Raw genomic sequence first — 121,896 nt, 5'->3', positions numbered from 1 at the left:
AAAGCATGCACCATGGCTCTTCTATGGAAAAGGCCATAAGTACATGTCTGGCGCCCAACGTAATCTGTGTCCTTATAGTCTCCCCTCACTTCTATACAGCTACAACCGGAAGTGACCTTTCGTAGCAGGTTAGGAGAACATTTACGCAAACCCTAACTCTTTTCTTAACCTTAAACTAATTCTCCTAACCTGCTACAAAAAATTAACTTCCAGTCCTAGCTGTATCGAAGTGACGTGTTTTAATGGAATCTCCCCTTTCAATGCCATGCAAAGGTCACATGACCTGTTCTCTCCTTTCTCGTCTCATTCGAAAAGCAATACCAAAATACATGCATTAGAATAAATTCAAGCATAATGGACGTCTATATATTTATTGATATCAGGCTTCTACAGAATCCACAATGTGTAGGGCTCATGTTAAACAAAGATGCTTTATTCAAAGCAAATTGAGAAAAAAAAAGCCTATTCGTAATGAAATAATTTTGGCAGATGTTTACAAGGCTAGACGACTAGCAATGTCCACTAGACTTTTCTGTTGTTATCTACTTTGACAAAAGGTGTTTTTGGTTGGTATATAGGTCCATTATCTGTCATTTTATCAATGTATACATTTTGTGTATTTATTTTTTTAGTTCTAACAAATCTGTTAAACTGCTTTCAGTGGCACAAAACACAGGAGGTTGGTGGAACCTTGAGATAATGTTCTTGTGGTAATGGCTGGAGCGGAGTTTGTGGAATGGAATCAAATACATCAAACACATGGTTTCCAGGTGTTTGATGCCCTTTCATTTGCGCCGTCCCGGACATTAGTATGAGCCGTTCTCCCCTCGGTAGCCTCCTGTACATGGCGAGAGAGCAGTCCCTCCAAATTGTGCTGCCAGACTAACCAACCTCCCACACATCTCAAGCCTGTCAATGTATTATTGAAAGCATCCATCTGTCTCCCTCAAACGCCACAGAAATCAAAAAAGCCTGTTCCAGAACAAACAAGAAAGGGTGGGCGAGGGCTTTTGTTACATGCCTCTCTTCCAGACCCCCTTTTAAACATGTCCCCATCAAAATTCTAATTGAGCTCAGAAAATGTGATGCATAGCATTTAGGGACAATTAATAAGACAGCTTTAAAAACAAAAGACGTCAATTGAGGATCAAAAAAGCCTTTATGAACAGAGGATAAAGTATTTACATGGTTGTTCATCTCCTTTTGTAATTTAACAATATATGGAGTCTTTAAACAAACACAGCTTATGTGCAACATCAAACATCAGCAAACATAATTATCTATCTCCCATTGCTTTCTGGTCTGGAGGCCAATGTGTTTTGCATTACTGTTATATAAACAAAATATAGACATAGCAACATCTTGATCAACAAATAATGGCATCATCGGTCAGTATACCCCTCTCCGCCACTGAAGATGTGGTCTTTCGCTTTGGCCATACTGACTTTAAATACATTTATCAGTCACCTCTGACCATATGGTTGGTATATGGAGAAGTAAAAGTACATCAAGATATTGGATATTCTATATGGCGCCTCAGTTTCTCAAGCAGTTAGACAAGTTTCATTGCTACCAAAAATAAAACTTGACGGGCCAATGGATTTTTCCCTGAAAATGACTTGCTGACAAAACAAATTGCAACCCACAAGCTAGACTCACACGAGGCAGGGAACCTTGACCCAAATGGGCATCTGTAAGCATCTCACAAACATAAGTCACAGTACCACTCCACTGCAGATGAAGCACCAGAAATTAAGGAAGAATAGGGAAAACAGCAATAATCTGATGCACAACACAAATAACTTAAAAAATATATTTTAAAAAGTGATCTGTCAGTTTGTGAGATGCTGTATTTCATTAAAACTATAAGTTAAGTTTTTCCACTTTATGGTTTGCAAGAAGGAATAAATAAATATAGTGTTCTTTACCACTGGCTTTTGACATTGTCTCATCAGAATGTATCTGGTTGTGAGTGTGTGTGGCAGATGGTGAGTCACAGGAGATATCATGCTGCATGTACATTAGAAAATAAATAATAACAAAGACAAATAATTACCAAGCACAGCAGCCTCAGTGTATCAATTAAAACAGACAAGGAATTGTGGACTTAGTTACTTGGAGTCCCCACATTTCCTTCACTCTAACATCAAAGGATAATTCTGATTCAGAGGGTCATTTCATTGATATACATTAACATACACATAGATACAGTTAGAACCACCATTGTTAAACCATAGTTGGGGGTTCCCCAGTTAATATTGGGCTGTTACCCACACTCAAGTGAAGTGGGTTAAGAATTCATGTCTGGGCAATGAGTGTCCGTCGCCACACTTGTGACCACATAGTCCAGAGACGCTGTATTTGGCTGAGCTGGGGTACTACATCTCCCATCAGGCCATGCTCTCCCGCTCTTCCGTCGGTCCATTTGCACTCCTCTTCACTTTCTTCACTCCATCCCCCATCGCCGTTGAGGTCATTATTCTGAAGCGGCAGCAGAAAAAGGCATAGGATTTAGTCCCCCAAATATTTTTTTTTAGAAATAAAAAAATGTCAACCCTGAAAACCTCCACCACATCCCAACATTCAGTACAGATGGAACAAGCATATTGAAACATTGGTCTAACTTAATTTGGATTGTCCCTTTGGATAGTCCCTCACCCGGACAGCTCAGGACCATTGGATTTGGATTAAGTACTATGATAAACTGGCCGCAGACCATTAAATTACCCAATTAACTAGGTTTATTAGCCATCCCTAGCAACCCAACCAGCATAAGAAACAGCTGCATGTTGCAGACAGTTGACATTTAATAAGTTAGTTTAATAAGATAATCAATCACCGTATTCTTATCGGCAGACTCAACAGCCTTGGTTTCTTTAATGACTGCCTCGCCTGGTTCACTAACTACTTCTCAAATAGAGTTCAGTGTGTCAAATTGTTGTCTGGACCGCTGGCAGTCTATGGGGGTGCCACAGGGTTCAATTCTCGGGCCGACTCTTTTCTCTATATATAATAAATGTTGCTTTTGCTGCGGGTGATGCTTTGATCCACCTCTATGCCGACGACACCATTCTGTATACATCTGGCCCTTCTTTGGACACTGTGTTAATAAACCTCCAAACGAGCTTCAACCCCATACAACACTCCTTTCGTGGCCTCCAACTGCTCTTAAAATGCTAGTAAAACGAAATGCATGCTCTTCAAACGATCGCTGCCCACACCTGCCTGCCCGACTAGCATCTCTACTCTGGACGGTTCGGACTGATGTGGACAACTATAAATAACTAGGTGTCTGGCTAGACTGTAAACTCTCCTTCCAGACTCACATTAAGCATCTCCAATCCAAAGTTAAATCTAGAATTATCTTCCTATTTCGCAACAAAGCCTTCACTCATGCTCCCAAACATACCCTCGTAAAACTGACCATCCAACTTATCCTTGACTTCGGCGACGTCCTTTACAAAATAGCCTCCAACACTCTACTCAGCAAATTGGATGCAATCTATCACAGTGCCATCCGTTTTGTCACCAAAGCCCCATATACTACCCACCACTGCGACCTATATGCTCTCGTTGGCTGGTCCTCGCTACATATTCGTCGCCAAACTCACTGGCTCCAGGTCATCTATAAGTTCCACCTTATCTCAGCTCACTGGTCATCATAGCAACACCCACCCGTAGCACGCGCTCCAGCAGGTATATTTCACTGGTCATCCCCAAACACCTAATTTGGCCACCTTTCCTTCCAGTTCTCTGCTGCCAATGACTGGAACTAATTGCAAAAAATCACTGAAGTTGGAGACATATCTCCATCATGAACTTTAAGCATCAGCTGTCAGAGCAGCTTACCGATCACTGTAGCTGTACACAGCCCATCTGTAAATAGCCCATCCAACCAACTACCTACCTCATCCCCATATTTGTTTTTCTGCTCTTTTGCACACCAGTATTTCTACTTGCACATCCTCATCTGCACATATAATCACTCCAGTGTAAATCGCTAAATTGTAATTACTTCGCCACTATTGGCCTATTTATTGCCTTACCTCCTTAGCACACACTGTATACAGATTTTTCTATTGTGTTATTGACTGTACATTTGTTTATCCCATGTGTAACTGTTGTTTTTGTCGCACTGCTTTGCTTTATCTTGGCCAGGTCGCAGTTGTAAATGAGAACTTTTTCTCAACTGGCCTACCTGGTTAAATAAAAGGTGAAATATATATGTGTGTAAAAAAAATAATTCATAATCTAGGCATCCAAATCAAGGCTTACCTCTAGGTAGAGTTTGACCAAATACCTGCCTCAAGCACACAAAATGGGAGTACCATCTAAAGAACCCGAAGGAATTTTTGAAATATTCAGAATGTTCCACTTTCTTTGAAAGCCTCCTCGGGCTGCTCCACAAACATACAGCCCATGTTTAATTCATACTGTGTGTGGTCCCACTTTGAAAATGTCCCTAACACTTAGTGTATGTATTTAAATGGTATAGTATAAATACAGATTGCGTATAGTCCTCCAGTGTAGGATTTTTTATGTACACAAGGGTGTCCAGGTCTCTTTTGATGTAGAGCTGTGTGTCGTCAGTCTAACATTAGAAGTGAACACCATTATTTTTAACCCACCTGCTGTGTTCTGGTCGAATTGGACTGATTTACAAGTTCTCTCTGAAAAATGTAGTTAATCTGATTGTCATAAGGTTCCATGACTTTGTCCACACACATAAATACATTTTGATGATTTTCATTACATTTCGGGTGTTTTATTTAACTTTTTTACAGCTGTGGTGTTCCTGGTCAAAAATGACCAGTCATTACAAGTGAATGGGTGAGACTACAATTAGTGTATAAAATTGAGTTCAGGCACATGCCCATTCATCAGATGGACACACTAGCTCTCCCAGACCCCCACATGCATGTGTTTGAGCGCACACACACCTCACTCCCCTTCTTGGCTTCCATGGCAACCACCACAGGAACCTTTCCTCAATAGAATCTTTCCCCCCACGGGAACCACACCTGTTGGCATTCTCACAATCGCAACATTGTTTCTATAATATATCCAACTTTTCTCACAGCTCTGGTATATAAAGCATTTTTAAGGGCTTGCTCACAATTCATTCTGTGGTAGCATAATGACCAAACGATACACTGTATGTGAAGCTCTTGATCATATCTTTGATCATGACACTGGTGAGGAGAGTCCTTGTTAAACTTTGATACAAAGTAGTATGTAATAAATAGCACAATACGTTTCATCTGAGTATTTGTTATAGTCAAAATAATCCATACATTGTGCTTTTTTTTAAACTCAAAAACGAGTTGTATGAACTCAGGTCAATGAGGCCTATAGGCTATAAATAGCAAATAGAAGTTAAAAACTTGTAATGCCCACAACAACTTAAGTTGACAAAAAGATCTAACATTAGGTGATAATATATGTATTATTATGGATTTAGAGTCAGCTATAATGGGGTGGTCATTTTGGACCAGGAACACAGAATTCATTAACATGAAACAAACACAACAGGAGGGCAAGAGACGAGAGAGCATGTAGATTATTTATAGAATGGGTCTTAAAATAGAGCCTTGAGGGACACCACATGAGATCCCACAGTTGGGCATAACCCATGGCAACATATTGTATATTTTACTCTGATCACATAGTTTGGTTGTTTCTCCTATCTTAGTTTAATGCACTTCGATGAGCCACTAGAAAAAAAACAGTTACAGACTAGGTCATGCATATAACAAAACAGTTGTAGGGAAGTTCCTGACCTCCAGACAGAGAATCAAGGCACATTACCTGAGCCCATATTCATAAAGCCTCTCAGAGGAGTGTTGATCTAGGATCAGTTTTGCCTGTAGATTATGATGAATGGACAGAGGGGACCTTAAAGCCTCTCAGAGTATGAGTGGTTAAGAATACAGGCCTCCATTTCATTTTATGAAAAATATATATATTTAAAGTCCTCTTGAGAACACATAAGCCATATTTTCTTGACTTGCCTCAGTAAACATGTGTACTGGGACTGACTAGATGTATTGAATTATGTATTGAATGCGAGTTAATAGTTGTGGCTGGAATAATCAACGCAAGGCCAAGAAAGACATTTCAAAAGCAACCACCACCACCTCATTATGTTCAATAACAGCTTGGAAGAGAAGACATCTTCATACACCCGGCAGCTGAGTCAACTATATACCACACTCCTTTTCAGAACATCCACTGAAGCCCCGCCCGTCAGGAATAAACAGGGGGAAAGAAGTGTGTAGAAAATGTGGAGCCCGAGTCTGTGTTTGTATGCTACAGTATGTATTTGAACACAGTTTAGCATGCATGACAACAGGCATTGGATTTGTTTTTGTGTACATGTACACAGGTGAGTCTGTATGTTTGTATTATACGCCCCTGAGTTTAAAGTCATTACTGTACGCTTGTGTGTGTGTCCACTCCCCCTTCAGCTCCTGGTCTGTGGGTCTGGTGCCAGCTCCCCAGGCGAGCGACCCAATTCTGGGCATCCAGGCCGGCGAGAGGAGAGCAGGACGCTAGAAGCCGGACAGGAGAGGGAGGGGGAGGACGGCGCAGCCTAGACCCAGTTAACCAGCTGCACCTGGCACTCCTGCTCCTTGCCCCAAATAGTTTAACCTTTATCGCGCTCCATTGCTGTAGCAGTCTTGCTAGGTGTGCTATAGGCTCATTATTCCACCCAGCCAACTCCTGGCATTCAGGCCCTAATCGCTCGTGGACAGATGAACCTAACATAAATGATAGCAGCGACTGTCAACAGACTGAGATATGACAACTAATGAGGAACTTTGGTCTAGTACGCAGATCTTTTTGTTGTGAATCATTTGGACAAATCACGATTTCGCAGGTGCTCACATCTTTCGAATTTTGGAAAGAATATTGCAGAGTTACCGTTTAAGGGAGGTGCTTAATATATTTTTTAACTTGATTAAATAATTGATCTGACCAAATTACATTCACTTTTTGTTCTGGGTTTACCAATATTATTCAGGCCCTAAATCAAGAATGATCTAATTTCTTCCTAGGAGAGCTACAGTTGTGTGTGCAGGCATTTCTCCTTTGCAAAGATAAACCAAGAAGCTGATTAACCAGCATGATCTTTACACAGGTGCACCCTGTGCTGTGGACATAAAAAGCCCACTCTAAAATGTGTAGTTTTGCCACACAACACAATTCCACAGAAGTCTCAAGTTGCAATTGGCATGCTGACTGCAGGAATGTCCACCAGAGCTATTGCCAGAGAAATTAATGTTCATTTCGCTACCATAAGCTGCCTCAAACGTTGTTTTAGAGAATATGTCAGTACGTCCAACCAGCCTCATTACCACAAACCAGGTGTAACCACATCCGGCTTCTTCACATAAGGACAACGAACACAATTGCATTTTATAGATGACAATTTGAACGAACAGAGATACCGTGATGAGATCCTGAGGCCCATTGTAGTGCCATTCATCCACCGCCATCACCTCATGTTTTAGCATGATAATGCATGGCCCCATGTCGCAAGGATCTGTACCCAATTCCTGAAAATGTCCCAGTTATTCCATGGCCTGCATACTCACCAGACATGTCAACCATTGAGCATATTTGGGATTCTCTGGATCGACAGCATGTTCCAGTTCCTGACAATATCCAGATACTTTGCACAGCCATTGAGGAGTGGGACAACATTCCACAGGACACAATCAACAGCTTGATCAACTCTATGCGAAGGAGATGTGTCACGCTGCATAAGGCAAATGGTGGTCACACCGGATACTGACTAGTTTTCTGATCCACGCACCTACTTTATGTATTTAAAGTATCTGTGACCAACAAATGCATATCTGTATTGCCAGTCATGTGAAATCCATAGATTAGAGACTAATTAATTTATTTAAATTGACTGAGTTCCTTATATGAACTAACTCAGTAAAATCTTTGAAATTGCTGCATGTTCCGTTTATATTTTTGTTCAGTATATATAATTCATAAATACAGCTGGTTCTGGGAAGTGTTTCCAAAATCCTATTTGGCCCCCTTGGGTGAGATACAACAGTCTACACAGAGGGAGGTAGAGAGAAAACAGGGACCAAGGACACATGGTACACTTTGGATATAAAGAACAAAAAAAGGAGAGAAAACAGGTAGAAGAGCCTGGAGAGAGGTGGAACAAGGGAGGAGGATGAGTGCGGCAGGCTCCATTGTGACCTGGATGGAGAGATGAAGAGAGAGAGAAATGGAGCGGGAGGGGAGGATGAAAGCTCGGGAGGAGGGCGAGAGGACATTGATTAAGTATCTCAGGGACGTCGACATACTGACACTCTAAAAACAGATTGAGTAAAAAAAAAAAATGATAAAAGCGTCTAAAATAAGAAAACTGTAGACAAGGTGAATGGAAGCAGGTCTGCTGGTGTACTGTATGTAGGTTGGAGCACCAAATAGCCATGTTCCTTTTAAAGTGGAACTGACAGCGTTTTAACTACTTTGCAGATATGAAAACAGACAATCATAATATTAGTCAAAAACATCAAATTCACGGTTTATGCTTCAAAACCAACTTCATAAGAGGTTTTAAAAATAGATTCTATTTGGATCAAAATTCCATGACGTACAGTAAGGTATTGTTGGCAGAATAGATGATTGCAGTTCAATGCATGAGTAATATAATTCACCAATACATTTCTTGGTAGTCCAAAATAGATTGTTATCATGTTGTAAATCACAGCTGGCCTGGTACATTGTTTGCTGCCGCGATGCATCGTTTCAGTTACTCAATATTCTGGACAAATACAGATGACTGTAACTAAGGTTGGGAATGTCAATACACTCAAACTAGTAAGGGAAATGATCACAAGTCAGTCATAACGTGGCTAATAGACTAGCGTACGTGACAAACAAGGCGGGTGGACCGAATATAAAATATCAGTCAACAGTTGAGTCATCTACTTTATAAAATTACAGCCCGATGCGCTCGCAACTTCAATTGTGCTACTTTCGTGTGTCCCGTTTACAGCATGCAACAGTGGGAAAAGTGTACAGACATACCACAGTCCTAGCTAGGCTACTAAAATGCTGACTTGGTTTTTAAAACTTGACAATTAACCAAATAACACCATGCAACAGGCATGTAGGCCTATTACAGAAACATTTGAGCAGTAGCCTAGGTTGGCTACTCAACTAGCTACATTTTGAGTTCACCATACAGAAATGCTGAATTCAACCACACCGGTGATCCATTCTGTGCAAAATAATATACACATTTAAGTTTTACAACGACCTATAGTTCCATTTGTGTTATTAAATACTTTTCAATTAGGGTCACAGCAGATTATGCACATTTGGAAGCATATCAGCAGAGGCTGGACAAATATAATTTATTTATTGTTTTAATATGTTAAAATCCTATATAAACAGCATCATGTGGACATTATAAAAGGGACATATTTTTACAAATAAAACAATGACCATGTTCGGGTCACAGTTTAACGTTTTGTTGTAAAAACAAATAGGCTATGTCTGGCCCGCAAATTCGTTGTGCTTTGCTAGCTAGCTTGCTATGCTGAACTTGAACGACTTATCCACAGTTAGCATCTCTTAGTTGTCAATCAAATGTTTTTGGCATCGATCAAATAAGCGGGCAGGGAAGTTCCCATTCAGTTGTATAAACATGGGTTGGGACAAGCATGCATTGGCAGGCAAGCTGCAGAAGGACGAGCAGACCACTAGTCCCCATCATCAGTGCCATTTTGACGGCTAACTAGTTGAAGGTTGATCTAATGTTTGATTTTAGCTCATCTCGCATTAGTTGTTGATCTTGTTGATGTGAATAGGCAGCTAGCCTAACTTTTCATGGTTGTTTGATCAATAGGCTCCCGAGTGGCGCAGCGGTCTAAGGCACTGCATCTCAGTGCAAAAGGCGTCACTAGAGTCCCTGATTCGAATTCAGGCTGCATTACATCCGGCCGTGATTGGAAGTCCCATAGAGCAACGCACAATTGGCCCAGCGTTGTCTGGGTTTGGCCTTCATTGTAAATAAGAATTTGTTCTTAAGTGACTTGCCTAATTAAATAAATAAATAAAATAGGATAGTGATGTTCCCAATTGTAAGACTCCCATGGTATTTACATATTTGCAGAATCCATTCAGGTAACATTTTGTGGCTTTTGGCGAATGTTTTCTAAAGATTTAAAGTCACGCTGTTGCTTCTGCCTGTAAACACACAATCCAGTTCAAAGTGAATGATGGCAGGCCTGTGTGACAAATCGCTTCATTGCATATAGGCCTACTGTAGCTCTGTGGCTATGGCGCACCGGTCTGTGTAGACTCTGGTCCTGAACACAGATTTTTTGCAGTGTATTAATTGTTCAAACGCACGGCCGCTTTCCCAATATATTTCAGAATTTTCACAAATGTCTTACTATACATCCTTCCTAAACATTCTATGAATTTACAAAAAATGACCATATCTAAACGGTCAGTTGTACAACTGAATGCATTCAACTGAAATGTGTCTTCCACATTTAACCCAACCTCTGAATCAGAGAGGTGTGGGGGACTGCCATAATCAACATCCACATCTTCAGCGCCCAGGGAACAGTGGGTTAACTGCCTTGTTTTCGCTTGTCAGAAAATGTTAAAAATAAAAATGTAATTCTGGCTGGGTGTGTATATGAACAAATTTTAAAAGATTTCATGTTACTAAAATGCTGTCAATTCCACTATAATTGGGTTCCTCCCATTGGGTGCCCCAGGGGCCTTGGTAGAACTCTCTGCATTGAACAGGTGGCACCTAGGGTGACAGGGTGAAGTCACACAGCTGTCCTCAGACCAGACCATATTGGGAGGGGTGACACTTAAGAACAACAGGGGGAGGCGATAAAACTGACACAGTTTTTTCATGTGGGCCACAATGGCGAGTAAGGATAGAGGAAGTAGAAAAAAGTGAGGTGCCTGGTTTACAGTAAGTGAGGGTTAATTATTAGTAGCTACTATCTTGTCTCATCGCTACAACTCCCGTACGGGCTCATGCGTCCTCCGATACACAACCCAACCAAGCCGCACTGCTTCTTAACACAGCGCGCATCCAACCCGGAAGCCAGCCGCACCAATGTGTCGGAGGAAACACCGTGCACCTGGCAACCTTGGTTAGCGTGCACTGTGCCTGGCCCGCCACAGGAGTCGCGATGAGACAAGGATATCCCTACCGGCCAAACCCTCCCTAACCCGGACGATGCTATGCCAATTGTGCGTCGCCCCACAGACCTCCCGGTCGCGGCCGGTTACGACAGAGCCTGGGCGCGAACCCAGAGTCTCTGGTGGCACAGCTGGCGCTGCAGTACAGTGCCCTTAACCACTGCGCCACCCGGGAGGCCTAAAAGCAGCTTTTTTGAAAGATATCACGAAGAACTGCACAAGTGTTGCTAAGGCTCTCCACTTTCTGGAGGACCGAGTTTTGAAATCATTGGAATGCCAAGTGGAAGCAGAGTATGATACCTAAGGAGATGGAGAAAATCCAGGCGTTTGATTGCAAATGCGGAGGGAGTCGAAAAGAGAACAGAAGATTGTTGTATAGAATACCTGTCTGGACTACATCTTCAAACTAAGAGCAACCATGGCATCAGAGAGGGATAAGCATTCATCCATGAATATGGGTAAGAATCTAGCTAGATACATTTTCAGATATTATACGTTTCTAATTTTGTCAGAAGGTCATCTTCATTGCAAGTTAAAGTGTACAGTTAGCTGGCTAGCCAATGTTAGCTGGCTGGCTCGCTAGCTAACGTTACGTGTATGATCTGTGTAGTAATGTTATTCGCATCTCAGATCCATTTGCTTTGCTAGTTAGCTAGCTACCTAACGAACCAAGCTAGTTGGTTAGCTTTAGCTACCTGTAGATTAATGAAGTAATATTACGTGTTGGGATTAAAGTTCAAATGACTCCACTATGCAAGGAACCACTTCACTCTATCCTTTACACCTAACAAGCTAGAAAAATAAAAAACATTGTTTAGAAAGTAGCTTTTAGTTGCCTGGTTTGGTAGATTGACATATCATGAATTTATTAGTATGTCACTGCGACACCTGTATACAGACAAGTCAATAGAATTAATATAAACCAGCCTTTAAATCTTGAAATCTTTGGAATACTCCACGTTCAGCACATGGCCTCATGTGAATCCTTCAAGAGATGGGTGGGGCTAAAACAAAGAGCTTTCCAGTAGATGTCCCAACATTCAAGGCCCATTTTCTCAAAAGTGGGGTTATAAGTTTATCAACTTTCAAAGAAGAATTTTATTTCCATTTCTTCCTCAACTGCAGTGTATGATAAACCATTTTCTAGCTCCGAGTCCCTACTTTTATCCAATGAAAAAAACACAATTTCAAAGTTTGCTACATAAGACCGAATCGAGACGGTCGGTCACACTTTGTCTGTGCTTTGACTATAACTTCTGACTATACGTTCCAAGATGCTGATGTGTGCTTGATAATGATTTGGTGCTAGTCAGACTCACACTTCCTCCATCTCCACGTCGTCCTCCACAGAGAGCAGCAGGTAGGGGTTGTAGGAGGCCGGGCGGAACTTATGGCCCGTCAGGAAGAAGAATGCCAGCGTGGCCAGCTCATCCAATAGCTGAAGACAAGGAGAGAGATCAAGAAAGAGACATGGGTAGTAGTAAAAATGGTGTCAGTACATTGTAACGCTTTTGTAATGCTTTTTTTCCAATCAAAACTGGTTTTAACTAAGGATTAAAATACTGTTAAAGTACACTGCTCAAAAAAATAAAGGGAACACTAAAATAACACATCCTAGATCTGAATGAATGGAATATTCTTATTAAATACTTTTTTCTTTATATAGTTGAATGTGCTGACAACAAAATCACACAAAAATATTATCAATGGAAATCAAATTCATCAACCCATGGAGGTCTGGATTTGGAGTCGCACTCTAAATTAAAGTGGAAAACCACACTACAGGCTGATCCAACTTTGATGTAATGTCCTTAAAACAAGTCAAAATGAGGCTCAGTAGTGTGTGTGGCCTCTACGTGCATGTATGACCTCCCTACAACGCCTGGGCATGCTCCTGATGAGGTGGCGGATGGTCTCCTGAGGGATCTCCTCCCAGACCTGGACTAAAGCATCTGCCAACCCCTGACAGTCTGTGGTGGATGTAGCGAGACATGATGTCCCAGATGTGCTCAATTGGATTCAGGTCTGGGGAACGGGCGGGCCAGTCCATAGCATCAATGCCTTCCTCTAGCAGGAACTGCTGACACACTCCAGCCACATGAGGTCTAGCATTGTCTTGCATTAGGAGGAACCCAGGGCCAACCGCACCAGCATATGGTCTCACAAGGGGTCTGAGGATCTCATCTCGGTACCTAATGGCAGTCAGGCTACCTCTGGCGAGCACATGGGGCTGTGCGGCCCCCCAAAGAAATGCCACCCCACACCATGACTGACCCACCGCCAAATCGATCATGCTGGAGGATGTTGCAGACAGCACAACGTTCTCCACGGCGTCTCCAGACTGTCACGTCTGTCACATGTGCTCAGTGTGAACCTGCTTTCATCTGTGAAGAGCACAGGGCGCCAGTGGCGAATTTGCCAATCTTGGTGTTCTCTAGCAAACGAAAAACGTCCTGCACGGTGTTGGGCTGTAAGCACAACCCCCACCTGTGGACGTCGAGCCCTCATACCACCCTCATGGAGTCTGTCTCTGACCATTTGAGCAGACACATGCACATGTGGCCTGCTGGAGGTCATTTTGCAGGGCTCTGGCAGTGCTCCTCCTGCTCCTCCTTGCACAAAGGCGGAGGTAGCGGTCCTGCTGCTGGGTTGTTGCCCTCCTACGGCCTCCTCCACGTCTCCTGATGTACTGGCCTGTCTCCTGGTAGCGCCTCCATGCTCTGTACACTACGCTGACAGACACAGCAAACCTTCTTGCCACAGCTCGCATTGATGTGCCATCCTGGATGAGCTGCACTACCTGAGCCACTTGTGTGGGTTGTAGACTCCGTCTCATGCTACCACTAGAGTGAAAGAACCGCCAGCATTCAAGTGACCAAAACATCAGCCAGGAAGCATAGGAACTGAGAAGTGGTCTGTGGTCCCCACCTGCAGAACCACTCCTTTATTGGGGGTGTCTTGCCAATTGCCTATAATTTCCACCTGTTGTCTATTCCATTTGCACAACAGCATGTGACATTTATTGTCAATCAGTGTTGCTTCCTAAGTGGACAGTTTGATTTCACAGAAGTGTGATTGACTTGGAGTTACATTGTGTTGTTTAAGTGTTCCCTTTATTTTTTTGAGCAGTGTATTTAACTTGGACTAATATAAAATATATATAAATAAATAAATATATATTAGTATTGTTTTACCGTTAAACAAAACATAGGTGGACACCCACCTGGTACAGCCACTTCCACTGAAAGGGAACAATGAACTTGATGAGAATTGCGATTATACGGGTGAAATAAATATAGCATACAATCTGAAGGAGAGAGAGAGAGAAATACAGACATTAGATAAATGATAAACAATTTTCTGAACACAGATATAAATAAGAAAACGGAGCATCTTTCTTTTCAGTCACTTTTTAGAGAGCGAGAGACAGGCAAATGGGGAAACAGAAAGTAAAACAAGTTTACAAGGCATACTCAGGAAGATTGGCATTGGCTGACAATATGAACGTTGATACAACAGAGAGAGAAGGGGGAGAAAGCGAGAAAACTAAAGCGCAACCCCTTTGGTCTGCAGAGTGGACATTACAATAAGAGATGAACATGTTAAACACCAACAAGACAGATAAAGAAATCAAAAACAGAATGTCCGAGAGCGAGACAGCCCAACAGTTGTAATATCTTTATGGAGGGGTTTCATACATGGCTATTCACGATTCAATTAATACAAAGAGGGAGCTGTAATGACTCCACCGAAGTGGAATGGATGAAGTAAGACCCATGCACACATATACTGTGTACAGACTCCCTAAAAACACACCACTTCAATACAGCTATCACTTTTCCTAGCAGGTCAGGATAATTAAATGTAGCGGGGTTAGCGAAAATGCTCTCCAAACCTGCTACGAAAAGACACTTGTGTCGAAGTGGAGTGTTTTTAGGGAGTTCCGTACAGACAGACGTAGACACAATGCTGGGTTTGTTTCCATTTAAAAAGGCGTACATGTGGCTGTGTGTATGCATTGGTGTGTGCAAACAAGTGTGTGTGTGGCCTATCGTCACACCTGCAGTGTGTATTGATGGAGCTGTGTGTGAGGAGAGTGTGTCTGAAGAGCATGACAAGAGGAACCTTACCATCACATAGTAGTGCCTGAAGAGCTTCAACTGGGCAAGGTTGATAGCAGCTGCAAAAAAAATGACATTATTAATAAGATAGCAAAGACCTGTGAGAGCTTTTTAGTAACACACATCTGTCATCCCCCTCCAAAAATAAACATGGCTCATTTGAGACACCTTTTAGAACAGTTAGGAGATGAAGAAAAAGGTTTTCTATAAGTAGAGTATATGACACTTTTTATTAAAACACCCCTAAAAAGAACATTGAATGAATCAGACGGGTAAAGGTTAGGGGAACTTCTAATTTGAGGAGTTTTGCATGATGATTAAAAAAAGCAAGTGATCCAAGACGTTTGGCCCGATATAAATCCGTAGAAGGGTAAAAAGGCCCATCAGAGAAGGCTGTATTGGATGTAATAACGCTGCAAAGTGCCTTGATGCAATCTGAACCCCTTCCAACAGAAATGTGACCCCGAGGGGAAAGAAATGGAGGGCGACTTGTACAGTCATTCATCATTCTCACACTGTACAACTTCCTCCACAGAAGTGGGACTTCAAAAAGAGGACAGTAAGCTATAAGTATGGATCTTACTGTGGCCTACTTAGGACAAAACAAGCCACTTTGAAAACAGGTGAGCAATTATGGAAGTGCCATAACAACCTACTGTAGAGTCGAGGAATTTGAACGCTTTGTGCCGTAATCTACTCAGCCTGTGGTGGTTACCTACCCATAGAGACAGACGTCTGAAGCTACACCAGGTTATTCAACCCTAAAACATTTATAGAAAGACTCCTGCGCTTTCTACCAGACAAGGTAGACATACAGACATTCATGTGGCTCTGAGTGATAACGTCTGCTCTGATAAATAAATCATATGTACCACACATACTGTGCACACACAATTTCGACACTAAGAAGCGAAGCGCTAAGGGAGTTGATACAGGTGCACTGATGAGGAAACTAAACTCAATTAGCTGCATGGAAACAAACAGTGGATTGTTCATTTGGAATGGTTACTCCATCATCTCTATGGGCTGTTCATTGACTTTAAGGAGCAACCACGTGGAATTGGAACTGGTCAATCAATGACATTTTATAACTGGTCACCCAGAGAGAAAAAAGAACTTGAAGGCACGATTCCTAAATCTTCATGAATGTTGACTGAAAATTGACTTTTTCTCGTACTGAATTGTAACCGATGTAGTTTTGGTCAGATAGCAACCCATTTCTATTTGATCTGTTAAACAACTAGGAATTATAACACTAACACCAAGAATATATGGTATGAACTCCCTTTTTAGAGTCGAAATGGCACAAACAAATCTCTTGTGGATTGTAACAGCTTTGGATTTGGTGAGGTCTGTCCTATATCATACTGCCTATTGTTCAATTAAAGAACTGTGGAATTGAGTCTGTCCAAAATGAGACATTTGACACAATTCACACACAGACAGAACCTTCTATGAGCTCCCATTCATGATAGGAATGTCATGAGAGCCAGCTCATTGACAAGTGCTATAAGACGAGCCCAACCTGAATGTATGTGAAATGGCCTGACATTTCAGTAATGAAACAGATCTGGTAGCTGTGCTTTTCCCTTTCCTCGCCTGGTATAATCACGAGTAGAACAGGAATTAATTAGGTGGCTGAAAACGTCAACAGAAAAACTTCTGCATGGAACAAGGAGAAGGGGAGCACAATAGGCCAGTGGTATTCTACTGTTACCCTAAGAGTTCCGGAGAGTGATGGTTTTCTGTTCTACCCAATAATTAAACTGAACAAAATTATAAAAACACAAACATGTAATGTGTTGGTCCCATGTTTCAGGAGCTGAAATAAGATATCCCCGAAATTTTCAATACACACAAAAGTTTATTTCGCTCAAATTTTGTGCACAAATGTGTTTACATTTCTGTCAGTGAGCATTTATCCTTTGCCAAGATAATCCACCCAACTGACAGGTCTGGCATATCATAAGATAATTAAACAGCATGATTTAATTAGGGACAATAGGTCACTCTAAAATGTGCAGTTTTGTCACACAATGCCACAGATGTCTCAAGTTCTGAGGGAGTGTGCAATTTGCATGCTGACTGCAGGAATGTCCACCAGAGCTGTTGACTGAGAATGTAATGTTAATTTCTCTACCATAAGCCGCCTCCAACGCCGTTTAACAGAAATGTCAGCACGTCCAACCGGCCTCACAAACACAGACCATATGTGACCACGCCAGCCCAGGACCTCCACATGCTGCTTCTTCACCTGCAGGATCATCTGAAACCAGGCACCCGGACAGCTGATGAAACTGAGGAGTAATTCTGTCTGTAATAAAGCCTTTTTGTGGGGGAAAACTCCTTCCGATTGGAGAGCCAGGCCCAGTCAGTCATGTGAAATCCATAGATTAGGGCCTAATGAAATTATTTCAATTGACTGATTTCCTTATATGAACTGTAACTCAGTAAAATTGTTAAATGTTGTGTTTTATGTTCAGTATAATTGCACACACACCTGTTGTCCCAGGTCTAAAGCAGTCCCTGATTAGAGGGGATCGATAAAAAAATGCAATGGAACTGGCTTTGAAAGACACTAGACCATATTATATATCACATATGGAGGGAATGTTGGTGAGCAGGAACAGGATTTTTTTTTTTTTTTTGGACAAAGAAAAAGTGTTTCGGGAAGAAAAGAAAACCAATTCGTACACCAAGGCAACGGCATTAGATCTTGGTGTCGTTTTCTAAAGACAAGCACTTAGGGGACAGCAGTGAGAACATATGGCAGGGGCGGCAACCCTGGTTCTTCATGTTTCTGATTTAACCAACCTAGGAGACTAGGTGTGTTAAATTAAGGCAATCACTGAACTGATCAATTAGCTCAGTTGGCCAGGTGTGGTGCCTAGTTGGAACAAAGTCCTGCAGTAACTGTGGCACTCCAGGAACAGAGTTGCCTACCCCTGCCATAGGGTATCCTGCTATGCTTTGAGAGGCCTTATTGCTCTCGACTGACTAAGCTCACAGAACAAAAAGCTAAAAAAAGGACCCTATTTGGCAGTGTATTGGCAAGGGGACGGGACACCTTTGTTAGCTTCAGCATATCTTTACTGAGAAAACCGAATAGGAACCTACAGTTAACTTTGTCAGAAAAAAAGCTTCTATTGGTTCTCTCCTGACTCATCCATCTGACACATCCATCTTTCTTTGAAATGAAAAAAAATAAACCTGGAACCTTCACATTTGTATGAGCTATAGCAAGTTCCTAGGCAATATGACTTGGCAGAGGCATATGTTTCTACTGGTCCCCTGTGGAAATCGAACCCACAACCCTGGCATTGCAAGCGCCATGCTCTACCAACTGAGCCACACGAGCTAACGAGACATTGGTTTACCAACAAAAAAGTGTGGAACTGCGCAACTATAAGCATGTAAACCCTGGCATGGAAATAGTTACAGGCTCTCTCATTCACATCCGCAGCTCATCCACAGCTCCTGACCATCATAAGCCAATCAGAGATTTAACCAATCAAAGCTCTTATAAACCTCAAAATTAACCACCCCAATGACAACACCTTGGGTCCCAACTTTCCTCAATATCTGAATGTGTGGGAGTGATGGTTCAAATAAAGCTGAACTCTGACCGACTATGATGAGGAATGCAGGGTGAAGTACAAACAGTGAAGGGCAATGAATAAGTTAGTCAGAGAGCATCCAGCTACGGCAGAGCAAAACACTCACTGTAAAACTAAGCTTTTAGGAGAAAGTCAAAAATAACGCTGCCCATGACCTAGATCAGGATTTGCCCTTAAAATATTCACAGACCACCATTTCACTCCAAACTACTTTGTTCTTTTTCTCAAAAGACTTTGGAATTGTTTAAACTTTTATGAGAGGTTACTTGGGTTGTAACAGGAAAATAGCTGGGGTGAAAAACTATTCCAGACCACAGTTTTATACTCTGTGGTTGGGAGTAGGACCATGGACACGAGGATATGGAGTTGATTTTAAGTGGAAATGTCCCATTAGATGAAAGATTTTAACTCCCTGCTTGCCCTTGTTATTGAATATGCTGTCGCAGTAAGGTGGCCAACTGCAGAGAAGCACTGGCTCACAAAAATGAATGTTTTCTTAAGCGAAAAGGAAGCATACCTTTCCCATCTGTTGATGAGGCCTCTTGTAAATGTCTGATGGACCTGTGGGCAAGTGAGAAAAGGAGAAATGTCATACCAAGTGGAAAACTGGAGGAGAGTGGACATTATCTAAAATAATCGCTCTTTCAAAGTAGTCAGCTGGTCTCTGGGTACTTTGGGGCGGGGCACCTAGAAAACCAAAACCTTGGGGAAACACTGCCCATAGAGAACCTCAGAACTCACCAGACCACGGGGAAGAGGATGGCGCCGCAGCACAGCAGGTCCACCAGGAAGAGCACCTCTTTCCACAGGCCGTACTCCGTTGTGCCCTCCTCTGTGGACTCCAAGATGATGTACGCCACGTTGGCCAGCACCTGGAGGGGTCAAAGGTCATGTGCTCCCATCAGTGCCACTGCATTCCCCACTAGGTTGCTTTTTGGGTAAAGATTTCTAAGATCAGCCTATCCCTTGTCACTATATAAATATGACCCATCATCATGGTAGTCATGCCTTTTGGCACAAATCTAGGATCAGCCTACCTTGTCATTGTAGACGTTATCAAGTACAATGGTAATATTGCCTCAACAGTTAGATGGTTCTAGATGGATGGTATTGTACCTGTAGTGGAATGACAATCATGAAGATCTTCTTGTCCTTATCCGAGAGGATGTGCTTGACAAAAGCCCAGCCGGTCCCTATCAGAGCAATGGTGATGAATAAGAGTGCCCCCTTCAGTCTGCAGGAAGAAACACAAGCACTGCACGCTCATACCAAGTGACAAAACGACATTGATAAGTTTCAGTGCAGGTGAAGCGGAGACACAGAGGCCATTTTACTGGTGAGACTTACAGGTGAGTGATGTAGTAGACCACAGCCCATCCTTCTATGGGGAAGCCCTGGTTAGAGATGTAGTAGTAGTCAATCTGGAAGACAAATGTCTCAGACATCAGTTAATGACTCAAGCTGATGTAAAAAAAGAGGGACAAACTAAATTATATTCTATTTAATTTAATTTCTACTTCAAAACTTGGAAGCACCCCTTTATTGCAGTTAAATACAGCAAGGCTTGAATTGTAGTCCGTGTGCTCACCGCGTGAAAGATGAGTGATAGAGACTTGGTGAAGGGGAGAGCAGTCATGAGCCAGTGGATTTTATAGACATCAGCACTGCCAGAGAAAGAACAAGAGAGGAGGTAGAGAGAGAAAGAGAGAAAAGAGGGAATTAACATTGGTTAGGTTTATGCCATTACATTAATAATTAATCTCAACAAGGGAAATAAGAGTATGATGATATTACGTTGGTATGGAGGTAAATGTTTGGCTATCTGGCGCCCTCTACTGGTCAATGTAAAACAATACAGGTGTGACTGAGGCAAGACCACTGCTATTCATTTACATTTTAGTCATTTAGCAGATGCTCTTTTCTAGACCAACTTACAGTTAGTGTATTTCCACAGCATTTGCTCAGGAGCTCATAGAGCAGTCAGAGAACTCTGAGGTAAAAGGTCATGGCATGAGACAAAGGGTAGCACACTGTGGCATGCTGACTGATCAGATTAGTGAAGAAAATGAGATACCTAGTCAGTTGCACAACTGAATGCATTCAACCAAAATGTGTCTTCCAACCCCTCTGAATCAGGACAAATAGAATAGTCATTAATTATTATTCAAGTCTTAAGGAAGGCACAGCCATTATCAAAACAGCGCCGACTTCTCCTGTGCCTCAATACACCCCCCCCCTACCTCCTCCTGGGTAACTCACCGCTGAGTGCGGAGAACGTGCAACCACAGTGTGCCGAGGAAAAAGAAGAACATAGACATGATGATGTAGAGCTTGGGCAGGGGGATCTCCCCAGCAGACAGGAAGCTGTTGGGGTTCTTCTCCTCGATGTTGATCTGAAAGCATCACAAATGTTGGTTATACAGTAGATATAGCAATCTGAAGATTTGACCATTCAGACACAAATGAGCTAAAATATGAGCTAAAAGTGTGGCTAATGAATAATGTTTAATTTTATTATAAAACAATGTTCAGGATGTGATTTAGACAACATAGAAAATTAGGAAAAAGTTGATATTGGTATGGGGCTAGGTCCCTTTCAATGATGTACGAATAGGGAATGATGTCCTCCTGACAAATCAGGAAAAATCCCACCCGATAAACCAGATACAAACTTCAACTTGCAACAAAAGAAAACTACGAAGAGGGTGAAAGAAACACACTCACTTCAATGCTGAAGCGGAGGGGGTTAACCATCTGAGTGTCTTTGCTGTAGCAGTTGTGGAAGTAGAAGTTGTACAGGCCTTGCTGCTCGTCTGTGCTGACGTTGAAGTGAAACTGCACGCAGGGAGAGGGGGGGGGGGGGGAAACCCTGTGATCTGTGTAGCCCAACTCAAGCTAAATAAATTATACTAGCCTGGTGAAACGAGCCTTACCTGAAAGGAGAAGACTTCTTTGTTTCTATGGAGTGGAAAAGGCACTTCAGACTTTTTCTGTGAATATCAAGAGAGTGGGATCAGAAGACGTGCGTTGATGAAACGACGGCTGGATCGCAATCCTTAAAAAGTCCTCATTCACAAACCCTTGGCTAAATTAGTAACTGGGTAAAACCCTTTATCTGGGATGCAGCCCTTGGGAGCAACTGGTTTTCCTGTACAATTTCTATTTGGTGACAGACCGACATAGATAAGTGAGAACAGGTCCCTTGGTGAATCAAATCCACTGAATCAATCAAAACCACTTAAACAGTTTTCAGAGGAAAAAAAGTGACAGTCCAACCCAGAGATAAAGCATGTTGGAATTGCTGTGCAAATAAACTTGTTTCACAAAAAGTTCACAAAACGTTTTGTTGAATAATACTTCAATTTAAATGTGCAAGAGCAAAGTTGTATAAATTATGACCCAGGAAACACAGTCACGTATTTTAATGGGGTATGATCCCAAGAGCTTTGTAATTTGCTTACAAAACCGCCAGACACCAGGGCTCCAATGAAAAATATGTACTTTTCCATTGCGTGCCGTCGGCATGGGTAAATGGACGAGGGAGCAAGATTGAGATCTAGATACTTATTTTCTTATATTGGTTGAGGTCAAAGGGTGACAGAGTATCTATACGGAACAAAAATACACTGCTCAAAAAAATAAAGGGAACACTAAAATAACACATCCTAGATCTGAATGAATGAAATATTCTTATTAAATACTTTTTTCTTTACATAGTTGAATGTGCTGACAACAAAACCACACAAAAATTATCAATGGAAATCAAATTTATCAACCCATGGAGGTCTGGATTTGGAGTCGCACTCTAAATTAAAGTGGAAAACCACACTATAGGCTGATCCAACTTTGATGTAATGTCCTTAAAACAAGTCAAAATGAGGCTCAGTAGTGTGTGTGGCCTCCACGTGCCTGTATGACCTCCCTACAACGCCTGGGCATGCTCCTGATGAGGTGGCGGATGGTCTCCTGAGGGATCTCCTCCCAGACCTAGACTAAAGCATCCGCCAACTCCTGGACAGTCTGTGGTGCAACGTGGCGTTGGTGGATGGAGCGAGACATGATGTCCCAGATGTGCTCAATTGGATTCAGGTCTGGGGAACGGGTGGGCCAATCCATAGCATCAATGCCTTCCTCTTGCAGGAACTGCTGACACACTCCAGCCACATGAGGTCTAGCATTGTCTTGCATTAGGAGGAACCCAGGGCCAACCGCACCAGCATATGGTCTCACAAGGGGTCTGAGGATCTCATCTCGGTGCCTAATGGCAGTCAGGCTACCTCTGGCGAGCACATGGAGGGCTGTGCGGCCCCCCAAAGAAATGCCACCCCACACCATGACTGACCCACCGCCAAACCGGTCATGCTGGAGGATGTTGCAGGCAGCAGAACGTTCTCCATGGCGTCTCCAGACTGTCACATGTGTTCAGCGTGAACCTGCTTTCATCTGTGAAGAGCACAGGGCGCCAGTGGCGAATTTGCCAATCTTGGTGTTCTCTGGCAAATGCCAAACGTCCTGCACGGTGTTGGGCTGTAAGCACAACCCCCACCTGTGGACGTCGGGCCCTCATACCACCCTCATGGAGTCTGTTTCTGACCGTTTGAGCAGACACATGCACATTTGTGGCCTGCTGGAGGTCATTTTGCAGGGCTCTGGCAGTGCTCCTTCTGCTCCTCCTTGCACAAAGGCGGAGGTAGCGGCCCTGCTGTTGCCAAAGAATGTAATGTTAATTTCTCTACCATAAGCCGCATGTTGTTTTAGAAAATTTGGCAGTATGTTCAACCGGCCTCACAACCGCAGAACATGTCTATGGCGTTGTGAACAGAGTGCCCCATATTGGTGGGGTTATGGTATTGGCAGGCATAAGCTACAGACCACGAACACATTAGCATTTTATCGATGGCAATTTGAATGCACAAAAAATACTGTGACAAAATCCTGGACCATTTTTTTTTAAAGGCATGTGTGACCAACAGATGCATGCCTGTATTCCCAAGCATGTGAAATCCATAGATTAGGGCCTAATGAATTTATTTCAATTGACTGATTTTCTCATATGAACTGTAACTCAGAAAAATCTTTGAAATTGTTTCACTTCGCTTTTATATTTGAGTTCAGATATGTTATATGAATATTCTTACCTCTGCAACATCCCGCTTGGGTTTACCCTCACCTAGGATTCAAATGACAACATTGAGAACAACAGATAAAACAATATATTCAACCATTGGTCATAACTTACACTGCTCAAATGCAGAATTCCTCAGCTAACTCGAACTTGTATAAATCTACCATCAAAGCAAGTTTAAAACATGTCCTTATCTCAAGTCAGTATTTATTCAGCCCTAAATAAAAATGTATGAACTGTAATGAGGAACCATACCATCACCATGGTCTCCCACAGGGTTTGTGTCATCTTTCCCCTTTACATGTTTATGTTGGTCAGCTCCAGTCTCAATGCCTATTGTCTCTTTGAGGCCAGGGAGGATGTCAGGGAACACATTCTCCTCAGATGACATCTTCATCTTCACCCTGAGTCACACACAAACAAAATACATGTTTAGCCAAAGTTATGGTATAACATGCCGGTGGCAATAACTTGTTTGGCTGCTTAACTTCTTGGTGACTGGGGGCAGTATTGAGTAGCTTAGATGAATAAAGTGCCCAGAGTAAACTGCCTGCTACTCAGCCATAAAAGCTAGAATATGCATATAATTAGTAGATTTGGATAGAAAACATTGAAGTTTCTAAAACTGTTTGAATTATGTCTCATATGGCAGGCGAAAACCTGAGAAAAAATCCAACCAGGAAGTGGGAAATCTGAGGTTGGTCGTTTTTCAACTCATTCCCCATTGAAGATACAGTGTGATATCTGGAGCAACGAACCGCCCTTGCTGTCTCTGCCTGGCCGGTTCCCCTCTTTCCACTGGGATTCTCTGCCTCTAACCCTATTACAGGGGCTGAGTCACTGGCTTACTGGGGCTCTCTCATACCGTCCCTGGAAGGGGTGCATCACCTGAGTGGGTTGATTCACTGATGTGGTCATCCTGTCTGGGTTGGCGCCCCCCCTTGGGTTGTGCCGTGGCGGAGATCTTTGTGGGCTATACTCAGCCTTGTCTCTGGATGGTAAGTTGGTGGTTGAAGATATCCCTCTAGTGGTGTGGGGGCTGTGCTTTGGCAAAGTGGGTGGGGTTATATCCTTCCTGTTTGGCCCTGTCCGGGGGTGTCCTCGGATGGGGCCACAGTGTCTCCTGACCCCTCCTGTCTCAGCCTTCAGTATTTATGCTCTAGTAGTTTGTGTCGGGGGGCTAGGGTCAGTTTGTTATATCTGGAGTACTTCTCCTGTCCTATTCGGTGTCCTGTGTGAATTTAAGTGTGCTCTCTCTAATTCTCTCTTTCTCGGAGGACCTGAGCCCTAGGACCATGCCCCAGGACTACCTGACATGACTCCTTGCTGTCCCCAGTCCACCTGGCCGTGCTGCTGCTCCAGTTTCAACTGTTCTGCCTTATTATTATTCGACCATGCTGGTCATTTATGAACATTTGAACATCTTGGCCATGTTCTGTTATAATCTCCACCCGGCACAGCCAGAAGTGGACTGGCCACCCCACATAGCCTGGTTCCTCTCTAGGTTTCTTCCTAGGTTTTGGCCTTTCTAGGGAGTTTTTCCTAGCCACCGTGCTTCTACACCTGCATTGCTTGCTGTTTGGGGTTTTAGGCTGGGTTTCTGTACAGCACTTTGAGATATCAGCTGATGTACGAAGGGCTATATAAATAAATTTGATTTGATATTGGTCATGTTGCACTTCCTAAGGCTTCCACTAGGCGTCAACAGTCTTTAGAACCTTGTTTGATGCTTCTACTGTGAAGTAGGGCCGAATGAGAGGGGATTGAGCCAGGTGTCTGGCAGATTGCCACGAGCTCGTGACGCGCGGTCATGTGAAAGTTAGCTTGCGTTCCATTGCTTTTCTACAGACAAAGGAATTCTCCGGTTGGAACATTATTGAAGATTTATGATAAAAACATCCTAAAGATTGATTATATACTTCATTTGACATGTTTCTACGACCTGTAATATAACTTTTTGGACTTTTCGTCTGACCTTTCGGCTGGACTTGCACGCGCGTGCAAGTCCAACAAAAGGAGGTATTTGGACATAAATGATTAACTTTATCGAACAAATCAAACATTTGTGAAACTGTGATTCCTGGGAGTGCATTCTGATGAAGATCAAAGGTAAGTGAATATTTATAATGCTATTTCTGACTAATGTTGACTCCACAACATGGCGGATATCTCTTTGGCTGTTTTGGTCTCTGAGCGCCGTACTCAGATTATTGCATGTAAAGTTTATTTTAAATCTGACACAGCGGTTGCATTAAGGAGAAGTTGATCTAAAGTTCCATGTATAATAGTTGTATCTTTTATGATGTCAGAAGGGTTCAGATAATAACTACAGAACGAAGCCAACCTCAGCGTGAGCTTTGGTTGCGAATGATATGAACTTTGAACTCTTATTCGCTACCCCCTAGCCGTTGAGTTAGCAACAGTAGCTGCAAACGTGGGCTAGGAAAGAACAGAGAGTATCCCGTCTACCACACAACGACGTTACTACAACGTATTCAATTTACCAGCAGAGACATTCTTCAGAGGACAGGAAGATCTCCGTTGGCCAACACGACCAGCATTTTCAACCAACCTACCGAAGCTCAGAGTAAATATTTATTGCATTTTCCTTTTCCAAATGGGCGGTAATTCTAAATGATTCTAAATTCTAACCCATTTCCCATTTGGGCGATAGAGTAGCTGCCTACGGCCCGATAGAGACATCGCTTCTCCCTTTGTTCTTCAGTCTTCCCGCTCTTTCACTCAAACCCAGCCCCCTTTTCTGTGTAACCAGCTGTCATATCTGTTCCGTCCGCTAGGGACGTTTTCCTTTGACATAATTTGTAATCAAGGTATGATTCATTCTGTGTATATGTAATTCTGTATGATTAGTTAGTTATTTAATAAATAAATAATTAAACCCAATTTTGTATTGCTGATTCAACTTGTTAGCCAGGGTTCGTGAAGATAACCAAGAATTTACAACTTTCAGATGAGACTGAAATAAGGTGACGATTAATATTGACTGCTATTGATGTAAAATATTACTAGGTCTTTAAGAGTTTATTCGGAAGATAACAGCTCTATAAATATTATTTTGTGGTGCCCCGACTTTCTAGTTAACTTCTTATGGCTGCCATCCCGTTAACAGGATAATTGTCATCAACAACCGCTGAATTGCATAGCGCCACATTCAAATATTACTAAAAATACTTCTATTCATGAAATCACAAGTGCAATATTGCAAAACACAGTTTAGCCTATTGTTAAGCTACCATTCGTGTCAGATTTTGAAAATATGCTTTACAGCGAAAGCAATCCAAGCATTTGTGTAAGTTTATCGATCGCTCAACAAAACATTATGTACACCTAGCATCAAGTAGCTTGGGCACGAAAATCAGAAAAGCAATCAAATTAATCGTTTACCTTTGATGATCTTCGGATTTTTTCACTCACGAGACTCCCAGTTACACAATAAATGTTCCTTTTGTTCCATAAAGATGATTTTTATATCCAAAATACCTCTGTTTGTTTGGCGCGTTATGTTCAGAAATCCACAGGAAAGAGCGGTCACGACAACGCAGACAAATTCCAAGTAGTATCCGTAAAGTCCACAGAAACATGTCAAATGTTTTTTATAATCAATCCTCAGGTTGCTTTTAAACTATATAATTGATAATATATCAACTGCAAATGTCTTTTTCAGTCGGAGAGGGAAAGGCAATGGCTGCCCAAATTCTGTTACGCATACAAAACGCTGCTGGCACCCGGCCATATAATGACGCGATGTTATCTTTCTCGCTCATTTTTCAAAATAAAAGCCTGAAACTATGTCTAAAGACAGTTGACACCTTGAGGAAGCGATAGGAAAGGGAATCTGGTTGATATCCCTTTAAATGGAGCAAAGGCAGGCTATGGAGTTCTCAAAATAGAAGCCACTTTCTGGTTTGATTTTCCTCAGTGTTTCGCCTGCAATATCAGTTCTGTTATACTCACAGACAATATTTTGACAGTTTTGGAAACTTTAGAGTGTTTTCTATCCAATACTAATAATAATATGCATATATTAGCAACTGAGACTGAGGAGCAGGCCATTTAGTTTGGGCAACTTATTAATCCAAGCTACTCAATACTGCCCCCCAGCCATAAGTTAATTACATTTACATGATTAGCTCAATCAGGTAATATTAATTACAGAGAAAGGATTTTATAGAATAGCATGTCATATCACTTAATCCGGCATAGCCAAAGACATGACACATTTGATTAGTTGTTCAGGAGTCTTATGGCTTGGGGGTAGAAGTTGTTAAGAAGTCTTTTGGACCACGTTCAATGCCATCGGAAGAATCCCGGAACATATTCCAGTCTGTGTTAGCAAAACAGTCCTGTAGCTTAGCATCTGCTTCATCTAACCACTTTTTTATTGACCGAGTCACTGATGCTTCCTGCTTTCATTTTTGCTTGTAAGCAGGAATCAGGAGGATAGCATTATGGTCAGATTTGCCAAATGTATAGTGAGCTTTGTACGTGTGCGTCTCTGTGTGTGGAGTAAAGGTGTTCTAGAGTTTTTTTCCTCTTGTTGCACATGTAACATGCTGGTAGAAATGAGGTAAAACAGATTTAAGTTTCCCTGCAATAAAGTCCCCGGCCACTAGGAGCACCGCCACTGGATGAGCATTTTCCTGTTTGCTTATGGCCATATACAGCTCATTGACTGCACTCTTAGTGCCAGCATCGGTTTGTGGTGGTAAATAGACAGCTACGAAGAATATAGATGAACTCTCTTGGTAAATAGTGTGGTCTACAGCTTATCATGAGAAACTCTACCTCAGGCAAGCAAAACTTGAGACTTCATTATATTTCGTGCACGAGCTGTTGTTTACAAATATACATAGACCGTTACCCCTTGTCTTACAAGAGGCTGCTGTTCTATCCTGCCAAAAAAAAGTGTAAAACTGACCAGCTGTATGTTACTCATGTCGTCATTCAGCCACGACTCGGAGAAACATAAGATATTACAGTTTAATGCCCTGTTGGTAGGATGTACGTGCTCGTAGTGAGTCTATTTTCTAATCCAATGATTGCCAACGTACAAAGGCAGATTACCCACTCGTCATCGGATCCTTACAAGGCACCCAGACCTACATCCCCAATATATATTTGTCTCTTTCTCCTGCGAATGAGATTATGATGAGGGCCTTGTCGGGTGTCCGGAGTAAATCCTTTGTGTCCGACTCGTTAAAGAAAAAAAATCTTCTTTCGGTACGAGGTGAGTAATCGCTGTCCTGATATCTAGAAGCTCTTTTCAGTCATAAAAGACGGTGGCAGAAACATTATGTATAAAACAAGTTAGAAATAATGTGGGAAAAAAACATAACAATAGCACAATTGTTTAGTGGACTGTAAAACCGCAGCCATCAAGTTAACTAGCCTGATTACATTTTTAAAAAACTATTTGTAAACAATGGTAACTCTTTGTAGAAGGGTACATGGGGTTCCCTGCGGTCAGATAGAAACTCACTCATTTTTCTTGAAGTCAAATAACAGCAATGCCACAGCGACGTCACTGCTGGGAGACTTCTTAAGGACACAGTAGTCCAGATCTTGATCATCCTGTGCACACACACACACCAGACATTATTGATCTCATCCTGTTAGTAGGAGTACCTCCTGTGTAGGCCTAGTCCATGTTGAAAAGCTTCAGTAATAACAACAAAACAGATCTTAGACTAGAATGGATACTCACTAAATACGTAGAGAAGCCATTGCTGCTTGTCCTATCCAGACTGAATCCAACCTGAATAGGAAACAGGCAAAGATTACAAAATAGATGTTGGTCAGAGCCATGCATTTTGTTAATAAGAAGATTAAATGTACCTGGCTACATCATTTCCCAATGGGACTTCTCATGCAATGACAATTCCCAGAACAGTTATTGAACAGACCACTGACAGATATTGAAATGGATCTTACCGTGGAGCTGTCAATCTTGTCCAGATCCTCCCCAGTAAGGGTAAGACTGGACATATTCACTATCATGTAACCATGTTTGTAGAAGCCAAAAGTGTTCAGGTGGACTTTCTGTCGAATGTCATCCTGAAAGAATGTACATGACAAACAACATTTGATTTTGATCAAGGTCACTGTTAATTAACATTGTAGTATCAGTGCATTAGAGATTAGCTGGCCACCACACTTGGTCAATAACTGTGGCCTACCATTTTCAAATCATAGTACAAGGTGACCAGCTATTAAATCAATAGCAACATAGCTAACAAGTGTTGCTTGTTAGCTAAAACGCTCAGTGGATAACATGTTAAATACAATTAGAGACGAGCAAGTATTGCGACCTTATGTCGTATCCACGCGTAATTAGCTACACTAGACGATGCATTTATTATGATGAACCGCTAGCTAGCTAGCAGCTAGGTCTGATTGGCATGAAACCCTATTCACTTGTATGACAGTAAGCGGCCATATGAAACTGGCAAATAAACCTACCTCGAGTTTAAGATGATGTAACCTGCAATGGCTTTCTCTGAGAAATAACAAAAATAACACAATAGTAGCCGTAAACATATATATTTTGTCGGTCGCCATTTTTCTAAAAAAGCATACTTGCAAGAAACACACTTCCGGCAGGATTTACGCACTGACGCATAAAAAAATTCTGCTACGTCGTACGTTTTTCTTGTTTTGCGTTAATCTTTTGTTTTAGGTAATACATTTTTCCTTGTGTTTTTGGTACTTTTCCTCGTTTGTTTAACAACAAATTACATGTTCTGCTTGAAACATTGAGAATGTAAAACAATTTCATCTTCATTACATTGGCTACATTCCAGGCCGTGTACAAAGCAAGTCAATCACCAAATATAAATTATGGAAAGAGTTGAAAATGCAGTAACCACATTAATACTAGCGCTCCCAAACTGGACAATATGATGCATAAGAAAACACACCTGTTAATGATTCATTTAATTATCTTAAGTGCACATACATTTAAAACCATAGAATTTCTCTGAAATGTTAAGACCACCTTGAAAGAGATTTGGGAATAGTCTAGCAGTTTCTAAACCCCAGAGAAATATTGGCTGCATTCCAGGCCAACTACATTGCAGTCACCTGCCAGATCGTACAACGCCTGGATCATATCAGCTACCTGTAGCATATAATGTAGCAATCTTATACCTGGCTGTGCAGTCGATAATAGGTCACCCATTAGTTGCTGTGTGTACTGCAGCAATGACTGCAATGTCAGACTAGAACAGGGCCAATCACTCAAATCAAGCGCTAATTTCCGTGGTACTTTGGGTATAAGCATTAGTCCAAAACGTTTTGCAACAGGAAACAAGAGTTTCTACTTTCTATTGGACAAATTCATGTAGAGCCCTCCCTGTTTTATTCCGTTGGGTTCCTAGTGAGTACACACACCCCCGGTGATTTTTTTTGTGGGGGGGGGGGGGGGGATGTATTCATTAGTCAGTTTCCATTGTCAAACATTTTGCATTCCTCCACAACAGAAAACGGACAAATGTAGGTAGGTCCCTCCCGGTTTTGTTCCATTTGGTTGCTAGATTAAGACGGGTCCTATTGCAAAAAACTTTGCAACAGATACCGATTTACAAATACACCCTACCTCTAGAGTGTGATTGTGTGTTTCTTTACAGTGGACGTACAGACACAAATTTACAAGGCAGTGAACATTTTGAAATGTTAATGTCACAAAGCAACTGCAGTATAAAAGACTTAGCTTAGAGTAATTTACAGACATGTTAGTTGATATCATGCTCAACGCTAAAGGTCTAGTTTTATTGTAGAGGTGTTACATTTTGATTTAACAAGGGAGAATATCTGATTTACCAAGACAATGATAGCTACACGAAGCACATTTGAAATGTTTAAGAATACAGTCAACATATAATGCAAGTCCGCGAGATCGGCAAATGAGGATCTCACTAAGAAATAGTGAAACAAAATTTAAACTGTTCTCTTTGTAAGAAATCCAGTTCATGTTGCAACACTCTCCCTATGTGTCTCTTATTGGTAGCAATGAAAGGACAGGAAAGAAAGCCATTCTTGTACACAACCCAAAGAAACGTACTGGGTGGAAAGAGTGAGGCCTTTGACTAACCGTTTCCACACTTTCTTTGGATTACCTGTCATTTTCAGGGCCTACCGTCCCACTGCCTTCTCCTCAAACGCTTTTAAAGCACAATACCACTTTGCGTAAACAATAACAGTAAACACCCGTGTCATACTAGAAGGCGCACAAATTAACCCCCCAAAAGGCCATGTAAACAGTTTTGGCTTCAAATATAAGACTTAAGGTTAATATTTGTTTTCTATTGTTGGAGACTATTTGACTTGAATCCATTTGTGTTGCATGAGCCAGTTTATAATTGCATAATCCATGAATTAGTAGTAATAACTTGTCATTGGTTAGGATGCTGGGACTGGAGATTTATTGCAGTGTGGGGGAGGCTAGATTGTGTGTGAGAGACTATAGTCTCTCTTACACACACCTGCCCACAAAGGATCTGGACTCATGCTAACATCAATAGGGGGGAGGAACAGAGTTCTTGCCCAGCACTGACTGACTGTTTATCCTAGACCCAAAGAGGTGACCCCACCTAGCCAGAAGGCATAAATATATATGCATGTGTGACCGGTTTGTGTGCTATGGAGCTGTAGCATCCAGTTTGTGTGTAATACATATAGTTTAAGCTTCCTTTGGTGTCTATCTGGAATTTGTACCAGAACCTTACACTGATTGTTCTGTATCTCTGGTTCTTTTCATAGTGTACTGATGTGTATATATTTTAAAATTTTATTTTGGGCTCATCTGTAAAAGAGACCAGTCTCAAAATGACTCCCTGTCACAATAAAATAAACATGTGATCCTCAGTAAGGCTGTGTGTGGTACTGGCTAAAACATTTGACATGAACTTGTATTGGCCAGAGCCCTCTATCAATTGAAATGCAATGGCCATTTCTATTATGCTTACCAAGGACTGGGGGTGACACAAAACCCTGTTGCCTGGTGCAAATTGAATAACCTACCAGTAAGCATAGCTAACAAGCTTCCCCTTAGGCTGCATGATATCCCAGCATTTAGCGCTCTCCAGAGAGGGTTTCTTCTTGATTCTGCTTACCAGACAAATCAATCTGATCTATTGCTGTTCTGACAGAACCATCCCTTTAAGAGGCAAAGGAAGGGTCAAGGTGTTTCAGGACGCCCCCAACCAGATGGAGGCTTCCAGCGACGAGGACGTGGATGCCATTGGCATCTCTTAGCGGAGCGGCTTTGGCTGTCACGCTGGGCTTGACGGGGATGACCCTCTTGTCCGGATGTGCCAAGACAGAGTCCCTGCCCTGGCTGAGCCACTGGAGGGCGCTGAGGATGCAGGGGAAAACTAAGGTTTTGCTGCAGCACTCGGCTGCCACCAGTGGGAGAACATTGCGGGAGATGAGCAGCTGGTCGCCGGGCTTCTCTTCCTGGCCGTTGAGCAGGCGCCAGCTCCTCTGGTTGTCCAGGCAACGGGTGAGCATGTTTTCCACAGAGACATTGAAGTTTTGTTGGTCTGAGGAGAGAGAGAAGGCATTCGGGGGTAAAGGTTACACAATGCTACTATGCTAGATTCTTCCAGAATCAAAATGGGTATAATTTAAAATGGCAGATTGTCAAAGGGAAATCACATGCAGAACGATTTAATTTTAGTTTCACTTTTCAAACATTAATAGCCAGAACATAAAAGCAACACTTCGGCCAATAGATTTATGACAATGTTTGCTGGTTTGGACACCATGTTAATAACACAGCAACATCTTTCTTTGCCCTTCCATTGACAGTGAAGTGAGAACATGCTCACATCCACACCAATGATTAACACAGATCGCAATGCATAATTACAACAGCAGAGCTATTCATTTAGTCATACTAGGCTACCGTTTGATCTGTCAAGCCGCAGTCATTGACAAAGTAGTTGATGTATGTTATGCCTGGCTAGAAATCACAATGTGATAGCCTTACCTGCGTTACATGATGCAATGGCCTCTGTGATGTTGGGGCAGAACACAGCAAAGTCAAAATGGCACGGCTGAAATCCCAATATAGAAAAAAAAACTAAATCAGTTACAGTTGTCCTACTAGCATGGCATATACTTTTACATTTTAGTCATTTAGCAAACACTCTTAACCAGAGCGACTTACAGGAGCAATTAGTGTTAGATGCCTTGCTCAAGGGCACATAGAGATTTCACTTAGTCGGCTTGGGGATTCGAACCAGCGACCTTTGTTACTGCCCACTGCTCTTAACCACTAGGCTAGCTGCTGTCCATAGTATTCAGACGCCTAGAATTTTTCCATTTTACAACCTTACTCAAATTTATTCAATTACTTTGTCCCCCACTCACAATACTCCATAATGACAAAGCAAAAACATGTCTAGAAATGTTTGTACATTTTAAATCTCACATTTAAGTATTTAAGACCCTTTACTCAGCACTTTTTTGAAGCGCCTTTGTAAATCACTGCCAGTAGGGTCTTCTTGGGAATGACTCTACAAGCTTGGCACAGCTGTATTTGGGGAGTTTCTCCCATTCTGCCCTGCAGATCCGCTCAAGCTCTGTCACGTTGGATGGGAAGCGTCGCTGCACAGCTATTTTCAGGTCCCTCCAAAGATGTTCGATCGGGTTCAAGTCCGGGCTCTGGCTGGGCCACTCAAGGACATTCAGAGACTTTTCCAGAAGACACTCCTGCATTGTCTTGGCTGTGTGCTTAGGGTCGTTGTCGTGTTGGAAGGTGAACCTTCACCCAGTCTGAGGTTCTGAGCGCTCTGGAGCAGGTTTTCATCTCTGTACTTTGCTCCGTTCATCTTTCCCTCGAGCCTGACTAGTCTCCCAGTCCCTACTGCTGAAAAACATCCCCACTGAGTTTGAAGGTAGGCCTTGAAATACATCTACAGGTACACCTCCAATTATTTCAATTAGCCTATCAGAAGCTTCTAGAAAGCCATGACATTTTCTGGAATTTTCCAAGCTGTTTAAAGACACAGTCAACTTAGTGCATGTAAACTTCTGACCCACTGGAATTCTGATACAGTGAATTATAAGTGAAATAATCTGTTTGTAAACAATTATTGGAAAAATGACTTGTCATGCAAAGTAGACATCCTAACCAACTTGATATAACTATAGTTTGTTAACAAGACATTTGTGGAATGGTTGAAAAACGAGTTAATGACTCCAACCTAAGTGTATGTAAACTTCCGACTTCAACTGTATGCATCTGTTTATTTGTAATAAATTTGCAAATGTTTCTAAAAACATGTTTTCCCTCTCATTATGGGGTATTGTGTGTAGATGGATGAAATAATTGTTTCACCATTGTGAATAAGGCTGTAATGTGGAAAAGGGGAAGGGGTCTGAAAACTTTCCGAATGCACTGTATATGACAATACCATCACACATCACGTTGTTGGGCAGTTAACCTAGCCTAGGGTACTCACAACCAGTAACTTTAGCATGGCTGCAGAGTCTCTCTCCCCTGTGGCGTTGAACAGTAGCACTCTGACCACAGGACCACTGTGAGGAGACATAGGGGGTAGGTATACGGTTAGGATACCAGAGATTATCAACTGACAGACTTTGCTTGAATTGCAGAGCTCAACAAATGGTAAGGTGCATAGACTACAATTGACAGGACAACACAGACCTAGTGGAGCACAAACTCACACGCAGATACTGACCCTGTGGTTCTTTCGTGTTGAGAGGCAACCTCGCTGAACCAGCTTACACAGGCCAGCATGCTACGGGTGGTGTGGGCCCCATCCAGGAAGTAGGTGACTGGGCCATGCTTCAGAGTCTGGGTCCTCCCCGGCCATTCAGTGTCCTCCAGCCCTACCGCCCAAGAGGAAAGTGATGTACTGTTGCTGAATACCAAAATGGGACCCTAGCATCTACTGCAGATCTAAAATGATTGGATAGGTGTAAGCAGGAAGTTGCGCTGGAGGCTTCCTTGGTTGTTGGTGCTGAAACAGGGGAACGAACCATGGACCTTGATATACAGTCCACCTAGTCCTCTGCTATAAAGCCATTAGTAATTCAACCCGCACCCCACAATCCTCAAATTCAGAGAAAAACACTTAGTATTTTCATGACCTATCAATGCTCAGGTGACTGTTCACCCCCGTGGGTTTCACTGGAGGCTGTTATTTTGCAGGTGAGTGTGTTGGAGTTGTTCTATTGAACTGACCTTTCGCCATAATGGGGCTTGGCTGGAAGCCAGCGGCCGGTGACACGCCTTTACTCTCGCCAGCGGGGGAAGGGATGCTCTGGTCTACAGAAGAGTAGAAGATGAGGAATACACATGACCTGAAATCACCACACAATCAAAACATACCATGTCCAATAATCTCACACCTGTATACACCCAGGTTGTTCCTTTACCCTACCACCCCCAGACCAGCCTCAAACACTCACTCCCACCTACCAGGAAGGCAGCGTCTCTGTAGCCAGCTGTGGCTGAGCTGCAGGGCAAGGGAGGCGTTGGAGCGCTGGTGGTGGCCAGCCAGGCCCAGGCGCAGAGGTCCCGAGTCAGCAGGGTACTCCTCCAGTTCTGGGCACACCCAGAGAGGACACTGAGGAGGAGGAAGAGAGAGGGTAGGAGAAATAGTCAAAGTTATTCAAGGACAGTCCAAGGGACAGATTCACATCAAAGTCCAATATTATGCCAATGTGTTACCCTGAAATGTGACATTAAACTATTTGCTAATTTACTGCTTACTGCTTATATATCATAGAATTCTTACGAGGCTCTTTGAAAAATGTTTTCATTAAACCACTGAGGTCACTTCTTGTGACTTTTTAAAAGGACATTTCCCTCCAAAATGAGTGGGGCACCACTGCTAAATAAATACAGGGGAAACATTGTGTTCATACATCATTGTAGGCCAGGTATCTACAAACTGTCTACAGACAATGTTGTATCTTGTTTTATGACTTCTTTATTGGCTCTCACCCCAATCTCCTTCGCTCTCTCTTTGAGAACCACCATAGGGCTGTCTGGTTGCTTCACAGTGAAGGCAGGAACTCCTGGCTGAGGAGACACGAGAAATAATTCAATAACGTCAGTAACTCCTACGGTTTATTTCAGCATAGTCAAAATGTTAACACTTGTGTCTTTCTTGGTGTTTTACTACATGCATTAAACAACCACGCCTCAATTGAGGCTACTTTGTAACATTCTAGAGGTGCTGTTCTGAAAATGTTCTGTGTCAGAATGTATCAAAAGTGCGGCCTTGACAAAGCAAGAGTCAAACTGTACTGCAATCTAACCTTAAAAATGCCCCCTTTCTGCCAGGCAATTTTCTCGATGGTATCCCCCAGTATTGAGGTGTGATCTATACCCAGGGAGGCGATGCCACACACCCACGGCCTCCTGTCAGAGGAGGACATACAGAGCATAGACTACAGAGTTCAGTGGACTCAATGGATCGTCACACAAAATAACTTTGTTTATACAGCAGGGAAAGTGAGATAAATGGTCTGTACGATACTGCATGCAGAGGCGGCATAAATTACATTTTTAAACAGATTTCATGTTAAAGGTAGACTAAATGACATAGCCATGTGGTAGAAGTGAACGACAGGCAACACTCCGATCTCACATCATCTGCGCATGCGTACGGCTTCACTTCACACTGTTACAGCGTAGTAGCCACGGGAACAAAACAGAGAAGTTGAGCCTCCGGTTTCAACGCTCTTAGTGGTTTCAGAAATTGACCCCATTAGGTGGTTTACTTTCTGCATCTACGTCATAGCGCTGAGTCTACCTTTAACTAGTTTGTATTAGCTACTTGTTTTGAAAGTGTAACCAGCGGGTGAAGGGTGAGAACAGAAATGAACTGCATGTCAGATCTACCAGTTCTTTTGTTGGTGACCATCTAGTGTAGTACTAGCTTTGATCTGACCATGGAGAGGTCCTACAGGCGAGAATGATTTGCATCTCAATTATGGGAAAGTACAGGGGCAAGTCAAATTAATAATTTGTCCAGCGTAGAAAATGTATTCCATACATAGTTAGAATTAGATAAGCATATCAAAAACCTGAATGCTTGTGCCTGCGTTGCACATCTTTTGAAAGTCTTTAACTCATTTAAGTCTGTTCTCAACAACCCTCTTCAAATAGCACCTAATGTCTCTCTCGCTCTATCAACTAACAATAAATGGAGACCTTTCATTGCAAAATGGGGCTGCTGACAAATGGGAGGCTTGACGAGACAGTCAGTCACGCTTTGTTAACGAGGTCGCACCATAGGACAAAATGGTGGAAGGGCTTGTCGAGTGAGTTCAGTGAGACATTAGGCACACAGCAGTAGTCACTAGAGACTTTGGAACTGAGCCAGGGGGTACAGTGAGGGGAATTAGGGTATGCTGCAGAGGGGGATTCCATGAGAGGGAATGGTTACATCAGCTGCATCATCAAAGAGATCTATTTCTAATCTAATTAACGGTGATTACGGACCATTGAACTAAATCCTGTTCATTTCCCATCCCATAGGATCCAACTACATGCTTCTTACCTGATTATGTTTGTGCAGTCGTAGGCTCCACCAATCCCAACCTCAATCACTGCCAAGTCCACCTGCATCACAAGACAATATGGGTGGCTGAGCTCAACCCACATTTCTATTCAGTCATTTCAAGAGGTCAATTGAAAGAATTGATGAGTGCCATTTTTTTATTTTACCAAGAAGAATTGAGTCATGAAATGTAATTAACTTCCTGATTTGATGAGTCGATCTGACCCTGTGACAGATCGGCCATAACTCTCATCAGAAATGTTTACCAGTACAGGTTGTGACTCATTAGTAGCCACGAAGACACCAATATAAAACCACCAATATAAAAAATTAAAAAAAGGTCACCACTATGCATTATAGTGTCTGCAAAACATGAGGGGCCCCTTGTCTCCTTTTTCATGCCAATCCTATCAGGTGTGTGAAGAAATGAACAAGGACAGAAGGGAAAGGGAGCACCCACCAGCCCTAGACACCCCAGCAATGCTGCACAGGGACACCAGAGGTATGATGGGAATACAGGACCTGATATGAGAGATGTGGTACACTGGTTATAGCGACCTACCTTCTCCTGCAGGAAGATGTGGAAGGCCAGGATTGTCAGGAAGCGGAAGTAAGCGGGCATACTCCCCCCGTGAGTGTCCTGAGAGGGGTCAAAGGTCAACAGGATATTACTATAACAGCTTCGTAGTATCCCCTCAACATCTCAAAGAGCAAATACGCAACCTCATTTAAGGGCGACAGCTACAGCATGGGACATCTACAACAAATCATATGACACACATGCATGCACTGGTCATTATAGGACGAGAGGTTTTTCATTTTCTTCCTAAACTCAATTATCAGTTCTAACGGCTAGAGACAGGAATACTACACAAGGTAAAGCGGGCTGAATTACAGGCAATGGCCCAAGTCCAGATGTATACCGGTTACAGGCAATTTGTGAAGGGCCCTGCTATTTTAAATGTATAAGTAGAACTCATTTAGTTTCCAGTTCAGACAGTGGTACTTTATTAGTACGTCCAACTTAAAAATATTTGAAGAATCTATTAATTTTATTTTCTCTACAGGAAAAGAAGAGGGAGCAACCTGTCATGGTTGGAGAATGTGTCATATTCTGAAACACATTAAGGACACACCCTTCTCCTTGGAGGTCAATGACCAGGAGCACAGAAAGCAGAACTCCAAACCGTCACTACAATTGGAATCGGAACCTTTTTCCACAACTACCTTGGTTTCATACAGCCGTCCATACACCTGCCAGAAATATTTTGTGAAGAGTTCTTTGCCGATTGGTTTTCCATTAATTCTTATCCTCTCCCTGACTTGTACCAAATGTGGGGAACTGCAATCGACAGAAAAGAAATGTGTTAACAGTCAAAAACATGACTTAAAATATATAATTGAGGATGATTAATTCTTAAAAATAGGGGTATGGTAAGCAAACCTTTGCAGTAGAGTAGAAATTCACTGAAACATTTCTCAATTTCTTATGACTAAAATGAGTCTCGTTTCTCCAATAAATCTTCAGAAGGGTTAAAAATCTAAAACATGGGAATGTTTATCTAACACTAACCTAATAAAAGCAGTTCTGTATGAATGACGTTTATGCAAAAAATAAATTTGGTAAAATCATAACGTCTGATCTTCAGGTCGGAAAGTCTGAGCTCTAGAAAGATGCCAGAGTTTCCGACTTGGATGACCGTTCAAAACAAATTTTCCCAGTGGGATCATTTTTTCTCAGTTGTCTTGAACGCACTGACGGTGGAGATTTCTGAGTTCCCAGTTGTCTTGCACTGCATCATGCACAAATTCATGCTGTTCCTATGACCAAAGAAAGTGAAATATTCCTGAATATTAAAATAGACAAACTGCTAATAACAATAGAAACCCAGGGCTATAGAGACACTTGGCTAATCATTAATTGCAGCGAGAGTGGATGTAGGGGGAAGTGCGTTGTGTTTTGTAGTAGTGTTTAATAAAAAATGTAAAAGGTGTTAACAGAGCTGAATAAAAACAGACATGAACTCACTCAAAAGCCACAGCTCTTTGTTATATTCTTTGACAGTCTCTGGCCATGGTTTAAAAAAAGTTTTGAAATCACACATAGGCTGTGGCCAGGGTTGTGGATGCCGTCTGGTGATTTGAGCTATCCGATTGGCCAGCGCAATAGGCACACTCGATTTAGCCACAGTCGATCATGACCACTGCTCTGTAACTACTACACAAGAACGTTGACTCAGCAGTCAGTGAACTTACTGAATAATGTTTCATGCAGGAAATCAGATGACAGATTATGGCTGGGTTAACTGGATGAGGCTGGTAACCACAAGTAAATGTCCTCAACTCTGCATCAGAAACAGTCCTTTTTTTCTCTCTCAATTAATTTGCTGTAGTTAGGACTGCTCTGGATTTGATACTTCTGGATATGTACCTGTAAAATCCAGTCCGAAAACCATAACTTCTCAGTATTTGTTCTGTGAAGGCACACGTTGACCCCTGAAAGATAAAACATTTGAAACATTACTCACCTTCTTCCAACAATGCCATAACAAGTTGTTTACAACATTTGTTTAGCAAACTTTGCACAAGATACGAGCTTGGGTCTAGCTCATAGATTAGTGGATTTAAACGCACACTCCACACACCTTGCCTTTCGTTCCTGTGACATGAATGATATTGAGATGGTCAAGTTCTTCCACCTTGGAATCAAAATGGGAAAACATTTAGATTAGGAGATAATCAATTCTTGACCATTTCAAATGTTAGGGGTAGACACAGAATAAATGGTAGGGGTAGACACTGCTGGAGAATATATTTACCACCAGGCCTGCTCGCTCCAGGAAGCCCCTCATGGCCTGGAGCTGGAGTTGAGGGTGACCCCGCTCTCGACGCACTTGCTCCAGGGCACAGGCATTGGTCTGCAGGGTATTGAGGGTGCATACTGCGTCCTGTAGTGGCAGAAATAAAACACAAGAGTGCAAATAGTTTTTAATATCTCTGGATGGCATTGCATTTTATTTTACCTTTATTGCCTAGTTAACTAGGCAAGTCAGTTAAGAACAAATTCTTATTTTCAATGACAGCCTTGTTCGGGGCAGAACGACAGATTTTTACCTTGCCAGCTCGGGGATTCGATCTTGCAACCTTTCGGTTACAAGTCTATCGCTCTAACCACTAGCCTACCTGCCGCCCCAGAATTTAATTTTTTTTAAAAATTAAAACCTTGCCAATTCCACTTTCGTAGTGTTTGATGCACACACGTGTTTCATTCAGACTATAGTTGATAACGGGGAGAAAACGCTTACATTTTAACAAAATAATTTCACATGCCAGGCGCAGTGGTCTAAACTTTAAGCAGACTGTCACTGTCTGTTGAATGCATGAGTTTACCATGGTAGCTATATTTACTTTGTTAATAATCTCGCACCATGACTTCACCAGCCACACGTAGCCTGTGGGCTGAGCTATCCAGCTAGATAGTAGAGACCGTTTGTGGAGATGGCTAGCTTGCAAGTAAGTGAAAGTTGAGCAGGTATGTTTGGTACAGCAGCTACGTTTACTGTCTGAACAGTGCACACCTTTTTAATTGGAGCGTTGGGGTTTGCATATTAACTAGTTTAAGTAGGCTAACAAAATATAAAATTGCTCAGCGGAGTATTTATTATTTTTGACAAATAACTTGAGGAAAACATTTATGCTGAGAAGTTTGCTAAAACTGACCCGCGCCATGCTGCCTAACCTCATAACTTGCAACAGAGAGCAAATTAGCTAACGTCCACCCCAAAGCCAGTCCATTCGGGAGTTTTAATAGTATTTGTCCCTTGCACGCGAACACTAGTTTGCTGATTTGAAGGTAAATGATTACTAGATAGATGGCGAAGTAGGAAAATGGCTCTCATTTATTTGTATGTATAGCAAGCTGTTGATCAAGTTGAACGTGAGCCATAAACTTGTCAAACTAGCGAGGTAACGTTAGATAGTACGTTAACTTGCTAGCACATTGGCTAGTAGATGATAGCCACAGTATCTTACCTGATACTCCATTCTGTGAAGTAGCGGTTCTGCCTTTGTACTTGAACACTTCACTGTGGTAAACTTGGACGACCAGTCCTTCTGGCGGAGGAACGCGGCAAATACGGAGCTCCGCTCCAACACGCGAGAAAAGCGTACCATCATGGGGCTTGTGTAAACGCACACAGGAAACTGCCGCCAAATTTGGGCGATATTCCTGTCAGAACGTGGTGTCGTCACGCCACGCCTCTTGAGAGAAATGTATTGTTCTGTGGGGTTTATCGGCGGTTGGCATCCAACGTTATGGTGCATTACCGCCACCTACTGTACTGGAGTGTGGGCCAGAAACAAGGAGGAACTAAATCCTACCTGCCAGCCCCGTTTCTCTTAAAAAAAGACAGCAACACTTTTGAAGCTGTATCTAATGATGTTCTACACATTATGCTCATAGGAGAGAGGAGGTGGATGTGAAGGTGCAAATGAGCAAGTCAGTGGCTAATTTAATCATACGGACAGTGGTGGTGCAGTGATGCCAGGAGCAGTGAAAGAGCCACACCATTGGTAGGAATCTATAGAGTACCGCATTATGAGTCATACTACCCATATAACCTCAGGGTCAAACAAAAAATCATTTTTACACCATTCGTTTTCCCCATGGGGGATTTTAGAAACACTTAAACTAAGGTTTGTGTCTTGTGTAGGCTTACCCTACACATGGCCAAGGTGACTTTTATCAATATATTTGCCTGTATTTATCCCTCAAAAATGAAATGCTAATTAGCTGCCAATTCATAGAAATTTCTGTAGGACCTGGACATGGCTTTTTTAGTATTGTTTTCTCTCTTTAGCTGTATCAATTACTGTCATCTACTGTTATGGATGAGGAATTGGTGTAAAAGTATTTCCTTTCAAAATATTCCACAAGGTGGCACCATACTACTATGAGCGGTATAAAAACATGACCTTTTCCAAATCATATACAGCACATTCCAATTTTAGTCTCTCAATTGGAAATTATAGCCGTGTGTATATCAGATACCATGGGTATGACACAAAAATACTTGTTTACTGTTCTTTTTTTTACAGCAATAAAGGACCTCTGGGGTTTGTGGTATATGGCCAATATACCACGGTTACGGTCTGTGTCCAGGCACTCCGCTTCATGTTGTGATTAAGAACAGCCACACTCTCTTGGGTCTTATTGCTTAATTATACAGTGGTATATCAAAGTGGATGTAAAAAATACATCCAGGACAGGAAACAATCTTGAAACCTCCACACTGGGCACACACTGGTTGAATCAACGTTGTTCAAAGTCATTTCAATAAAATTACATTGAACCAATGTGGAGTAGACGTTGAATTGGCGTCATGGGTCATGTCAAAGATGCTTAAAAGTGCAATCCGTAACATTGATTTCTGGTGACAAGTATCGGCAATGTTGTGAGTGTGTTTGTTTCAGGTTGATTGTGTTTGCCACAGGTGATAGAGAGGATATTGGAACAACCTTAATGTCATAGTGACCCTGTCAAAAGGTGTGGATCTCTTGGTGTAACGGCTGAGGTGTTGGGTTGACAGTCACTGGAACTGGGTTCGAGATCCCCAAATTTGCTACATTGGTGTCGGAACTGTCATTAAGGCCATCGGAGAGGCGTGTACATGTGAGGGACTTGTTATAGAAAAGCATGGGCACCAAATTGTAGTTATAACATTGTGCATTCAAAGTAATATAAGTCCCATTTGTCCATGAATATGCAAGACCGAGCTGGATGTTACAATACAGTTAATATTTCATTGCCATTCTAAACCAATACTTTGTAACTCACTGCAGGACATTTTTATAGCACCATTTAATATTGAAGTCAGTTTTCAAGTATTTTCTCTCCACACCTTTAATTACTTCAATATCACAATAAAAGGTGACGTTGTCACACCTGCTTGTCTCCAACCCCCACCAGGTGTCTCCCATTTTCTCCCATTTGCTGTTATCTGTTGCCAGTTCGTCTTGTCTTACCAGTGTGTTTTCCCGTTTTCCAGTATCGCTAGTTTCTGTTTTCTAGTCCACCCAGTTCTGACCATTCTGCCTGCCCTGAGCCTGCCTGCCGTTTTCACAGTAACCCCGCTGTCAGCAGCGGGTCTCCCCAGGCTTCTCGAGAACCCGGCTTACCTCCTCCGGAGCGCTACAATGGAGATTCAGGAACCTGTTGGACGTTTATCTCCCAGTGCTCCTTCATCTTCGAGCTGCAGCCCCCTTCTTTTCCCCCTGGACCGCTCAAAGTTAGAGTACCTGATAACACTGATGTCCGGAGGGCTCTCGCCTGGGCTATGGTGGTGTAGGAGCAACAATCCACTGTGTGCTTCAGTCTGGAGGAGTTCATGGCGGAGGTAAAAAATATGGTAGATTCTCCATTGTCCGGGAGAGGGGCTGCTCAGAAGCTACTCCTCCAACATCAAGACTCCTGTAGTGTTGCAGACTATGCTGTCGCTTTCCGCACATTGGCCACCAAGAGTCTCTGGAACACGGAATCCCTGTTCGACACGTTCCTTCATTGATTATCGGAGGAGGTTAAATGAGCTCACTGCCTGAGAGCTGCCCATAGATCTAGACTCTCTCCTCGCCTTTACCATACAGATTTATGGGCGGCTACGGGAACGTAGGAGGGAGAGGTCTGCTCCCAGCCACATTCGTTCGTCCACGGATCCCACCTTACCTCAGAGGAATCCCGGAAGTCCCCGGCCTCTACATTACCAAGAGAATCCGAGTTCCCCCGGGTATCACAGAGGTCTGCCGACTTGCCTCCTCCGGAGTATATGCAACTTGGCAAAGCTAGATTGTCTCCTGCCGAATGTTTACCCGGACTGAACTCCAAGAGCTGTCTGTATTGTGGAACTACAGGACATTTAATTTCTAACTGTCCATTAAAAGACCAGGCAGAGAATTTCCAATCTCCCATTACTTGTACCCCGCTCCATGCCATCATGCTGTGGGGTGACCGGTCTAAATCTCTCCGTGTACTTATTGACTCTGGACCTGACTAGAGTTTTATAGACGCTACCCTGGTGCAAAAGTTTGGGTATCCCCACTCAACCCCTCTCCATTCCCATGGACGTCAGAGACGGACGGTCACTCTATTGGCAGAGTCACCCATAATACGGTTCCTATCAACCTGCGAGTGTCAGGTAACCGCAGTGAGTCTATGCAATTTCTGCTCATCGAATCTCCTCAGGTACCCGTGGTATTGGGGTTTTCATGGCTTCAGAGGCACAATCCCCTCATCGACTGGACTGTTGGTTCTATTTCGGGTTGGAGCAAGTTCTGCCACGCTCATTGTCTGAAGTCGGCACAGGACATCTTCCTGCGGGCTTGGGAAAAGCTTCCGCCCTCTCCTCTGTTCCCACGGAGTACCAGGATCTCCAGGAGGTTTTCAACAAGGCCCGGACCACAGCGCTTCTTCCGCATCGGCCCTACGACTGCATTATCGACCTTCTCCCGGGCACTACACCACCTCAGGGGCTGGCTTTATTCCCAGTCGGGTCCGGAGACCAAGGCGATGGAAGGGTATATTGGGGACTCCCTGGCTGCAGAGTGTATCCGTCCATCTGTCTCCCCCGCCAGCGCAGGGTTCTTTGTGGAGAAGGACAAAACCCTGCACCCGTGTATCAACTACCAGGGCCTTAATGGTATCACGGTTAAAAACAATACCTGCTACCACTCATCTCCTCGGTTTTTGAGCCTCTCTGGGGGCTACAATCTTCTCGAAGTTGGCCCTAACCAGATGTTTGTCTGTACCTCGGTCCTGGAATGGGCTCATTCCTCCAGACTTGCCTGCCATCAATATCCCGTCGGACCCTTGCCTTTGTCATGACGTTGGCCTGGGGGGTAGGTTAATTTGCAAAACCCTTGGTTAACATAGAGATTCTGGGAACATCAGTAGGTGGGGGGAAATGAACTATATTCTGGTAATCCGAACAATTGAACATATGCAGAGGTACTTAATGAATATGATGTCAGTTCGGTTGTCATCTGAGATATTCTCATCAATGATAAGATGACAAACTCTACAGTGGAAAGTCTACACATCAGAGTTATCGGATTCACATGGAATTGTTGTTCAATTTAAATGTATGAATATTAAATTATTTGTGATGGGATGAAATGTGATTTTAGCTTCTAAAATGTGAGATTTGAGTCTTCATAAGATAGGTCTGCTCAATCCGGGGAAGGGACATGGGCTATAAAACTTATAAAACTTTTCAAACACGCCCTCCTCTCCCTTCCTATATAAGCCCTTGACGACAATATAACCTCCTGTTCCGAGGATGTAGGACGACGGTCCTATGTCAGAATGGTTCAGATAATAAGTACAGAACGAAGCCAACATCAGCGTGAGCTTTGGTTGCGAATGGTATGAACTTTGAACTCTTATTCACTACAGAAGTGATACCTCCTAGCCGTTGAGTTAGCAACAGCAGATGCAAACGAGGGTTAGGAAGGAACAGACAGAGTATCCCGTCTATCACACAACGACGTTACTACAACGTATCCAATTGACCACCAGAGACATTCTTCAAAGAACTCGTTTGGGCAACATGGCCTTCCATCTACCACCAAGCTACCAAAACGAAGCTCAAAATAAATATTTATTGCATTTTCCTTTTCCAAATGGGCGGTAATTTAGAATGCATAAAATACTGTATTTAAGATAGCACAGCTTCGGCCTTTGTTCCTCAGTCTTCCCGCTCCTTCACTCAAACCCAGCCCCTTTCTTTTGGGTAACAAGCTATCATATCTGTTCCGCCCGCTAGGGACGTTATCCTTTATGACGTAATTTGTAATCAAGTTATGATTTAATTATGTGTATGTGTAATTCTGTGTGATTAGTTAGGTATTTAGTAAAAAAATGATAAAACCCAATTTTGTATTGCCGATTCAAATTGTTAGCCAGGGTTCGTGCAGATAACCAAGAATTTACAACTTTCAGATGAGACTGAATTAAGATGAAGATTAATGTTGACTGCTATTGATGTAATATTATTTCTAGTTAATTACATTAACATGATTAGCTCAATCAGGTAATAGTAATTATGGAGAAATTATTTTATAGAATAGCATGTCATATTACTTAATCCGGCATAGCTAAAGACACGACACCTTTGTACGACAACATTTTTGGTGGCCCACCATGGTTCCTGACGTCTCTGCATTTGTCACCGCCCGCACTGTGTGTGTGCTCAGCAAACTCTGCTCTTCTCAAGACTAACTCCAGGTATTGGCGACAGGCGGACCGCCACCGGACCCCTGTTCCCCGCTACTGTCTTCGGCAGAGGGTATGGCTGTACACTCGTGATCTGCCCATCCGGGTGGAGTCCCATAAACTTTCCCCCTGTTTTATCAGCCCTTTCCACATCGCTAAGATTCTTAGCCTCTGTATACATGCCACTTTTCATGTATCCAGGATTAAACCTCTGTCTCACAGCCCTTTGTCTCCTGTTTCCAGGCCCACCCCTCTCCCCCGTCTCATTGACGGACATCCAGCTTACCCGGTGAGGCGCCTCCTGAGTGCTCGACCTCGGGGCAGGGGATTCCAGTACCTGGTTGACTGGGATGGTTATGGCCCAGAGGAGGGGTGCTAGGTCCCCGCTTGGAACATCCTGGACCCAGCCCTCATCGCTGAGTTCCACCACCTGCATAATAAAATGTAAATAAAAAATAATAATAAATCTGTCTGTTTTAAACTAGAGATATGTTTTTTTGCATGGGCTGCAACTCAATCCACCGCATCCGCAGATGTCAGCCTTCAGCATCTGAGGTGAAAACCTGTCTTCTTACGAAAACATCTGTAGCGTCTGAACAGTTTGGCCTATAATGTGTTATGACCCCTCTATGGAAGGATGAGACTCTCACGAACACAATGGTGTTCTCCGTTCTATTCTACTGCCGATCTGCCAACTTAAGTCTGTAGTGTTCGAACAGTTTGGGCTACACACTAAAATGACAACTGTATGGAAAGGTGAGACTCTCATGAACACGTACATTGCTCAAGGACACCCACAAGCCTCACAGGACTGGTCTGAATGTAGCCCAGTACCAGTTTAAAAAAATGAATGGAAGTATACACTGAGTAAACACATTTTTTTTCATCAAATCTTTTTTTAATATATATTTGTTGACACCAAAAGGGGTTCAAAAATGTCTTTACCCATAATTTAACTAGGCAAGTCAGTTTAAGAACAAATTCTTATTTAGAATGACGGCCAACCAAAAGGCAAAAGGCCTCCTGCGAGGACGGGGGCTGGGATTAAAAATAAAAAATGTATTATAAATATAGGACAAAACACACATCACGACAAGAGAGACAACACAACACTACATAAAGAGAAAGAGGAGGAAGGGAAGCGCTACTAAGGTACACAATAGTACATTTTGGTAGATAGAAGGTGCTCTTTGGTAAAAGGGGTAAATTGGTCATCAAAAAGAAAAGAGGACCAAGACACTCTTCATATAATTGATTAAAATGCCTTTATTAGTATGACATTTCCAATAGAAACAAAGTTTTTGTTTTAATCCGACGTGTTTCGGCTGCATGGCCTTCGTCAGGGAGTACAAAAAAAAGGAATACAATGTCCTCTTTTTAACAGCTTTTCAATAGGTGAAATACTGTAGCTATGTTATCATAAAAATACAACTCCAAACTAGAAGTATCAGAACACTAAAAGGTAGTTCTAACCTTAAATATGACTGGGAGAAGTGTCAAGAATAAGAAAGCTATATATTCCATAGTACACTAGAACACAGCAAAACATGAACAACAGTCTAAGCATAGCTGAGGGCAATTGAGCAAAATATCCACTAGATGACAGCAAATGGACCCATCACGACCCTACAGGAAGGGTGAGAAATCCATATCTTCATTTAAACCAGGGTATTTAGTGGCCTGTAGTTTGTAAATCCATATCTTCATTTAAACCAGGGTATTTAGTGGCCTGTAGTTTATAAATCCATATCTTCATTTAAACCAGGGTATTTAGTGGCCTGTAGTTTGTAAATCCAAAAACTTTCCCTTTGGTTTAACTGTTTAAGACGGTCCCCTTTTCTAATAGCGGCCGGAATATGATCAATACCCCTAGCTTGTAGGGAGTCAGGGTTGCCATGGTGTAGGGACTTGTAGTGCCTTGCCATGGGGTAGTCTTCATTGCCTACCCGTATGGCGTACTTGTGTTCCACTAAGCAGTCTTGAAGGCGTCTCTTTGTCCGTCCAATGTAGAACACCTTGCACTGTGGACATTCCAATCTATAGATGTCATGAGTGGTTTTGCAGTTAATGAAATGCTTGGCGGAATACTCCATTTAGGAAGCTGTGTCAACAAAATACTTATTCTGTACAATATTACTGCAATGGTTGCAATGGTTACATTTAAAGGAGCCCTTGGGTTTGTGGTCAAGACAAGTTTTTTGAGAGTCACCCGGAAGATAACTGTGGACTAATTTGTCATTTAGGGTAGGACATCTCTTAAAGCTTATGACTGGTGGCTCAGGAAAGACTTGGCGTAGTAGCGTATCACTTTGGATGATTCCCCAATTATTTTTCATGGTTATTTTAATGCTCTCTGCTTCAGTGCTGTATTTCATAACAAAATACACTCTCTCTGATGTATCACGAGGCGCTCCCCTTCACAACAAGTTCTCTCTGTCAAGTAATCCAGCCCTTATACCTGCATCTTTCAGAACCTGAATGCTGTAGCCCTGAACGCTGTTTCTTTCAACTTTACAAGCAGTGACGATGAGGATCACCCCAGACGCTCAGAGGCCAGCTCCTCCCAAGAAGGGATCAGGAAGAGGAGTAACGCAGGTTCCACAACAACAGGAGAGGACACGGAAGAGGCCAACACAGAGGGGGAGGAAGAAATCAAGACTATCTAACCACACGGTGCAGGACCAGAACAAGGCTGTGATCAACATTTCTGGAGAACCCCTTTCTGATGATTACATAAGGGTATTGTCTAAAGGACTGTCCTTTGCCCTACATATTCAACTAATGAATTTAATACAAAGATTGACATATTTAGTTTCTACAGGAATCTACATCTGAAGGCCTGGTACAAACAAAACATCTCTCCAACTAGACGCCAGTGTCTCAGGTCAGGCAGTTTCTGTTCCCTCTAAAACACCTTTTAAGCCCAAGTCCACTTTTTTTCCCCTGGTTTAAATGAAGATATGGATTTCTCACCCTTCCTGTAGGGTCGTGATGGGTCCATTTGCTGTCATCTAGTGGACATTTTGCTCAATTGCCCTCAGCTATGCTTAGACTGTTGTTCATGTTTTGCTGTGTTCTAGTGTACTATGGAATATATAGCTTTCTTATTCTTGACACTTCTCCCAGTCATATTTAAGGTTAGAACTACCTTTTAGTGTTCTGATACTTCTAGTTTGGAGTTGTATTTTTATGATAACATAGCTACAGTATTTCACCTATTGAAAAGCTGTTAAAAAGAGGACATTGTATTCCTTTTTTTTGTACTCCCTGACGAAGGCCATGCAGCCGAAACACGTCGGTTTAAAACAAAAACTTTGTTTCTATTGGACATGCCATACTAATAAAGGCATTTTAATCAATTATATGAAGAGTGCCTTGGTCCTCCTTTCTTTTTGATGACTACATAAAGAGAGACCTAAGACCACAAAATAGCAAGGCAGCAACACATGACAACACAGCATGGTAGCAACAAAACATGACAACATGGTTGCAACACAACATGGTAGCAGCACAAAACATGGTACAAACATTATTGGGCAAAGACAACAGCACAAAGGGCAAGAAGGTAGAGACAACAAAACACCACGCAAAACAGCCACAACTGTCAGTAAGAGTGTCCATGATTGTCTTTGAATGAAGAGATTGAGATAAAACTGTCCAGTTTGAGTGTTTGATGCAGCCTGTTTCGTTAGCTGAGGCGATCTGAAAAGACGAGCGACCCAGGGATGTGTGTGCTTTCAGGACCTTTAACAGAATGTGACTGGCAGAACAGGTGTTGTATGTGTAGGATGAGGGCTGCAGTAGATATCTCAGATAGGGGAGAGTGAGGCCTAAGAGTGATTTTTATAAATAAGCATCAGCCAGTGGGTTTTGTGACGGGTATACAGAGATGACCAGTTTACAGAGGAGTATAGAGTGCAGGGATGTGTCCAATAAGGAGCATTGGTGGCAAATCTGATGTCCGAATGGTATAGAACATCTAGCCGCTCGAGAGCACACTTACCTGCTAATATATACATTATGTCTCCGTAATCTAACATGGGTAGGATCATCTGAATCAGGGTTAGTTTGGCAGCTGGGGTGAAAGAGGAACGATTATGATAGAGGAAACCAAGTCTAGATTTAACTTTAGCCTGCAGGACACTAAGAAAGCTTTGTTGTAGAGCATTTAACACAATATCCGGGGAGGGGCCAGATGAGTATAAGACTATGTATCATCTGCATATAAATGGATAAGAGAGCTTCCTACTGCCTGAGCTATCTTGTTGATGTAAATTGAGAAGAGCGTGGGGCCTAGGGTTGAACCTTGGGTTACTTCCTTGGTGACAGGCAGTGGCTGAGACAGCAGATTTTCTGACTTTATACACTGCAGGTAGTTAGCAAACCAGGCCAAAGACCACTCAGAGACACCAATACTCCTTAGCCGGCCCACAAGAATGGAATGGTCTAGCGTATCAAAAGCTTTGGCCAAGTCAACAACAATAGCAGCATTGAGGACATTTAAGGTTGCAGTGACACATCCATAATCTGAGCGGAAAATACTATAGACATCAAGAAAGCCAGTCAGTTGATTGTTGACAAGTTTTTCCAACAATTTTGATAAATAGGGAAAAATAGAAATTGGCCTATAACAATTAGCATCAGCTTGATCTTCCCCTTTAAATAAAGGACGAACCGTGGCTGCCTTCCAAGCAATGGGAACCTCCCCAGAAAGGAGAGACAGGCTTGGCGATGATAGGGGCAGCAACCTTAAAGAAGAAAGGGTCTAAACCATCTAACCCAGATGTTTTTTTGGGGTCAAGTTTCAGGAGCTCCTTTAGCACCTCGGACTCAGTGACTGCCTGCAGGGAGAAACTTTGTAGTGGGGCAGGGGAAAAAGAGGGAGAAGCATCTGGGATAGTCGCATCAGAAGGGGTGGGAAATTAGGAAATGTTGGAAGGGCAAGGAGGCATGGCTGAGTCAAATAGGAATCCTGATTTAATGAACTGGTGATTAAAGAGCTCAGCCATGTGCTTCTTGTCAGTAACAACCACATCATCAACTTTAAGGGACATGGGCAGCTGATGAGGAGGATGGTTTATTCTCCTGGTCTTTAACCGTTTTCCAGAACTTCTTGGGGTTAGACCCACAGAGAGAGAACTGCCACTTAAAGTAACTAGCTTTGGCCTTCCGGATAGCCTGAGTGCACTTATTTCTCATTTGCCTGAACGAGAGCCAGTATGCGTGTGCCGAGCCTTTAGCCAAATGCAATTCATGAGGTGGAGTAAATCTGCAAGATCACGGTCAAACCAGGGGCTGAACCTGTTTTTAATTCTCATTTTCTTAAAGCGTAAAGGGTTAAGGCTAGAGTTAACTAGACGTTTATGTTATATGTAAATAGCACCTTCTCAGAGATAGGTATACAGATTGCATACAGATTGCATACAGATTGCATACAGGGTGGCTTTGCATACAGTATTATCTCTACAGTGGATAACATTTTTACTGTAAATCTGCATTGTATTTGTAAAAAGACCCCTTCCTTCTGCTGTCCTTAATGGCACAGGTACCAGTACTGTACTTAATAAAGTGTTACTGTAAACTACAAAGAATAGATTTTTGTGTAAATCCGCCATTTCAATGGACATTTTTACTGGATTTTGCATTGGTTAGGTCGGCACTCTCTCCCATTTATTCAATTCCATGACCAAAACTGGTAACCAGATTTTCATTATAAACAATTCCCTTTTTCTGCAAGAACGCACATTAAAGAAAATCATGAACACAAGAAAAGGATGTTTGGACAGGAATGATTATTTTGTCATTTTTCCTGTAAACCTGGTTAGCGGTTTAGATTGAATACGCCGGACAACATCACACCTCAATAGGCCACTCTGTCACAACAGAATCAGAAGTATCATTGACTGACGTGTGTGTTGTTTTCTTGTTTACATTTTGCGGTGTGTCGCTATGAACAATAGAGGAACGTTCGCAAGTGGTGACACAGCTTCCTTCCTGTGTGTCAGATGAGTGTACTCTCTAGATGTAGGGTGCAAAAGAAATCTGAATATAATTCACTACACTTCCACCCAAAAGGACCAAGCTGAGGCTGCAGTGTCAACATGGCCCTCCGATTTGCAGGTGAGAGGTCTCCAACACACCTTGCAGATATGAATTACTTCTACATCAGCATTTATAAACACACACACACACACACACACACACACACACACACACACACACACACACACACACACACACACACACACACACACACACACACACACACACACACACACACACACACACACACACACACAAATGTAACCGGTATGACAGGGTGAAAAAAACTACTGTATTAACAATACAGGAACATTAAAAACACCCCTAGGGCTGTCTCAAATAACTTAATATTTTCCCTGCAATCGTTAATCTGTAACTTGTTTACTGTGTGTGTGACAGTTCCAAGAAAAATATAATTCCTTCAAGGTATAACCTCGTTGAAGGAATGTCTGGTTGATGTTAGATGCCAGATTAAAAACTGATGGCAGATCAAAACTGATATCCATATTCACAACAGTCTGAGTTTCACTCTGGGTCGATGAGTTAACATCCCAGTGAGTCAGAGATGGTAAATCTGGTGTATATAAGCTTAATATTTCAATGTGAAATTCACCAAAGACTTTATGCCACTGTTATGCACCCATGTTAACCTAGATAGTAAGCCTTGAGTGTACCAGATAACAGAAGTCAAATATAATCTTCAGTCTGCATAAAGAGATGCACTATTACAAATTTGAGTCACTCATTTCCAGTTTCCTGTCAGGAAGTTGTTAGATCCTGTATAGATCGATGGTAGGGACATTTTTAATAGAAATGTACAACATGGAACACACAAAACAAACCCAAACACAGTTACATACCATTGCACATTCACCTAAATTACAACGTTTCTTATTTGTCTACTTACCTTGTAAGCAGTATGGACAGACCAGTGACATGGTTAGAATTTACTTTGGGCATGTATTTTAAAGGCGTACTATAATTTCTATTGGTTGTTGGTTTTATATGTTGGTAGTTTGATGAATGTTAAGTGTTCTTGGTGTGCACGCTCACAAAGCACTTCCTTAAACATAATACCTTGCACACATTTCCCCATACTTGCTTGACCACATTGAAGAGATTGGTGTCAATTCCAAGCACTTTACTCTGGAATATACTGTAACACTCCTCACCTCTCCGTTCTGGCACAAATAATAGGGCATTGTTTTGTTTCTTAACTGTTGTTCACTGTATGGTTGTACTGTTTGTTTCTGTGGTAGTGTTTGTTTGTCGGTGTGGTTGTGTTGTTGTGTTGTGTTTTGTTTCACCCGCCTTTCGAATGGGACGTTAAACGAGTGTACTGACTCTCTATGGTCATAAAAAAAACATTGCACTTATCGCAAGAGTAGGGATGTTAACCCTGGTGTCCTCGCTAAATTCCCGAACCGGATCATTTCCATCATGGCCAACTAATCATCCCCCTGATTCCCAATTGGAATATATCTCTCCTCACCTCTCCACCTGATAGCTTAAGTGCTGTGAGCGTTCTGGCACAAATTGTAGCCGTGCATCACCTTAGGGTGCTACACATTGGTGGTGGAAGAGGTGAGTTTCCCCCTTCCAGCACTTTGAGTATCTGGAAAAGTGCTATATAAATGCACTCAGTTATTAGGTTGTTTTCTGTCAGTCACACCCAAATTAAAATAACCAATAACTAGTTAAGATTACGTTATAAATATTCAGCTATGCAGCTATACATGGTAATGTGTTGCTTTTCCAGATTCCTACAATGACAGTTTATAGTAAGTTTTCCATCACCAAGCTAGAACATTATCAACATAATCGTCAGTGAGATGGAATTCCTATTGTAAGAGTGACAACACAGACAAGAAACAGCATAGAACTCATGCTGCAGGTTAGAGCTTGTATGAAGGAGAATGAAGGCAGATTTCTTCTTGGGATGTTGTACAGTTTAAATAGATGAGCAATTCAATTATGTGTGTGTATGCATCTAGTGTGTGTGTGTGTGTGTGTGTGTGTGTGTGTGTGTGTGTTATTTTGTATTAATTTATTGGTAAATGCCGATACCTCTTATATGGAATCTCTCCTTCGATGGAATGGAGGATGGGTTGTCCTGCTGTACATATAGGACTGCGCTATCACCACACACAGCAATGAACAGAGAGAGAGGGAGAGATCAGTGAAACAACAAGAGAGAAAAAGAGAGAGCGAGACAGAGGAGGAAGTGGTGTATCACTGGGAATCTTAATAAGGTACGCATTTACATTTTTTATGTAACCTTTATTTAACTAGGCAATCAGTTAAGAACAAATTCTTATTTACAATGAGAACCTGTCCCAGCCTAACCCTCCCCTAACCCGGACGATGCTGGGCCAATTGTGAGCCGCCCTATGGGACTCCTGATCACGTCCGGTTGTGATACAGCCCGGGATCGAACCAGGGTCTATAGTGACGCCTCTAGCACTGCATGAGGCTATTATACTTGCTGGAAATGTATTTTAGACTGACTGCATGTCTTAGATTTACTGTGAGTGAAATCTAAATCTAAATAAAAATATGTAAATAATAATGTTAAATGAAATATGAGTACATTTAGTCAATTACAAAGTACATACATGGCAAAAATTGGAAAATCAATTCAATTAAACATGTAATCATGTAATCATGCAGTAAGAGTGTATTTTGCCGCCTGGGTTTGAGAATATATTTTACCAATACAGAATATAGTAATTATACAATAGTACCGGGATACCAGTGACAAACACATATTAGCAGTTGGTATTGCACAACCTAAAAGTGCTTATGTCATTAAGTTTTTATCTTCAATATTTTTGTAAACAAATTATTATTATGTTAGGCAAAAACAGTGACTACCTCTAATAAAAACAAATACAAAATATTGGGTGTGTGAAGCTCTCTAGTAGTCAAAGCTTGTACTCTGCAAGATGAAAGACAATCGTGTAAAGTTCACGTATTTATTTTGTTCTTCGATTCCGCATGGCAAGCATAATGGTGTTCGGTTACTTTCATCTTTGGCTATTGGACATTGTGTTGAAGCTTTTCCATTTCCAATGGAAGTAAAGAAGTTGGTTTGTGAAATCAGATACTATTACTACTATTACTGCCACTGCTGCTACCACTACCACTACTACCTTGACCATTACTGCTACTACTACTACTACCACTACTACTACCACTACTACTACTACCTTGACCATGACTGCTACTACTACTACTACCACTACTACTACCACTACCACTACTACCTTGACCATTACTGCTACTACTACTACTACCACTACTACTACCACTACTACTACTACCTTGACCATGACTGCTACTACTACTACTACCACTACTACTACCACTACCACTACTACCTTGACCATTACTGCTACTACTACTACTACCACTACTACTACCACTACTACTACTACCTTGACCATGACTGCTACTACTACTACTACCACTACTACTACCACTACCACTACTACCTTGACCATTACTGCTACTACTACTACTACCACTACTACTACCACTACCACTACTACCTTGACCATGACTGCTACTACTACTACTACCACTGCTACTACCACTACCAATACTACTACTACTACCACTACCGCTACTACCTTGACCATGACTGCTACTACTACTACTACCACTGCTACTACCACTACCAATACTACTACTACTACTACTTCTACCACTACTACTTCTACCACTACTATTACCACTACCAATACTACTACTACTACTACTTCTACCGCTACTACTTCTACCACTACTATTACCACTACCAATACTACTACTACTACTACTACTACCACTACTATTACCACTACCAATACTACTACTACTACTACTTCTACCACTACTACTTCTACCACTACTATTACCACTACCAATACTACTACTACTACTACTTCTACCACTACTACTTCTACCACTACTATTACCACTACCAATACTACTACTACTACTACTACTTCTACCATTACTACTACTACCACTACTATTACCACTACCAATACTACTACTACTACTTCTACCACTACTACTTCTACCACTACCACTATTCCTACTACCACCCCCACGACCATGACTACTGCCACTGCTGCTACCACTACCATTATCACTACTACTACTACTTCCATGACCATGACTACTACTACTACTACTACCACCACTACTACTACTTCTACCACTACTTCTACCACCACTACTACAACCACTACCACTACCACTACCACTACTACTACTACTACCACCACTACTTCTACCACTACTACAACCACTACCACTACTACTACTACTACTACCACCACTACTTCTACCACTACTACAACCACTACCACTACCACTACTACTACTACTACTACCACCACTACTTCTACCACTACTACAACCACTACCACTACTACTACTTCTACCACTACTTCTACCACCACTACTACAACCACTACCACTACCACTACCACTACTACTACTACTACCACCACTACTTCTACCACTACTACAACCACTACCACTACTACTACTACTACTACCACCACTACTTCTACCACTACTACAACCACTACCACTACCACTACTACTACTACTACTACTACTACCACCACTACTTCTACCACTACTACAACCACTACCACTACTACTACCACTACCACCACTACTACTACTTCTATCACTACTTCTACCACCACTACTACAAACACTACCACTACTACTACTACTACCACCACTACTTCTACCACTACTACAACCACTACCACTACTACTACTACTACCACTACTACTACTACCACCACTACTTCTACCACTACTACAACCACTATCACTACTACCACTATTTCTACCACTACTGCTAATGAAAATACAGTAATAACAATCCAGGTACACTCTTAGGATTAGTGGTGACTTGAGGAACCCTGGAGATCCTCAAGGAACCATTGCTAGTCAATGGTTCATATTTTCACCTTCGGTTATTTGAGGGATTTTTGGAGGAATCTTTATTGGTTCAATGTAGCAGTGGGTTCCTGTCGGATCCCTGGAGTGGAGGCGTGGCTTAGTAGGGGCATGGCTTTAAGCTAAATCTTTTTGAGTAAATGTAGTTCTTAATCGTCTGTTCTGTTGTATCGTCGCCACATGTTAAGGTTGAACACTAACAGTGTTTTAGCTTCAATGAGGATAACAGAGGTACAGTGCCTTGCGAAAGTATTCGGCCCCCTTGAACTTTGCGACCTTTTGCCACATTTCAGGCTTCAAACATAAAGATATAAAACTGTATTTTTTTGTGAAGAATCAACAACAAGTGGGACACAATCATGAAGTGGAACGACATTTATTGGATATTTCAAACTTTTTTAACAAATCAAAAACTGAAAAATTGGGCGTGCAAAATTATTCAGCCCCCTTAAGTTAATACTTTGTAGCGCCACCTTTTGCTGCGATTACAGCTGTAAGTCGCTTGGGGTATGTCTCTATCAGTTTTGCACATCGAGAGACTGAAATTTTTTCCCATTCCTCCTTGCAAAACAGCTCGAGCTCAGTGAGGTTGGATGGAGAGCATTTGTGAACAGCAGTTTTCAGTTCTTTCCACAGATTCTCGATTGGATTCAGGTCTGGACTTTGACTTGGCCATTCTACACCTGGATATGTTTATTTTTGAACCATTCCATTGTAGATTTTGCTTTATGTTTTGGATCATTGTCTTGTTGGAAGACAAATCTCTGTCCCAGTCTCAGGTCTTTTGCAGACTCCATCAGGTTTTCTTCCAGAATGGTCCTGTATTTGGCTCCATCCATCTTCCCATCAATTTTAACCATCTTCCCTGTCCCTGCTGAAGAAAAGCAGGCCCAAACCATGATGCTGCCACCACCATGTTTGACAGTGGGGATGGTGTGTTCAGCTGTGTTGCTTTTACGCCAAACATAACGTTTTGCATTGTTGCCAAAAAGTTCAATTTTGGTTTCATCTGACCAGAGCACCTTCTTCCACATGTTTGGTGTGTCTCCCAGGTGGCTTGTGGCAAACTTTAAACAAAACTTTTTATGGACATCTTTAAGAAATGGCTTTCTTCTTGCCACTTCCATAATGGCCAGATTTGTGCAATATACGACTGATTGTTGTCCTATGGACAGAGTCTCCCACCTCAGCTCCCACCTCAGCAGTTCATCCAGAGTGATCATGGGCCTCTTGGCTGCATCTCTGATCAGTCTTCTCCTTGTATGAGCTGAAAGTTTAGAGGGACGGCCAGGTCTTGGTAGATTTGCAGTGGTCTGATACTCCTTCCATTTCAATATTATCGCTTGCACAGTGCTCCTTGGGATGTTTAAAGCTTGGGAAATCTTTTTGTATCCAAATCCGGCTTTAAACTTCTTCACAACAGTATCTCGGACCTGCCTGGTGTGTTCCTTGTTCTTCATGATGCTCTCTGCACTTTTAACGGACCTCTGAGACTATCACAGTGCAGGTGCATTTATACGGAGACTTGATTACACACAGGTGGATTGTATTTATCATCATTAGTAATTTAGGTCAACATTGGATCATTCAGAGATCCTCACTGAACTTCTGGAGAGAGTTTGCTGCACTGAAAGTAAAGGGGCTGAATAATTTTGCACGCCCAATTTTTCAGTTTTTGATTTGTTAAAAAAGTTTGAAATATCCAATAAATGTCGTTCCACTTCATGATTGTGTCCCACTTGTTGTTGATTCTTCACAAAAAAATACAGTTTTATATCTTTATGTTTGAAGCCTGAAATGTGGCAAAAGGTCGCAAAGTTCAAGGGGGCCGAATACTTTCGCAAGGCACTGTATATATGTTCCTCAAGAGTCTGTGCAAATCCCAAAGTTGGAATAGTTACCACTTTATTACTGTATGTAATCAGCAAGGTTAGTATGATTCATATTGTATTAGAATATGTAATATGCATAAATATTCAGGGAACATTATAATTTGCAGTGTACAAACTTAACATGATGAACAGGAATGACATTTACAGGTTACCAAAAATAACTATCTGAAAGCCATGCCTCCAAAAAGCCACATCTCCAATCTGCCACCTCTACAATATATTATTAAAAAAAGGTTCCAAATTGAACCCCTCCCATCACAAAAAGATTCCCGTTTGAACTTTTACACAGGGGTTCCTTGAAGACCCTTTCAGTGGGGTTCCTCAAGGAAAAATTTTCAACCGGAAAGGTTCCGCCAGTGTGGCAACCCAAAAGGTTCTTCCAAGCACCTTTACTTCTAAGAGTGTAGATAATAATGATAGTTAGAAAATCTTTATTGAAAAAAAATCATACGTTGCCCACTAAGCTCTAAAAACAGATAGGGACTGTAGTGATGCCAGACTATAGAGCATGTCAGTCGAGAAAATACTCATACCATTCATTCAGACCCACAACACTGGGCTAATCCAATTTCTCTGGCAATTCTCCAACAATTGAATTGATCAGCTGGTCTAGAGGCACTCTAATTGAGGCATGGAGGGTTAAGAGGAGGGTAAAAGGAAGAGGAGCATTAATCTTTTGACTATGATAAGTGACGTGTGGACAGGCAGATGCTGAGGGGGAAGCAGTCTAATGCTCAACAGAACTATAGGGAAGGTTACTGTATAGGGTGGTGGCAGTGTGTGTGTGTGTGTGTGTTTGTGTGTGTGTGTGTGTGTGTGTGTGTGTGTGTGTGTGTGTGTGTGTGTGTGTGTGTGTGTGTGTGTGTGTGTGTGTGTGTGTGTGTGTGTGTGTGTGTGTGTGAATATGGGTGAATATGGGTGAATATGGGTGAATATGGGTGAATATGGGTGAGTGAATACCGATGGTTGTCTAGAGGGTGGTGGGCTAAGTGGTGACTCACTCTAGCAATAAGCAAGAGACTTTGGAGGGATCTCAGGCTGTCACACAAATAACAAAAATCAATTAGTCTAGGTCTGTAATATGGTCCAAAATCAAGCACTATATATCAATTAAGATATACAGTACCAGTCAAAAGTTTGGACACACCTACTCACTCATTTCTTTAGTTTTACTATTTTCTACATTGCAGAAAATAGTGAGGACATCAAAACGATGAAATAACACAAATGGAACCATGTCGTAACCAAAAAAGGGTTACACAAATCAAAATATATTTTAGATTTTAGATTCTTCAAAAAGAAGCCACCTTTTGCCTTTACGACAGCTTTGCACACTCTTGGCATTCTCTCAACCAGCTTCACCTGGAATGCTTTTCCAACTGTCTTGAAGGAATTCCCCCATATGCTGAGCACTTGTTGGCTGTTTTTCCTCCACTCTGCGGTCCAACTCATCCCAAACTATCTCAATTGGGTTGAGGTCGGGTGATTGTAAAGGCCAGGTCATCTGATGCAGCACTACATCACTCTCCTTCTTGGTCAAATAGCCCTTACACAGCCTGGAGGTGTGTTGGGTCATTGTCCTGTTGAAAAACAAATGATAGTTCCACTAAGCACAAACCAGATGTTATTGCGTATCGCTGCAAAATAGTGTGGTTGCCATGCTGCTTAAGTGTGCCTTGAATTCTAAATAAATCACAGACAGTGTCACCAGCAAAGCACCCCCACACCATCACACCTCCTCCATGCTTCACAGTGGGAATTACATATGCGGAGATCATCCGTTCACCTACTCTGTGTCTCACAAAGACACGGCAGTTGGAACCAAAAATCTCACATTTGGACAGATTTCCACCGGTCTACTGTCCATTGCTCGTATTTCTTGGCCCAAGCAAGTCTCTTCTTATTATTGGTGTCCTTTAGTAGTGGTTTCTTTGCAGCAATTCGACCATGAAGGCCTGATTCACGCAGTCTCCTCTGAACAGTTGCTGTTGAGATGTGTCTGTTACTTGAACTCTGTGAAGCATTTATTTGGGTTGCAATTTCTGAGGCTTGTAACTCTAATGAACTTATCCTCTGCAGCAGAGGTAACTCTAGGTCTTCCTTTCCTGTGGCGGTCCTCATGAGAGTCAGTTTCATCACAGTGCTTGATGGTTTTGCGACTGCACTTGAAGAACTTTAAAAGTTCATGAAATTTTCCGATTTCACTGACCTTCATGTCTTAAAGTAATGATGGACTGTCATTTGTCTTTGTTTATTTGAGCTGTTCTTGCCATAATATGGACTTGGTCTTTTACCAAATAGGGCAATCTTCTATATACCACCCCTACCTTGTCACAACACAACTGATTGGCTCAAACGCATTAAGAAGGAAAGAAATTCCACAAATTAACAAGGAACACCTGTTAATTGAAATGCATTCCAGGTGACTACCTCATGAAGCTGGTTGAGAGAATGTCAAGCGTGTGTAAAGCTGTCATCAAGGCAAAGGGTGGCTACTTTGAAGAATCTAAAATCTAAAATATATTTTGATTTGTTTTACACTTTTTTGGTTACTACATGATTCCATATGTGTTATTTCATAGTTCTGATGTCTTTACTATTATTCTACGATGTAGAAAATCCCTGGAATGAATAGGTGTGTCCAAAGTTTCGACTGGTGCTGTATATCGATATGGACTGTTCAGTATTTCCTTTTAGTGAAGAGTTATCACATATTTTGAATATTTACTTTTCCCCTGCTCAAGGATACCAATAATGTACATTTTTTTGTAAAATGTATGATTTCCCCATAAATGTACATTTGCAAATGTCTGATGTATCAAGCAAGTGTTTTGAATGATCACTTATGTTGTCACACACACTCGATAGTGAGACCAAAGGATACAGGATGAAATGCATGGTATGAAACACAAGTAAACTCAACAATTACTGTGGTTTTTAAAGGTGGTGTCAAGCCTTCAAACAAACTACTACATGATACATTCCAACAGATAATCTGGCACGATAATTACTAATGTTGACTCTTGTCTCTGTTGCAGTTCAGCGGAAGAACAAAACAATGGCAGGTGAGTAAATACTTTTCCACTATCATTCCACTACATCAGACATTATTGTTCTCTATGCCAAAGGATTTATTTTTGTCCCTCCTTTTTTTGGCTTTTCATAGACAACCCTATTTACTAGCTACATCATTAACTAGTCTTGTTATTCTGTTAGCTAACCTCAATCAAACATAACTTCAATATTGTTGTACCTTGAAGGAATGGATATTTTCCTTTGAACTGTAAAGAAGTTTAAAGATGAATGATTTTGAGGGAAAATATCAAATGATTTCAGTCTAACTGTAGCTGTGAGGGATGTTTTAAAAATAGTTTTACTGCTTAGTTATAGTAATTGGACACCACAATCTGTAATACCGGTTAACTTTTGTGTGTCTGTCTGTCTGTCTGTCTGTCTATCTTCCAGACTGTGGTTTTGAGAGGCAGTTTGTGGATGCTCATAATGACTATCGCAGGAAGCATGGTGCCCCGCCCCTAGCTCTGAGCAGAGACCTGTGTAACTCCGCCCAGAAATGGGCAGACCATCTTCTGTCAATCAAAAGCCTGAAGCACAGCTCCACCAATCACGGAGAAAACCTTTACTATGCATACAGCTCAACCCCCAAAAAACCTGTTGGTGAGCATATGTCAGAAAAAAAGAAAAAAAAGAAAGAAAATCTAATAAATTCTTTATTGTGCAATACATTGAATATGTTACATCTGCTCCTGCCATGCCCTTTACTTCTCATCCTGTGTCTCCCTAACCTGCCACCCCTCCCCTAGTGCTCTTTCCCTCTCTCTCGCTCTCTGTGTGTATGTGATTGTGTGAGTGGAGACAGGTGTGCTGGAGGCAGAGCAGATCCCCACCAGCTGCAATCTGTTCCATAATCAAGGCCTCTACAAATACTCAGCCCTGCCATTTCCACACTGCCAGTTTGTAGCCTCTGCGCAGTCACTCTGCGGGTCAAGCTGTTTGTCCCTGCATAGCGCTTGTTATCCTGTTGTGCATGGTTTTCCCTAGCCTGGCGCTGCTTTTCGCTCCGCTACAGTTCCGTCCACTCTGACTCTGGTCCCTGCCTCCAGTCCCTCGTCTTGTCAGTCCTGCTTCCCTGCCCTGGATCCCCGCTCTACTGCTTACTTGGATTCCGCTCCGGAACTACATACCCTGCCCCTACTCCACTTGCCCCAGCCTCAGTTCCTGGTTCCCTGCTACCCGCCTGAGCTTCCCCTGGCCTGCACCCCATCTCCCCCCAAGCTTTTCAATAAATACCTTAGTTACCTTATCCCTGTCTCCTCGTCTGAGTCTGCACTTGGGTTCACCTGCTCCGCCCTGCGTAACAGAATATGCAGCAGAGCTCAACTAGTGGAAAGTACAGTATTGAATAGAGCCTACAGTGGATATTGTGTAAACAACATATCCTCTCCACTTATTAACTAGCATATGCAGACTGATTTTGAGTGGATAATTTTCCTGAATGCTCATTTGATAACATTGGTTCTGCTTTTTATCTTTTTCTGAATGCATTTTAAAGGGAAGGATGCAGTGGACAGTTGGTACAGTGAAATCAAAGATTACCACTTCAATAAACCTGGCTTCAGCTCCGGTACAGGTGAGATACACAATCTGCAGAATCTAGGGTAAGACAGGTGTGTACTGCATTGTCGGAACTGGAAGCACAAGCATTTCACTACACTCGCATTAACATCTGCTAACCATGTGTATGTGACAAATAACATTTGATTTGATTAGATTTTTACTGTCACCACAATTAAAAAAAAGTAATTTCTGGAGTTTAACCTTGCTAATGAATCACCCGTTTATTTGGATTCATTTCATAGACCACATCTGACTCTATTTCCAATCACTAACAGTGTCCAAATAGGCCTCCTACAGTACCTGTTGCTCTCCATCCTCGACATACTGACTTCTATACTAACAGTGGCCCCTGCTGTTGTTTCCAGGTCACTTCACCCAGGTGGTTTGGAAGGACTGCAGCGAGGTAGGTGTGGGCCTGGCCACAGATGGGCAAACAATCTTTGTAGTGGGCCAGTACCACCCAGCTGGCAACATGTGCAACGCAGGCTACTTTGAGAAGAATGTCCTACCACTGGGTAGCTCCACCTCTAGAGCCCCCAAATGTTTCCCCACAGGTAACACATCATTGATTGGTTGCAATGATTGGTGAACAAAAATTGAAAAAGACAATTAGATTTAAATCCCATACAACAGCCCAGTTACGATTGTCTCTCTGCAAATAAGCAACTACTAAAGATAAACTAGGTATTTCTGAATGAACCCATTGTATGACACAGCATCGGATACCTCAATCTCTCAACTGACAAATATATTTTCTTTCCTACAGCCGGAGAAGGAGGCGGCCTGAGTGTACCACAATCTAAAATTGCCAGATCCTCTTCACCTGCATATAAGGCCCCTCCTCAGGCGAACGGCACTGGTGAGATGTTTTAAATGAATTTTCAGTAAATGTCTCCCATTATGTAAAGATAACATAATAATATTGGATCGGTAGTAGGCCCAATTTTGCCCTCTGAATTTTGGCCATAAATCTTACAGCCATACAATCCTTTCAAGTCATCGCAAGTGTCTCGTCGTTAGGAGTTGGAACAAGTATTTTAACTTAATGTGCAGTCCATCCATCCATCTGTCTGTCTGTCTGCTTGCTCTAAGACCTGGGCCAGTTCCACAGAGACTTCCTACGGGCGTGTAACAACCAGCGGATGGCACACGGAGCCCCAGCCCTCACACTGGACCCAGCCCTGAGTCAGGGGGCGCAGGCATGGGCAGAAACTCTACTGGGAGAGCGGGTGCTGAAGAACTCATCCTCCCCCCATGGTGAAAATATCTGGGCCAAGACTGGGTCAGCGGGCATCACTGCTACGGGTAGGGAGAACCAGGAGGACGGATGGTCTGCAGGGACAGGGATTTCTCAATAGGCAGTACATACGGCGGGCATATTTTGAATGGTTCCGGATGGGGATCGCTAACCCTATGCCTAACCTTAACCCTTACCATAACCTTAACGTTGACGCTAACCTCACCAACCTCATCCCTCCAAGCCTAACCTTAATCCTAACCCTAACCAATTTCGAACCCTATGCCTAACCTTTGGATATGCCTAACTTTTGGATATGCCTAACCTTTGGATATGCCTAACCTTTAGATATGTCTAACCTTTAGATATGTCTAACCTTTAGATATGCCTAACCTTTGGATATGCCTAACCTTTGGATATGCCTAACCTTTAGATATGCCTAACCATTAGATATGTCTAACCTTTGGATCTGCCGGCTGAACATCCACTTCTTTCTCAATAAGTACATTCCCAGGGGATCCCTCAAGATGTGCACATTTTTAATCTAATGTATGACTTCTTTCTTTCTCTGATAAGGTCAAGAGGTGGTGGACGCCTGGTACAAACAAGAGGAGAACTATGACTTCTCCAAAACAGGACATCAGGACAAAACAGGTAAACCTTTCAGAATTAAAAGTAGAAGACAAGTATTTTTTTTAATTAAAAAATAAATGTAACCTTTATTTAACTAGGCAAGTCAGTTAAGAACAAATTCTTATTTACAATGACGGCCTACACCGGCCAAACCCGCATGACGCTGGGCAAATTGTGCGCTGCCCTATGGGACTCCCAATCATGGCCGGATGTGATAGAGCCTGGAATCAAAACAGGGACTGTAGTGACACCTCTTGCACTGAGATGCAGTGCCTTAGACCGCTGTGCCACTCGGGAGCCACTCGGGAGTATACAGTAATGTAATGTGCTACTCCAAAGAGGTCTAAAAAAATAGCTCTAAAAATTACACCTTGCTTTAAACGGTCATCTCTGACCACAGCATGTCATGTTTAAAGTCTGCCTTGCGTTGATATTTTCCTCAATGTTAAACGTATTGATAATCCAAAAGAATTTGGTGATAATTGTGCCCCATTGTTAATCATCGCTCCCTTTCTTTCATTTCCTCTCCCTCTCTTTTTCTTTGTTCATCTGTTTCAGGGCAGTTCACACAACTGGTGTGGCGTAGCTCCAAGGAGGTGGGCGTCGGCATGGCAAACGGTGGCACGGGGATGCTCGTCGTGGTGGCACACTTTAAACCGGCTGGCAACATCAGCAACCCCGGTTACCACGCTCAGAATGTGATGCCAAAAGGGTCGAAAATTACCGATAAGCCAGTGGAGGTCGTCACTTCGAGAATGCAGGCGTTGGCCGTGAGCTCACTGTCAGGTGAGCAGCATCACAGAGCGTGTAATGTGAACCGTGTGATGATATTTTATGACAGGTTTACGACATTGTTGTGAAGGCACTATGAGTTGGGGTGACAAAGTGTCACTCATACCTTTTTAAAGGATTAATAAAGACTTAATATACCGTGTAACTCTCCATGTCCCGTATAGCCAATGAGCTTGGCCAGTTCGGCCGGGCTCTTCTGAAGTCTCTCAACCAATACCGGAGCCAGCACGGGGCATTACCTCTGGTGCTAAGCCCTGCCCTCACTAGGGAGGCCCAGGATTGGGCGGCTCACCTGGTGAGCATCAACACACTGATGAATAGCGGCAAAGGCCACGGGGAGAACATATTCTACTGCTCTGGCTCCAGAACAGCGACCCCTACTGGTGAGGCACATACATGCACTGCACTGACATACAACTTATGTTGCAAAGGGCCAATGGGTAAAAAGAAAGTCAAGGGCCTAATTCCAATATGAAGTATGAGTATTATGAACTAACTCCGATACTGGATATGATGTTCACATAGTAGTCGACAATCCAAAGTCTCTGTCAATTGCCCAAAACTTTGGTTTGTTATTGTATGGGGTCGCAGGAAAAGGCTCTGCACAATGCTTGTAAAGTTCCCAAAAATGTGCATTCATTTATATATTGTCCTTCTCTTGCATATGAATTATAGGATCAGATGTGGCCGAGTCTTGGTACAAGGAGATAAAGAAGTATAACTTCTCATCCCCTGGTTTTCAGAGTGGAGCAGGTACGGTGTCCAGTGACACCTCATAACAACACAATGCTATTGATATATAACCTTAACCACAACAGTCACTGTACAATATAGAAAGTATTTTGTGAAAGTATTTAATCAAACTCAAAATCAGGAAAACAACAGTGCTCCCTGGCAGTGAATTTACCATAATCAATAACACCTACGACATGAAACACAATTAAAGTCCATAAGAAATGTTAGGAGTGAGACATGCTGGCCGAAAATGTATTGTTTTCTGCATTTGGTGTTTGTTTGAAAAAGAAAATCAGTTGATTGGTGGTACTCTTGTCCTAGGTAATTTCACTCAAATGGTCTGGAAGTCCTCAAAGCAAGTAGGCGTGGGTTTGGCGACCAGTGGGCGGGGCACGTTTATCGCCGTGGCGTTCTACGATCCAGCGGGCAACATCACCAACCCAGGCTATTTCCATGACAACGTGAAAACCAAAGGAAGCATACTTTAGTCTGAGCCATATGTACTGTATGTATGCCGGCACTCCCAAAGGTTTCTATAGGAACGGGTGCTTATCTGGGCAAACACGTTGTTGCTGTTATCTTTGGTTGTTGCTATGATTTGTCCTCTTTTGGAAGGCTAAGAATCTTTTTTTGTTAGTTCATTGTTTTCCACAGATGGCGCCATTCGAACGCGCCACGCAGTTGCCAGGAGCCATCAGTGTAGACGGCCGTTGCGCGGTCTTATGCGAGACAAACCTGACCTTAACTTTTTTAACTTCTATCTCAAATGATACCCTTACATTGTTATTTTCTAACCAACAACAGTAATTTGGGAAATCTGTATAAATGGCTTTTACGTTGTCTTAATAGGAAATCATTTTAATGGTTATGGGTATTTTTTCATAACGGCAATATAAAAGTAAGATTTTCACCGGACAGTTTCTTTTATAAATTCATTTTTCTGTTACCTCGAGTTATTTGGCTTTGAACTCGTCCTATAATCGTATTTGTTGCCAAAGCATAAACCGGAGAAAAAACTCCACCTCAAATAGACAGTTTCATAAATGCTTGCTATTTCCTCATAGAACATGTCACGTTGGCTCGCTGAGCTGGCCAATCAGTGGTCAACTTGCATGAACATTTCTAATGACAGGTATACTCCCACACCATTCTGTTGTTGGGGTATGTCCAAGCCATTCACCCGCGGGACGGTTGAGCTAATGCGATTAGCTGTAGGTCATATTTCGTAGAAGTCTGGAAACGCTGGACAGTTACTTAAAACCCGAAATGTAATGCCTTTAATCTCGTGCACGTTTTTGTAATTTACTGTCCATGAATAGAGAAATGTCGTTTTTTAAATGTATTCATTGATGTTTATCAAACATGTTGACATACAGACTGAGACTGCACTGTGTTGATATACAAGGGGCAATAAATGGTGGAATTAAATGTTTGTAGGTTATAACATTTGTGCCACACTTTGAAAAAAATATTCAACGAGAGCTTACATCTAGTTAGCATCCTTGCTGCCGTCTTCCACCAGCAGAGGGAAACAGCTTGTTACCTTTCACTGTATTCCCTGTCAAATAAACAGGCAATCTAACTGGAGACATGTAAAGAATCTGTCTCTCACACACACACACACACACACAGACACACACACACAGACAGACAGGGTGAACAATTGTTACTCGCTTCTGTAACCACAGGGACAGACAGGCTTTGCATGGGGAATGCAAACAGAAACTAGAATAGCATGGCATCACATTACACCATTGTTCTCTATATCCCTAGGAGGAAAAGTGATGTGCTGTTATATAAGGGCCATCATAGTCACATTTTAAACAAGGTCAGTAGATAAAAGCTCAGAAGCTTTTGTTTTTGCATTCTAGTTTGAATAGACAGGGATGAAATAGGATTCTAACGATAAAGCAGGAATATGGTGCATGAAACTGTTTTCTACCTATGTGTTTTGAGGATTATAACTACTGTGTTTATAGTTTGGAATATCAATTGAGCTTTGTTGGTAATGACAAACAAGATCGAGAACATTCTGTTATCACTTTGAAAAACACCTGACTGTAACCTGTTAACACTGATATCAAAGTAATAGTAGGGGATCAAATTTAAAGTTAAACAGTCAAAATTCTGATATGTTTATGGATGAATGTTTACTTTTAACGCATTAAATCTGTGTGGTTACAGGGTTAGAATGAAAACAACTCAAAGTGTTAAGTTTAGGTATTAATTCCGAGTAAGGTTTGGGGATGGCTTACTACAAAATAATTAAAAACAACATGCTGTTTCCATCAAGTATAATCTATTCTCCTGGCTTGGTAGAGCACTATGAACTGCATTGGCGCAGTGGTCACAACAGCACGATTCGGCCTAAGCAGCGAGCTCCGCCTCAAAGCATAATGAGTTCGGGCCAGTGGCAATAGTTTTACATTTTTGCGATGAGCCCTGTTCTCAGGACCTTTTCAGATGTCCGAAATCAGAGCCTATTTCTAGTGATCAGGCTGGTCTATTTAGTCCCCATGTTACACAATACATGTTTATGTGCGTGCAAGAAGAAAACAAGCTAAGAGTATGTCAGGGGATAGGATGTGGGCCACAGGCCATGCCTCCCAAGGGAGGGGTGAGTAAAATGCCTCCAGCTGTTCTGTATCTGGTGCTCCGTTGGCCAACCAGAAATGTAAGTCAAGCTTGGCGGGCAATGTGATGATTGGTCCTCCCCTGACTGCTCAGGGGCAACTGGATTGGGCACAGTTTTTTTTAAACGTGAGTTAAGTAAGTTTGACAGTTGGCTATTTTTGTTAAACTCACAGACAGCACACACAAGCAGCACACACACACATCCCACCCGTAACGAACACTGTGGAATGCCGGGCAGCTCACTTGACTAATTAGGAAATAAAACAGGAGGATAAAGAGTCACATTTAAATCTCAACTGCTTCATAACTAACACAGACTTTGCTGTAATTAATATACATGGATAATCTAAACAGCTTTTAAAGTATAAAATAATTAAGTACTTAGAACATGATGGTTAGAAAAGTTGTGCTAGAGTGGTATGTGTGTGCTAGAGTGGTATGTGTGTGCTAGAGTGGTATGTGTGTGCTAGAGTGGTATGTGTGTGCTAGAGTGGTATGTGTGTGCTAGAGTGGTATGTGTGTGCAAGTGTGAAAAGTTGTGCTAGAGTGGTATGTGTGTGCTAGAGTGGTATGTGTGTGCATGTGTGTGCTAGAGTGGTATGTGTGTGCATGTGTGTGCATGTGTAAAAAGTTGTGCTAGAGTGGTATGTGTGTGCATGTGTGAAAAGTTGTGCTAGAGTGGTATGTGTGTGCATGTGTGAAAAGTTGTGCTATAGAGTGGTATGTGTGTGCATGTGTGAAAAGTTGTGCTAGAGTGGTATGTGTGTGCGCGTGTGTGTGTTGACGTGCGTGCGCGCAGGTGTTCCAACCCTGTTCTCTTTCTCCCCTATTGTGGGTGATCCCCAGAGGAAATTACTTTGGTGGGAACAAAAGCTCCCCTCTGACTGACAAAACAAAAACAACTCTATGGAAACAGCCGATACCAGTGAGCTTTAAAGACCTGCACACACACACACACAAACACTGGGTGGTGGAGCCAGTTGGACAGCGTAAAGCACTCTAGGCTTACATTATTGATAACCTCTCTCTTTCTCTCATTCCCCCCCTTCTCTTTTACGTTCGCTCTCTCTTTCACTCTCCTGGTGGGCAAAACTGGTAAAAACTGGTTAAAAATTACACAATTATGTAATTTCAACCGGTTTCATGTTGCAATTACGTAATTTCAACAAATGTTTCCCGCTTGTCTCTTTCTCTCTCTCTCTCTTTCTCATTGGCAGTATTGTCTGCACTGCAGGCCACTCTCTTGTGACTGGTCTCAGACCCTCAATGTAACATTATCTTGGTTAGAGACCCTTCTTTGGTCCTTTTGTTTAAAAAGTCTGCATGATAATACATAATACATGATAATACGTGTACAGTATAATACAAGAGGATGAGGGCTGAGGGCTGGGGGCTGGGGAGTAACTGAGTAATCAGCTATATGTAATAAGCACATGTAATCAGCTATATGTAATAAGCACATGTAATCAGCTATATGTAATCAGCTATATGTAATCAGCTACATGTAATCAGCTATATGTAATCAGCTATATGTAATAAGCACATGTAATCAGCTATATGTAATCAGCTACATGTAATCAGTTACATGTAATCAGCTATATGTAATAAGCACATGTAATCAGCTACATGTAATCAGCTATATGTAATAAGCACATGTAATCAGCTATATGTAATCAGCTACATGTAATCATCTATATGTAATAAGCACATGTAATCAGCTATATGTAATCAGCTACATGTAATCAGCTATATGTAATCAGCTACATGTAATCAGCTACATGTAATCAGCTATATGTAATAAGCACATGTAATCAGCTACATGTAATCAGCTATATGTAATAAGCACATGTAATCAGCTATATGTAATCAGCTATATGTAATAAGCACATGTAATCAGCTATATGTAATCAGCTATATGTAATCAGCTATATGTAATAAGCACATGTAATCAGCTATATGTAATCAGCTATATGTAATAAGCACATGTAATCAGCTATATGTAATAAGCCCATGTAATCATCTATATGTAATAAGCACATGTAATCAGCTATATGTAATCAGCTACATGTAATCAGCTATATGTAATCAGCTACATGTAATCAGTTACATGTAATCAGCTATATGTAATAAGCACATGTAATCAGCTACATGTAATCAGCTATATGTAATAAGCACATGTAATCAGCTATATGTAATCAGCTATATGTAATAAGCACATGTAATCAGCTATATGTAATCAGCTACATGTAATCAGCTATATGTAATCAGCTATATGTAATAAGCACATGTAATCAGCTATATGTAATCAGCTATATGTAATAAGCACATGTAATCAGCTATATGTAATAAGCCCATGTAATCAGCTATATGTAATAAGCACATGTAATCAGCTATATGTAATAAGCACATGTAATCAGCTATATGTAATCAACTACATGTAATCAGCTATATGTAATCAGCTACATGTAATCAGTTACATGTAATCAGCTATATGTAATAAGCACATGTAATCAGTTACATGTAATCAGCTATATGTAATCAGCTATATGTAATCAGCTATATGTAATAAGCCCATGTAATCAGCTATATGTAATCAGCTACATGTAATCAGCTATATGTAATCAGCTGTATGTAATCAGCTATATGTAATCAGCTATATGTAATAGGCTATATGTAATCAGCTATATATAATCAGCTATATGTAATACGCACATGTAATAAGCACATGTAATCAGCTACATGTAATCAGCTACATGCAATCAGCTATATGTAATCAGCTATATGTAATCAGTTACATGTAATCAGCTACATGTAATCAGCTACATGTAATCAGCTATATGTAATCAGCTATATGTAATCAGTTACATGTAATCTGATTACAACAAAAACTGTAACTGTAATATATTACCTTACCAGCAAAATATTGTAATCAGATTAGAGATACTTTTGAGAAAGTAGATGATTGCTTCTAGGATTACTTTAAAATTCAGAAAGGATGTTTGCAAATTTGTTTTTTCTTGAAAAAAGGTGCAAGTTTAAGTTTGTTCCACCTGAGCAAGCCCTAACACATACCTAATGCGTTTGATGGATCCTTTTTGTCTTCGTCTAATGCCTTTTATGAGGGAAGTAATCCAAAAGTAACTGAAAGTGATCAGATCACTGAGTTACTGAGTTTGGGGAATCCAAAAGTTACATTGCCGATTACAATTTTGGACAGGTAACTAGTGACGGATTACATTCAGAAAGTAACATACCCATCCCTGAAGAGGATGACTATACATGAATTTGGTCAACTTCGAAACATAAACATCTGGATAAATTAATAGACAGGGAAGTTACTGCTAAATTACAAATCTTCAGGTTGGCGTGGGTGCGTGTGTGTGTGTGTGTGTGTGTGCGTGTGTGATAATCTGAGTGTACTGTCTTTCAGCAGCTCTTGTACCAGGTTATCAACCCTACCCTTATCAGATGAGTTGACTACATCCTACCCTTATCAGTTGAGTTGACAACCTCCCTACCGTTATCAGTTGAGTTGACAACAACCCTACCCATATCAGATGAGTTGACAACAACCCTACCCATATCAGATGAGTTCACAACAACCCTACCCATATCAGATGAGTTGACAACAACCCTACCCATATCAGATGAGTTGACAACAACCCTACCCATATCAGATGAGTTGACAACAACCCTACCCATATCAGATGAGTTGACAACAACCCTACCCATATCAGATGAGTTGACAACAACCCTACCCATATCAGATGAGTTGATAACAACTCTACCCATATCAGATGAGTTCAAATCAAATGTTATTTGTCACATGCACATGGTTAGCAGATGTTAATGCGAGTGTAGCGAAATGCTTGTGCTTTGTAGTTCTGACCATGCAGTAATATCTAACAAGTAATCTAACAATTTCACAACAACTACCTTATACACACACACACGTGTAAAGGAATTAATAAGAATATGTACATAAAGATATAGGAATGAGCGATGGCCGAATGGCATAGGCAAGATGAAGTAGATGGTATAGACATATGAGATGAGCAATGTAGGGTATGTAAACATTATATAAAGTGGCATTGTTTAAAGTGGCTAGTGATACAGTTAATACATAAATGTTTCATTATTAAAGTTGCTAGAGATGAGTCAGTATGTTGGCAGCAGCCACTCAATGTTAGTGATGGCTTTTTAACAGTCTGATGGCCTTGAGATAGAAGCTGTTTTTCAGTCTCTTGGTCCCCGCTTTGATGCACCTGTACTGGCCTCGCCTTCTGGATGATAGCGGGGTGAACAGGCAGTGGCTCGGGTGGTTGTTGTCCTTGATTATCTTTTTGGCCTTCCTGTGACATCGGGTGGTGTAGGTGTCCTGGAGGGCAGGTAGTTTGGCTGCTCCCTTTGCTGTTTCCTGAAGCAGAGGGAGCAGCCCCCTATCCACATCAACGGGACACCAGCCTACCCATATCAGATGAGTTGACAACAATCCTACCCATATCAGATGAGTTGACAACAACCTACCCATATCAGATGAGTTGACAACAACCCTACCCATATCAGATGAGTTGATGACAACTTACCCATATCAGATGAGTTGACAACAACCTACCCATATCAGATGAGTTGACAACAACCTACCCATATCAGATGAGTTGACAACAACCTACCCATATCAGATGAGTTGACAACAACCTACCCATATCAGATGAGTTGACAACAGTGGAGGCTGCTGAGGGAAGGACGGCTTATTATAATAGCTCGAATAGAGTCAATGGAACGGTATCAACCACATGGAAACCACATGTTTGACACCATTGCATTGACTCCATTCCAGCCATTTTTATGAGCTTTCCTCCCCTCTGCAACCCATATCAGATGAGTTGACAACAACCCTACCCATATCAGATGAGTTGATAACAACCCTACCCATATCAGATGAGTTGACAACAACCTACCCATATCAGATGAGTTGATGACAACGCTACCCATATCAGATGAGTTGATGACAACCTACCCATATCAGATGAGTTGATGACAACTTACCCATATCAGATGAGTTGATAACAACCTACCCATATCAGATGAGTTGATGACAACCTACCCATATTAGATGAGTTGACGACAACCTACCCATATTAGATGAGTTGACAACAACCTACCCATATCAGATGAGTTGACAACAACCTACCCATATCAGATGAGTTGACAACAACCTACCCATATCAGATGAGTTGACAACAACCTACCCATATCAGATGAGTTGACAACAACCTACCCATATCAGATGAGTTGACAACAACCTACCCATATCAGATGAGTTGACAACAGTGGAGGCTGCTGAGGGAAGGACGGCTTATTATAATAGCTCGAATAGAGTCAATGGAACGGTATCAACCACATGGAAACCACATGTTTGACACCATTGCATTGACTCCATTCCAGCCATTTTTATGAGCTTTCCTCCCCTCTGCAACCCATATCAGATGAGTTGACAACAACCCTACCCATATCAGATGAGTTGATAACAACCCTACCCATATCAGATGAGTTGACAACAACCTACCCATATCAGATGAGTTGATGACAACGCTACCCATATCAGATGAGTTGATGACAACCTACCCATATCAGATGAGTTGATGACAACTTACCCATATCAGATGAGTTGATGACAACCTACCCATATTAGATGAGTTGATGACAACCTACCCATATTAGATGAGTTGATGACAACCTACCCATATCAGATGAGTTGATGACAACCTACCCATATCAGATGAGTTCACAACAACCTACCCATATCAGATGAGTTCACAACAACCTACCCATATCAGATGAGTTCACAACAACCTACCCATATCAGATGAGTTCACAACAACCTACCCATATCAGATGAGTTGATGACAACTTACCCATATCAGATGAGTTGACAACAACCTACCCATTTCAGATGAGTTGATAACAACCTACCCATATCAGATGAGTTGACAAGTTCACTTCCATCCAAGCATGCGAACATGTGGCATATAATGCCTTCAATTACTTTATTACCTCTTGCCAGGACAGGTTTCTCTTCCCTTCTTTCATCTAATGCTGTGATGCGCCTGCTCAGGTCTCCTCCGCACCTGCTCTCCCTCACACACACGCACAAGTACGCACACACCCATCTCATGTTAGCTCTGAATAATGTAAGTGCTGCCTCACACTACGCTTCTGCCTTGAGGGGAAACCAAATGACACAGCAGAACCGACATGTACAACACAGCACTGGGACCTCCGGGGGTTGCCTAGGGGATCTCTCTGCGTTGACAATTAGCTCGCCAGCTAATAGTGGTATGGATCCTTAGCTCAATAAAACTGTGTTGGGGAAAGAGGGGATTGTCTGAAGGGGTGGTTCAGGTTCTAGTCATTGTGATAGTAAGGGATTATATTTAAATGTCTTCAACTTTTTCACCGCTACAAGTACTTTACAGCAGTGGTTCCTAACCTTTTTCGGTTCCTGTACCACCAACTGAATTTTGCTCTGCCCTGTGTACCCCTGAAGTACGCCCTCAAGTCCATTCTACCAGTAGGCCTATGGTCTCATGAGTCTTCTCAAGTACCCTCTGTGCATAGGCCAAGTACCCCTGGTTGGGAACCACTGATTTACATTGTGTGGGTCACTCACCCCATCCACCTCCAATGTGTATAGCAGCCAACTTGGTGATTAGCAGCCATTTTGTACTAGAGTGCTCAGCAGTTGTCCGGTAGTCCAGTATCTGGGATAATTATTTGCTTAGAAATCACTAGTGCACCAGTACTCCAACAAGGGTTGTCGATGAAAGTCTCAGGCCAGTGAAATGTGAAGTATGCCACACTAAATAGTAATCACTTTCAGGGAGGTCCTCCTTATGTAGTATTGTGCTGGATACGGTTTAAAGTACTTTGAGACATAAGTACAAAGAGTTATATACTTAATGTATTATTTTTCAACTCCTAGTGGAGCGAAGGCCCTTCAAACCTCTAACATTTTAAAGTGCTTTATAAAGGCAGTATTGTTCTCACCAATGAAATGAGGTACCCATACATATGGTGTGAAGATTAATATAGAAGGTCCTGTTGCAGTCTTGCCAAAATATTCTACCACCACAACATTCAGTAGTGAGGTTTAAGCCAAGCTACTGAACTCAACTGTGTTCATCTCACTGACCTTCTGTAGTGGTGAATGTATTTATTTATTCATAATAAAAACCCTGGTAAAATATGGGTTAAACATCAACAAAAAGTGGTGACTCAAAGGAAGTCTGGTTAAATGAGGACAACAGAAACATCCTGGAATAGAAACAAAGGACGGCAAGTCAATTTTCCCATGTCCTCGTTTTGGAAAATGTTCTCCTCCGCCCCTTGAAAGTGCTTTTACTGTGTGCATTCTGGAGCTGCATCACAATGGTCAATCCCTGCACTCGTTGTTAGCATAGCTGTGGTCATACGGGTGTCTTTTTAATAGGAAGTAAATACCTATAGGAAGAAGAGAAATGTGAGATGGTCAAGCATCGCTAATACTAGGCAGGCAGCAGGTAGCCTGCAGGTAGCTGCATCACTAGGCAGGTAGCCTAGTGGTTAGAGCGTTGGGCCAGTAACTGAAAGGATGCTGGATCAAATCCCTGAGCTGACAATTTAAAAATATGTCGTTCTTCCCCTGAACAAGGCAGTTAACCCACTGTTCCTAGGCCGTCATTGCAAATAATAATTTGTTCTTAACTGACTTAAAGGTAAAATACAAGAATAATGGGGTACTTTAGCTGTATTGTAGTTCATTCATATCCACTGGAAATCTCCATTGCTTGAATTACAAATGTATATCTAATAAACTTGATGTGTCTGAGTTGCATACAAATTACTTATACATTTATAGACTGTGGGCATAGAAAATCATTCTCCAGTGAAACTAAACTACCTTGATGATTCATAGTTTATTTGGAAAGTTGTTGTAAAAAGTAAAGAACTTCAATACTGCATGTCAAGTTATTATGCCGGGTGGACTCTGTCCAAAGTCAACGCAAACCTCCTCCAAAGCTGTCATCACCATGACTATCACCATGGTCGCCATCAGCTAACCAAACAAAACAAATACTTCATAGCCTAAATCACATTCCACTGGATATTGGGACAGCATTGGCCTCAGGAACCCTCAGTTATTTCCCAAGGATGAACATTTTAGTCATGTTTTGTTAATCTAATGTTTTCCAGGTCTACTATTAGCAATATATTGCCATTGTGTTATTCACATCTCTCTCTATCTCTCTCAATGGCAGTAAAAGTGCTTTGAGGGTGTTAACTTGATGCAGCCTGTACGCAATGTTTAGAGAATGATAGAAAATAACTGGTCTTAAAACTACTAGGGAAATTCTGATATGAAATAAAACAAAAGCATATTACAAATAAAATGTATGATTATTATTATATATGCAAGTGGACTTGAATGTTTTTTCAATCATTATTGTTGCTCTTCTTATTTCATCAATGCAGCCACTAATGTCAATAAGTTTAGCCTATTGATGACTCAATTATTTATTTTTTTATAGCCCCTTTACTATTTTTTACTTCACAATGTATTTGCAGGTAATACAAAGATAATATCTGGCACAATTTAAATGTCATTCCAGTCATAAATTATATTTTCTTTTCAAACATATCCCATGATGAATTGCTATGACCTTCTTATAGTTTTATACCTAGCAAGCATTAGTTTCATGTAATGCAGTGTTTCAAAAGTGAAGAAATGGAGGCAGCCTTATCAAACTTTTAACATGATTTTACATGAAAATGTAAATCTTGAGTGCTGTTTGGTTACATTTTGTGTGTAGCAATAAACCTTGTTGGCCAGCTTCGCATTCAATGATACCACCTGCAAGCTTTCCTAGTTACAAAGAATACAAAAGTATCCCCAAAGTCCACGAACATAAAGAGCCCAAAGTGTCCCAGCGACTCTCCAATGTTTCCATTTCTGTAACCATTGACAACAGGTTACTATATCGTGAGAGCCAATCAAAACTAGGAATCAACTTTTGTTATCCAATGAAATAGAGTTGTACTATGATTGACGGGTGTTTAAGCCAATAGCATTCATAATCTTCCGTTGCCACTGATTATAAATCAGTCCTCCGATTTTGAATCGCGTATACTTCTTTCTTGTTTCAGAGTGTATCCAACAGCGGCAGTTATACTTCACCTGTTTAAAAAAATAAAATAATAATCACTCAAAATGAGGGAAATTGTGCATTTGCAGGCTGGCCAGTGCGGCAACCAAATTGGAGCAAAGGTTGGTTCAACTTTCAGACTATTTCACCCTTCATTAAAGCTCAGTAACGTAGAGCCTTGCATTGTCTGTAATTTATCTATCTAATGTTAGTTCTAAATAAATGATCTAGCTAGGCTACTACTATTAGGCTACATTAGCACGTTTTCTGTATTGTAATTGCTCTGTATTTGATTCTTTCCCTGCAAATTGCTTCGCTGGCATATCTTTTGGGATGGCAATGGGATGTGAGTTGGAGCTAACACCTGTTCCATTTCTTTCCTCTAGTTCTGGGAAGTGATTAGTGACGAACATGGCATCGACCCCACTGGCACATACCATGGGGACAGTGACCTTCAGCTGGAGAGAATTAATGTGTATTACAATGAAGCCACGGGTAGGTCTTATATTAGCCTTCCAGGTCTATATATTCTCTAGTCATTTAAACAAAATAGGGTTGTAGTGCTGCTAGATCACATTTTTTTCAATTTGAGAATAGGGGCCTACACGAAGCTGGTAAAAATATTTTTGGAAAATGTATTCTGATAAATAATGAATATATTATACTGTAATGAAACAGGCAGGGGGCAGGTCTCGAACCCTCGACCTAGCCCGAAGTCTAGCGCGCTATCGGCCATGCTGCAAAATCATGCTCAAGCGGTAGAGTCGATATCCGTACTTATAAACCCAGGGTCGTTATAATACTAAATTACCACAAAAATACCCAAAACTAGGCCGCGTATGGGAACGCGCTGGGTGGCGAGCTCTTTCCTGGTCCAACTTCGAAGCGCTCTGCGCACACTTTGAGCTGACCAAATCCCACCTAATAACAACTCCACAGACAGAACTACGAGGGGTTGTCCTCAACAGTTTGTTATGGACTTGGGACTCATGTACGACGCTGTCCGAGTGTCTTGTAAGATCGCATAATGATTAGTAGGCCTATTTTCAGTGGTGTACTAATTAAGTAGTTTTTTTGGGGAATCTGTACTTTACTTTACTATTTATATTTTTCACAACTTTTACTTCACTACATTCCTAACGAAAATGATGTACTTTTTACTCCATACATTTTCCCTGACACCCAAAAGTATTTGTTACATTTTGAATGCTTAGCAGGACAGAAATGGTTCAATTCGTGCATATATTCCATTTAATTTGTCACATACACATGGTTAGCAGATGTTAATGGAGTGTAGCGAAATGCTTGTGCTTCTAGTTCAGACAGTGCAGTAATATCTAACAATTACCTAATACACACATCTAAAGGGGTGAATGAGAATATGTAAGTATATGGATGAGTGATTGCCGAGCAGCATAGGCAAGGGGCAATAGATGACATAAAATACAGTATATATGAGTAACGTAAGATATGTAAACATTATTAAAGTGGCATTATTTAGAGTGCATTGTATAAAGTGACTATTGATCAATTTATTAAAATGGCAGGTGATTGGGTCTCAATGTAGACAGCAGCTTCTCTGAGTTAGTGATTGCTGTTTAGCAGTCTGATGGCCTTGAGAGAAAGCTGTTTTTCAGTCTCTCGGTCTGTACTGACCTCGCCTTCTGGATGGTAGCATTGTGAACAGGCAGTGGTTCGGGTGGTTGATGTCCTTGATGATCTTTTTGGCCTTCCTGTGACATCGGGTGCTGTAGGTGTCATGGAGGGAAGGTAGTTTGACCCCAGTGATGCGTTGTGCAGACCGCACCACCATCCTCTGGAGAGCCTATCAAGAGAACATCCTTGGTCATCCCTACTGCCTCTGATTTGGCGGAATTATATCTTAGTGTTGCAGTGTACCCCTGGCACACTGCAAAGAAAGAAAAATAACAAGAAAATGAGGCTCTGGTTTGCTTAATATAATACATTTTAAATTATTTATATTTTTGATATTTAAGTATTTTAGCAATTACATTTACTTTTGATACTTAAGTATTAAGTATTTTAGACTCTTACTCAAGTAGTATTTTACTGGGTGTCTTAATTTTTTTTGTGTGTGTGTATATATATATATATATATTTTCCTTATTTAGGAAAAACATTTTCAGCACCAGTAAGCCCCTGCATTAATCTGGCCCTGCCTATGCTTTGATTGAAACAAAATACAAGGGTAATAGTTTAATACCATATACTCTAATTTGCTCACGAAACAGTAATTCAAGAAGATCTAATCACATATTCCTATTAAACTATTTGAGATCAAATGATTAGCATGCAGATGCCGTTTGGACATTTCCCTGGTAAAACGTGAATAATTATAAATCATTTTATGCATATTCAATAATGATATTAAATCTGTCGGTACAAACGTTGAGAAATTATGATTTTAAAAAAAGTTTTAAAAAAAGTATAATTGCGCTCCCGCACGTAACACCACTGGTTGAACTTGATTCGAAAATTAGTGACCAATGCATTTGGTGGTCGTTCATGGTTTCGTGGGCAATGCAATGCCTCAAACGTTTCTCTTTTGCTTTGCAGGAGGCAAGTATGTCCCCCGTGCGGTGTTAGTGGACTTGGAGCCTGGTACAATGGACTCTGTGAGGTCGGGTCCCTTTGGACAGATCTTCCGACCAGACAACTTCGTCTTCGGTGAGCCCTGGCTTTCTGCTTTTGAGATTTTGAGAATGATATTTGATCCAACAACTTGTATTCATGAATACTACATCCTAAGGAATAAGTGTCTTAATATTGCTACAATGGATATTGTATTGATATTGTATTAATTTGGGGCATTACTTTATGTTGTCAAAAGACCTGGTCTCTTTTGTTTGTCTGCAGGCCAAAGTGGAGCTGGAAACAACTGGGCCAAGGGCCACTACACAGAGGGAGCAGAGCTGGTGGACTCTGTTTTGGATGTGGTGAGGAAAGAGGCAGAGAGCTGTGACTGTCTACAGGGTTTCCAGCTCACCCACTCCCTGGGCGGGGGCACAGGCTCGGGCATGGGCACCCTGCTCATCAGCAAAATCCGTGAGGAGTACCCCGATCGTATCATGAACACGTTCAGTGTAGTGCCCTCGCCCAAAGTATCAGACACTGTGGTGGAGCCCTACAATGCCACCCTGTCAGTCCACCAGCTAGTAGAGAACACCGACGAGACCTACTGTATTGACAACGAGGCTCTGTATGACATCTGCTTCCGTACCCTTAAACTTACCACGCCCACCTATGGCGACCTCAACCACCTGGTGTCAGCCACCATGAGCGGGGTCACCACTTGCTTGCGCTTCCCTGGCCAGCTCAACGCTGACCTCCGTAAACTGGCTGTCAACATGGTGCCCTTCCCCCGTCTCCACTTCTTCATGCCGGGCTTCGCCCCCCTGACCAGCAGGGGGAGCCAGCAGTACAGGGCCCTCACTGTGCCCGAGCTCACCCAGCAGATGTTCGATGCCAAGAACATGATGGCAGCTTGCGACCCACGTCACGGCCGTTACCTCACCGTAGCTGCAGTGTTCAGGGGCCGCATGTCCATGAAGGAGGTGGATGAGCAGATGCTGAACGTCCAGAACAAGAACAGCAGCTACTTTGTCGAATGGATCCCCAACAACGTCAAGACCGCTGTCTGCGACATTCCTCCCCGCGGCCTCAAGATGGCCGCCACCTTCATCGGCAACAGCACGGCCATCCAGGAGCTGTTTAAGCGCATCTCCGAGCAGTTCACCGCCATGTTCCGTCGTAAGGCCTTCCTCCATTGGTACACCGGGGAGGGTATGGACGAGATGGAGTTCACTGAGGCTGAGAGCAACATGAACGACCTGGTGTCTGAGTACCAGCAGTACCAGGACGCCACCGCCGAGGAGGAGGGAGAGTTTGAGGAAGAAGGAGAGGAGGAGCTGGCGTAAAGATGTGTACTTACTTCACATGCCTTACTGACATTTTTCAGTGTCCTGTTTGTCTTGTCTGTCCCTTTTCACTGTGGCCTTCTCAAGCTGTCAAATTCCAACTTTTGAACCAAATCTCTATTAAAGGCATAACTTTGATAGCATTTTGTCTCCTGTACTCTATAAGTCAATCCAGCTCAGTGTTCAAATCAATTATACAACACACTTTAGGTACAATCATTGCAAATGGTCCACTTCCACATAGAAATGTGACTTAAGGTTTGTAAAGGGCTAAAACCATAGAATGAGTCACCTGCAAAAAAATATTTGACTGAGTCTTGAAAAATTGAGTGATAATTTAATTTGGAGGGTGGATTTTAGCTCATTTATGCATAACTAACTTTTTTTTAAAATATGGAATTGTTACCACTTGTAAGCCTTCATATTTATTCAACAGTCAAAACTTGCCTATTATTTGTTTCCAGGTATTTTGCCAATTGCTTTTTATCTGTCCAAGCATAGAGGAAGACTAAGTGGACATGGCTGAAGGGCAAAATCATATTTAATTTCAGAATAGTTTAAAGTTGGGTTAGGGTTTGGTTAAGGTTAGTGCCATTTAACAAATTCTTATTTACAATGATGGCCTACCAAAAGGCAAAAAGCCTCCTGTGGGGATGGAGAATTAAAAATATAGGACAAAACCCAAATTACATAAAGAGAGACCTAAGACAACATGGTAGGAACAACACATGATAACACAGCATGGCAGCAACACCACATAACATGATATAAACACAATATGGAAGCATGGTAGCAGCACAAAACATGGTACAAACATTATTGGGCACAGACAACAGCACAAAGGCAAGAAGATAGAGTGCCACGTTATCGACTGTGTCAGACTGACGGATTGGTGGAGTTCGTTTTGCATGGCCCAGTGCCCCGAGTGGATGGCGATTTCTCTTATAGACCAATGGAATAGTCTAAAATGCGCAAACTCCGAACACCTGGGGCACCAGGCCACGTCGAACGAACTCGACCATTGCTATAACATATGTGGTTAGATAAGTAAAATACCTATCCAGCCGTTGTAAGATTGGCATGCGTCAGCCACACCTGGGCAGAGGAACGTGCCCCAAGATTTTAGATAGTTTCTCCTGCTCCGACGTTGCACGCAATAACCAATGCTTGCGTGCCATTTCATCGACTGGTAGGTTTCTGTAACATATGTGGTTGGTTACCTGTTACTTAAAATTCCCATCCAGGCGTTGTAAAATCTGGCATGTGTCAGCAAATGGACTGGGGTAAGAAACTCCCTTGCTCTAGCATACCAATCCAAGGCCTTATCAATCATTGCGGTAGGGTTAGCAAGTGCACATTTCTATGAGAAGAGTAGAGAATTGGACTGCAGCAGCCCCAAAGAAGTGGAGAGACCACATCCAGCAGATGGCGCCATCACAATGTCGAACTACTCCAGACAAGAATGTGAATAATGAAGACATTGAATAGAATAGCATCTCTCCTACAGTTTCATTGACTAATGGGTAGGGTTCTTATGATTGGGCTGTTTATAATCAGTTTTCTTTTAATCTGTTTTATTTTCTTTATTTTCTGTGAAATCTGCATATCCTTCTGCCTTCAAAAGTCTACCTATTCAGCCCCAGCTTTCTAAATCAAATCACATGATATTGGTCACGTACAGGGATGTAAATTACTTAAGTAAAAATACTTGAAAGTCGTTTTTTTTGGTATGTGTACTTTACTTTACTATTTATATTTTCAACAACTTTATACTTTTACTTCACTACATTCCTAAAGAAAATGATTAACTTTTTACTCCATAGATTTTCCCTGACACCCAAAGTGCTTGTTACATTTTGAATGCTTAGCAGGACAGGAAAATGGTCTAATCCACACACTTATCAGGAGAACATCCCTGGTTATTCCTACTGCCTCTGATCTGGTGGACACACTAAACACATGCTTGGTTTGTAAATTATGTCTGAGGGTTGGAGCGTGCCCCTAGCTATCCGTCATTTAAAAAAAGAAGAAAATTGTGCCGTCTGGTTTGCTTAAGGAATTTGAAATTATTTATACTTTTACTTTTGAAACTTAAGTATATTTAAAACCAAATACTTTAACTAAAGTAATAGTGACTGGGTGACTCACTTTTACTTGAGTCATTTTCTATTAAGGTATCTTTACTTTCACTCAAGTATGACAATTGGGTACTTTTTCCACCACTGGTCACATACACATATTTAGCAGATGTTATTGCGGGTGTAGCGAAATGCTTGTGTTCATAGTTCCAACAGTGCAGTTGTATCTAACAATTCACAACAATACACACAAATATAAAAGTAAAAGAATGGAATGAAGAAATATTAGAACGAGCAATGTCGGCGTGGCATTGACTAAATGCAGTAGAATAGAATACAGTATATACAGTTGAAGCCGGAAGTTTACATACACTTTAGGTTGGAGTTAATAAAACTCGTTTTTCAACCTCTCCACAAATTTCTTGTTAACAAACTATAGTTTTAGTAAGTCGGTTAGGACATCTACTTTGTGCATGACACAAAATGACACAAGTCATTTTTCCAACAATTGTTAACAGACAGATTATTTCACTTATAATTCACTGTATCACAATTCCAGTGGGTCAGAAGTTTACATACACTAAATTGACTGTGCCTTTAAACAGCTTGGAAAATTCCAGAAAATTAGGTCATGGCTTTAGAAGCTTCTGATAGGCTAATTGACATCATGAGTCAATTGGAGGTGTACCTGTGGATGTACAGTGCCTTGCGAAAGTATTCGGCCCCCTTGAACTTTGCGACCTTTTGCCACATTTCAGGCTTCAAACATAAAGATATAAAACTGTATTTTTTTGTGAAGAATCAACAACAAGTGGGACACAATCATGAAGTGGAACGACATTTATTGGATATTTCAAACTTTTTTAACAAATCAAAAACTGAAAAATTGAAAAATTATTCAGCCCCTTTACTTTCAGTGCAGCAAACTCTCTCCAGAAGTTCAGTGAGGATCTCTGAATGATCCAATGTTGACCTAAATGACTAATGATGATAAATACAATCCACCTGTGTGTAATCAAGTCTCCGTATAAATGCACCTGCACTGTGATAGTCTCAGAGGTCCGTTAAAAGCGCAGAGAGCATCATGAAGAACAAGGAACACACCAGGCAGGTCCGAGATACTGTTTTGAAGAAGTTTAAAGCCGGAATTGGATACAAAAAGATTTCCCAAGCTTTAAACATCCCAAGGAGCACTGTGCAAGCGATAATATTGAAATGGAAGGAGTATCAGACCACTGCAAATCTACCAAGACCTGGCCGTCCCTCTAAACTTTCAGCTCATACAAGGAGAAGACTGATCAGAGATGCAGCCAAGAGGCCCATGATCACTCTGGATGAACTGCAGAGATCTACAGCTGAGGTGGGAGACTCTGTCTATAGGACAACAATCAGTCGTATATTGCACAAATCTGGCCTTTATGGAAGAGTGGCAAGAAGAAAGCCATTTCTTAAAGATATCCATAAAAAGTGTTGTTTAAAGTTTGCCACAAGCCACATGGGAGACACACCAAACATGTGGAAGAAGGTGCTCTGGTCAGATGAAACCAAAATTGAACTTTTTGGCAACAATGCAAAACGTTATGTTTGGCGTAAAAGCAACACAGCTGAACACACCATCCCCACTGTCAAACATGGTGGTGGCAGCATCATGGTTTGGGCCTGCTTTTCTTCAGCAGGGACAGGGAAGATGGTTCAAATTGATGGGAAGATGGATGGAGCCAAATACAGGACCATTCTGGAAGAAAACCTGATGGAGTCTGCAAAAGACCTGAGACTGGGACGGAGATTTGTCTTCCAACAAGACAATGATCCAAAACATAAAGCAAAATCTACAATGGAATGGTTCAAATATAAACATATCCAGGTGTTAGAATGGCCAAGTCAAAGTCCAGACCTGAATCCAATCGAGAATCTGTGGAAAGAACTGAATACTGCTGTTCACAAATGCTCTCCATCCAACCTCACTGAGCTCGAGCTGTTTTGCAAGGAGGAATGGGAAAAAAATTCAGTCTCTCGATGTGCAAAACTGATAGAGACATACCCCAAGCGACTTACAGCTGTAATCGCAGCAAAAGGTGGCGCTACAAAGTATTAACTTAAGGGGGCTGAATAATTTTGCACGCCCAATTTTTCAGTTTTTGATTTGTTAAAAAAGTTTGAAATATCCAATAAATGTCGTTCCACTTCATGATTGTGTCCCACTTGTTGTTGATTCTTCACAAAAAAATACAGTTTTATATCTTTATGTTTGAAGCCTGAAATGTGGCAAAAGGTCGCAAAGTTCAAGGGGGCCGAATACTTTCGCAAGGCACTGTATTTCAAGGCCTACCTTCAAACTCAGTGCCTCTTTGCTTGACATCATGGGAAAATCAAAATAAATCAGCTAAGACCTCAGATAAAGAATTGTAGACCTCCACAAGTCTGGTTCATCCTTGGGAGTAATTTCCAAATGCATGAAGGTACTACGTTCATCTGTACAAACAATAGTACACAAGTATAAACACCATGGGACAACGCAGCTGTCATACCGTCATACATGTTCTGTCTCCTAGAGATGAACGTACTTTGGTGCGAAAAGTGAAAATCCGTAAATACTAGGAATAGATTGTCCACCATCTATGCGTTATCCAGACAGAAAAAAGAAATGGGCAAAAGAACATTTCGATTTAGAGCAATAAAGAAATTGAATAAATTAACTGAGCAAACTAGAAACCTTTCAATATATAAGTTTAAATATTATTTAAAAACAATTTAAATATAGTATATAGAAATGTTGTGGGACTATAGTAGATGAAGAATCAATATTATTATAATATTTTTTTTAAATTTTAGATTGAGTATTTATTGGGTCATTATGCTAGTGTATTATGTATGTTTGTAATAGTGTGTTATATGTGAAAGTGTGTTTGTATTATAAATTGCATTTTAATGTTAAGTACTCTTGGAAGATTAGTCCAAATGGGGACTAAAATAGATTCTAATAAAATCAAAATCAAATCAAATCAAAATCAATACCAGAATAACAGCAAAGGACCTTGTGAAGATGCTGGAGGAAACAGGTGCAAAGGTATCTATATCCACAGTAAAACGAGTCCTATATCGACATGACCTGAAAGGCCGCTCAGCAAGGAAGAAGCCACTGTTCCAAAACCGTCTGCACATTTTGGAAAAGCATTCCAAGTGAAGCTGGTTGAGAGAAAGCTTTGCACACTCTTGGCAATCATCAAGGCAAAGGGTGGCTACTTTAAAGTATCTCAAATAGAAATATATTTTTGAAGTCTTCACTATTATTCTACAATGTAGAAAATAGTAAAAATAAAGAAAAACCCTGGAATGAGTAGGTGTGTCCAAACTTTTGACTGGTACTGTATGTAAGATCCCATAGCAGACAGTGCATGTCAGAGCAAAAACCAAGCCATGAGGTTGAAGGAATTGTCTATAGAGCTCAGAGAAAGGATTGTGTCGAAGCACAGATCTGGGGAAGGGTACCAAAAAATGTCTACAGCATTGAAGGTCCCCAAGAACACAGTGGCCTCCATCATTATTAAATGGAAGAAGTTTGGAACCACCAAGGCTCTTCCTAGAGCTGGCTGCCCGGCCAAACTGAGCAATGGGGGAGAAGGGCCTCGGTCAGGGAGGTGACCAAGATCCCGATGGTCACTCTGACAGAGCTCCAGAGTTCCTCTGTGGAGATGGGAGAACCTTCCAGAAGGACAACCATCTCTGCAGCACTCCACCAATCAGGCCTTTATGGTAGAGTGGCTAGTGTTCTAAGCAAACAGCTGGAGGCAGGGCTTTCTCCTATAGAGCTCCATTTTTATGGAACTGTCTGCCTACCCATGTCAGAGACGCAAACTCGGTCTCAACCTTTAAGTCTCTACTGAAGACTCATCTCTTCAGTGGGTCATATGATTGAGTGTAGTCTGGCCCAGGAGTGGGAGGGTGAACGGAAAGGCTCTGGAGCAACGAACCGCCCTTGCTGTCTCTGCCTGGCCGGTTCCCCTCTTTCCACTGGGATTCTCTGCCTCTAACCCTATTACAGGGGCTGAGTCACTGGCTTACTGGGGCTCTCTCATGCTGTCCCTGGAGGGGGTGCGTCACCTGAGTGGGTTGATTCACTGATGTGGTCATCCTGTCTGGGTTGGCGCCCCCCCCCCCCCCCCCCCCCCTTGGGTTGTGCCGTGGCGGAGGTCTTTGTGGGCTATACTCAGCCTTGTCTCAGGATGGTAAGTTGGTGGTTGAAGATATCCCTCTAGTGGTGTGGGGGCTGTGCTTTGGCAAAGTGGGTGGGGTTATATCCTTCCTGTTTGGCCCTGTCCGGGGGTGTCCTCGGATGGGGCCACAGTGTCTCCTGACCCCTCCTGTCTCAGCCTCCAGTATTTATGCTGCAGTAGTTTATGTGTCGGGGGGCTAGGGTCAGTTTGTTATATCTGGAGTACTTCTCCTGTCCTATTCGGTGTCCTCTGTGAATTTAAGTGTGCGTTCTCTAATTCTCTCTTTCTCTCTCTCGGAGGACCTGAGCCCTAGGACCATGCCCCAGGACTACCTGACATGATGACTCCTTGCTGTCACCAGTCCACCTGGCCGTGCTGCTGCTCCAGTTTCTTTCAACTGTTTTGCCTTATTATTATTCGACCATGCTGGTCATTTATGAACATTTGAACATCTTGGCCATGTTCTGTTATAATCTCCACCCGGCACAGCCAGAAGAGGACTGGCCATCCCACATATGCTCTCTCTAATTCTCTCTTTCTTTCTCTCTCTCGGAGGACCTGAGCCCTAGGACCATGCCCCAGGAATACCTGACATGATGACTCCTTGCTGTCCCCAGTCCACCTGACTGTGCTGCTGCTCCAGTTTCAACTGTTCTGCCTTATTATTATTCGACCATGCTGGTCATTTATGAACATTTGAACATCTTGACCATGTTCTGTTATAATCTCCACCCGGCACAGCCAGAAGAGGACTGGCCACCCCACATAGCCTGGTTCCTCTCTAGGTTTCTTCCTAGGTTTTGGCCTTTCTAGGGAGTTTTTCCTAGCCACCGTGCTTCTACACCTGCATTGCTTGCTGTTTGGGGTTTTAGGCTGGGTTTCTGTACAGCACTTTGAGATTTCAGCTGATGTACGAAGGGCTATATAAATAAATTTGATTTGATTTGATTTGATTTAGACGGAAACCAGTCCTCAGTAAAAGACACATGACAACCCGCTTGGGTTAGACCATGAGAAACAAGATTCTCTGGTCTGATGAAACCAAGATTGAACTCTTTGACATGAATGCCAAGCGTCACATCTAGAGGAAACCTGTCACGATCCCTACGGTGAAGCATGGTGGTGGCAGAATCATGCTGTGGGGATGTTTTTTAGCGGCAGATATTGGGAGACTAGTCAGGATTGAGGAAAAGAAGAATGGAGCAAAGTACAGAGAGATCCTTGATGAAAACCTGCTCCAGAGCGCTCAGGGCCATGGACTGGGGCGAAGGTTCACCTTCCAACAGGTCAACGACCCTAAGCACACAGCCAAGACAACACTGGAGTGGCTTCGGGACAAGTCTCTGAACGTCCTTGATTGGCCCAGCCAGAGCCCTGACTAGAACACGATCGAACATCTCTGGAGACCTGAAAATAGCTGTGCAGCGACGCTCCCCATCCAACCTGACAGAGCTTGAGAGGATCTGCAGAGAAGAACGTGAGAAACTCCCCAAATACAGGTGTGCCAAGCTTGTAGCATCATACCTAAGAAGACTCTAGGCTGAAATCGCTACCAAATGGGCTTTAACAAAGTACTGAGTAAAGGGTCTGAATACTTATGTGAATGTGATATAAGTTTTTAATTTTTAATAAATGTGCAAAAATGTCTAAAACCCTGTTTTTCCTTTGTCATTATGCGGTATTGTGTGTAGATTGATGAGGGAGGAAAATATGTTTAATCCATTTTAGAATAAGGCTGCAATGGAACTAAATGTGGAAAAGTCTAGGGGTCTGAATACTTTCCGAATGCACTGTATGCAGTGTTTACTGTGAATGCAGTCTCCGCAAACGCGGGAACATTGTCCTTCAATTTCAATCTCGCTATAGTGCTGAACTGTCGCGATACAGATCGAATTGAGCCCTTAGTCTCTGTTGTTTAAAGCTGAAGTCACCTTCTCACTGGAAAAAAGCAACAGATACTCTTTAAAAACATTTTTATGATGTGCGGTCATGCCTTGAGCATGTTTCGATGACACACTGTTCAATACAATGACCATCACATTGAAATACTTAATGAGACACATCCCTGACAAGTTCTTCCAAAATCTTTCTTCTGCATCACAACAAACCAGTAATTTCCCTGTATAAAATATCCAACCTGCAATGATGGTTCATGCATGGTAACTGCAGAAATGGTAGTCTTGGTACCAGTCTGTTAGTACCATCATTCCACTGCTTGCCACTCCTTTGGCACACAAGGAGCTGAAATGACACAGATTTGGGATCAGGCTACAGAAATGGTTACAAACATATAAGTAGTCCATGCTAAGCCTTGACCACTACTTTTCTGTTTTTGACAGTATCAGATGTGGGAGTCTATTTGTATTTGTCATCAGATGTCTCCTATTTCTCTAGCGATCACCAATCACCTGAGGCCCCTTAGTTTTAATCTTCCCAGTGTTAACACACACACTGTTCTGCTCATGGTGTCAAAGTGGAGCTCTAAACGGATGATGGATTGCTCTTTTAGTGCCAGAGCTACTTTGCTGTCACTACCACTGAGGAGAGAGAGAAGGAGAGAGAGATGGGAAGGGATGTTGGATGTGGAGAGCAGTGACAACAACGACAACAACAGCTAACATAAATTAGGAAGCGTTCCGGTGGACAGATGGGGCTTACCATCACCCCCTCTGCATGCAAATGCCAACGACCAAAGAGTACCCCCCACCCTCCCCTCCCCTCCTACATCCCCCTCTTCCTACCTCGCCATGGAAACGGCACTATGGATTATCTCCACCAATGAGAGAGGCCAGGATGGAAAATGATGCCCACTGCTCACAAATGCCAGTGTTGGTGTTCTTCTTGTTGGGTCATTTGCTTTTCTGGTTGTGGGGTTGTTTCCATTTCACTGTAGTCAGTTCAGGAGATTAATTTGAAATTCCTTTTCCATGATCAAAAAGTTGCATTGATTTTTTTATGAGGATTTTTAATGCCATTTTTTTATTCAATTATTGAATTGAACTCTGTTCTCAAATGGAATGAATAAAATGGAGTTGAGCCCAATCATGTTAGCAGTGCAGCATGGAGAAGAAAGGAATTACGTACCTTGCTCAAGGGCACAACGGCAGAGGACGGCATCTAGGAGATTGATGCCAGAAACCATCACCGGCTCACTGCCGGACCTGAGGATTTGACCCGCTCTAACCTTTCCACTACCTACCATTCTAAAGGAATGTGAAAGAAAAGGTCAATTTGTACATGAACAGGATTAAATGTCACACACTTACTGTACCAGTAAAAAGTTTGGACACACCTACTCATTCAATGGTTTTTATTTATTTTTACTATTTTCTACGTTGTAGAATAATAGTGAAGACATCAAAACAATGAAATAACACATATGGAATCATGTAGTATTTGAGATGCTTCAAAGTAGCCACCCACTTCCTTTATGACAGCGCACACTCTTGGCATTCTCTCAACCAGCTTCACCTGGAATGCTTTTCTAACAGTCTTGAAGGAGTTCCTACATGCTGCTTTTCCTTCACTCTGCGGTCCAACTCATCCCAAACCATCTCAATTGGGTTGAGGTCGGGTGATTGTGGAGGCCAGGTTATCTGATGCAGCACTACATCACTCTCCTTCTTGGTCAAATAGCCCTTACACAGCCTGGAGGTGTGTTTTGGGTCATTGTCCTGTTGAAAAACAAATGCTAGTCTCACTAAGCGCAAACCAGATGGGATGGCGTATCTCTGCAGAATGCTGTGGTAGCCATGCTGGTTAAGTGTGGCTTGAATTCTAAATAAATCAGTCAGTTTCACCAGCAAAGCACCCTCACACCTCCTCCTCCATGCTTCACGGTGGGAACCACACATGTAGAGATAATTAGTTCCCCTACTCTGCGTCTCACAATTTCCACCGGCCTAATGTCCATTGTTCATGTTTCTTGGCCCAAGCAAGTGTCTTCTTCTTATTGGTGTCCTTTAGTAGTGGTTTCTTTGCAGCAATTCGACCATGAAAGCCTGATACACGCAGTCTCCTCTGAACAGTTGATGGGTCTGTTACTTGAACTCTGTGAAGCATTTATTTGGGCTGCAATTTCTGAGGCTGGTAATCTCTAACTTATCCTCTGCAGCAGAGGTAACTCTGGGTCTTTCTTTCCTGTGGCGGTCCTCGTGAGAGCCAGTTTCATCATAGCTCTTGACGGTTTTTGCGACTGCACTTAAAGAAACTTTCAAAGTTCATGACATTTTCCGCATTGACTAACCTTCATGTCTTAAAGTAATGATGGAGTGTCGTTTCTCTTTGCTTATTTGAGCTGTTCTTGCCATAATATGGACTTGGTATTTTACCAAATAGGGCTATCTTCTGTATACCACCCCTGCCTTGTTACAACACAACTGATTGGTTCAAATGCATTAAGAAGGAAAGAAATTTCACAAATGAACTTTTAAGAAGGCACACCTGTTAATTGAAATGCATTCCAGGTGACTGACTACCTCATGAAGTTGGTTGAGAGAATGCCAAGAGTGTGCAAAGCTGTCATCAAGGCAAAGGGTAGCAACTTAGAAGAATCTCAAATAGAAAATATATTTCGATTAATTTAACTTATTTAACTACATGATTCCATATGTGTTATTTCATAGTTTTGATGTCTTCACCATTATTCTATGTAAAAAATAGTCAAAAATAAAGAAAAGCCCTGGAATGAGTGTGTCCAAACTTTTGACTGGTACTGTACATTTTAAGTATCTTCCCATGCTTCTTCTGAAAAATAAACCATAAAATGAGTCTCTCTGAGGATGCAATCATGTAATATTCTGTACTAATTCTGTGAAAAAGTTAATGAACTGAGCTCACACTTCTTCGGGGTGTTACAAAAAGAAGTTGGAGATAATACGCTACTCTCACATGCGCTACTTGCATTGTTCTTAACACCTCACTTTTGACAGTGGAGCCCAGCGAAGCAGGCAGGCATGCAGGACTCAAGAGGCTCTCTCCTCTCCTTTCTCTTTCCTCTCCTTTTTCTCCACCGTTTCACTCCTTGCCGGCGGCGGCTGTGTGTGGCTGATGGCATCCGGCGTGCGGGGCGCCACGCGCAAAAGGGGTCCTGTCACTCACTCGCGGCGGCCATATGTGTGCCTGCGTGAGCTCCGAGCCAGCGGCGGCCGCCCCTGCCAGAAGACATTAGGGGAGCAGCGGGACGTCATTAAGGCGGCGCGATGATTGATTAACCGCGAATCGTGAACGCGAACCTCCCGCCTCAAACCCTCCACTACCTCCTCCCCGACTTGCCCCTTCAAAAACGGGGGCCTGGGCAACAGAGAAGAGAGAGAGCCCCCTGCAGATGTGGGGGTGTAATTGCATTAGAGCCCAGTAGGGACAGAATGAGCGGGTTTATGCTGAAATGAACCCAGTCTGGGGCCATATGAGCCATTACCCACACATAATTCTTTATGTTTTATTTTTTGGGGCTCCAGAGGGGCACACACAGTCATACACATACGGCTTGTGTGGTGGAGCGGCATATATTATCATATTATGCCAGGCTTGGCTGGCTGAAGCTGTCCTTTCCACAGTGACAAAGAGAGTTGGGAGAGTGGAAGTGGTTGAATAGGGTCGAGGTTTTGAACTTTTATTTTCAGGAGACACTGGAATCAAGCAGGGCACTTTGTTCCTGTGCTTCTTGCCAAGAAAGTAAAAAAATAAATAATAATAAATAAACCCCTCCTCTACAATTGCCCTATTAGCCGTGGCCCCTTTGCTAAAAGGGGTTGGAGAACCACTCTGTTTGGCTAAACACGAGAGTACCTCAAAACAGCAACTGAGAGGTCCTGAGGTGAAAAACAATAACCAAAACTCAGGATGAAACCAGCTCCAGGAAAGAAGAACACATTCTCCACAGAATTTTCTGGGATTTTCCCTATCGGTGAAGCATCACAGAAGGAGATTATCATCCTCTAATGGCCCCCTGCCCTCCATACCTCCTCCCTTCCTCCTTCTCATCTCTCCATCTCTACCCCTCCGTGTCCCGGAGCCATGCGGAGCGTTTGTTCGCCACAGAGAGATGACTAATGAAATCCGTGGAGAGGGAAGCAGCCCAGGGACTCTCAGGCTAATGTTTTGTTTGGTATTAAAATGCGTGCGGCAGCTAAACTCCCACTGATTTGGATGAAAAAACATTTGGAATGGGCTCATCAATCAAGGCCTGCCGCACTTGAGCTGTCGAAATCCTGGGGTTCAGTGTGTGTGTGTGTGTGTGTGTGTTATGCCAGACGTCTGTATCATACAGAGAAAATGTTGTCCAAGGCACTCTCTCTTACACTGACACACTTTCAGATGCTTCACAAACATTCAGACATATGAACACTGTACACAAACACAGACATGCAGCGCAATGTCATACACTCCAAATCTTGCAAACACAAAAAGCCTAACACAAAAAGCCTAAAAAACTGGAACAATATATTGCATTGTAAGGCTTACTGTAAGCGTTATCCTAGTTCACAACTCGTATACTAACCTACATAAATGCATACATGTATTCCCAATGCATTACACACAGTTGGTTGATAGAAAGTGTTACTGAAATGCCCATGGTGTCACTGCAAGATTGGGACTCATGGGAGTAGGAGATTAAGATGGGAATATTGTGACACTCAGAGCTTCAGGCAGAAGACTGCTCTTTCAATCCCTTCGGGTTGAAACCCACCTCCCTCTTGTTCAGTCAATCAGAATCATTGAGGCTAATGCTGTGTTCTTGTGCTACTCGGGAACTAGGAAACTCCAGGGGTACACGACGATATCTGAGTTTCCTACTGATATTTACCACTTGGAAGCACAGTATAAACTAAACCATTAAATTGAGTACTTCGGGTTCTCCGTTTCCGATAGCACATAAACGCCCACATTCAATCAAATGCAGATAAAGCAAAATAGCACCATGGTTCACTTAGAACATTGGTCACCAACCGGTTGTTCGCAAGGCATTCCTAGTCGATCAACAAACGTTTCTGTAGAAAAGCCAACGAAAGCCTTGCACTCCTATTTTTTTTTTATTCGTCTTGCGCTGTTGTAGTAGGTGCACTTCATTCAGAAGCCATTGGATACGAAAAGTGTTCCCATTTTTAACTATTTCATTTAACTGAAGGGACAAACTCTGCCTCCCCGGCAGACCAGGAGAGCTAAATCAAGTGCGCCTACAGTGCTGGCCAACCGATTAGCTCAAATCACGGTGCCTACAACTTCCACGAATCCCACAGCAAAGTTTCACACTAGCCTACATAATATCTAATAACTTTTAAAACCATGATCAGAAAGACACTATTAAAGAATAGAGCAAAGAGCTGCTGTTTTTACAATTTAGTTAATATTTACATTTTTATTCAGCATTGCCAACGCTGTTTTTATTCAACACTTTTACAAAACTTAAAACGTGCTTTACCTACTGTTACGCACGCCTCTATGAAGAGGGAACGCAACCCCCTGCTACAACTAAACTCTCTGTGAAGCGAAAGAGGTATGGACTGTAGGTGCGAGTAAGAATGACAACAGGCAGAATGTGGTACCGTTTTACAAGGACTTTATTCCTGTACACGGTAATATGGGGAAAAGGGGCTGGACGGAACCAAAGCAAAGAAAGTAAATCTCAAAGCCCCCCCCCTCTCCTATTTTACCTGCCTACCCACTACTTACCTAATTTAGCACCACCTGGTGCCCTAACCAAAATACAGGGAGTGGTCCGCCCAGGTCTTACCTAGTGTGCCTAGACAGTGAATATACTACGGGTATATGTATGCCCGCGGGCCTCTTGCCTAAGCACTCCCAAGGTGCCTTCCCCTTCCCCCCTGGGAACAAATGAAACAGAATATTACACCATTTTACAAACAAACTAAGAAACAAAGGACATCAACTAAGCTCTACCTGAGCAACAAACTCACAGGACATACCAGCTCTCTGCAATGACCTCCCAGCAAATCTCTAGCAAAATCTCTCAGTAATCCCTACCTCCAAAAATCTCTCTCTCCTGAACAGAACACTGGCTTTTATATAGCTTCTGAATGAATGTAACTGGAGACAGCTGTGTCTTGACGAGGGGGCGGGGTCAGCTCTCCAATTAGCCTTGGAGTCAACCAATCAGCTGCTTGAGGGATTTCAGGAAGCCATTTCCTGAAATAAAACACATGCAAATACACAACCTACAACACAAACTGGGGAACGTAACACGCCCACCACAAAAATTGCAAACCTAGTTTTGCAATAACAAAAGCCATCGCTTCCCCAGTTAGTAAACCCGTGATAGAGCGTCAGCAACCACATTCGCCGAGCCCTTCACATAAGCTATCTGTACTTTATATCCTTGTACAATCAGAGCCCACCGCATAAGGCGGCGGTTCTGGTTGTACATTTGTTTCCCTTATAGCAAATAGGACGAAGGGCACCCCCTCATCCCAATCAGTACTGGTATCCATACAATACTTGCGTAGCATTGCCTTCAGCGTCTGATGCCAGCGTTCTAGAGCCCCTTGACTCTCTGGATGATACGGACTAGAGACCTGATGGGAAATACACAATGTCTTTAACACATTTGAAAACAGTTTAGACATGAAGTTGGATCCCTGATCAGTTTGGATTACTTTAGGGAGTCCAAACGTAGAGAAGAACTTCACTAGTGCCTTCACCACAGTCTTAGCCGTTATAGTACGGAGAGGAATAGCCTCTGGGTATAGAGTAGCACTGCACATTATTGTTAGTAGGAACTGGTTACCTGACCTGGTTTTCGGCAATGGACCTACACAATCAATTATCACTCTTTCAAACGGTTCCCCCACCACAGGAATCGGGCAGAGTGGCGCTTGTGGAACTGTTTGATTCACTTTCCCAGTGAGTTGACATATGTGACATGTTTTACAAAATTGGACCACGTCAGACTTCAAACCTGGCCAGAAGAAATGACGAAGGACCCGGTTATAAGTCTTTGTGATCCCCAAGTGTCCAGACCACGCCTGGTCATGGGCGAGTGACAGCACCTGCTGTCGAAACGGTGTAGGAACAACCACTTGACACACTTCACTCCAGTCATTAATGGTGTCATGAGATGCCCATTTACGCATCAAAACTCCTGCTTCCATAAAGTAGGCGGTCTCTCTAGTTTTAGCTTCCTCAATGGAAATTACCGAAGCAAAACACTTGCGAAGACTGGTGTCTTCTTTTTGACATTCAATCACCTTCTCAGGGGTGACAGACAAAAGAATGTAATGGGGGCACAATTTCGTTTTCCCCTGCCTTAGTTTTTACGGGGGTAAAAACTGTCGGCATTGCAGAAGGCATACTCGGTGCATTGTCTTCTACCTCAACATTCTCAAAAATAGAACTTGCCAAATCCACCACATCTCCTAGCTTGCGAGATTGTGCCCTCGTTAACACACAAGCAGGAAAAACATGTGGAAATGCTTGAACCAATTTCTCATCTGCAGTTCTGATTTCTGGATTGTCTACTACTTCTAACACAGGAATGACGTTACCACCAGCAATATCATTCCCTAGTAGCAATGTGACTCCTTTTACTGGCAGTGTAGACACTACACCAACACGGAAACGTCCTGATACCAAGTCTGACACTAAGTGGACCCAGTGTAATGGTACAGGCACAGTTTGTCTCTATCCCCTGTAATATGACATGTGAGCCACAATACGTTTCAGGAGACCAGGGTAAAGCATCAGTAATGATTACTGACTGCGCCGCCCCAGTGTCTCGTAGGATTTGGATAGGCTTTTGATCAGCTTGTTCTCCTGTTAAGGAAACATAACCGGCAGAGATAAACGGAGCATAGACAGGATCCGGTTTCTCAAATGCTGAATCAACAACTCGATCCAATGGACGAGCCAAAGACTTGACTAAACCCAAACTTTTCATTTTTGGGGACGGTGACTGGGACTGTTTCGGTTTATTTTTCAAAACTGGGCAGTCCGCAATCACGTGACCCTTTTGGTGACAGTAAAAACATTCACGGATTTCATGAAAAGGCTTCTGGTTTTCAGAGGAATAGCGACCTGAACGAGGAACTGATGACGTAATCGTCCGGCCTTCAAAACGTGGTGCACCAAAGACAGTCTTGTGTGTCAAAGCGTACTCATCTGCCAACACTGCTGCTTGGGCCAATGTCACCACCTTCTGTTCATTTAAATGAACTACAATTCTATCTGGGAGGTTGCCTTTAAAGTCCTCCAACAGCATCAACTCCTTAAGATCAGCAAAGGTGTTAGCTTTGCTGGCTGAACACCAGCGACTAAACAGAGACTCTTTGTCCCTAGCAAATTCAACAAATGTACGTTGAGAGTTTCTTGTGGTTCCTGAAGCGCTGTCTATAAGCTTCCGGCACCAACTCATAAGCTCGCAACACGGTAGTTTTAACTGTATCGTAGTGTAAACTGTCTTCCAGGGAGAGAGCAGCTACTACCTCCTGGGCTTTCCCAGACAATTTACATTGTAACAGGAGCGGCCAAACCTCGAGTGGCCAATGCAGCGCAGCGGCTACACGCTCAAACGCAGAGAAATAAGAATCAACTTCCGACTCTCGGAATGGAGGGACTAAAGCTATGTTTTTACTCACATCGAAGTGGGTTGGATGATGAGCAGCTTGTGGAGTCGCACTGGAGCGAGCTTCTAGCTCCAGTTGTCGGATCCTCACCTCCTTGTCAGCTTCTATTTTCCTAATTTCAAGTTCAAATGTCATCTGTCTCTCTTTATCTTTTTGCTCCATTTCTAACCGAGCCAGCCTCACCTTCAGCCTAGCAGTTCCATCTGAACGACCCGAAGCAGAAGATAAAGGATCGAATCGGGGCAATGTAAAAGGGGTACGAGGAACCCCTTCCTCCGCCTTGTCCTCCGACTTGGCATCGGAAGGTCTACCCGTCTCCTCTCCTTGCAATGAGAGAATCCGTTCTCTCACTAAACCCTCCCTGACTAGCAACAAAAGCTCAGCCTTTAGGGCTTTCTCAGGGACAACAAATCCATAATGGTCAGCTATAGCTATAAGGTCTACTTTACGAAACCTCACCAAACAATCAATAGAGGGCGCTTCAAAAAACTTGGAGATGGCTGAGGCAGCCATCTTATACAATGCAGTCTCCTGAACACACTAACTAAACGAGTCATCCAAACTCACAACCTAACATCACACCTCAATCACTAACCACAGAGAGCTCAGAGCAGCAGGGTCCGGTGGGTTTAATGGAAATATCCCGGATGAGCCCCCATTATGTTACGCACGCCTCTATGAAGAGGGAACGCAACCCCCTGCTACAACTAAACTCTCTGTGAAGCGAAAGAGGTATGGACTGTAGGTGCGAGTAAGAATGACAACAGGCAGAATGTGGTACCGTTTTACAAGGACTTTATTCCTGTACACGGTAATATGGGGAAAAGGGGCTGGACGGAACCAAAGCAAAGAAAGTAAATCTCAAAGCCCCCCCCCCCTCTCCTATCTTACCTGCCTACCCACTACTTACCTAATTTAGCACCACCTGGTGCCCTAACCAAAATACAGGGAGTGGTCCGCCCAGGTCTTACCTAGTGTGCCTAGACAGTGAATATACTACGGGTATATGTATGCCCGCGGGCCTCTTGCCTAAGCACTCCCAAGGTGCCTTCCCCTTCCCCCCTGGGAACAAATGAAACAGAATATTACACCATTTTACAAACAAACTAAGAAACAAAGGACATCAACTAAGCTCTACCTGAGCAACAAACTCACAGGACATACCAGCTCTCTGCAATGACCTCCCAGCAAATCTCTAGCAAAATCTCTCAGTAATCCCTACCTCCAAAAATCTATCTCTCCTGAACAGAACACTGGCTTTTATATAGCTTCTGAATGAATGTAACTGGAGACAGCTGTGTCTTGACGAGGGGGCGGGGTCAGCTCTCCAATTAGCCTTGGAGTCGACCAATCAGCTGCTTGAGGGATTTCAGGAAGCCATTTCCTGAAATAAAACACATGCAAATACACAACCTACAACACATAAACTGGGGAACGTAACACCTACTTCCACTTGCGCTGCAATGATTGAATAGTTAAGTGTATCAATAGGCTTGCATTTTTATTAATAGCAGCTTGTTCTTCCCGTCTCACTTTAATATCGAGGAAAATGTCATTTTCTCTGGTCAGAGGAACAACATGAATTTGTACATGAGGCAGAAATAATGTGGTGCGACTCAAGTTTTACCATCAGGTGGAAGACAGTGTCCCCTATCTCTGGTCAGTCCTACCTGAGGAAAGGAGAGAACAGCACAGAGAGGCTGCTGCCTACATACAGACTTGAAATCATTGGCCACTTTAATAAATGGACTGGAATAATGTTCACATATCTTGCATTACTCATCTCATATGTATATACTGTATTCTATACTATCTACTGTATCTTAGTCTGTGTGCTCTGAAATTGCACATCCATGTATTTATATATTCTTATTCCGTTCCTTTACTTAGATGTGTGTGTATTAGGTATTTGTTGTGGAATTGTTAGATATTACTTATTAGATAATGCTGCCTGTCGGAACTAGAAGAACAAGCATTTCGCTACACTCACAATAACATCTGCTAAACCCATGTATGTGACCAATACAATTTGATTTGATTTGAACAGGGACCTTGAGAGGCGGACCCTCTGCTGCTCTCTCCCTCCCTCTGCTGAGACTGACCATCAGATGCAGGTACCATCAGTCCGGTAACATAACATAGCATTTTTTCCCCCATTTATGCTCAGCTGTGCCTTGCAAGTGATACAACAACTGATCTATTTTGTTATTAATGCTAGTGTTTTAAAATATAATATGGTCTGAGAAGAACATTATTGTCAGGACAAGCATAGCCAATATGCTGTGATAATGTATTAGGTGTACTGCACAAACCTCATTCCTACAGAACCGTTTTTATTAGGTTGATGTTGCATAAGTCGTATATAATAAAATCTGAGCAGTAAGATCTCGGCTTGCTTTTTAGCTCTAAAAGTGACCACTGACTTGGAATGTCCACTCTGTATAGGAAGGGGCAGACATGTTACTATACAACCAACACTCCCAACAAGCGTTCCCCTTGTGGACATTGCCATTGGATATTGACGTGAAACCACACCTGTCTTTAGAATGCAAACATTCTATGCAAACATTCTGAGTAAGGCTGCAGTGTGGCTTTACTTTATCTATGGTTGTTGTGGGATGTGGCTTATCCCAGAGATGGTACATTTGGTTGAGGGTCTTTCAAACCGTATTCTGGTATTCAAGTTTATTCTGGTGTTGAAGGGGAATGACCTCTGCAAGGATGAAGAAAGTGTGTATGTCTGTCTGTGTGTGTGTGTGTGTGTGTGTATCTTCACACATTTTACTTCCTCTCCCCTCTTTTACTCCTCTCATCTTTTCTCACCTCCTCTTTCCTTTTTCTTCTCGCCCTCTTCCCCTCTCTCTTCTATTTTTCCCCTCTCTTCTATTCTGTCTTTTCCCCTGGAGCGGCTTGTCAGTCACACTCTCCCTGCTCTACCCCCTGCAGTTGGAAGGAGCTCTAGTGGAACGCTCCATCTGTCTCCAGGGAGGGGGGGGGGGGAGCGGGGTCTGCCCATCTCATGAACCCTCCCACGCCACCATGAGAAAAGAGGGAGGAATGAAAGGGAGAAGCGAGGAGAAATGACCCGTGCTGTTTTCAGAAGCACTGATCTTCTCTCGCCCATCAGGGCTCATCATCCCTCCCTCCATCCCTTTTTCCTTCCATCCCTCGTGTGGAGATGGCACATGCCGTCTCAGAGCACATATTCAGACTTATGCAGATTTTAATGCTGTTCATCAAAACAAGACAAAGTAACCGTGGTAACCGCATGTTACCTCACAAAGCGAGATTTAGAAAACAGTTAGAACTGTTTTCAAATAAGTTTTCTCATACATGGAGACAAGCAGAGTGGAGGGGTTTAAATGACGTTCAGGTATGAGTGTGCTGACAGTCAAAAGGTTGGGAGCAATTCCATCAACATTCCAGTCAATTGCTCTCCCATGGAGACATTCCTGCTGAATTGACCTCAACTCTATAGTGTGACTAACAGGTGTTTCTTCCCACCAGGGGGCAGTGAAGGGTTAGAGAGTAAGCTTGGACACATACAAGAGCTAAAATGAAGGGTTAGTTTGTTGTCTACAATACTACATATTGCATCTCTATGTTTTATATTTGAAACCACGTGTCTGTTTTACAGTTAAAATTCCCTAGTCCCTTATCAACCTAGTGGGAATAAATTGGTACAAACTATCACTGTTTTCATGGTGAAACCGGAAGTCAAAACATATAGACATAGGTCGCTCAAGGCCTATCTATCTCTATATCAAACCATACAGCAATGAAACCATGCACACAACAAAATATTTATGGACAACTGAGGTCTCCCAATGTTACATGTGACCCATCCTGCTTTGGCGCGATGTCTCTGAGCCTCTGAGACCCAGACGCTTCCTGTCATATCTCCCTTTATGTGATTCCTCAGCCAGGGTCCCCAGAGGGACTGACCTGCCAGCAGTCTGAGAAAGAGCCATTTGACTGGGCTTTGACTGGGCTTTTGAGCTGCTTAGCTGTAATGTCAGTGGCTGGGTCTTTTCAGATAGAATGGAGGGGGAAATGTCAGAGGAGATGATATCAGCTGGATTCAGTGAAGAGCGTCTCCTAGGTGGCCACCTTTTGCGACTTTGCTCCGAGGTCGGCGGAGGTCGCAAAGGGACAGAAAAGGGGATGATAACTCAGACGAATGCGAACATCTTCCAATTTACTGTACAACCCTCCCCTGAGGAAAAAGTGAGGGAAGGACGGAGGACCTGACAGACGGACAGAGAGAAAGATGTAAAGGAGATTTGCTATCGCTCCAAAAACTTTTAGGCTTTATTTCCTGTATTATATTACCTAGATGTCACTGAAATGTGGAAAGAAGATGGCCTGATTTTGTCACCTCGGCCCTACCACCTACAGTAGGCTACTGCAGTACTTCAGATACGAAAGGACTTGTTAATCGGACACAGGGATGGAAGCTTCTCTTAAGGTATTAAGGCATTTTTTTTTTTTACTGTAACTTTGTATGATTGATCTGTTTTGGGTTTGCTTCAGCCAAAATTGCAATTTGCATTGCTCTTCTCATGCCAATAAAGCTTGTTTGAATTTGAGAGAGAGAGGGAGAGAGACAGGGACAGGAGGGCAGCTCTGTCCCAACCCTAACCTCAAACCCTAGATCATCCTTGGCCCTTGGCCACTCACTAGCTCGCACTCCCACGCTGATTACTTCCTGGTCTGAAGCCCCTGCGGTTTAGAAATGATTTAAAAATGGTTTTCATTTCCTGTGCAGGAGCAGGGCGGGCAAAGAGGAGGAGGTAGGGAGAAGGGGGTAGGATTAGGGGAGGAGAGGGGGTTTTTGATATGGAAAACGTGTGGGCGACAAGGGAGAAGAGGGCTGGAGCCATGTTTAAAGGGTGTGTTGTTTTGCAGGGTATTACGAGGGCTGGCGGTGCGGTCTTTGCCTGCGGGGTCGTGCAACATTTTGCGGTGTTCTATTACAACGCTCATTTCCGACCGTGGTTCAGATTGGGATCAGACAGGGTTCTAGAAGTTTCTCCCTTACTCCTCTTTCTCCTCTTCCACAACTCCCTAGATCCCTTTGGACCACTGAAATCACACACTACTCTGTGTTGGATGTGTAATGAAAATGAATGATGTAACATACTCTCACTACCCAGTTTTCAACTTCTTTTCAACTTATAGTTCATCATTTTATGATCTCTTCTCGTGAAAAAAAAACGTCATAAACAAAGCAACAACAACCTCATTGTCATAACTAACTACCACAAGTGCAAGTCAGACAGTTCGTCTGACCAATAACACATTTACATTTTTACTCAACAAAAAAAACGATATTGTGCAGAGAGCCGAAGAAACAACCCGAGACCAAGTATTTCTCTGTTTATTGTGCGGCGTCCGTTGGTGTCTCTCAGCTGCACTTGCTCTCCCTGGAAAATGGAAGGGTCGGTGTGACATCACAATGCTCTTCCTAGGTCGCCGGGGAAATAGGAAGTGATAGAGTTGATAAGGGAAGCGGTATCAGTGCTGCCCAAATGCACCATCCGGCATCTGTGTGGAGAGGGGGAGACAGATACTGTACTCTGTAGTGGCCTGATTGTGTGCTCCGTCTCCTTCTCCTTTGTTGACCACTCACAATGAACAAAGCAGAGAAAGAGAGAGAGAGAGAGAGAGAGAGAGAGAGAGAGAGAGAGAGAGAGAGAGAGAGAGATTGTGCTCCTCATTGACTCAAATGGCAAATACATTCAAGAGGGTAAACTTTTTCACAAACACAAAGTGGCTAAACTCTGGTGCCCAAACAACAAGGCATGCCCTGGAGCTGTTGTCAGAGGACAGACTAGGGTCCCCCAGCCATATCATAATTCACACGGGCACAAATGACCTGAGGGCCCAGCAGGAAAGGGTGGCAACAGCACCAATAAAGGGAGTGATTGAAAAAGCTTCTTCCACTTTCCCCAACGCAAAAGTGGTTATTTCCACCCTGCTACCACAAAAATACTTTCACCCTGCCACCATACAGCGGGTGAATGCAATAATTTTGTGAGACTGTGCCTCAAAACCTAATGTCTACCTGGCCCACCACTCCACCCTGGCCTTTACGACCAGGCCCATCTCTACAAGGCAACAATCCCAACTTTTGCCAGGACCCTGAAGGACGTCACCCTCAACTGTAGCCCCAGCTCTTCAAACAGGAGCAAAAGAGCAACAGACACCCCGCCCAGACCGGCGAGACACCCTCCCAGACCTGCAAGACCCCCTCTCGAAGGACCTGCACCGAGAAAACCCACGCCAAGAGGCCCTACACCCAGACCACAGCACCACCAGCCACACCCCAACCAGCTAAGGCCACCCCAAGCAAACGCCGGCCAGACCATATATAGGCCCCCCCATATCAGACCTATGCCCCTTCCGCCCACCCCATGCCCCCCGTGACAAGGACCTCAACATGACAGCAGGACATATGCCCAGGCCGTGAGCAGAGCAACAGGCCCCAATCCCCACTATTACACCCGCCCAAGCCCCATCCTGCAACCTATGAGGTATGTACAGTATCAGATGCTCAACATGCTCTGCTCACACCTACTGTGATCGTCCAGGCCTAAACCACACAAAAACAACACTAGACACTATGGAACACAAAGATTTTACTATCTCATCCCGGAATATAAAGTCTGAGGTCATCTGCCTTTGGCCTAAAGAGCAGGAACCCAGACCTCATCAAATACATTAGAAATACAGACATTGTCATCCTACAAGAAACATGGTATAAAGGAGACGGACCCACTGGTTTCCCTCTAGGAAACAGAGAGCTGGTAGTCCCATCCACCAAACTACCAGGTGTGAAACAAGGAAGAGACTCAGGGTATTTGGTATAGAGCAGACCTAACCCACTCTATTAAAATATTCACAACAGGAACATTTTACATCTGGCTAGAAATTAATAAGGAAATGATCTCAAAAGAGAAAAATGTCCTTATGAGTGCTACCTTTATCCCCCCCCCAATAGAATCCCCATACTTTAACGATGACAGCTTCTCCATCCTAGAGGGGGAGATCAACACTTTCCAGGCCCAGGGACATGTACTAGTCTGTGGCAACCTAAATGCCAGAACTGGACAAGAACCTGGAGGTGACAGCATTCCTTCCACCATATGTCCCCCTAGACACAACTACGACAACATAACCAACAAAAACAGGTTACAACTCCTGTAGCTCTGTCGGACACTGGATATGTACAGTCAACGGTAGGCTTCGAGGGGACTCCTATGGTAGGTACACCTATAGCTCATCTCTTGGCAGTAGTACTGTAGACTTTATCACTGACCTCAACCCAGTCTCTTAGAGCGTTCACAGTCAGTCCACTGACACCCCTATCAGATCACAGTAAAATCACACTCTACTTGAACTGAGCTATGCTCGATCATGAGGCATCAAAGCCAAAGGAACTGAATAATATTAAGAAATGCTACAGAGGGAAGGAAAATAGTGTGTAAATCTACCAAAAAACAAATAGGCAACAACAAATTAAATCCATTCTAGACAGTTTCCTGGACAACAGGTTCCACTGTAATAGTGAAGGTGTAAACTTGGCAGTAGAAAACCTAAACAGTATATTTGACCTCTCAGCTTCCCTATCAAATCGCACATTTCAAGCAGACAACCTAAGAAAACTAACAACAATGATAAACGGTTTGATGAAGAATGCAAAAACCTAAGAAAGAAATTGAGAAACCTATCCAATCAAAAGCATGGAGACCTAGAAAACCTGAGCCTACGGCTTCACTATGGTGTATCACTAGACAATACAGAAATACACTACGGAAAAGAAGGAACAGAAATCAGCTCAATGTAAATTAAGAATCCATAGAATCTAATCACTTCTGGGACAATTGGAAAACTCTAAACAAACAACAACATGAAGCGTTATCTATCCAAAATGGAGATGTATGGATAAACCACTTCTTCAATATTTTTTGCACTATAACAAAGAACAAATAGCAAAAACATATACATGATCAAATTAAAATCTTAGAATCAACTACCAAAGACTACCAGAACCCACTGGATTCTCCAAATAAAATGAATGAACTACAGGAAAAAACCCAAACCCTCCAACCAAAAAAAGGCCTGTGGGGTTGATGGTATCCTGAATGAAATTATAAAATATACAGACCACAAATTCCAATTGGATATACTTAAACTCTTTAATATCATCCTCAGCTCTGGCATCTTCCCCAATATTTGGAACCAAGGACTGATAACCCCAATCCACAAAAGTGGAGACAAATTTGACACTAATAACTACCGGGGGATATGTGTCAACAGCAACCGTGGCAAAATTCTCTGCATTATCATGAACAGCAGACTTGTACCTTTCCTCAGCGAAAAACAATGTACTGAGCAAATGGCTTTTTACCAAATTCCTGTACGAACGACCACGTATTCACCCTGCACACACTAACTGACCAAAAAAACAAACCAAAACAAAGGTAAAGTCTTCTCATGCTTTGTTGATTTAAAAAAAAAGCTTTCGACTCAATTTGGCATGAGGGCCTGCTATACAAATTGATGGAAAGTGGTGTTGGGGGAAAAACATACAACATTATAAAATCCATGTATGCAAACAACAAGTGTGCAGTTAAAGTTGGCAAAAAACAGGGTCGTGGGGTTAGACAGGGATGCAGCTTAAGCCCCACCCTCTTCAACATATATATCAACGAATTGGCGAGGGCACTAGAACAGTATGCAGCACCCGGCCATACCCTACTAGAATCTGTCAAATGTCTACTGTTTGCTGATGATCTGGTGCTTCTGTCCCCAACCAAGGAGGGCCTACAGCAGCACCTAGATATTCTGCACAGATTCTGTCAGACCTGGGCCCTGACAGTAAATCTCAGTAAGACAAAAATAATTGTGTTCCACCAAAGGTCCAGTTGCAAGGACCACAAATACAAATTCCACCTAGACACCGTTGCCCTAGAGCACACCAAAATACATACCTCGGCCTAAACATCAGCGCCACATGTAACTTCCACAAAGCTGTGAACGATCTGAGAGACAAGGCAAGAAGGGCATTCTATGCTATCAAAAGGAACATAAATTTGACATTTTAGGATCCGGCTAAAAAATACATGAATCAGTTATAGAACCCATTGACCTTTATGGTTGTGAGGTCTGGGGTCCGCTCACCAACCAAGAATTCACAAAATGGGAAAAACACCAAATTGAGACTGCATGCAAAATTCAGCAAAAATATCCTCTGTTTACAATGTAAAACACTAAATAATGCTTGACACATTGTAAAACATTTACAAAAAAACAGAGCAAACTATAATTTTATTTGGCCCTAAACAGGGAGTACACAGTGGCAGAATACCTAACCACTGTGACTGACTCAAAATTAAGAAAATCTTTGACTATATACAGACTCGGTGAGCATAGCCTTGCTATTGAGAAAGGCTGTCGAAGGCAGACCTGGCTCTCAAGAGAAGACAGGCTATGTGCACCACAAAATGAGATGGAAACTGAGATGCACTTCCTGACCTCCTGCTAAATGTATGACCATATTAGACACATATTTCCCTCAGATTATGCAGACCCACAAAGAATTTGAAAAAAAATACAATTTTAATAAACTGTCATATCTATCTTATGTTTATTTATTTTCCATTTTATTCTTGAACTATTTGCACATCATTACAACACTGTATATATACATAATATAACATTTGAAATGTCTTTATTCTTTTGGAACTTTTGTGAGTGTAATGTTTACTGTACATTTTTTATTGTTTATTTCACTTTTGTTTATTATTGATGTCACTTGCTTTGGCAATGTAAACATATGTTTCTCATGCCAATAAAGCCCCTTAAATTGAAATTGAGGGAGAGAGAGAAGAGAGAGGGAGGAGATAGAGAGAAGAGAGGGAGAGAGGAGAGACAGAGGAGAGAGTGAGAAGAGAGAGAAGAGAGGGAGAGAGTATGGTACTGGTAGAGGGCATGAGAAAGTGCTTGGGAGAGAAGGAAGAGGGGTTATACACTGCCATAAGACCGTTATGATGCTGTAATAAGAATGTCATGTCACCTGACATAACATGTGATAGTTAAAGGAAAACAGTTATGTACGCATGGGAGCGTACATAACACTTTCACAAACTGTCATTTACCTACACTGTTTTGCTTTTGTCAGTTTTAGTGTCATGACATTCACGTCATGTTATGAACGGTCATAGCTTCTTATGGCAGCCCTCATGCCATCCTTATGTCAAGGTTACGAGTATAATATGTCAACAACAGAATTCCGTGAGGGTCTTGCTATAACATCGGAGTCTTTAACGCCAGCTCAGTGGCCCCACAAAACATAGACCCACCCAGGACAAGTTAGAGACACACCAAGGACGAGTTAGAGACCCGCCCAGGACTAGTTAGAGACCCACTCAGAATTAGTTAGAGACCCACCCAGGACTAGTTAGAGACACACCCAAGACTAGTTAGTGACCCACCCAGGACAAGTTAGAGACCCACCCAGGACTAGTTAGAGACCCACCCAGGACTAGTTAGAGACCCACCCAGGACTAGTTAGAGACACACACAGGGCTAGAGACACATCCAAGACTAGTTAGAGACCCACCCAGGATTAGTTAGAGACCCACCCAGGACTAGTTAGAGACCCACCCAGGACTAGTTAGAGACCCACTCAGGACTAGTTAGAGACCCACCCAGAATTAGTTAGAGACCCACCCAGGACTAGTTAGAGACCTACCCAGGCCTAGTTATAGACACACCCAAGACTAGTTAGAGACCCACCCAGGACTAGTTAGAGACACACACAGGACTAGTTAGAGACACACACAGGGCTAGAGACACATCCAATACTAGTTAGAGACCCACCCAGGACTAGTTAGAGACCTACCCAGGATTAGTTATAGACACACCCAGGACTAGTTAGACACACCCAGAACTAGTTAGACTCAGACTGGTTAGAGACCTACCCAGGATTAGTTAGAGACTCACCCAGGACTAGTTAGAGACCCACCCAGGACTAGTTAGAGACCCACCCAGGACTAGTTAGAGACACACCCAGGACTAGTTAGAGACACACCCAAGACTAGTTAGAGACCCACCCAGGACTAGTTAGAGACCCACCCAGGACTAGTTAGAGACCCACCCAGGACTAGTTAGAGACACACCCAGGACTAGTTAGAGACCCACCCAGGACTAGTTAGAGACACACCCAGGACCAGTTAGAGACCCACCCAGGACTAGTTAGAGACATACCCAGGACTAGTTAGAGACCCACCCAGGACTAGTTAGAGACACACCCAGGACTAGTTAGAGACCCACCCAGGACTAGTTAGAGACACACCCAGGACTAGTTAGAGACCCACCCAGGACTAGTTAGAGACACACCCAGGACTAGTTAGAGACCCACCCAGGACTAGTTAGAGACACACCCAGGACCAGTTAGAGACCCACCCAGGACTAGTTAGAGACCCACCCAGGACCAGTTAGAGACATACCCAGGACCAGTTAGAGACCCACCCAGGACTAGTTAGAGACACACCCAGGACCAGTTAGAGACCCACCCAGGACCAGTTAGAGACCCACCCAGGACCAGTTAGAGACCCACCCAGGACCAGTTAGAGACACACCCAGGACTAGTTAGAGACCCACCCAGGACTAGTTAGAGACACACCCAGGACCAGTTAGAGACCCACCCAGGACTAGTTAGAGACACACCCAGGACTAGTTAGAGACGCACCCAGGACCAGTTAGAGACCCACCCAGGACTAGTTAGAGACACAACCAGGACCAGTTAGAGACATACCCAGGACCAGTTAGAGACACACCCAGGACCAGTTAGAGACATACCCAGGACCAGTTAGAGACATACCCAGGACCAGTTAGAGACACACCCAGGACCAGTTAGAGACATACCCAAGACCAGTTAGAGACACACCCAGGACCAGTTAGAGACACACCCAGGACCAGTTAGAGACATACCCAGGACCAGTTAGAGACACACCCAGGACCAGTTAGAGACATACCCAGGACCAGTTAGAGACCCACCCAGGACTAGTTAGAGACCCACCCAGGACCAGTTAGAGACACACCCAGGACCAGTTAGAGACCCACCCAGGACCAGTTAGAGACACACCCAGGACCAGTTAGAGACACACCCAGGACCAGTTAGAGACATACCCAGGACCAGTTAGAGACACACCCAGGACCAGTTAGAGACACACCCAGGACTAGTTAGAGACCCACCCAGGACCAGTTAGAGACACACCCAGGACTAGTTAGAGACCCACCCAGGACCAGTTAGAGACCCACCCAGGACCAGTTAGAGACCCACCCAGGACCAGTTAGAGACCCACCCAGGACCAGTTAGAGACCCACCCAGGACTAGTTAGAGACCCACCCAGGACCAGTTAGAGACCCACCCAGGACCAGTTAGAGACACACCCAGGACCAGTTAGAGACATACCCAGGACTAGTTAGAGACCCACCCAGGACTAGTTAGAGACCCACCCAGGACTAGTTAGAGACACACCCAGGACCAGTTAGAGACCCACCCAGGACTAGTTAGAGACACACCCAGGACTAGTTAGAGACCCACCCAGGACTAGTTAGAGACACACCCAGGACCAGTTAGAGACACACCCAGGACCAGTTAGAGACCCACCCAGGACTAGTTAGAGACCCACCCAGGACCAGTTAGAGACACACCCAGGACCAGTTAGAGACATACCCAGGACTAGTTAGAGACCCACCCAGGACCAGTTAGAGACATACCCAGGACTAGTTAGAGACACACCCAGGACTAGTTAGAGACACACCCAGGACCAGTTAGAGACCCACCCAGGACTAGTTAGAGACCCACCCAGGACTAGTTAGAGACACACCCAGGACCAGTTAGAGACCCACCCAGGACTAGTTAGAGACACACCCAGGACTAGTTAGAGACCCACCCAGGACTAGTTAGAGACACACCCAGGACCAGTTAGAGACACACCCAGGACCAGTTAGAGACCCACCCAGGACTAGTTAGAGACACACCCAGGACCAGTTAGAGACCCACCCAGGACCAGTTAGAGACATACCCAGGACTAGTTAGAGACCCACCCAGGACTAGTTAGAGACACACCCAGGACCAGTTAGAGACCCACCCAGGACTAGTTAGAGACCCACCCAGGACTAGTTAGAGACCCACCCAGGACCAGTTAGAGACCCACCCAGGACTAGTTAGAGACCCACCCAGGACTAGTTAGAGACCCACCCAGGACTAGTTAGAGACCCACCCAGGACTAGTTAGAGACTAGTTAGAGACCCACCCAGGACCTAGTTAGAGACCCACCCAGGACTAGTTAGAGACCCACCCAGGACCAGTTAGAGACCCACCCAGGACCAGTTAGAGACCCACCCAGGACTAGTTAGAGACCCACCCAGGACTAGTTAGAGACCCACCCAGGACCAGTTAGGACTAGTTAGAGACCCACCCAGGACCCACCCAGGACTAGTTAGAGACCCACCCAGGACTAGTTAGAGACCCACCCAGGACTAGTTAGAGACCCACCCAGGACCAGTTAGAGACCCACCCAGGACTAGTTAGAGACCCACCCAGGACTAGTTAGAGACCCACCCAGGACTAGTTAGAGACACACCCAGGACCAGTTAGAGACCCACCCAGGACTAGTTAGAGACCCACCCAGGACTAGTTAGAGACCCACCCAGGACCAGTTAGAGACCCACCCAGGACCAGTTAGAGACCCACCCAGGACCAGTTAGAGACCCACCCAGGACTAGTTAGAGACCCACCCAGGACTAGTTAGAGACCCACCCAGGACCAGTTAGAGACCCACCCAGGCCTAGTTAGAGACCCACCCAGGACCAGTTAGAGACACACACAGGACTAGTTAGAGACCCACCCAGGACCAGTTAGAGACACACCCAGGACTAGTTAGAGACCCACCCAGGACCAGTTAGAGACACACCCAGGCCTAGTTATCCACCCATCCAGAGCATTTCCGGACCACCAAGAATTACACGGCCCTCTAAAAGTTTGTGTGAAGACCCATGGCGCAAGAAAAATGTGAAAGTCATTTGGAGGCAGAAACAGAAAGGAGCTGTGAGAAAATTGTGTGAAAGATGCTATCCAAAATAGACTCAAAGTGCCTCAAGCTGTTTCATTATATTCATTTGATACATCTCCACACTTGAAATCAACTTCACAAATCAATCAAATACTCTTCCATTGCCTTTATTTGATAAATGCTTATAATTGAAACCATAAGTATTTTATGAAGATAGCATCTTCACAGATGGAATATCCACAGATGGGGTCTGCTCCCACTCTTCGCCTTTTACCAACCACATTGTGTGCAGTGTCCCAATACAATACTAGAGTAGCTTCCTTTCCTCATTTCTGCTCATCACTACTGTTCTAAAAGGACGTAAAGTAAAGGACATTATTTATAAGTATTGGGACAGAGCCCTTCCTTGTCTCCCTCTCTCTTAACGAGACCATTTTATACCCGAGAGGCTGACTAATTAGCTAACTCTGCTCGTTACCACCCCTCCACACAGATGTAGCATATGCAAATAATGCCTTATCACTTTACAGCCATGGGGAGGAGGTGGGGTTGCAGCACATCCTGTGAAGTGAAGACACACACATAAATGCATGCATGTGCACACACACACACACACACACACACACACACACACACACACACACACACACACACACACACACACACACACACACACACACACACACACACGCATGTACACTTGCATGCACACACAAACACATCTAACTGCCAACTGGTATGCTAAAACAGTTTTTTGTATGCATGCACACCTACAGACACGGACAAAATATGCACCAAACAACTATGGGGTGTATTTCATGAGACAGACTGATATTTGGCCCTTGACCTGAGACCTATGACATTCACAACAGTAGGACAGAAATACCTTTGACCACTCTTTGACCGCACTGGGAAAAATCCCTTTTGTAGCGGTCCTAAAAAAGCTGATGCCTCAAAACTCAAATCTCACGGCCCAGTCACATCCTCTCTTTGGTCCACAATCTCCTTATGACACACACACACACACACACACACACGCACACACACACACACACACACACACACACACACACACACACACACACACACACACACACACACACACACACACACACACACACACACACACACACACACACACACACACACACACACACAATCTCCGTACAACAGCCTCTGGACTTCCCCAGGATGCCTCTGTTTGCACTCATGCTCCAGGGAGGGCAGCTCTGCTTGACCCGCTCGTCCTGTGGACCGCCACCGCCACACCGGTCGAACCCTCTGCTTTTGTCCTGCTGTGCCCAACCAGTTGGCGATTTCCTCTCCACGTAGATCCTGCAGCAAATAATATTTAAAGTTTGTGAGATAAAAGTCCACCTCTAAATGTGTTGTCGGACTCTCTGTTGTTGAATGTTTTTGGGTAAGTGTATGTGTGAGCATAAGTGTGTTATTAAAAGATGATTCCTTAGCTCGTCAGCTAGCCCTGGTTAGTTCCACTGCTAAAGTTCTGCAGAAGTACTTCCAGAACAACTGGCTTTGCAATGTATTGTGGGATCAGTCGAAATGGACAATGAGTAACAAGGAGTGCATATCAAAACTGTGCATTGCAGTTAATGACCCCAAACAACAAAGACAAAACGCTTCCATAAGTAAACAAAAAAAACTGATTCCATGTTCTGGGCTGGAGGAAAGGTCCTTCCTGAGACCTGCATAGGGTACTGGGTTAATTTAGGATGTCCTGTATGCACACTGCTATAGTAGACCTCTAGAGGGCGATAGTGCCGGAACTTACAATGGAGGGAACCTTCCACCACACAGGCACAATGGCCTCAGTCAGCCAGCCAGGGAGAAAGTGGGTGTATCTCAATAGTCTACAAACTCAGTTCCTTGGGTCCCCCCTGGGTGCACGTTTAGGTTTTTGCCCTAGCACTACACAGCTGATTCAAATAATCAACTCATCATCAAGCTTTGATTATTTTAATCAGCTGTGTAGTGCTAGGGGAGGGGGGGGGGGGGGGTACCAGGACTGAGTTTGGGAAACCCTCAATCTAATGTATCTTCCTCTCCTTGTCTCCTTTCCTAAACTACTGTAAAAAAAAAAAAAAATAGTGTTTTAATAATAAAGGAGTCTTTTTGCACCAGGTATGGTTGTTAAACATTTGCCAGATGTAAGTTTTGTTGACCGCAAATACCTGGTATGGATCGACCACATTGCCTTCACATATTCTGTTGTTATATCGGTGCAGATGAAAGAGAGAAGACGAGGAGAGAGAAGCCAGTTTAGACTATTGGGACGCACCCTGTGACTGTGTGAGTGGGTAAGAGAGGGAGCAGGATGGGAAAGGGAAAAGAAAGTGGGGGCCTTGGCTCCTCTCCTCTGGGCTTGATCAGCGTGGCTCAGTGGTAATCACACACGCGCTGATTAACAAGCTGCGCAAACACACCCAGCCTGATTGAGCTGCCCGGGTAAAGAAAATAACAGGCAATCTGCGAGGACGCCTGTGACACTAACCCCCCAAAGACCCCTCCACCACTATCACCCCATCCCATCCAGCCAGCCGTGGGCAGGCAACACCACATAGAGATACAGACAGACCATCCCATCCAGCCAGCTAGCAGGCAACACCACATACAGATACAGACCATCCCATCCAGCCAGTCGTGGGCAGGCAACACCACATACAGATACAGACCATCTTATCCAGCCAGCCAGCTAGCAGGCAACACCACATACAGATACAGACCATTCCATCCAGCCAGTCGTGGGCAGGCAACACCACATACAGATACAGACAGACCATCCCATCCAGCCAGCCAGCAGGCAACACCACATAGAGATACAGACCATCCTATCCAGCCAGCCAGCAGGCAACACCACATACAGATACAGACCATCCCATCCAGCCAGTCGTGGGCAGGCAGCACCACATACAGATACAGACCATCCCATCCAGCCAGTCGTGGGCAGGCAACACCACATACAGATACAGACCATCCTATCCAGCCAGTCGTGGGCAGGCAACACCACATACAGATACAGACCATTCCATCCAGCCAGTCGTGGGCAGGCAACACCACATACAGATACAGACAATCCCATCCAGCCAGTCGTGGGCAGGCAACACCACATACAGATACAGACCATCCCATCCAGCCAGCCAGCAGGCAACACCACATACAGATACAGACCATCCCATCCAGCCAGCCAGCAGGCAACACCACATACAGGTACAGACCATCCCATCCAGCCAGCCAGCAGGCAACACCACATACAGATACAGACCATCCTATCCAGCCAGTCGTGGGCAGGCAACATCACATACAGATACAGACCATCCCATCCAGCCAGCAAGCAGGCAACACCACATACAGATACAGACCATCCCATCCAGCCAGCCAGCAGGCAACACCACATACAGGTATAGACAGACCATCCAGCCAGCCATGGACAGGCAACACCACATACAGATACAGACCATCCCATCCAGCCAGCCAGCCGTGGGCAGGCAACACCACATAGAGATACAGACAGACCATCCCATCCAGCCAGCTAGCAGGCAACACCACATACAGATACAGACCATCCTGTCCAGCCAGCCAGCCAGCAGGCAACACCACATACAGATACAGACAAACCATCCCATCCATCCAGCCAGCCAGCAGGCAACACCACATACAGATACAGACCATCCCATCCAGCCAGCCAGCCAGCAGGCAACACCACATACAGATACAGACAGACCATCCCATCCATCCAGCCAGCCAGCAGGCAACACCACATACAGATACAGACAGACCATCCCATCCATCCAGCCAGCCAGCAGGCAACACCACATACAGATACAGACCATCCTGTCCAGCCAGTCGTGGGCAGGCAACATCACATACAGATACAGACCATCCCATCCAGCCAGTCGTGGGCAGGCAACATCACATACAGATACAGACCATCCTATCCAGTCAGCCATGGGCAGGCAACACCACATACAGATACAGACAGACCAGAAAGCAGAGGGCAACACAGACCCTCCACTCTTTGGGACATCACTTGTCAGTGCATGCACAAGGCCTTCTGTCTGTGTCTCTCTCTCTCTCTTTACTCTCTCTTTTTCTTGCCAGGCCACGAAGCCATCGTCTCTCTAAACAGCTCAAGAGAGCATACATTACACACACACACACACACACAGCGGCCATCTCCTGGAGGATCCTTCTGCAGGTTGGGGAGAGCGTGCCGTTCTGCTCAGTCCTCAACTCACCGAGGTGGGGGGGCTTTATAATGAGAAGGCCGCTCTGTTTTCAATGGCAGAGGCCCAGGCCTATCATCAGCCCTATACCCACCTCTGTTTCTCTCCTTGTCTGTCTTCCCCACTGTCTCTGTTTACCTCAGTCTCTCTGCCTCAGTCTCCCTGCCTCTCTCCTGTCTCCGTTTGTGCTTCTGTCTCTCTGCCTCTGTCTTTGTCTCTTCTACATCTCTCTGCCTCTCTCCCTATGCCTCTCTCCTGTCTCCATTTGTGCTTCTGTCTCTCTGCCTCTGTCTTTCTCTTCTACATCTCTCTGCCTCTCTCTCTACCTCTCTCTCCTAATGTCTCTGTCTTTCCATCTATTCCTTTGTCTCTGTCTGCTTCTCTCGTCTCTGTAATGGTCTCTCTCTAGGTATCTGATAAGCCAGTTGGTTGCCACCACTCACAGTCACAAAGTAGATGACGTCTCCACACACGCACAGACCCTATGGTGGGCATGTGTGCAGAGAAAAAGCATGGATAGGGTTAAACTCAGCCCCCCCCCCCCCCCCCCCCCTGCCTCCGAGCTGCAAATTAAACCAGATGGACTCATTTATAGCCAATTAGCTCCAGCTCTATAAGTGGAGCCTCACCTACGCAATTAAATAGCTTTATTGAAACCTCCCAGCAACTCTCCAACACAACATTTCAATGTGAGAGCCCTCGTCTGCCCCTAACCACAGATCTAGGATCAGATTACCAAACGCCCCAGTCCTAACCTTAACCAAGTGGGCTGGTGAAAAAAGTGCGGTTAAGGTACCTTCTATCTATACTCCCTCACCCACAAGGAGTATACACACCCAACAAAACCACACACACACTAGTATGCATACAGGCACACTACATAAACACTACATAAACACTACTAGCACAGGAGGTAGGTGGCACCTTAATTGGGTAGAATGGTCTCGTGGTAATGGCTGGAGCGGAACACGTGGAATGGTATCAAATCCACCAGACACATGGCTTCCATGTGTTTGATGCCATTCCATTTGCGTCGTTCCAGCCATTATTATGATCCGTCCTCCCCACAGCAGCCTCCACTGACTACTAGGGCTGTCACACACATGCACACACACCTACCTACCTGTGTACATTTTTTTTGAGGTGTGCTCTCTCTCTCGCTCGCTCTCTCTCTCTAAGGGTTAAGGGTTTCAAATTTGGAGAAATTACACTCTCTAATTGTTTTATATTTTGACATTTTGTCAGGAAATGCAGCTCTGTTTCAGGTTCTGTTGTTGTGCAGTGGTTGCACAGCCTTTCCTCTACAGGGAGCCAGGTTCTGTTGTTGTGCAGTGGTTGCACAGCCTTTCCTCTACAGGGAGCCAGGTTCTGTTGTTGTGCAGTGGTTGCACAGCCTTTCCTCTACAGGGAGCCATGTTCTGCTGTTGTGCAGTGGTTGCACAGCCTTTCCTCTACAGGGAGCCAGGTTCTGTTGTTGTGCAGTGGTTGCACAGCCTTTCCTCTACAGGGAGCCATGTTCTGCTGTGGTGCAGTGGTTGCACAGCCTTTCCTCTACAGGGAGCCATGTTCTGTTGTTGTGCAGTGGTTGCACAGCCTTTCCTCTACAGGGAGCCAGGTTCTGTTGTTGTGCAGTGGTTGCACAGCCTTTCCTCTACAGGGAGCCAGGTTCTGTTGTTGTGCAGTGGTTGCACAGCCTTTCCTCTACAGGGAGCCATGTTCTGCTGTGGTGCAGTGGTTGCACAGCCTTTCCTCTACAGGGAGCCATGTTCTGCTGTGGTGCAGTGGTTGCACAGCCTTTCCTCTACAGGGAGCCATGTTCTGCTGTGGTGCAGTGGTTGCACAGCCTTTCCTCTACAGGGAGCCATGTTCTGCTGTGGTGCAGTGGTTGCACAGCCTTTCCTCTACAGGGAGCCATGTTCTGCTGTGGTGCAGTGGTTGCACAGCCTTTCCTCTACAGGGAGCCATGTTCTGCTGTGGTGCAGTGGTTGCACAGCCTTTCCTCTACAGGGAGCCATGTTCTGCTGTGGTGCAGTGGTTGCACAGCCTTTCCTCTACAGGGAGCCATGTTCTGCTGTGGTGCATTGGTTGCACAGCCTTTC

The 121,896-nt window shown here is 43.0% G+C and overlaps 4 protein-coding genes across 7 annotated transcripts; 2 read left to right on the top strand and 2 right to left on the bottom strand.

The window, feature by feature from the left end:
- Positions 1–1,140: 1,140 nt before the first annotated feature.
- LOC139408376 (G protein-coupled receptor 107) lies at positions 1,141–30,714 on the bottom strand. 2 transcript variants are annotated; one of them, XM_071152170.1, is made up of 18 exons: positions 30,555–30,714; positions 30,027–30,149; positions 29,800–29,850; positions 29,575–29,666; positions 24,330–24,478; positions 24,088–24,119; positions 21,883–21,939; positions 21,674–21,784; positions 21,209–21,342; positions 20,538–20,613; positions 20,297–20,370; positions 20,066–20,183; positions 19,691–19,821; positions 19,467–19,510; positions 15,342–15,391; positions 14,435–14,518; positions 12,531–12,649; positions 1,141–2,481 (listed from the first exon to the last, which is right to left on the bottom strand). In XM_071152170.1, the coding sequence occupies exons 1-18, from the start codon at positions 30,651–30,653 to the stop codon at positions 2,391–2,393; spliced, it is 1,635 nt and encodes a 544-aa protein (XP_071008271.1). In that variant the 5' UTR covers positions 30,654–30,714; the 3' UTR covers positions 1,141–2,390. The 2 variants fall into 2 exon arrangements, with proteins under 2 accessions (XP_071008271.1, XP_071008272.1); XM_071152171.1 differs by lacking the exon at positions 21,674–21,784 and having other exon boundaries at positions 30,555–30,707.
- Positions 30,715–31,013: 299 nt separating this feature from the next.
- On the bottom strand, positions 31,014–77,636 carry LOC139408375 (folylpolyglutamate synthase, mitochondrial-like). Of its 2 annotated transcripts, XM_071152168.1 has the most exons (16): positions 77,526–77,636; positions 48,187–48,330; positions 41,455–41,583; positions 41,281–41,334; positions 41,067–41,131; positions 39,863–39,977; positions 39,198–39,275; positions 38,636–38,697; positions 37,389–37,491; positions 37,072–37,149; positions 36,544–36,691; positions 36,307–36,390; positions 35,801–35,951; positions 35,561–35,636; positions 34,084–34,150; positions 31,014–33,634 (listed from the first exon to the last, which is right to left on the bottom strand). In XM_071152168.1, the coding sequence occupies exons 1-16, from the start codon at positions 77,559–77,561 to the stop codon at positions 33,252–33,254; spliced, it is 1,773 nt and encodes a 590-aa protein (XP_071008269.1). In that variant the 5' UTR covers positions 77,562–77,636; the 3' UTR covers positions 31,014–33,251. The 2 variants fall into 2 exon arrangements, with proteins under 2 accessions (XP_071008269.1, XP_071008270.1); XM_071152169.1 differs by lacking the exons at positions 48,187–48,330; positions 77,526–77,636 and adding an exon at positions 42,668–42,837.
- On the top strand, positions 53,934–70,262 carry LOC139408374 (GLI pathogenesis-related 2). Of its 2 annotated transcripts, XM_071152167.1 has the most exons (13): positions 53,971–54,020; positions 56,071–56,194; positions 63,841–63,867; positions 64,268–64,477; positions 65,373–65,450; positions 65,803–65,991; positions 66,204–66,296; positions 66,530–66,742; positions 67,251–67,328; positions 67,866–68,093; positions 68,264–68,482; positions 68,775–68,852; positions 69,156–70,262. In XM_071152167.1, the coding sequence occupies exons 3-13, from the start codon at positions 63,861–63,863 to the stop codon at positions 69,320–69,322; spliced, it is 1,560 nt and encodes a 519-aa protein (XP_071008268.1). In that variant the 5' UTR covers positions 53,971–54,020; positions 56,071–56,194; positions 63,841–63,860; the 3' UTR covers positions 69,323–70,262. The 2 variants fall into 2 exon arrangements, with proteins under 2 accessions (XP_071008267.1, XP_071008268.1); XM_071152166.1 differs by lacking the exon at positions 56,071–56,194 and having other exon boundaries at positions 53,934–54,020.
- A 2,996-nt stretch (positions 77,637–80,632) lies between the features above and the next one.
- LOC139408378 (tubulin beta-4B chain) lies at positions 80,633–84,734 on the top strand. Its single transcript, XM_071152172.1, has 4 exons — positions 80,633–80,775; positions 81,040–81,148; positions 83,231–83,341; positions 83,531–84,734. The coding sequence occupies exons 1-4, from the start codon at positions 80,719–80,721 to the stop codon at positions 84,589–84,591; spliced, it is 1,338 nt and encodes a 445-aa protein (XP_071008273.1). The 5' UTR covers positions 80,633–80,718; the 3' UTR covers positions 84,592–84,734.
- The last annotated feature ends 37,162 nt before the right edge of the window (positions 84,735–121,896 follow it).

This window comes from Oncorhynchus clarkii, chromosome 5, assembly GCF_045791955.1.
Source record: "Oncorhynchus clarkii lewisi isolate Uvic-CL-2024 chromosome 5, UVic_Ocla_1.0, whole genome shotgun sequence".
In the NCBI taxonomy this organism is placed as follows: Eukaryota; Metazoa; Chordata; class Actinopteri; order Salmoniformes; family Salmonidae; genus Oncorhynchus; species Oncorhynchus clarkii.
Note: the sequence above shows the minus strand (reverse complement) of the source record. Positions and strands in the feature narration are given on the sequence as shown.

Excerpts from the sequence above, each read along its gene's own strand:
- LOC139408375 (XM_071152168.1), bottom strand. The coding sequence starts at position 77,561 with ATGAAAGAAGGGAAGAGAAACCTGTCCTGGCAAGAG. Across the intron at positions 41,335-41,454 it reads TGGAGCGAGCAGGCCTGGTG|GTGGAAGAACTTGACCATCT; the intron begins GTAAATATATTC and ends TTTGATTCCAAG. Across the intron at positions 37,150-37,388 it reads AGAAAGGGGGCATTTTTAAG|CCAGGAGTTCCTGCCTTCAC; the intron begins GTTAGATTGCAG and ends GTGTCTCCTCAG.
- LOC139408376 (XM_071152170.1), bottom strand. The coding sequence starts at position 30,653 with ATGGCGACCGACAAAATATATATGTTTACGGCTACTATTGTGTTATTT. Across the intron at positions 29,851-30,026 it reads ACAAGATTGACAGCTCCACG|GTTGGATTCAGTCTGGATAG; the intron begins GTAAGATCCATT and ends TTTCCTATTCAG. Across the intron at positions 15,392-19,466 it reads CTCATCAACAGATGGGAAAG|CTGCTATCAACCTTGCCCAG; the intron begins GTATGCTTCCTT and ends TTTTTTTTGCAG.
- LOC139408374 (XM_071152166.1), top strand. Across the intron at positions 66,743-67,250 it reads AGCGGGCATCACTGCTACGG|GTCAAGAGGTGGTGGACGCC; the intron begins GTAGGGAGAACC and ends TTCTCTGATAAG. Across the intron at positions 68,094-68,263 it reads GGCCGTGAGCTCACTGTCAG|CCAATGAGCTTGGCCAGTTC; the intron begins GTGAGCAGCATC and ends TGTCCCGTATAG.
- LOC139408378 (XM_071152172.1), top strand. The coding sequence starts at position 80,719 with ATGAGGGAAATTGTGCATTTGCAGGCTGGCCAGTGCGGCAACCAAATT. Across the intron at positions 80,776-81,039 it reads GCAACCAAATTGGAGCAAAG|TTCTGGGAAGTGATTAGTGA; the intron begins GTTGGTTCAACT and ends TCTTTCCTCTAG. Across the intron at positions 83,342-83,530 it reads ACCAGACAACTTCGTCTTCG|GCCAAAGTGGAGCTGGAAAC; the intron begins GTGAGCCCTGGC and ends GTTTGTCTGCAG.